General features: G+C 45.8%; 1 protein-coding gene across 1 annotated transcript; it reads right to left on the bottom strand.

Annotated features, from left to right (window-relative positions):
- Nucleotides 1-3,532: 3,532 nt before the first annotated feature.
- On the bottom strand, nt 3,533-94,868 carry ACSS3 (acyl-CoA synthetase short chain family member 3). Its single transcript, XM_066591484.1, has 16 exons — nt 94,399-94,868; nt 76,335-76,479; nt 69,173-69,361; nt 68,847-68,981; nt 65,070-65,210; nt 64,705-64,785; nt 64,002-64,097; nt 43,125-43,276; nt 32,331-32,434; nt 23,498-23,593; nt 10,651-10,714; nt 7,155-7,236; nt 6,960-7,082; nt 6,608-6,707; nt 6,341-6,516; nt 3,533-4,475 (listed from the first exon to the last, which is right to left on the bottom strand). Exons 1-16 carry the CDS (start codon nt 94,752-94,754, stop codon nt 4,407-4,409), a joined length of 2,109 nt encoding a protein of 702 aa, XP_066447581.1. The 5' UTR covers nt 94,755-94,868; the 3' UTR covers nt 3,533-4,406.
- Nucleotides 94,869-125,141: the final 30,273 nt, after the last annotated feature.

The following is a 125,141-nucleotide window of genomic DNA, read 5'->3' as shown; positions in this document are numbered from 1 at the left end:
TCTAATGATGCTAGTGATATGTTACTGGGGCCTGTCCCTAATGCTATCGCTGAAATGTTACTAATTCTGGGCTCTACCTATACCGCTGCTAATGCTATGTCACTGGGGTGTGGAAACGGAGGCTTCCCAAAGACATGATGGTGTTTTCCCACCAACGCGGTTACTGTTAAGGTGCATATAACCACGGACACGTGGAGAGGACACGTAGTGCCTCAAAAACATCCCCCTCCTCCTCCAACAATGAAAACATTCTTGGCAAATACCTTTACATTGGTCTGTCTGGTGGCAGTCCAAGAATTTCACCTTTACTGACACAACAAGAGAGCCCCACCCCCATCCCCCCGCCACGGTCCACTTAATCCTGGCCACATTCCGAAAACCAACTAAATAAAACCGCGCTACTAGGTCCGCAGTCGCCATCACATTCCCACCAACGCGTTTACTGTTAAGGTACATATTACCAGCCTGACTGGGGCATGCACTGTGGGCCGAAGCACACCTGTATTGTATGTGACGTTAGCTCTGCTGAGCAGGGCACTGCAATGGGATACATTTATGTACCGCCGATGGGTTCCAGGGAGCCACTCATGCTGTGGGTCCACAGGGATTTCACATTAGGGATTTGTACCTGCCAGTGTCTATGTATTAAAAACCCCGGTCAGACTGGGGCATGCAGTGTGGGCCGAAGACCACCTGCATTTAATCGGACGTTACCTTAGCTGTGATGAGCAATGCAATGGGATATATTTATGTACCGCCGGTGGGTTCCATGGAGCCACCCATGCTGTCGGTCCACACGGAGTTGTAACTGCATGTGTCCACTTCTAAAGAACCCCAGTCTGACTGGGGCATGCAGTGTGGGCCGAAGCCCACCTGCATTAAACCTGACGTTACCTCAGCTGTGATGGGCAATGCAATGGGATATATTTATGTACCGCCGGTGGGTTCCATGGAGCCACCCATGCTGTGGGTCCACAGGGACTTCACAATAGGGAGTTGTACCTGCCTGTGTCTACTTATAAAAAACCCCAGTGTGACTGGGGCATGCAGTGTGGGCCGAAGCCCACCTGCATTTAATCTGACGTTAGCTCTGCTGTCCAGGGCACTGCAATGGGATACATTAATTTACAGCCGGTGGGTTCCGGGGAGCCACCGATGCTGTGGGTGCACACGGAATTCCCATTGCGGAGTTGTACCTGCCTGTGACTATTTATAAAAAAACCCCGGTCTGACTGGAGCATGCAGACACCTTGACAGAATGAATAGTGTGTGGCACATGGGTTCCCCATTGCTATGCCCACGTGTGCAGCTCCTATTGGAGCACATGATTGGATTTCTCATTGCTTCTGTACAGCATTGTGGGCTATCGCCCCACCCCTTTTAAGGAGGGTCGCTGCCTGGCCCTGCCAACCCTCTGCAGTGTGTGCCTGCGGTTCCTCCTCATGGCAGATGCACTTATAAATAGACATGAGGGTGGTGTGGCTATGAGGCCAGCGTGTGGCATGAGTGCAGCTGAAGGCTGCGCAGGGACACTTTGGTGTGCGCTGTGGACACTGGGTCGTGCGGGGGGGGGGGGGGGGGTTGGCAGCATGTAACCCTGGAGAAGTGGCAGCGGAGTGCCATGCAGGCAGTGATTGTGCTTTGTTGGAGGTAGTGTGGTGCTTAGCTAAGGTATGCCTTGCTAATGAGGGTTTTTCAGAAGTAAAAATTGTTGGGGGGGGGGGCACTCTTGCCGCTATTGTGGCTTAATAGTGGGACCTGGGAACTTGAGATGCAGCGCAACATGTAGCCTCTCGCCTGCCCTATCCGTTTCTGTGTCGTTCCCATCACTTTCTTGAATTTCCCAGATTTTCACAAAAGAAAACCTTAGCGAGCATCGGCGATATACAAAAATGCTCGGGTCGCCCATTGACTTCAATGGGGTTCGTTACTCGAAACGAACTCTCGAGCATCGCGAAAAGTTCGTCTCGAGTAACGAGCACCCGAGCATTTTGGTGCTCGCTCATCTCTAACCTTTACTCTTTAGCTTGGCTCTTAGCATGACATGATATCACAGCCTGTCGTGCTATCAAGGTGGTTTATTTACACTTTGATTTACTATACAATGGGTTTAGTTTGTTAAGATAAGACAACAATAGCTTTTTAGTGGGCTGAGATAAGATCACTTTCTGCGCCATGCCATCACAATCTAGCTAAAATTTGTCACATCTTTATATTATTTACCAATTAAAGGCAGATGGTTAAATATTCTCTTTTTCTAATCTGTTTTTGCTTTAGGGTTGTAGATTTTCATAGACTTCCATAGGAGAGTGTTGTGGTCATGCTCTATGACCTGTGTAAAGGTCACTGTGCAGGGAAGGGGAGGAGGTGAACTATGACCATCATCTATTGTGAATGGTGTCATGTATATATAGATGTTAAGATGCTTTTGCTCAGAACGATTATCGTTCAAAGAAAAAAAGAACTGGATTGTCCGAATTCGAACAATCGTTCAGTGTAGACACAGCCAATGATCGAACAATAACTCGCATGAAAATCATTGTTGGCTCATTCGATTATTGTTAAGCTTAAATATAGATTGTTCAGTCTTTCTCATCCACTGGTATAGTGAACTGAGCGATCCTGTAGAAAAATGAATTAATGATTCATGTGTGTTTAAACTGAATGTCCGAGCGAATGAGCAAACTGTGACACAGCTTGCAGAGCGAACAATTTCTCGCTCCGTATAAATGCACCCTTACATTTTATTGTAATCCCACCTGTGATAATGCAAGGACTATTGAAACAGAAAGAGCAGGTAGAGTCAGCCTAAAGCTTCAGTGGCAAGTGAAATCTGCAGTTAAGATGTTTAACAATATGGATTGGAACATAGAAAATAAAAAACTAATTTAAAAAACAAAAAGCATGTTTAACATAAAACTTGCTTTAAACAATAACTCATTTTCTAATGACACAATCTTTTTAGGTTTTGTACCTGTACTACATTTTATGGTCATTTACATTAAGACCACTTACGTCTAGATTTTGAAAAAAAATCATGTAGCTAAAAATGGAACATATTAACGAGATATCAAGTCAGTCAGAAATACTGTATTCAAGGCAAGGCAAAGGTCTTGGGTTTCACTTATCAAATGAAAATGTTCCTCATTCGTCCAAGCGAAACAAATATACATGCTAAAAAAAAAATAAAAAAATATTCAAACTAAAAACAATGTATTGTAACAAAACTAGATGTGGAGATTTTTTAAATCATGATACAGATTTGTGAAGCTGCAATTAGGATGGACATTGTACAGCTGTGCAACACCAGTGGTAGCCCATCTACAAGTCTACTTTCAGAGCAGTTATATTCCTCTCCACATATGCAGTGAAGCTTCATCTTGGATCAATACTGGCAATTTAACAACTCTATTCAGTGTAGGAAAGGATCTTCTTGTCTGCTGCTGCTTGGAGACAATGTAGCGACTTTAAATTTCTCAATTCAGTATGGAAAAAAACTTAAACTGAAAAGTAATTGGAAACCACAAAGAAATATAAAAAATGCTATTTTTAATATTTCCACAGTTAATCATTTAACAATGGCAGTTAGGATTTCACAGAAAAACTAAGTAGTGAACAGCAAATTCTTGCGGCAATTTTTTATCTAGCTGTACTACATAGTCACATATGTACATGTGTGTATTTATGTACCCATACAGGCATGCATGTATACAAAAGAATAGTTTTAAACACAGCTCTGTCAAATCTCAAAAGTTCTTAAAGGGGTTGTACCAAAAACAATTTTTATCACTGACCCATAAGAAATGTGATGAAAAGGTGATAGATAAAAGTCTAATCCGTAATGGTCTCTCCACTAAAACCCCCACTGATCGTGAAAACGGGGCTCGCTGCATCCCCTGCAGTGAGGAGGATACTGAATGGAATGGTGGTCATGCATGCGCAGCGTTGCTCAAGTTTATTTTCAATAGTCCTACTGGAGACAACCGAGTGCTTGTACTCTTCTGTTTCCGTCAGCCCCATTGAAATCAATGTAACCATGCCACGCATATGGGAATGCCACTCCATTTAAGTTCCACATCACTGCAGGTGGGTGCAGTGACATTGCAGTAACAAGAAAAGGGAGGAGAGCCCTGTTCTCAAGATCGGTGGGGTCTCAGCAGTGAGCCCCTTACCGATCAGAATTGTATCTCCTGTCCCATGGGAATGTGATAAAAGTTGTTTTTGGTACAACCCCTTTAAAATTGTATATCTACCTAGTTCTGAATGGTGGTGAGATACAAATGACAGCTTTGTCAGTTCTTTTTAATAACCTAGAATTGTTAATTTCCTAGCTTCAATGAGATGTTATAGTAGCTTCTTTGCACCAAAAAGGTTTAGCCCATTGAAAAAAAACAGGTCTCCATGATTTACAGTCCTGCTTGTACAGCCTCCTCAATCTGTTTAAACACAGCAGGATCCTCGATAGTTGAGCCAATCTGTAAGAAAACAATAAGAATGTTGAAATGTATTACTCATTGTATTTTAATCCAAATTCTGTGTTAAATAGACAGTCAGCTACTGGACTTTGAACCCATAAGTTTAGCTTCTAGGGCTCAAAGTATCAAGCTTGTATACGCAGGATGTAAGCAGCATTCGGGGTATATTCATAGAGACATATTCAAACCATCTTCTAAAAGTAAAAATATTTGTTTATTCCATTTCTTTAGCAAGATGGTTTGAATAGGTCTCTATGAATATACCCCGAATGCTGCTTACATCCTGTGTATACAAGCTTGATACTTTTGTGTCATCTGGTCCGGATCCGGGTAAGCTGGCAAAACTTTGCATAATCTGTCTCCCACCTCACATTAAGAGGTTAAGCGTGTGCGGCACCCAAATCTTTGAATATGGGTTCAAAGTAGCTGAAACACTGAGTCCAGGAATGTAAGTGTTATACTTACCTTCCCTGCCGCTCCCTCGGTATCAGCTATCAATCTCACCTCTGAACACTTTTGGTGGACTACATAGTCATGCACATAGAATGAAAGGACTACATAAAGTGCACCTATGTAGTCTGCGAAATACCTTGCAGTGGCGGATTTCAGAACTGACAGCAGAAGAATGGTGGGGAAGGAAAGTCTAAAACTTAGGTCCTTCGACTCGGCATGTCAACTACTTTGAACCCATAAGCTTAAAAGATGTTTTCTGTGGAGAAAACTACTAATGACCTGTTCTCAGGATAGGTCACCAATAGTTGATCTGAGGTCCGCGCTCAGCTGATTGTGTGCCTGTTGCATGTGGTTTGTTAGCAAAACAACTCTGCCCTCATGTGTACGCATTATGTAACTTTACGCTATGGCTCACACTCACTCATCATCACTATAGCATCTACAGGGTAGGCCATAGAAAATTAGCCCGACACCACACTGTTATGAAAGCAGTCTAAAAGAAAATCTGTATACTGTAGAAGTAAAAATGGAAGCTGCATTGTGATTGGTTGCTATAGGCCGTAAAGATTTTTTTTTAGCCAGGTTTCATAAGAATGCGGTGCCGGGGTAATTCTCCGTGGCACACCCTGTTCAACAAACGTCATTGGAATGTTGTCTACTGGGAAATATTTTTAGTAGATGCACTAAGAATAAAAGAAAAGCCCGCAAAAGGCTTTTGAAAAATTCCACCAATGTGTCCACAAAAGTAGGCCAGTGGGACAACATGCAAAGGGACCTCCACGTTGGTTTGTCCTCGGTATTTCCTGTCTTCAAAATATCTGACGCCTTTACAGAATAACTATTATTCCTAATTCCACTGAATTATTTTCCTGAGCAGATTTCTATATATTGGTTGCAGTCGCTGTCCTGGGATGGGATGAATTTTCTACTAGTTATGAAAAAAATAAAAAATGTAATTTTGGGCATTTACTGTTTGACCTATTGTTAAAGACTGATTTCTTGCAATAGTCCTGTAAAATTTTTATCTCTTTTTTGCCTCATATGCAGACGTTTTGTTCACTTTAGACATCGGTGATCAAAGCAATTACTCCAGCATCATGTTGCAACATATGACAGGTCCTCCTTACCGTATTTTCACAGACCGAGGTAAAACCCATCTCCCATTGAGATGAATGAGTCATACCTCAATTGAAGATCCCAGATCCTCCAGTGTGATCAGGAACCCCTTCCCTTTACCCAGGTCTGTCCTAATAAGTGTATGCAAGCTCTGTATATAGGCTATAATTCTATCGCTAGCACTCTTTGCCATCCTAAAGCTTCAATATTTCATGCTGCAGGTAATTAGGGCCGCGAAGCCAAAATTACAATATGCTATTCATTCACTTTATAACAATCTGACAGTCTAATATTACCTTGTATGGTTTGCCATTAGCTAATGCAGATAAAGTAGAACGAGGGATCTTGCCAGAACGGGTTTTGGGTAGCTGCTTTACAATGATCACTTTCCTGAATGCTGCAACAGGTCCAATATGTTCTCGGACTAGTGATACTATTTCTTCTGCAAGTTTGTCTTTTGATTTTTCCACACCTGTGAAATAAGTCATACGTATATTAGATAGTACAGCAAACTCTATAGCTATAAAAGGAAAGACAAAACAAGAGAAGTATAGAGTCCTTACCATTTTGTAGCACACACAGTGCCAATGGGATATGTCCCTTCAAAGGATCTTCCAAGCCAACTACAGCACAGTCTACCACCAAATGATGCTGTAATACAGACTGCAATAAGAAGAGGGAAAAATGTTAAAATTGATGTACCAAATGAAGCAATGTAAAACTGGGTATTAATAAGGACACACAGGACCATCTACAGACCAAAGCTAAGACAGCTAAGAGCGCTAGTAGAAGTTCAACCATACTGCAATATCACCTCAAATACACGTTACATTTTACATCAATTCTACTGTTTAGGACGGGTTTATTGTCATACTTTGTAATTATGGACAAGAAAAAGTAGAAGGATTGACTAACCTCTTCAATGGCTCCTGCAGAGATCCTGTGTCCCGCAACATTGATGACGTCATCAACTCTGGACAATACATACACATATCCATCTTCATCCATGTACCCTGCATCCATTGTGTCATAATAGCCCTGGTAAAGTTATAAGAAATTTAAGACTTTAAAATATATTGCAAAGTATTTTAAAAAATGCTCTCCACTTACTGGAAACTTCTCGAAATAGAGGCTTTTGAACATTTCATCATTTTCCCAAAGAGTTGAAAATGCCCCTGGAGGTAAAGGTAACCTAAAGCAAAAGGAAAAAAAAAATCATAAAATGGTAACATATTCAAAGAGGGTTGCCTGATATTACAGGAAAAGCAAAATATTGTTACACTCCAAATAAGAAAAAAATGGGAAAGGAGAAGGTTGGAGTCTTGGAAATCTAGGAAGCAGAGAGAGACCAAAATATAAATATATAAAGGACTATCATAATTGTTGGGTTGCATATGATGTAATAAGCTCTGAAGAGCAGTTTGTGTGAAGACTTGATTCAAAGGGATTGCACCATACATCCAATACCTTATGGATTTTTTCATGACATTTCCTCTATTTATAGGCAATTTACTCGTAGGGAATGATAGTATTAACCACCTTACGCCATCGATTTATAGTTGGTAAAGAGGTCTCCTGTCCATCTACTTCAGTGTTTCGTAATAGAAGGAGTCTATAAATATCAGATTGAGGAATGTCATGCCTGTTGTAACTGTTCAAAAGATTGGCTAATTAAAAATGAGGTTTCTATCAGGATGTTCTTCCTCATAGAGGGGTTTGTTCACTCGGGATTTTCATCAATTGCCGGGAACAAGAAAGGCCAACAACTCTTTCTTTGGAAGAACTTGCCATTACATAGACAGTCCATTGACTTCACTGGGTAACAGGTAGGTAACTGTAGTGCTTTGTTTTAATGTGCTAGTGTTGCAGGTAAATTGAACACTTGCTGCCAAGTCCTTCTACAACAATGATCAGCTCTACTTTCAGAAGGCCATAACTCATAACAAGGTCTTAAGGTCCCTTTACACGGGACGACTGTCGTACGAGTGTTGGGCATCATTTGCGCATGTGTTTCCTCGCTCCCGTGCTCCTGCATGGGAGCTAGCAGAGATGGCTGGTTCTCGGAGCGGCCAGCAGGGGGAGGCAGGGTAATGCAGGAGATTTCTCTCCTCTCCCTCCCCCACCCCTCTCCTTTGCCATAACACAGTACCCTCTCACTACTGAACGGCGGCTGTTTAAACTGCACGATGAGCTATGAGCTTCATCGCTGATCTTTCATGCTCATCGCTCAGTTTAAACAGCCACGGTTCAGTAGAGCAGGGATCCCCAACTCCAGTCCTCAGGGACCACCAACAGGTCATGTTTTCAGGATCTCCTATAGTAAGAACACCTGTGGCAATGTCTGAGGCACCGACAATAATTACATCACCTGTGCAACACTAAGGAAATCCTGAAAACATGACCTGTTGGCGGTCTCTGAGGACTGGAGTTTGGGAACACTGCAGTAGAGAACGGCCGCTGTGTTATGTGAATGGAGGGGAGCAGGGGAGCAAGAGGAGAGAAATCTCCTGCACTGCCCCGCCCCCCTGCTGGACGCTCCGTGAGCCAGCCAGCTCTGCTAGTTCCCGTGCAGGAGCACAGGAGCGCAGAGACACAGGGACGAGTGTCGGGCATCATTTGCCCGACAGTCCTGTGTAAAGGGACCTTTAGCGCATACATTTTAACAAAAAGGCATAGTAATGCCACAAACTAACATGTAATTTAGTGTGGTCCTGATTTCACACTATGATTATATACAAAAATAAAAGGTCAATGAGCAGTTGTTTTTTATTGTATGCACCTCATAGTAGTGGTGGATAACTTTATTGAAGATAAGTAGTACTTTTACATTTTTTTTTTCAATTATCACAAGTAGCGATAAGCAAATTTTTCAAAAGATCAGTTCACCTAGTTCGCTGAATTTCCTCAAGATGTTTGGTTTCGTCCGAATTAGTTTGAACCAAACTGGAAGTTCAAAAAAACCTTCTAAAATAAGTATTGAAATAGTAATAATGGTTGTGGTGATGGTGCATCTTCAATACTTCACTGGATGTAGTTCAGTGTTTAGTACTGTTGCTTTGCAGTGCTGGGGTCCAAGTTCAAATCTGACTAAGCACAACTTCTGCATGAAATTGAAAAACTCCATGCAGATGTTGTCTGTTAGAATTATACCAGGACTCCATCATTGCAAAGCAACAGTGCTGAATACCGAGCCACCCTGCATCTTCCTTCCCTGTAGGAGAAGAAGAAACACAAAGAGAACATACAAACTCCATGCAGAAGTGGTCTTTGGTCAAATTTGAACCTAGGATGCCAGCATTGCAAAGCAACAGTGCTACAATTGATACAGAGCTTCTTCCTCCTCCTAAGTTTTCTCCTCCTCTGGAAGAGGTGGTAGGAAAAAGGAGGAAAAAAAAAAAAGAGAAGCAGGGTGGCAGGATTGTTAGCACAGTTGATCTTGCAGTGTTGGAGTCCTAGGTTCAAATCTGACTGGGGACATTACAGAATTGTGAAGTTGGAAGGGACTTCCAATGTCATTGTGTCGAACCCCCTGCTCAGTGCAGGATTCACTAAATCATCCCAGACAGATGTCACCCTCACTGTCAGAAAGATTATTCCAATATCTAATCTGTGTCTCCTCCCTTTCAGTTTCATCCCATTGCTTCTAGTCTTTCCTTGTGCAAATGAGAATAGGGCTGATCCTCTCTCTTCCCTAGTATTAGCTATCCCTCCTAGCTTTGTGTCGTTGCAAATTTGATCAGTTTCCCCTCAATTCCCTCATCCAGATCAATTATAAAAATTGTTGAACAACACTAGGCCTAAGACAGAGCCTTGTGGTACCCCACTTGATACATTCTTCCAATTGGAAGTTCAGGCATTTATGACCACTCTAAGTATGATCACTCAGCTAGTTGTGAATCCACCTGTTGCCTTGTCAATCCCATATTTAGTTCTTATAAAAAGGATGTTTTTTTTTAAAACTTCCGGTTTGGCAGAAACAAACTGCCTGTAGTTCAGGTTCTTGCTGAGCAATTTTTTTTTTGCAAAGTTCAACCCACTTTCGGGTTCTGCAGTTTCAAATTACTCATCTCTAGACACCAGATAATTCACTATGTTACTGAAGGCCTACTACAAGCAAAGTCACACACTTAGGGTGCATTCACATGGACGACAGTGAGTAACGCCCAACATTCTTGGGAACGACTCGCATCGCACAGCACACGGACACTCCATCTATGTGCGGTGTGATGTGCAGGAGACGCACACCTGCATGTTCTATTCTCATATGAAACTCGCGTGAAAATAGAACACGCTGTGACTTCTCCGTCTCACAGCATCGCTGCGAGAGAAAAATTGCTTATGTAAATAGATTCACTGCAAACAATGGGTTGTGTTTGTGTGAGTTTTGGGTGTTTCAAAAGACAAAAAACTTGCAGGATTCTCGCCTGTGTGAATGCACCCTCAGGCCGAGGACTTTACACAGTTCTATTTAAAAGGAGTGAGTAAAGCTTTGCCTTATTGATAAGCATTAACTGTATAATTTTGTATAGTTGTTGATACTTTAGACACAGACACATCTATAGTAGGAGATGACAAATAAAGATGACAAAGAAACTAGGGCACTTACTTAACTACAATATTCCCCAGAATGTTTGGCTTCACTTCTTGCAGAAAGCTGTCTATAATTTTAACTGCAACATAAATGGTCATATACATTTCAGAAGCTTCTTATAAAAACATACATAAATATACAGTGGAGATACACATGTTGTACAGGAACATACAAGAACATACATAGCTTATAGGAACTTTTTAAAGGACTGAAATAGAATTGAAGAAAAAAAACATAAACATGATACCAGATTCCCCTTATCTTCAACCAAGCATTCGTTTTAATACACTTAAGGAAAATCATTTCCAGCTTAGGCAAATCGGGGAGGAGAAGATGAGATATATATATATATATATATATATATTTTACACAGAAGGCGCTATTTATAGTCTAACAGCTATTGGAATCACATCTACATTGCTCAATACTGCTTTAGGTCTTCCACGCTGCCTCAGACAGGGTCTGTACAATACACTGCAATATAGAAGCATTGCAGTGTATTATAAAAGCAATTTTGTGGTCAAACCCCCTAGAGCAGTGGTAGCGAACCTATGGCACGCATGCCAAAGGCAGCACGCAGAGCCCTCCCTGCTGGCACGCGCCGCCATCGATCGCTTACCACTTGTGAATACCGGCAGGGCCCTGCTATTCTTGTATTATGTCACCACCAGAAGTTAGGGGTGGCGACATAATACAGAGGTTTGACATGTTGCAACACAACCAGCTTCTGATAGGCTGGGGGCGTGTGTGGCCTTACCAGGGGAAGTGTCGGCAGCATCGGTGACAGAGGGAGCAGCGGTGGCCCGTGCAGAGAGATTGGCGGCAGCAGCAGGGACACTGGAGGGAGCAGTGCCGGCAGCAGCTGGACAGCAGGACACAGAGCGGCTGCAGCACAGACTGTGGGTACGCTGTGGGGTGTCACTATTACGCGGGGGGGGGTGGTGGTGCTGTGGGGTGTCATTATGCGGGGGCCGCTGTGAGGTTTCGCCATTACGCAGGGAGCCGCTGTGCAGTGTCGCTATTACGCGAAGGGCCACTGTGGGGTGTCGCTATTATGCGGAGGGGCACTGTGGGGTGTCGCTATTACCACTGGGGGATGTTTACATGTGGCGGAAATGGGCAGGGCTGTTTCAAAATAGACCAGGTGCAGATTTTTACTGCTTTTTGGATGCGGAAAAGCTGCAGAATTTTCCACAGAAATTTCCGCTGAGGACATTCTGCAGTATTTCCGCATCTAAAAAGTAGTCCAAATCTGCTCGCTGTCTATTTTGAAGCGGCCCTGTCCTTTTTTAGAACGACGGGGGTAAAATCATACGTTGTGATAACCCCACCCCCTGATGTGTTGGCACTTTGCAATAAATAAGTGGGTTTTGGGTTGCAGTTTGGGCACTCGGTCTCTAAGGCCTCATGTCCACGGGGAAAATCAGGCCCGCTACGGATTCTCCATGGAGAATCTGCAGCGGGTCCCTCCTGCCCCGCGGACATGAGCGCTGAAAATAGGAATTTAAAAGAATTTACCCATCCGGAGCGGTTCGGGAAAGTCTTCTCTTCCTCACGGCCGGATCTTCTTTTTCGGCCGGCGGATGAACTCGGCACGTCGCCGGCGTGCATGCGCCGGGCACATCCGCCGAGCTGAAGCAAGAAAGATCCGGCCGTGAGGAATAGAAGACCTTCCCGGTCCGCTCCGGATGGGTAAATTCTTTTAAATTCCTATTTTAGGTCTCCCGCGGATCCGGACGGCTTCCATAGGAGACCCGCACGAAAATGGAGCATGGTCCAGATTTTTTCATGCTCTATTTTTTTTTTAAATCCCTTTTATTGACGATCCGCGGGTATTTATCTACCCCGCGGGTGGTCAATGCATCCCTATGGGGTGCGGATCCGCGGGCAGGAGAAGAGTTAAAATCCGCTGCGGATTTTAATTCTTATTTTGCCCGTGGACATGAGCCCTAAAAGGTTCACCATCACTACCCTAGAGGGACTTTGATTTCTTTCATATTTAACACTTCATGAAATGTTTTTGACTTTTTATAAAAAGAAAAAAAAAATGCCACCATTTTCCTCATACACATTATAGAACATGTTAAAAAATGCAAATAAAAAACCCACCGCATAAATGGTATTGCTAGATGTATAAAACTATTACGAACAGCGAATGTGGACGCACTGTGCCAACTAACCGGTTTGACTTTGGGCTAGTCATAAGGGCATTATCCTGACCGTTCCCTGGTTTTCACCCTTTAACTCCTGTAGAGGGATCTAGACTTTGTTGCTGAAAACTGAGCAGGCCACTACCTTCTGGAATAGTCCTGATGTAGTTGGAAGCTGACCTACGGGAGTCAGAGACACCAATGCAATGCAGCACGAAACAGGCTGAACTATAATCAAAGTCCGATCCAATGTTGGAGCAGGCAGCGTACAGATGTATTCCAGAAAATCGGTTCAAGGATCAGAGCAGACACAGGAGTCAGGAGCAGAAGACCTTTGCTGGGTGACTGAGAACAAACTCACACCAATACTCAGGCAAGGAGGAGTATGTCCAGCTCAGCTAAGGAGGAGGGCAATGGCCGGTTACCCCGCAGCTGGGCTGAGAGCACTGGGCAGGATTAACTCCTGCAGTGCTGATGGAAAGTACAGCTACAAGCCCATTCATACAGGAGGAGCAGAGTGACGCCTGCGTCTGCCCGCAACAGCAAGAGGGCGGCAGACACGAGTAGCTGGCCTAACAATAACAACCCATATTGTAGAAATAAAGCATTATTTAGTTGGCATGGTGAATGCAGAAAACACACACAGACACACACACACACACACAAGCTAAATAGCCATTTTTTGGATAGATGACCTCCAAAAAATGAAATTGAAAAGGGATCAAAAAGATGTATGTATTCCAAAAAGATACCATAAAAACTACTGCTTGTCTTGCCAAACAAGCCCTACTCAACTCTGGAGATGAAAAAATGAGGAAGCCATGGCTCTGTAAAAGTAGGGATGCAATAAAAAAAAATAAAAAAAAAAAAAAAGAAAAAATGGGGAAAAAAACCCACAAGTTTTATTTGGTGTGTACTATGCACCAAAAAAGGCCAAAGTGAATACACTAAATAAAATATGCAGCGAATACGCATAAAGATGCTGAAGGGCTGAAATATGTAGAGTATAGGCATTTTTCGGTCGATGAATATGCTGCATTTATGCTTACGCCCATGTAATTGAGCCCTTAGAAGGAGGGGTAGATGGAGGAGTGTCAGAGAAGCCAATTCTGAATTGCCATAGCACAAGTTTACAAAGTTGGCAGATGGGGGAACTATCATAACAGGATTAGCACTGCTGCAGGATAACATGCCCTCTGACCAACAGGGAGATGTCTGCTCCAGTAAGAAAGGGATTAGGAGCGCAGGGCAGGCTAAACAGGCCCTGGTAGTGGGAGACTCAATTATTAGGGGGACAGACAGGGCAATCTACCACAAAGACTAGGATTGTAGAACAGTGTGTTGTCTTCCTGGCGCTCAAATTCGACACATCACGGATCGGGTAGTCAAATTACTGGGTAGGACTGGTAAAGATCCAGCGGTCACAGTACACATTGGTACCAATGACAAAGTTAGGTAGGTGGATGGTCCTTCAAAACAATTTCATGGAAATAGGATCTAAGCATAGGGCAAGGACCTCCAAAGTAGTATTTTCTGAAATACTACCTGTACCATGTGCCACACCAGAAAGGCAGAGGGAGATTAGGGTGGTAAATAAGTGGCTCAAGAGTTGGTGTAAGAAGGAGGGGTTTGGGTTATTGGAGATCTAGGCCAACTTTGCTGTTGGCTACAAGCTCTACTGTAGGGATAAGCTGCATCTCAATGGGGAAGGTGCAGCTCTGTTTGGAGAGAAGTTGGCTAGAACGTAGGAGGGGTGTTTAAACTAGGGACTGGGGGAGGTGGGACACAGAAATAGTCAGTGACCTAGGATTAAGTAATGGAAATGGGGGTGGAGCAGTGTGAGGGGTTAGTACAGTTAGAACTGAAGGAACAGTTTTTAGGGATACACAAAATAAATAAAAACCACTAACTGCATGGTGACTAATGCTAGACATCTGAGCAATAGAGTTGATAAATCGGAAGTAATAATGTCTGTGGATAACCATTATATAGTGGAAATAACAGGGGGGGGGGAATACCTTGGAAATAGTAACCATGGTACAATAAAATTTTCATCTGGTCTTTCAATAAGGTGTTTTACTGGAGGACAAAGGAAGGCGAAGTTCAGTCAGCTTAGAGATACCCTTAACCTTATGAACTGGACAATGTCCTCAAAAATAAGAGTACAGGCAATAAGGCTGCCTGTCCACGGGCGTTGCGGTATTCCGCGGCGAATCTCCACTGCAGGAGCCGCCGCCTGGGAGCAGGAGCCTGTAGAAGAATCTCCGCGGACACCCTATCTGATATATAGGCTGTCTGCTGAGAATCGCAGCAATTCGCAGCATGCTGCGATTTGCCGACCGCAAGTGGAGAATCGCTATGATTCTCCGCTCGTGGACAGGGAGGCTGCACTTTCCATAGCAACGCTTTGGAAAGCGCGCATTGTGATCCCTGTGGCTGGATTATCGCCACGGGGAACGCAATGCAAAAACGCCTGTGGACAGGCAGCCTAAATGGGAAAATTTTAAATATATCTGAAATGCTCACTGTGAGTGGTTGATACCTTACAGCTATAAAAGGGTTAGCAATAGGAGAAAAACAATGTGGCTCAATAAAAATGTAAAGGGGCAATAAACAATAATAAAGCATTTAAAATACTGAAACAAGAAGGCAGCGAAGAAGCACTAAAAAGCTATAAGGAAAAAAATAAATTCTATGAAAAGAAAAAACAGCAAAGATGGAGACACAGACTCCTCGCCAAAGAATAAAACTAACTGTAAACTGTTGATCTATATAAATAGTAAAATTGCAATGGAAAGTATTGGCCTTTAGAAAATAATGCAGGAAAAATTGTAGAGGGTGATTTGGAGAAAGCAAATCTAGCTATTAAATAGTTTTTTCTCCACTGTATTCAGAGAAAAATGAAATGTTAGGTGAAATGCAGAGTGATAAAGTAAACTCTCCAGTCTAACCCAGGAGGAATTGCAGAGTCACCCTAAAAGATAAAAATAGACAAATCACTGTATCCTGATGACATACACCCTTAGTTTCTAAGGGAATTTAGTAATGTGATAGACAATCCATATTTCGTATATTTAAGAACTCTATAGTGACAGGGTCTGTTCCACTGGATCGGTGAATAACCAGCGTGTTTCAGGCTTTTTGCCCCTCATCAATTTGTGCAACCAGAAACCTACTGCACACAGATGAGGGGCAAAAACCTCAAAACAAATGTATGTATGCTTTACTGGCTTTTGATTTTCAATTCCCAATCATTGTTATAAAGACTTGTATGAAAGATCCAACATTAATTTGCAGGAATGCTGCCATCCAACAGGTGGCGCTGCAGAGGTATTGTTTCATCTTCCTTATTTGCATATATTTCCCAGAAGAGCTTGCATGGCCTTATAAGCCTCCTTACTCACCAGATAGGTGTCGCCACACACACCTTCTAAATGCTCTCCTTAAGGACAAATGATACCCTTCCCGATCCTCTGGGTTTGTTTTGTGACAATAGTGCTGGAGGCTTCCTGTGACACTAGCTTCTTCTGCTCTGCCGCTAGCGGTGCACAGCTTTACACTGCTAGCGCGCCAGAAGAGGAGGAGCGGCGAAGCCCTCAACTGGTGCTTCACTGACTGCACTACATCATAAGATTCCCAGTCAGTGAAGAAACCTTAAGGCAGCTCGGATGTTTTAATAAGAATCATTTTTAAAATATTGTATTCGGCTAAAGTAGCCATATCCTTAAATTGATCTCTAGCAAAAAGAAAAAAAAATTGCAGCATATTTCTTAAACATTAACGGAAACAGACCAAAGTGTCAGATGAATGAATCTGGTGATATAAATGTACGGTAACAATTTTGATTAATTTTTATCATTTTTTATATTTGCAGCATATTGTGCTATATAGTCTTAATATAGCACCTTCACCACTAGAGGGTGCTAACACACCATAAACATTCCCAGGAGTTCAGATAAAACTTGGTGCTTTAACTCAGACAAGGTTGTAAGGGCCTGCTTACATCACGTCTTGTGAGGTTCGCTTAGGGTGTATGCCAGAAAAGGCTTCACTTTTTCATAATGACAGATGCCATGGTACGACATCCATCAGGGCCTCTATTAAAAACATACGTTAGGAGCTTTTTTAAAAGCATACGTCAACTGGGGGCAAATAAGGTGATGCGAACATAGCCTATGGGTGTAACAACTGGTCATGTGGATTTTCTTAGCAGTAATGCCTTAGTTTACATTCTAAAAGCAGCATGCTGTATATAAAGACATAGCTATAGTATCTATTCTTCATCAAATGTATAGTTCACACTATTGCCTTGCAGTCTTTGATTCCAAGGTGATGCACACTGATTAGTCGATTGCTATAACGTTAAATGGAACCTGTCACCAGGTTGATGCTACCTGACCGAAGGGCAGTATGAATGCAGGACAGGGATGTACAGTGTGCACATGTATAGTTCATTCTGAAACACTAATATTCCAGAATAAGCATACTTTGAAAGTTCATTCCAAAGGGGAGCGCTGAGTCGGAGGGGGACATTGCCAGTCTCTCTCCACCCAGCTCATCTAGAGCGACAGCTTTTTCCTTGTTTGTGTATAGGGGTAGAGTTGTTACACTAGATGATGTGGGCAGGAGAAGTCAGCACGGCGCTTTGTTTGATGTGTCAACATTGTGCTGCAGTCGCCTGAAGTAGAGTAAAAGTTGTTGATTGAGTCCAGATCCAGTCTTATTTCTGTGCCATTCCCCACTGCCACAGATATATTGAACAATGACACAACTGGATTGAGCAGTCCTTACATCAGGCCTGGAGACCTCAATTTCCACCAGATCTTCCACTAAATTAGGTTGTACCAAAGTGATTGCGGGCTATCAGCCTGCCCTACTTTACTGCTAAGGGTCTCTAAGAGGCTACTATCAGCCACAGCATGCCCTACTTTAACCCTTAGCAATCCAATTTTGGATTCAGGGTTTCCTAGGGGGGTTTTCCCTTTCTGACATTATACAAAGTCGCCATTACTGCTGTATGGGACATGCTGGAGAGACCCCCGACAACAGAGCGGCCAGTAATATACAGTAAGAATACCCTGCTGGATGTCTTCCCACATCGGAGCTGTACAGCCTTCAATCAGAATGTCTGAAAACATCAGACAGTGGACTAGAAAGGGTTAATACAGCACATGAAGTTGCACCAGCCACTTTGCTTAGCAGTCGTCCAGCATCTCACAGGGTGGCAAACACAGTTTTGGTCAAATTTGGTCAATTTTGCGAAAGGGTGTCATCTTTTTAAAGGACCATTCGGTTCAGTTTGGAATCGTAGTAGTTTAACTTGAATTCAGGGTATGAGACTACTTGCAGAACACATACTGCTGGAGGAGGAGTGTTACTCCTTTGTTTGCCCCTTTTGACCCACCAGTTCACTCCCTATACCTAGGAGGAATAGGCCTCTGGGCAACCAGACTTCCTTTGTACCAGTCCAGAGGCAAACTGAACAGTGGACAATCACAGAAAACGAGGTCCCTCAGTTCTGCCACCAGCTTGTCACATAACAGCTTTACTTGGGCCTTTTGCTCTGTACCTCATACAGCAGATTGCACCGGCACTATATGTGCTATATGTGGTCACTGTCTCAGCGCAATACTGCCATCTCAGTGCTGCCAATGTCAGTGTCAAGCCCACAATTGCTTGATGTAACCTTCTGTAGTACCCCAGAGCTGGGTACTTAAGCACTTTCTGTGATGATTACAGTGTTAAATCAGGTTTAATGTGATATATGAAAAGTTATGATGTTATATGTTCATATTTCTCATTGAATTGTGTTCTGGCAATATTTTCCAGCCGCTGGCGAGTACAGATCACCTAACAACAGTCAGGGGAGTGGTTAGCCAGGGAGAAGCAAGGAGAAAGCCAACGCGGTGGGAAGGGGAACATCAGAACAACTTGTCCTTGGTTACTCACACTTTTGAAGAGTTAGCAGTGGAGAGAGATAGAGAGAGATAATGAAAGGAGTTTGGCCAGGAGAGAACTACAGCAAGAAGCTAGTACAAACAAGCAAGCCAGAAACCAGTCAGCTCTTTGTAATCCCAGCCAGAGAAGTAAAACTGGAGTGTAAAGTCATGAGGTCAAGAAGGGGAACTTCAACCCTCACCTCTCAACTCTAACTAAAGTGTTTTTCTAATGTCAAGTTCTCTTCATCTACCTCAAGTAAACGCAATTGAAGTTGTGTAACTACTGCCAAGTAAAGAACTTTCTCTCCCCCGCCAATAAAGTGTTAATGTGTTTTACCAGCTAATCCTGCTTCCTGGAGTAACTTCCCACCATCTACAACATCTGCACTGAGGTACCACACTATACAGTCCAGGCAAGGATTACTATCCCCATTTTTGTTCAGTCCTCCACTTTTTGTATTTATTATTTCTGTTCAGAATGGGTTCCTGCTTGTATACGGACTGACATTACAACAAAACATCTTCTCCTACCCAACTCTATGGGTAGCGCCCCACTGGGGTATCACCATCTTACCCTGCCAAACCCCGCAGGCAGCACGCAGAGAAAACTGCCATATTTTCCACTGTGTAGCACAATGCCAAACCACATTTACCACCTTTCCAGGAGGAGCAGTAGAGCCACCGTGACTACCATCTTAGTTTCCCTTGCTGCTTAACCCCTCCTAGGTCTGGGTTGCTGCACTTCTGCCAGGAACCTACATCTAGTCAACAGCAATACTGACAATACCCAGTATTGCTGCCATGTACAGCAGTCCACTGGCCAGCAGAACTGTATAACATAAGTGCAGTGACAAGTAAAGGCATACATATGGAGGGTGCAGTGGAAACAACAGACCAATAACACACACAGGGAATAATGTAAGAATACCATAAGGGACAAAATGAGAGTTACACCTCCCCTTAACCACCTTGTGCTTTCTATGATGCCTTGTCTTCCCATCTACCCCTACACTTAACCCACACCAACCCAAGCAAACCTCTGCACCTATTAAAATAAAGGGAAAGCTTCTAAGCACTTCTAAACATGTTTTGGCACGCAGAAATAAAAGGATGTAGGCCTGGGCCAATGGGTGTCAGGCAGTAGTTGCACCTCAACCATAATAGCATAACAATATGTCAAGAATGCTACCTTTTCTCCTTAGGAAGAGAACCTACAAGGTCAGTGAGGGAGGAGACTTATAAGGCCATTCATGCTTCTCTGGGTAATATGCAAATAAGGGAGATGGAACAATACCTTTGCAGCACCACTCACCTTCTAGGTGCTCTCCCTAAGAAGAAAAGATAGCGTTCCTGACCCACATCAAAGGCCTCTCGCCTGCCAAGCCAGAAACCTACTGCACACTGATGAGGGGCAAACACCCCGAAACAGCTGTCTGTGTATGGTTTCTGGCTTTTTCTTTCAATTCCCAGTCATTGTTACAAGGCTTGTATAGAAGAGTCTAACATTGACTTCCAGGAATGCTGCCTTCCAATAGGTAGAGCTACAGATGTATTGTTCCATCTCCCTTATTTGCATAGCAATAAAAACAATACATAGAGGGGACCATCAGGGCCAATAACCCTTGGTTACAGAGACCCATGTAGTTTCCAGTAGGTAGTACAACAGCTTACAGTCCACTCCTGGCTAAACATTCATTATCAGTCCATCGCCTTGTTAGAATTCTTTTTTCCCCAAGTGAGTTTCTTTCGACTGCAAGATAGATTTAGGCCTTGTCTTATCTGAAATAATATAGCTTACATTTCAGCAGCCTTGACATTACAGTTCACTTTCACGCTCAACATGTGTGATTCACAGCTTTGAGATTATCTCCGTACAGATAATAGATGTTCTGCATATCAAATAACTTCAAAGCTGTGAACAGCACCTTCTGCATATGCTCAACACCTTCTAAAGCTCTCCCAGGAAGAAATATTGCATGAAAGAGACAGAAGTATTTACAGATAAAAGATTTTGTCACATCTCACCGCTGTTCTAATATAGTTAGTATAAATTGCAAAAGGCAGATTTTACTTTCACACACTTTATTCTTTTAAAGCTGAAGCAATGTTTCCCCAAAAGCCCTTTATTAAATAAAGGAAGACCTTTCTGGAGAGCCAGAAATGATGCTGAAGATAGGGACTGGCATAGAGAAGGCCAATTTCTTATCAAAGCTGATGATTAGTAGAGTCAACCCTTGCTATACATCTGCAGGGACACACAGGGGTGGCTGATGTTCTTTAATAAGCTTTTATTTACAGTGCCATGAGGACAACACTTTTCCATGAAGGTGAATCAAAAAGTAATGTCTCCGTGTCTAACGTTTTATCCATTCAAGTGACTGTGAATGGCTAATAAGGGAGATGGAATAAATCCTCCACAGTGCCACCTATTGAAAGGCAGCATTCCTTCAAGCCAAAGTCAGACTTTTTATACAAGCCTTGTTACAATGACCGGGAATTAAAAGCAAAGCCAGACTCCATGTACAGACAGCTGTTTCAGGGTTGTTGCCCTTCATCAGTGTACAGTAGGAGTCTGGCTTTGCTAGTGAGAGGCCTGGGACGGTGGGTCAGAAACACTATCTTTTCTCCTTAGGGAGAGCAACTATATACTATAAACTAAGTGAGGAGACTCAAATGTGAATGGCTATGAATGATGGTTTATAGGTTTCCCTGCTCTACTAACAATGCATGATTTTCTTTTTAAGACTGAGTGATTAGAACCATGGATCTGAGACTAAAACAAAGAGCGGTCTTTGAATTTCTGGAAAGGGGTGTGCACCTAAAGAAATGTTTATTGGGACACTATTCCACCCTTAAGTTTGTGCCAAGTGGGTTCCCCAAGCAGTTGAGAATCGGAGGTGGTATGTGGAGGTCTGTCAAGAACTCCTGGATGACTCTGAAGCTAAGGAACAGGATTTCTTCAAAAATGTAGTCACTGGGGATGAGATATGGGCACACCTTAATGGCCCAGTGTGTAAGGTTCAATCCAAGGAATAGCACCATATTGGTTTACCATGTGCCAAAAAATTCAAATCTCCACATCAACACAGAAGCAAACTGGATTTCATACTTTATCACCATTACATGCAATACATTTACATAATCGTTGAACCTAGCTTGTATAGTAGTTTCCTGTACAGGAGACTTCAGAGCAAACCTTACACAGACTATAGCCTGATCAGTTTATTGATAAGGTTGTGGTGACAGTGGAGGCATTGCTCTTTGATTCACCCTTGTACATGGTGTATTAGAGTATAGAGGCAATATAGGGAGTGTGTGTGTGCTTGCCAATCTACTGGCCGGAGTGAAGTCTCGACAGAATAAGCCGGTCACCATCTGAAAAATTTGATACGTCCATATGTTATTCAGCATAGTCACCTAATTTTCTGATCGGGCACCATATTGGCCAGCAACAGCTCCTCCCCCATCCTGGCCCTGCTACAAGGAAGATGTAGTACTTACATGGCAGCCATTCAGATGAATGGCCGTTGATGTCATATAAGAGCAGCTTGAGTCCCCCGGAATGGGAGACGTTTCCCCAGGAGCGGCTTTCTGTGGAGGTCACGAGTGGGGAAACCCCCTTGCTTTGCGGTCCATATGCTCTAATAGGGCAATTGAACAGGAATTGTCTTCACGAGACAAATCCTTTACCTTTTTAACACTTTAAGCACCATTGTATGCACTTAAGGTGTTAAAAATCAGGTCTTCATAATCAGGGTTTTTGTGTGCATTTATAATAGCTTTATTTTAGGTCATTGTTAAAGAAATAGTACTTCTTTTATTCTTAAGGCTAAAATGTGACTGGGGCGTGGGTCGTGCTCAGGTTGGTGGCACAATATTTATTTTGCCTATTGTTTTTGGTAACAATGTCTTAACCTTTAATTCCTCCCCATTTTTGCCATCAAAACCTCAGAACAGACCTCATAGGATATATTATATACTTTCCTGCTGTAACTGGGGCTGAATGTTACATTTGATAAAAGTTGCCTAAATGTTTCTCTCCCCGTCATACAGGTCCCAGCCATCTTCCAGCTGTGGATTGTTGCACCTCATCTCAAGGAATTAGACTTCAACTGAATGCTAAATGTTTTGTCTACTAATCTGATAGTTATCCCCGGTCTATGAAGACGTTGGCATTGGGATGCATTTATTCAAACAGTTTAAAAGAAACTAAAAAGCTGAAAGTATTTGTTTAATAAAACTCCAGGCATTTTAGGTGTAAAGTTCTTAGAATGATAACTCAGGATTGCCCCAAAATTTGAGTACCCCATGTGTGTAACTAAGAGTTACATTTTTTTCATTTTAAACAAATACGTGGTTTGGCAAAAAAGAACCACTCGAGTAGAAGGCAGTGACAACAAAGTCACCCATCAATGTAAGTGACATTTTCCCTATTGTGAAGGTGGATCATTGGAAGTTAGAATTGTGTGTGTGTGTATATTATATATATATATATATATATATATATATATATATATATATATATATATATATATATATATATATATATATATATATATATATTATATATATATATATATATATTATAATCTGCATGCCAATTTACAAGAGTTCTGGTGCAGCCTGGCCTCTCTAATGGCAGGATTTTTTTAAGCTGTGCAGTGCTGAGGTTTATTCTCTTGATAAAATAGAAATAATGTTACTTGCCGAAGCAACATGAAATCACAGTGCTTGAAATAAGTGAAGACTTTCATGTGAAGTGCATTGACTTACCGTTGTATCCTGGTACAGGCTTCCCAGCTTGCCCTGGGGGAGGCGTTAATGAATTTCCCAGACCAGTACATGTTGCTGAAATAGGGGATCCCGTTTCTAAAGACAGTTGAACCATAAGGATAAGATAAGAGCACAGATAAATATCATAGTATATTGCAGAAAAAAAATAATAGACTTTGGCCGCCTGCAGACGAGCGGGTCGGATCCGGCAGCGAGAATTCTCGCCGCGGGACCCGACCCGAGAGCCTGCAGGGACAAGCACATACTCACCCGCGCCTGGCGGCCCCGGCTCTTTCATGTGCTGGCTGCGGCGCAGCCGGCGCATGCGCAGACCGGAGCCGGCGGCCGGGTGAGTGCGTGCCCCGCACAAAAATAGGACATGCCGCGGTTTCTTTGCCGCGCGAGATTTCGCGCGGCCAAACCGTGGCCGTCTGCATAGGAGTGCGTATTGTAATGCACTCCTATGCAAACTTTCAGTGGCGGAAATCCCGCGGGAAATCCCGCCGCGGGATTTCCGCCCGTGTACAGGCGGCCTTATGCTGGGTTTACAAACAATGGCCAACACTCGTCCCCACACATACTGGCTCCCATACACCTGCACAGGAGCTAATATCGCTGTCTCACACCGGGGAGGCAGCAGGAGATTTCTCTTCTCTCGCTCCCCCGCCCCTCTCCATTGACATAACACAGCGGCCGTTCAGTACTGAACAGCCGCTATTTAAACTAAACAAGGAGCGATCAGCTGATCATCCATTGTTTATGCAGCATAAACGATGGACAATGAGCTGATCGCTTCTCGTTCAATGTAACTAGCTACCGTTCAGTACTGAACGGCCACTGTGTTATGTCAACGAGAGGGGCGGGGGAGCGAGAGAAGAGAAATCTCCTGCTGCCGCCCCGCCCCCCTGCTGGCGGCTCTATGAGCGAGCCAGCAATAGTAGCTCCTGTGCAGGAGTACGGGAGCGAGGACACAGAGTGACAAGTGTCGGGCATCGTTTGCCCAACATTTGTCCTGTGTAAACCCAGCATTAGGGTCTATTAACAGTACTGTAGTAATATTCCGCACCCATGGAAATCTACAGTATGTGGCTCTACTGTATCTCCATACACCTCAAACTAAAAATATAAATATTTTGTTTTCCTGAGTATTACGACAAGGCTTTAAGAGAGAATATGCATATAATACAGCATGATATGGAGGAACATGGAGTGTCTACTTCACCGTGGTACAGAGCTATAGGGACTCAGGACTGCAGATTCTGTTTGGAAGCATGCAAAGACGGCATTAAAACTTACATATTTATAGTCCATATGAAAATCTTAGATTCTTTGTAAGAAAAAAAAAAGTAGTCAGGAAGACTGGATTCTATGCAGCTTTATTTATGCCTTGCCAAAACAAGGGAATAACCTAAGGGCAGACTAGACTGACCATGTGGATTTTTTCTGCCATACATTTTCTATGCTTCTAATAGTATGCATATCCTGTCACTCCTCGATTTCTATTTAGATTGTAAGCTCTTATGGACAGGACCCTCTCTTCTATTGTCTTAATGTTAACTCATTTAATTTAAGTAGCTGTCATTTTACGTAATAAATAACCACCTTTATTTCTGTAACTCATACATATTACATAGAGATGAGTGAGCATACTTGATAACGCAAACTACTCGAGCGAGTAGTGCCTTATTCGAGTACCTGCCCGCTCGTCTCTAAAGATTCGGCTGCCGGCGCGGGTGAGAGGTGAGTTGCGGCAGTGAGCAGGGTGGAACGGGGGGGGGGGGGGGGGAGAGGGAGAGAGATCTCTCCTCCGTTCCTCCCCGCTCTCCCCCGCCGGCAGCCGAATCTTTAGAGACGAGCGGGCAGGTACTCGAATAAGGCACTGCTCGCTCGAGTAATTTGCCTTAGCGAGTATGTTCACTCATCTCTAATATTACGCACTTTATAACCCCTGATACTGGGTTCTGTCCCCACCGGGGCTCACAATCTATAGCCACCTATCTGCATAGTTTTGGAGTGTGGGAGGAAATTGGAGTACCTGGAAAACCCCACGCAAATATGGGGAGAGCATATGAACTCCATGCAAATGTTTGTTCCTCCCTAATTCTAAAGTGCTGTTAAATATGTTGGCGCTATTTTATCCCATTATTTAAATGGTTTTTGGATTCCCCCTCATTGGATCTAGTATGTAAACTCATATTACAGAACTTTGAAAATACCCATTTTAACTATAAAATAGGATAGTGCGATTTTCATGGTGCCATAGAAAAAAAAAAGGGAATCTAGGATGGCATTGGAATTTCTGTCCCCATCTACATTGAATTACCAGGGGTGAAAAAGCATCTTTCACATTACGTTCATATGCAACAGATTTGTTACAGAAATGTCTGACTGAAGATGTGTTACATACATGTGATGGGGTTTCTGCAAACCCAATTCAGAGGAATAGGACATCCACAGAAAGTTCAGCAACAAATCTGCTACATATGAACATACCCCAAGATGTCAGCTACTGTAGACCCTAAGGGAAATTAAATATAGCTGGAAGGTGGCTGTTTGTTATACCCACTATCAGAGGCGTAACTTGAGGCTTCTGAGCCCCAATGCAAAACCTGTAACAGGGCCCCAACTATAATGCTTTATTCATAGTACTATATGGAAAAGAGAGGCCTTATGGGCCCCCAAAGGGTCCGGGGCCTGGGTGCAACCGCATCCCCTCTAGTTATGCCCCTGGACATAATTGATTCTTGGATGGAAATACCCATTAAGCAGCATGTATAAGGATCTTTAGATCATAAACATATAGTGGCACATTTATATAAGGCCGCTTTCACACGGCAGAGAAAAATCACGCAATCACAAATCTTGCACGAATAAGAACCACATTTTTTTGAACGGAGTCAAATACATAAGTGATGCGGGAAAAATTGTGGTGTGTCCTATGTTTTCACATTCTTCAGAATGCATCGCCGCATGTTTTTAAGGAGACAGCAAAACACATTGCAGTGTGCGATGCGCATGCGAGTGCAATGCAAGGCTTTCTGTTGAAAAATATGGGAAACACTTGCTGATCCTCCATTGTTGGCTGCGGACAAGGGGTGTGGAGGGTGTGGAGCCTAGCTGTGCCCCCTCCCATTGCCAAGAGCCAGGGGAAAGGAGAGCAGAGGTGAGCCTGCGGGGGGAGGGTAAAGCAGAGGGAGGGAGTTTAGCAGCCACGCTGCTAAACTCCCTCCCACCTCCTGCTCTGTCATGGGCTCCCATAGGAGTCCATGCAGCGGCCGACGTATTCCGTCCCAAAAGATAGTTCCAGGACTATCTTCTGGGCCTGACGTAAAAAAACGCCTGGCGCTATATTGGCCTGGCCGTGCGCTTTTACATCTCAGGAATACGGCCATGTGATCTGATGCATTTAAATCCAATGCATCAGATCACAGCGTATATCGGCGGGCCATGAAAATGGCTGGCTGATACACGCTCGTGGGAATAAAGCCTTACTATGTAAATGCCTATTTTATGACTTTTTAAATGGTATAGGGGGGTTAATAGGTGTAAAAAAAAAGTGGTGACAGGTTCCTTTTTATTGATTAAAATATTGACACAGAGCACATCACACCTGCAAATCACTTTTATCATCTTGCCTTCCCCTAATCTGATATGGATTGACCAACAAGACTATAAAACATTTACAACCTGGTGGCAATAGATCTGTAGATAACAAGACCTCTTTGTTATTCTGGATTATCAGTTAATTAAGAAGTTAATTTAATTAAGTTAAAGATTAATAATTGTAACACTTAAAATCCAATTTTCTTCAATCTGACTTTCTACACAATCATAGTATGCATTCACATGTTGTCTCCAGTAAGCAGATTAGACCGCAGATGAAGATTTGCATTTAAGCTGATGATCTGGATTTTGTTTGAGAAATATGTAACTAAGGTAATTCTCAATCAAAATCTGCATAAAATGAGCATCAGAGAAAATGCTGGATTTAGGTTATCTGTTCTTCATCATTTCACCATAAAACTGCTGCAGATGTCATAAAGTTTAAGAATGATAACGCATACAAGCCTGTTTGATGTAGAACAAAAATGTTCTCATATCAGGTGGCAAATTCTGCCTCTGTGAGTTACTGTGAGCAGAAGGAATTGCTGCCCTTAATTAACATTAGAGACGATTAGGTAAGCAGAAGCTCATCATATCATCCCTGTAACAATTAAAAAAAAGACAAAAATGCAGGAAAATTATCTGCAACTGCAGTCATAAAAAAAATTAATGTATCCCTGAGGACAGAGGCGTAACTTGAAGCTTCTGGGCCCCAAAGCAAAACCTGTAACAGGGCCCACAACTCTAATGCTTTATTCATTGCACTGGGTTCCCTTTATAGAGAAGAGAGGCTTATGAGCCCCCTAAGGCTCCTGGGGCCGGGTGCAACCGTATCCCTTATAGTTATGCCAGTGCCCGAGGACACTTAAAGGTCACTAGGGGGTCACAAGTGGTCCCATTAACCATGGCTCATCCTCACAGCCAGCCCTCCTTCCACTTTCCCAAATGACAAAGTTGCATTTTCAGAGTCTTGATGAAGCTAGTGTGAAATGTATGTTGGGGTCCTGGAGCAGTGTGCTCTTTTCTACATTCTCATCATGGCATATGATATTTTCATAGTGTCTTTTATTTAGGCAGGGTTTACCTATTGGATGAATGTGGATCAGCTGACCTACATTTGCAGCTGGTCAGAGGTAAACCTAGACTCTGATGCCTGAGGCAAGCTATAGAAAGGTGCCCCCCTCCATTCAGAGGCATAATTGCCCTTACGAGAGTTGAGCTACTTATCTTAGGCAGTACCACCCTACAAAAACCTGACTCAGCACCGTGGCCGGAGTTTACATGAAACAGGTGCAGGGTCAGTGTGAAGTGTTTGCAAATAACCAACCATCCAGAACAAGCTGCATCTACAGAGCTCTAAGTGCAGCACATGGGTTGGGGGTAGCCTGGTGTCTATTGTTGGCTCCTAGGCTTGCTAAGTATTTCAGCCCATTAAGTTTTGCCTGTAAAAGTACAATATACTGCAATAGACCAGTAATGCAGTATATTGTACAAGCAATTAGATTCTTCTGCGGGAACTAAAATATAAAAGTTTAAGTATTAAAAGGAATAAAACATATTTAAAATGTTAAAACTAAAACACTTTTCCCAGCATACACTTAAAAAAATATTGAAGAAAAAAGAAAATTGGCATGGTTACATATATTGAAGTCCAAACTATTAAAATATCCCAAAATTATCTGTCCTGCAGAGTAAATGTTGTAAAAAGAGAAAAAAAAAATACACAAATGTCAGAATTGCATTTGTTTTTTCTTTAAAAACACTGACCCAGTCACCCCTCAATAAAAAATAAAATAAAAATTGATCACAAAGCAGTACGTATCCAAAAATATTACCAATAAAAAATAAAGCTCGCTCCATGAAAACAGAAGTCCTCACACCGTGCAATCGATGGAAAAATAAAGTTTCACAATAAGGTAACAATCTTTTTTTATTTGTTAGAAGTAATTGAACATAAAAAAATACAACATTTACATAATTGTAATTATACTACCCCATAGAGTAAAGGCAACAGATTATTTTTACTGCACTTTGTATGCCTTAAAAACAAATCTTAAAATAAATAAATAAATAAATAGCATTTTCTTTTTATTTTTACTCGCTTAAACATTTTTTTTTAAGTTATACATTTTATGGTACACTGTATTTTTCAATGGTGCAATTTAATTTGTCCCACAAAAAACAAGAGGCAAGAAGGGCAGGAATTAGAGATGAGCGAGTATACTCGCTAAGGCACATAACTCGAGCGAGTAGTGCCTTAGCCGAGTATCTCCCCGCTTGTCTCTAACGATTCGGGGGCCGGCGCGGGTGACAGGTGAGTTGCGGCGGGGAAGAAAGGGGGGGGGGGGGGAAGAGGGAGGAAGAGATCTTTCCTCTGTTCCTCCCTGCTCTCCCCCACCGCTCCCCGCCCCCCGAATCTTTAGAGACGAGCGGGGAGATACTCGGCCAAGGCACTACTCGCTCGAGTAATGTGCCTTAGCGAGTATACTCGCTCATCTCTAGCAGGAATGAATAAAATAAAAAAAAAATAAAATAAAATTACAGGTCTTTTAAGACCCATTTAGACAACAATTATAGCTCAAAATTCACTTGAAAGTAATCTTTTGAGCGATAATCATGTATAAAATGTGCCCAGCTTTTACTTTTTTGCAGAAATATAGATATCAGTTTGGCATGAAATCCATCCTTAAGCAGAAGAGCTGATAAGACGGACTGTTCAGTGTGTTCTGCCTGGGAGCACTGATTACAGCTGATTACATTATGTTTACTGTTAGCCCCATGGCAGAACAAAGGGAATGTAATCAGGGAACAGCAGGTGGTCTGTTCCCTGAATACAGCTCCTGGCTGCTCACATGCTACTAATTGGTACTAAAAGGCATTAGTACCAAGTAGTAGTTTTATGCAAAATGATTGCTCAAAAGCCATCTTTGTTTCTAAATGTATCCAGAGGTTAAGGGCTGATGCCCACGGACGGAATCCTGACGCGTTTTACGCTTTGGAAATCCACGGTGTTATCCTGCAGCTATTCGTTTCTATTGAACCTAATTAGAGATGAGCGAGCACCAAAATGCTCGGGTGCTCGTTACTCGGGACGAAATTATCGCGATGCTCGAGGGTTCGTTTCGAGTAACGAACCCCATTGAAGTCAATGGGCGACCCGAGCATTTTTGTATATTGCCGATGCTCGCTAAGGTTTTCATTTGTGAAAATCTGGGCAATTCAAGAAAGTGATGGGAACGACACAGCAACGGATAGGGCAGGCGAGGGGCTACATGTTGGGCTGCATCTCAAGTTCCCAGGTCCCACTATTAAGCCACAATAGCGGCAAGAGTGGGCCCCCCCCTCCCAACAATTTTTACTTCTGAAAAGCCCTCATTAGCATGGCATACCTTAGCTAAGCACCACACTACCTCCAACAAAGCACAATCACTGCCTGCATGACACTCCGCTGCCACTTCTCCTGGGTTACATGCTTATAGACGGTTCCACTGAAAGCAATGGGCTGCCGGCGTGCGCGGGATGAATTGTCGGGAAGGGCCTGAGCCAAATCAGAGGCAGGTCTGACTCACACCCCCTTCACACCCACTGCCGGCCGCGCTGAACTCCGTCTGCCGGGACAATGTAAGTATATATATATTTTTTATTTTAACACATTTCTGGATGAATTGCAGGGAAGGGCTTCTATATTTAAGCCCATCCCGACAATTCATCCCGCGCACACCGGCAGCCCATTGCTTTCAGTGGAACCTGCTGTATTGCCGGCTCCATTGAATTCAATGGGCAAACATCGTTCTTCTCTGCCACAGCTGTCAGAGAAGAATGATTTGTCTTCTATATGTTCTCAATGGGGTCGGCGCTGCTGCCGCCGGCCCCATTGAGCGCATATAGAGAAGAGAACAGGAATCGCAGATCGCAGATAGGTGCGATCTGCGATTTCTGACTATGGCCTAAGAAGGACCGTTGGGGTTCTTGAAGCCCAAAATAACTCCTAACGCTCTCCCTATAGCAGCTCCGGCATCAGCAGCACTGTCCCTGATCTCTGTCAGAATGCATCTGTGGTGAGCCGCGGGCGGGGCAGATTTTAATACTCGGGTGACACCTGATCTCGCCAGCCACTCACTGCAGGGGAGTGGTATAGGGCTGGAACATCACAGGAGGAAGTTGTAATGCCTTCCCTGTCTTTCTATTGTCCAGAAAAGCGCGCAAATTTCTCAGGGAAGAAAATGAAAGTGACTCGAACACCGCATAGTACTCGTCTCGAGTAACGAGCATCTCGAACACCCTAATACTGGAACGAGTATCAAGCTCGGACGAGTACGCTCGCTCATCTCTAAACCTAATAGCTTTCTGCCTTCCAATGTTCACACTGCGGAATAACGCAGTGTGGAAGAAATTGCGGCATGTTCTAATTGCCACGGACGAAATGCGCGGCTGGCTTTCATTGTAGTTTATGGAAGCCATCCGTCAAGCAATACTTCTGGTGTGAGTACAGCGGAAGTATCACGTGAGTACGCATCATCACCCACCACCGGTGCGTTTTGCGCTGCACTGTGCATGCGGGACGGCTCACCGGACGGGACTTACACGGCAGATCCAGAGAGGTGAGTTATGGGGTCTTTGGGGGGGGGGGGGGGGGCGCGGTGTCGGACTCTGCTGCGATATGTCGCTGGTGGAGTCAGTCAACACAGCTATTGGCATGAGGCCTTAGTAAGCAAGTTTGTTTGTTTTAAAGTCTCTCTCTCTTTTTAAGAACTGGACATGCTACCCATAGCAAAAATCCAACTACTGTTATTTACATCTGCTTTGAATAAATGAAACCTGAATTGTCGGAGCAACTCTTCTAGTTATTACCTGCCCTAGTATTTATATATGAGTTTCATGACGGTCCCTCTCCAGCATTTACTGCATTTGGGACCCAAAATAAGCCCTTTTTAGGTGGAACAATTTGTTCAAATAATTGTTGATTCGTGTTAAAAATGAATCTTTACTTTATCATTGTTCGCCAGTTGTTCCGCGTATAAGGCGCTAGTTTAGTCATTCGCAAACCATTCCCAGACTCCCCATACCGACCAACAATGGACTAATGAGCCATGACAAAAATACTGAAAAATTTTAACCAATCTACGTGTGTACAAAGAGGTCATTTGAAAGCAAAGAACTAATTCGCTCATTCCAACAATTAATTGCTCAGTGTAAAAAGACAATCTATCAAATTGTAAAACGTACTTACCAGTTTGCCACCAATGATCCAGCACAGGAACCTTGAAAATTCTTTTGGACCATTCTAAGGTTTCTACATCACACCGTTCTCCGGCAACAAAGAGGGTCTTGAATCTAGTCGAAAAGAGTGGTGAAATGGCTTTGTTGAGTGTGGCCATGGTTATCATCAAGTTATCATTTTTGTCATTATTGCATGCTAATTACTAGTTAAGCTTCATCCTTAACAAACATATTGGCTGTATAGTATATGAAAATGTAGCATTTGCTGCCTGGAACCCACCATTAAGCAGGCTAGATTTATTGACTGAACTTATTTGGATTAATTGAGAAGTGAAGAAGGAATGGACTGAATGATTTGACCCCTTCAGGCAATTTGAGTGGATTCACATATTATATACTTGTTAAAGCATTTTGATTGTGGAATCCGCACCCAAATTCTGCAACAAAGTGCAGTACAATGTTAGTGTATGGGATGTTACTAAACGCTATTCTTCCATAGCGTATAAAATCTTCTGCAGATTCCAAATCTGCACATGCTGTATAAGTTGCGGAAATGATAAAGATCTGGAACGGTAATGAATAAAATCTGCAGTGACAACATCAAATCCATGGCTAAATTTAACACCAAAACCAACAATAAAATTTGTATGACTTTCAGTGCAGATTTTAGAGTGGATACATAGCATAATTTTTACAGAAATCCACAGGGTTATCCCGCAGCTATTAGGTTCTATTGAACCCAATAGCTCAATGTTCACGCTGCGGAATTCCACCGCAGAATTCTGCAGCGTGAAAGGAAATGCGGCATGCTATTTGCCGTGATGATACACGTGGCTGGCTTCCATTGTAGTCAATGGAAGCTGGCCATCACGACGTACTTCTAGTCTAGCACAGCGGAAGTATCACATGAATACGTGCCCCGCCCACCGCATCATCCCATACTGCTGGCACGTCACGCGCTGCACTGCGCATGCGCGCCAGCCCTCCATGCAGGACGCGTACAGCGGACCCGGAGTGGGAGTATGGGGGGCACCGTGGCGGACTCCGCTGCGATATTCGGCTGGTGGAGTCCGTCACGGCCGTGGGCATGAGGCCTAAAGGTCATGGGTTGCTACCACCCACTAAACAAGTTCTTTTTTTATTATGTGTTTTTGGTTTGCTCTGTTGCCATTTCTATAGAACTATTGATACAATCCTGGCTATCTGCAGCTGCCACAAGATTAAGTTTACAGCATATGGATTTTTTGCAGCTCCCAATGAACTAAGGATTTCATCATTCTACTCTCCAAGATGAAAAGCAGAGGATTCAAAGCTCACAAAAACACCTTTGGCTCCCCTTCTTCATATGATGTCAGGCTGAAACTAAGCTAATGGCTCATTAATGCCTTACTACCTTTGGCTACTTAATAAATCATATTAACCCTTTCATATTCAGGTTTGGTCTTTCAGGGGTATTAACATATTAATGAGTCAATGAAATCAACATCCATTCCAAAACAGGACGCTCTTGGGCACTCAAAGTACTAAACAAGGACAGCTAATAATTGGATACCTATCAAGACACTTGCTTTCCATTGAAATTAATTAAAAAAGTGAGAAGAGATAAGAAGGTAAAGAAGATACAACACAAGGTACCAGACTTCTACATTTGTTGACTATATAGCCAATTTCAGTTGCAGGTGATGCTTTACTTTAAAGGCAAGTAGTAATCACAGTTTACTTTTCCAAATTAAAATTGGAATAAACTTTATACTACATTTAAGATATGAAGAGTAAAGCAGTTTAATTATGATTTTTCAATCAGTCTGTCCCGCAATGTCTCCTTCTGGGATGACTCTAATGATGTGAAATATAAACGATGCAGGAATGAATCACTGTATAGTTTTCATCAGAGAATTTGCACAATCCTGCTGAGAGCGAGCTTGTAGCAGCCTCGTGTCACAGCTGATTAGTGATGAAGATTCCTCTAACTCTGTAATTAAGCAAACATCAACAAATATGAAGCTTTATATAGCAAGTTTGCCTTTCGGCGCAACTTAACACGTTCCTAGTGGGCAAATGTTCATGCCAAGGATAAAAATATATTAAGCAATTCCCTAAGCAAACAGTACATTAACATACATTTGGGTATGGATCTTTCCATTTCTAATCAGTGCAAGTTCACTACACAGTCAAGACACCATCATGTACTGGAACAGACATGGCAAGGATGGTTTCGGCGGTTTTCTTATAATCGGTTGCATGTAGAATATATATTAGCAACAGCTTTCCTTTGCATGCAAATTTGGCTGTGAAATTTAGATTTTCTTGCGGCCATTCATTTATCTCTCCGGCCTTTCTTGCAGAATTCACAGATAAGAAATACCAATTATAATGTCAGGTTACAATAATTAAAGCATATAATGGCCTTTCGTCTTCTATTGTAACTTAAAACCACATTAAAGATACAAGGTCACAGAAAATGTGGATCCGAGGCATGTGCGAGTGGCTAGAATATACAGCCAATCAGCATGGGTATTTCACAAGTAAAACATCTGTATTGCTGAAGTGCATGCACTGATTAGCTGCTTAGTAGCACCTCTACAGTACACTGCAGTACTACATGTCCAGTACTGCTCTTTACATGTGCCAGGATGAGCTTCGCCTTTGAGCATCAGGTAAAGACAGCTCCATTAGAGTGAAGTCACACGAACGTATATCGGCTCGGTTTTCACGCCGAGCCGATATACGTTGTCCTCGTGTGCAGGGGGGAGGATGGAAGAGCCAGGAGCAGGAACTGAGCTCCCGCCCCCCTCTCCGCCCCTCTGCACTATTTGCAATGGGGAGAGGTGGGGCAGGGCTAATGCGTGGAACTTCGCCTCATCTCCGCCCCTCTGCACTATTTGCAATGGGAAGGGGTGGGGCTGAGAGGGGGGCGGGAGCTCAGTTCCTGCTCCTGGCTCTTCCATCCTCCCCCCCCCCCTGCACACGAGGACAACGTATATCGGCTCGGTGTAAAAGCCGAGCCGATATACGTTCGTGTGACTTCACCATTAGGGTGCGTTCACACGAACGTATATCGGCTCGGTTTTCACGCCGAGCCGATATACGTTGTCCTCATGTGCAGGGGGGGGGGAGGCTGGAAGAGCCCAGGAGCAGGAACTGAGCTCCCACCCCCTCTCTGCCTCCTCTCCGCCCCTCTGCACTATTTGCAATGAGAGGAGGCGGAACGGGGGTGGGGCTAAGTTCCGGGAATTAGCCCCGCCCCCGTTCCGCCTCTCCCCATTGCAAATAGTGCAGAGGGGTGGAGAGGAGGCAGAGAGGGGGCGGGAGCTGAGTTTCTGCTCCTGGGCTCTTCCAACCTCCCCCCCCCTGCACGAGGACAACGTATATCGGCTCGGCGTGAAAACCGAGCAGATATACGTTCATGTGAACGCACCCTTATACTGTGTGTAGGCCTCTTTCACAAGAGTGTTACAATTTCCAACCACCTACATCACAGTCGAGAAAAGAAAAAATATATAATATATATATATATAGCATTTTTTACACGGCTAATAATCACCCATGTGAATGAATGCATTGGAATCCAATGCTTTACGTGGTCACGATTTTTTAATTATTATTTTACCAAATTAGCTGAGTAAAAATACTAGTGTAAAAGGAGGCCTAACTTTTATAGGTAAGGACTTGCTATACCTGTATTAGTTATCTGCTTATTTGTTTTAACCTTCACTTTTTCTTATTTTAGGTTGCCATTTCGGAGGCTTTGGAACCAATTATTAATTTTCCACAGTCTTAGCAAGGTTTTCAACCTACCATTGCTGTTCCAGAGAAAAATCATTATTGGAACATGAGGGACCACTGTATATATTACACATGATTTTCCAGATTGTGGCTTTTATCTATTACAAAAACACACACAAATCCACTGCATTTCTTTCATGCCCATGCTCAGAACCCCTTATTAACTAAAAGAGCTGCAAAAGGTTTCCCATTATGGAGGAATCAGAGGCTACCAGTGCATTATTCCTTTAAATGGATACTAACTTTTCACACACGAATTATGGTCCTCCAGTGAAAATCAAGTTTGAAGTGCCTGCCAGTAAGGGTCTCCCTTCAAGCATCTTTGCAAGCCACTGTGTTAGGCGCTTGGCTTCTGTAGTAACAAGGCCATGGGGACACTGCTAGTTACTACATACAACAGAAGGATATGGATTCAGATGTTGTCTTGCAGTTGATTGGAACAAGGCTATACAAGGTAGGATGGAAAGTGTGGGAGAGGAAGTCCTGTCCAGCACAGTACTGGCAGAATGGCTGATTTAGGACACATCCTCCTTGTGTAAGTGGATTGCAAACAGCAGGGCAGCAGAAAAACAGCAAAATCTCAATGCAAAACAAAATTGGCAGAGCTCAAACTGGGTGCTGAAGAACGGCGCCGCTTTTGAACATTTTTTCTAGTATGCTTTGAATTAATGGTATCAGCCAACCCATCACAAAGCACTCACACATAAGGCTAGGATGCCACAGTGAAAAGTAAAGTAGGCACTGCATTACACAAATCACAGATTACCTTATTTTCCTTATAGGAGGAAAAGTTGCATGGCAATCACTGGTGACGTTATAGAGAAATACTTACAAACAAGTAATAGAATCATAGAATGGTAGAGTTGGAAGGGACCTCCAGGGTCATTGGGTCCAACCACCTGCTCAGTGCAGGATTCACTAAATCATCCCAGACAGATATTCGTCCAGCCTTTGTTTGAACACTTCCATTGAAGGAGAACTCGCCACCTCCTGTGGCAATGAAAATAGGGCTGATCCCTCTGCACTGTGACAGCCCTTCAGATATTTGTGACAGCTATTAAGTCTCCTCTCAGCCTTCTTTTTTGCAATCTAAATATTCCCAAATCCTTTAACCGTTCCTCATAGGACATGTTTTGCAGACCACTAACCATCTTGGTAACTTCTCAGAACTTGCTCCAGTTTGTCTATGTCTTTTTAAAAGTGGGGTGCCCAGAACAGGACACAGTATTCCAGATGAGGTCTGACTAAGGAAGAGTAGAGGGGGATAATTACCTCACCTGATCTAGACTCTATGCTTCTCTAAATACATACCAGAATTGTGTTTGCCTTTTTGGCTGCGGCATCACATTGTTGACTCATGTTAAATCTATGATCTATTAGTATACCCAAGTTTTTTTCACATGTGCTGCTGCTTAGCTCAATTCCTCCCATTCTGTATGTGCTTTTTTTCATTTTTCTTGCCCAGATGTAGGACTTTGCATTTCTCCTTGTTAAATACCATTCTGTTAGTCGCCGCCCACTGTTCAAGCTTTTCTAGATCTTTTTGAATGTCTCTCTCTTCCCCAGTGTTAGCTATCCCTCCTAGCTTTGGGTAATTGGCAAATTTGATCAGTTTCCCATCAATTCCCTCATCCAGATCATTTATAAAAATGTTGAACAACACTGAGCCTAGGACAGAGCCTTGTGGTACCCCACTGGATACATTCTTCCACTTAGATGTGCAGCCATTTATGACCACTCTTTCAATACGATCACTCAGCTAGTTATGAATCCACCTAAACAGTGGCCTTGTCAAACCATATTTGGTCATTTTATCAGTAAGGAGTGTATGAGATACTTTGTCAAATGCTTTACTAACGTCAAGATATACTATATCCACCACATTTCTCTGAGCAATCCAGTCGGTCATTCTGTCATAGAAGAAAATTAGAGTCGTCTGGCGTGACTTGTTTGTTACAAACACATGCTGGCTCTGGTTAATTACTCCATTTTTATCCAAGTACTTGCATACATGCTGTTTAACAATTTGTTCAAAGATCTTGCCCGGTATAGAAGTCAGGCTCACAGGCCTGTAGTTTCCTGGATCCACCTTCTTCCCTTTTTTTTGAAGATAGGGACAACCTTTGCCCTTTACCAATCTTCTGGGACTTTTTCTGTTCTCCAGGAATTTTCAAAAATTATGGTGAGTGGTTCAGAAATGACCTCTGCTGCTTCCTTTAGTATCCTAGGATGTAATTCATCTGGACCTTGAGACTTGAATTCATTTAAGTTAGCTAAGTGTTCCCTCACCATCTCTCTACTTACAGATAGCGGGCATTCTTTTATTCCCCCAATAGCACAGGGAAGATCAGTTGATGTTCCGTCTACTTTCTGAGAGAAAATAGATACAAAATAGGAATTTAAAAGTTTTGCCTTCTTAAAGGGGTTGTCCCGCGAAAGCAAGTGGGGTTATACACTTCTGTATGGCCATATTAATGCACTTTGTAATATACATCGTACATTAAATATGAGCCATACAGAAGTTATTCACTTACCTGTTCCGTTGCTAGCGTCCTCGTCTCCATGGTGCCGTCTAATTTCAGCGTCTAATCGCCCAATTAGACGCGCTTGCGCAGTCTGGTCTTCTCCTTGGTGAATGGGGCCGCTCGTGCCGGAGAGCTGGTCCTCGTAGCTCTGCCCCGTCACGTGTGCCGATTCCAGCCAATCAGGAGGCTGGAATCGGCAATGGACCGCACAGAGCCCACGGTGCACCATAGGAGAAGACCCGCGGTGCATCGTGGGTGAAGATCCCGGCGGCCATCTTAGTAAGGTAAGGAAGAAGTCGCCGCAGCGCGGGGATTCGGGTAAGTACTAAACGTTTTTTTTTTAACACATGCATTGGGTTTGTCTCGCGCCAAACGGGGGGCCTATTGAATAAAAAAAAAAAAACGTTTCGGCGCGGGACAACCCCTTTAACATCATTCTTAACCAATTCACCATTTTCATCTTGTAAGCATCCAATAGAATCTTTGACTTTTCTTTTGCTTTTGCCATACCCCCAAACCTTTTTTTATTGCTTTTGGCCTCTGTTGCAAGCCTCAATTCATTATTAGTTTTTCTGACACTTGTCCTACAGTTTCAGCAGGCGCATTATATTCTTTAGATATTCCCCCCTCTTTTTATTTGATAAACATACTTTTCTTCGTTCTTAACAAATGTGCAACTTCTGTGTTCATGCATCCTGGTTTCTTTAAATGCTTCCCATTCTTCCTTCTTTGGGCTTTTACCCATATCGCTGCGTTTTTTTTTACTGCATATGTCAGTGGGACTTTCTAATGTTAAAAATTGCATTACACCAGAAAAAAAAAAAAAAACCCGCAAGTTTGCGCTTCTGCGATTTTTATGCAATGCGATTTTAACATTAGAAAGTCCCATTGACATATGCAGTAAAACAAAAAAAAATGGAAAAAAAAATGCAGCGATATAGCGTTAAAAAAAAAACGCTAGTGGGTAAAAGCCCTTTCAGGGATTGTTAACAATTGTGCTTTGAGAATCTCATTTTGCAATATTTCTCAACCTTCTTGGACATTTCTGTCCTTAAGAACTTCCAGCCATTGGATTCTTCCAACCCTCTTTCTGAAATCCAACCTTGAGGTTTGAGTTTTCTCAGGTCTTCCTCCCCTTTTTATCCAAAATTCAAGAATAGCATGATCACTGCCTCCTAAGGTCCCAGCCACCCTTACTTCCTCAACCGTTTCCTCCCTGTTGGTAAGGATTAGGTCCAAGATAGCAGATCCCCTTGTTTTCTCTACCACCTTTTGGAAGATAAAGTTGTCAGCTATAGGGGATAAGAATTTGTTCGATCCATTACTTTTACCTGAGAGAGATTCCCAACAAATGTCAGGATAGGTAAAATCTCCCATAATCACTATGTCATGCTTTTTTGAGAGCTTGGCCATCTGATGTAGAAAGAGTTCATCCATATCTTCTGCTTGTCCAGGTGGCCTATAGTAAATGCCTACAATGGTGTCCTTTCTGTTGTTCTCTCCTTATATTCTTACCCAAACAGTTTCTACATAACTACCATGCTCTGAAGCCTGAATCTCTGTGGAGATGAATGTTTTCCTAACATACAACACAATACCTCCTCCCCTTTTTTAGGTCTGTTTCTTATAAATAAGTTGTATCCATCAAGCCTTGTATTTCAATCATGTGTATAATTTTACCAAGCTTCCGTGATGCCTGTGACATCCTATTTCTCATCCTGTGTTAGAAGCTCTTATTGTCCTTGTTTGTTTCCCATGCTCTGTGCATTTGTGTAGAAACATTTTAGTTTTTGATCAGTGTCTCTTGCTTCTCTACTTTGCTATTAGAAGTGGAATGAAAGGGCAAAGACAAAAAAAAAAAAAAATCAGAAGCAAAGTTCTCAAATGTATTAATTAGCTGTATATTTTTACCTGGACTTTTACTTCCCTTCCCATATTGTTCTAGTTTAAACCCATCTCTAGCAAGCAGTCCATCATATAGGTATTTCACTCTATGGTCTAGAAATCCAAATCTTTGCTGACAGCACCATCGACGTAGCCAGTTGTTCACCTCTAGAATCCTGTTCCATCTTATTCCATGGCCATCCACTGGGAGGATGGATGAGAAGACCACCTGTGCTCCTATTTCCTTCACCTTCTTTCCGAGGTCTTCAAAGTCTCTGCAGATAACTGCAAGGTCCTTTTTTTGCAGTGTCATTTGTCCCTACATGTATTAGTAGGAATGGGTGGTGTTCTGTAAGACTGAAGAGTCTTGATAGCCTTTCACTCACATCTTTGATTTGTGCACCTGGAAGACAGCACACTTTTCATGAGGTGTCAGGTCTGCAGACAGTGGCCTCTCTGTTCCTCTCAGCAGGGAATCCCCCACAACCTCCGCTCTCATTTTCTTCTTCACAACAGCACTTTTTCTCCATTCGAGAGGACTCTGTGTACTTACTTCACAGTTCTTTGTGGGTAGAGTCATTTTTGGCTGTACCTCTTTCTCCTGTGCTCTGTTCTTTGTGGGTAGAGTCATTTCTTGCTATACCTCTTTCTCCTTCTGCTCAGGAACCAGTACCAGGCCTCTCTGCTTGAGAGCCTTGTACTGGTTCCGGAGCAGTATGGGTGTTGGCTGACTCCTGATCCTCCGGCTTCTTTGGGTCACATGCTTCCATTCCTTTGCTTCTGCAGGTACACTGGATATTTCTTTTCCTTTAACATTTTAAGACTTTCTTCTACTCTATCAAGGAAATCCTCACCTTAATAAGTTTAAATGTAGCTATTCTCTCCTGAAGACTATGCAGCTTTTCCTCTAGTTTTCTGGCAGGTGAAGTTTGGCTTTTTCTCTGGTAGGTCTGTAAATATGTAGCTTACGTTGTAGCTTTCCAAATGGCTCCTCTCCTTTTCCATGTTGTCAATTGACGTCCACACTTCTAAAAGTCAAAAATTGTACTGAAGATATATAACCTGCATAATACTACTAAGTCTACAACGGCGCGCGGTCTGGCAATGTCCTCCAAGCAGCTAGACTCGGCTAATCCCAGCAATCTTCCAGCTTACAGTCATCATTTTCTCTTCCCAGAAGGCACAGGGAATATGCAAATGATCTTCCCGCAGCTCCAATCTCTGGTCTGCAATTTATCTGGTCGGCAGCTCCAGTTAATACTGCAATTTACTACAAGTCACAGGTGACAAAAGGTTACCGAGGAGCATTGCCCTAACAGAACAGCTATTAATCCCCCACTATATAATACCCTGATCTATGAACAGTAAAACTATTAGGTTTTCTATAAAACAAATAGAAAATAAAGTTTTGGGGCTTTTTCAGTAAACAAATAATTTGATTTGCTTACTAACAAGCCATTAGTCCCATTTAAACGTATTACTAAAGCTGGTCATAGATTGACCAATCTATGTATTTAACCAGTTCATTGTGTCTACACAGGCAATTCATTCCAACCAAATAATTGGTTGTTAAATTTGTAATATTTCTCTTAAATAGAGAAATCCCAATTCATCAGTGATGAATTGCACGAAATGTAAGTGATACTGCATGTATGTGTACTGCATGTATTTGAAGCTTGAGAAAGGCATGTTTTATGCCGAAACGCGTAGCCGTTAAACATTTTTACCTGGACTGAAGGTCTCCAATGGATCTATAAGTCACATCTATTTGGCGTGTTTAAGAGTGTGGGCACTATTCTTTTACTTTTTTCTTTTTGATACTTGTGCAAAAATTACAGCTCCTGGTTATCCAGGTTGCTGTTAGTGACCCAGGACATCTCTCCAGTGCACTGGACTACAGCCAAAAAAAAAACAAAAAAAAAAATAAACAAACCAATTTTATACACCTGCTTGGACAGCGGGTGCCGTGGGAACCCCTGACAGGGTTAACCCACCGAGAACCGGGTGAGTTGATCTTCACTTTCCACATCGCTCACAAGGCGCAATCCTAATTCTGTTTCTCTATGAATAGACAGAAGAATTTGAGCAAGCCGACATCCACAGAAGATCTGTGGTTAGTTCTCCAAGATGTTTAGAACAACCTCCCCGCCGAGTTCCTTCAATGACCGCATGTGAGTGTACCTAGAAGAATTGAAGCGGTTTTAAAGGCAAAAGGGTGTTGATACGAAATATTGATGTGATTTTATTTCCTCTTTTGTTCATTCACTTTGCATTTTTATTAACTGACAAAACTAGACTGAAAGCTTCTTACTTTGCAGCATTTTTTCAACATCCACAAAAATGTGCAATGCACAATATTTATAAGGGTATTTGGGCTGTTGTAAATTTTGCATCCAAATATTGTGCACTGCATATTCTTTTTTGGATATTGCCTGATCTGTGGACTTTGAGATCTATTTTGTGCAATAATTTCTGTCTTCTAACAGTTTCCTTTTTGGATACCTTATATTTGATTGAGTATTTTTCCACGCCTGCCTAAAACTTTTGCACACTACTATATATAAAACAAATCTTGGCATATAACAATTCCACGGGGAAATCATCCTTACTTTGATAAAGAATATTGCTTTCCTAGGGCAGCTTCTGGGTCCTGCTGACGAATGGCTCGAATCGCAGTTGGAGCAGTAAACATGGCAGCTACTCCATGCTCAGAGAGGACGCGGAAATATGCAGCTGCATCGGGTGTTCCCACTGGCTTTCCCTGTGGATAGGTTTATTTTAAATTATTAAAATAGAAGCTTACAAATATTCACAGTCATATTATATTACAATGGAGGCACATTCAAAGCTGCAAGAGCAATCTATTCCAATAGTTACAAAACATGAAAAGATTCTTCTATAGGTGTTTTGTGTATCATAATTCAATTTACCATTTACTCGAGACGAACTTTTCGTGATGCTCGAGGGTTCGTTTCGAGTAACGAACCCCATTGAAGTCAATGGGCGACCCGAGCATTTTTGTATATCGCCGATGCTCGCTAAGGTTTTCATTTGTGAAAATCTGGGCAATTCAAGAAAGTGATGGGAACGACACAGCAACGGATAGGGCAGGCGAGGGGCTACATGTTGGGCTGCATCTCAAGTTCACAGGTCCCACTATTAAGCCACAATAGCGGCAAGAGTGCCCCCCCCCCCCCAACAACTTTTACTTCTGAAAAGCCCTCATTAGCAATGCATACCTTAGCTAAGCACCACACTACCTCCAACAAAGCACAATCACTGCCTGCATGACACTCTGCTGCCACTTCTCCTGGGTTACATGCTGCCCAACCCCCCCCTGCACGACCCAGTGTCCACAGCGCACACCAAATTGTCCCTGCCCAGCCTTCAGCTTCCCTCATGCCACGCCACCCTCATGTCTATTTATAAGTGCGTCTGCCAGAGGAACCGCAGGCACACACTGCAGAGGGTTGGCACGGCTAGGCAGCGACCCTCTTTAAAAGGGGCAGGGCGATAGCCCACAATGCTGTACAGAAGCAATGAGAAATCCAATCCTGTGCCACCTCCATCTGGAGCTGCACACGTGGGCATAGCAATGGGGAACCTATGTGCCACACACTATTCATTCTGTCAAGTTGTCTGCATGCCCCAGTCAGACCGCAGTTTTTTATAAATAGTCACAGGCAGGTACAACTGGGAATCCCCAACTCCGCAATGGGAATTCCGTGTGCACCCACAGCATGGGTGGCTCCCTGGAATCCACCCGCTGTACATAAATATATCCCATTGCAGTGCCCAACACAGCAGAGCTAACGTCAGATGAAATGCAGGTGGGCTTCGGCCCACACTGCATGCCCCAGTCACACTGGGGTTCTTTAGAAGTGGACACAGATGCATTTACAACTCCCTGTGGACCCACAGCATGGGTGGGTGCCAGGAAGCCACCGGCGGTACATAAATACATCCCATTGCAGTGCCCAACACAGCTGATGTAACGTCAGCTGTAATGCAGGTGGGCTAAAAATTAATTTGATTACACTGTAGGCGAGGGCCCCAAAAAATTGGTGTATCAACAGTACTAATGTACATCAGAAAAATTGCCCATGCCCAACCAAGAGGGCAGGTGAAACCCATTAATCGCTTTGGTTAATGTGGCTTAAGTGGTAACTAGGCCAGGAGGCAGCCCAGTTAAAATAAAAATTGGTTGAGGTGAAAGTTTCAACGCTTTAATGAGCATTGAAACGTATAAAAATTGTTTAGAAAAATTATATGACTGAGCCTTGTGGGCCTAAGAAAAATTGCCCGTTCGGCATGATTATGTGAGGTTTCAGGAGGAGGAGCAGGAGGAGGAGGAGGAATATTATACACAGATTGATGAAGCGAAAAGGTCCCCGTTTTTGATGGGGATACAGAACGATGCTTCCATCCGCGGGTGCAGCCTACGTATTGCTTAGGTATCGCTGCTGTCCGCTGGTGGAGAAGAGAAGTCTGGGGAAATCCAGGCTTTGTTCATCTTGATGAGTGTTAGCCTGTCGGCACTGTCGGTTGGCAGGCGGGTACGCTTATCTGTGATGATTCCCCCAGCCGCACTAAACACCCTCTCTGACAAGACGCTAGCCGCAGGACAAGCAAGCACCTCCAGGGCATACAGCGCGAGTTCAGGCCACGTGTCCAGCTTCGACACCCAGTAGTTGTAGGGGGCAGAGGCGTCACGGAGGACGGTCGTGCGATCGGCTACGTACTCCCTCACCATCCTTTTACAGTGCTCCCGCCGACTCAGCCTTGACTGGGGAGCGGTGACACAGTCTTGCTGGGGAGCCATAAAGCAGTCAAGGGCCTTAAAGAGTGTTGCCCTGCCTGTGCTGTACATGCTGCCTGATCTCCGCGCCTCCCCTGCTACCTGGCCCTCGGAACTGCGCTTTCGGCCACTAGCGCTGTCGTATGGGAATTTTACCATCAGTTTGTCCGCCAGGGTCCTGTGGTATAGCAACACTCTCGAACCCCTTTCCTCTTCGGGTATGAGAGTGGAAAGGTTCTCCTTATACCGTGGGTCGAGCAGTGTGTACACCCAGTAATCCGTGGTGGCCAGAATGCGTGTAACGCAAGGGTCATGAGAAAGGCATCCTAACATGAAGTCAGCCATGTGTGCCAGGGTACCTGTACGCAACACATGACTGTCCTCACTAGGAAGATCACTTTCAGGATCCTCCTCCTCCTCCTCCTCCTTAGGCCATACACGCTGAAAGGATGACAGGCCAGCAGCATGTGTACCCTCACCAGTGGGCCAAGCTGTCTCTTCCCCCTCCTCCTCCTCCTCCTCCTCCTCACCACGCTGAGATATAGACAGTAGGGTGCTCTGACTATCCAGCGACATACTGTCTTCCCCCGGCTCCGTTTCCGAGCGCAAAGCGTCTGCCTTTATGCTTTGCAGGGAACTTCTCAAGAGGCATAGCAGAGGAATGGTGACGCTAATGATTGCAGCATCGCCGCTCACCACCTGGGTAGACTCCTCAAACTTTCCAAGGACCTGGCAGATGTCTGCCAACCAGGCCCACTCTTCTGAAAATAATTGAGGAGGCTGACTCCCACTGCGCCGCCCATGTTGGAGTTGGTATTCCACTATAGCTCTACGCTGCTCATAGAGCCTGGCCAACATGTGGAGCGTAGAGTTCCACCGTGTGGGCACGTCGCACAGCAGTCGGTGCACTGGCAGATTAAACCGATGTTGCAGGGTGGCAGCGTCCGTGTGAGACTTGCGGAAATGTGCGCAGAGCCGGCGCACCTTTCCGAGCAGGTCTGACAAGCGTGGGTAGCTTTTCAGAAAGCGCTGAACCACCAAATTAAAGACGTGGGCCAGGCATGGCACGTGCGTGAGGCTGCCGAGCTGCAGAGCCGCCACCAGGTTACGGCCGTTGTCACACACGACCATGCCCGGTTGGAGGCTCAGCGGCGCAAGCCAGCGGTCGGTCTGCTCTGTCAGACCCTGCAGCAGTTCGTGGGCCGTGTGCCTCTTATCTCCTAAGCTGAGTAGTTTCAGCACGGCCTGCTGACGCTTGCCCACCGCTGTGCTGCCACGACGCGCGACACCGACTGCTGGCGACGTGCTGCTGCTGCTGACACATCTTGATTGCGAGACAGAGGTTGCGTTGGAGGAGGAGGGTGCTTTAGTGGAGGAAGCATACACCGCCGCAGATACCACCACCGAGCTGTGCCCCGCAATTCTGGGGGTGGGTAGGACGTGAGCGGTCCCAGGCTCTGACTCTGTTCCAGCCTCCACTAAATTCACCCAATGTGCCGTCAGGGAGATATAGTGGCCCTGCCCGCCTGTGCTTGTCCACGTGTCCGTTGTTAAGTGGACCTTGGCAGTAACCGTGTTGGTGAGGGCGCGTACAATGTTGCGGGAGACGTGGTCGTGCAGGGCTGGGACGGCACATCGGGAAAAGTAGTGGCGACTGGGAACTGAGTAGCGCGGGGCCGCCGCCGCCGCCATCATACTTTTGAAGGACTCCGTTTCCACAACCCTATACGGCAGCATCTCCAGGCTGATAAATTTGGCTATGTGCACGTTTAACGCTTGAGCGTGCGTGTGCGTGGCGTCGTACTTGCGCTCAAACACTTGCGCTAGCGGCGGCTGGACGGTGCGCTGAGAGACATTGGTGGATGGGGCCGAGGACAGCGGAGGTGAGGGTGTGGGTGCAGGCCAGGAGACGGTAGTGCCTGTGTCCTCAGAGCGGGGTTGGATCTCAGTGGCAGGTTGGGGCACAGGGGGAGAGGCAGCGGTGCAAACCGGAGGCGGTGAACGGCCTTCGTCCCACCTTGTGGGGTGCTTGGCCATCATATGTCTGCGCATGCTGGTGGTGGTGAGGCTGGTGGTGGTGGCTCCCCGGCTGATCTTGGCGCGACAAAGGTTGCACACCACTGTTTGTCGGTCGTCTGCACTCTCAGTGAAAAACTGCCAGACCTTTGAGCACCTCGGCCTCTGCAGGGTGGCATGGCGCGAGGGGGCGCTTTGGGAAACAGTTGGTGGATTATTCGGTCTGGCCCTGCCTCTACCCCTGGCCACCGCACTGCCTCTTGCAACCTGCCCTGATGCTGCCCTTGCCTCCCCCTCTGAAGACCTGTCCTCAGTAGGCGTAGCAAACCAGGTGGGGTCAGTCACCTCATTGTCCTGCTGCTCTTCCTCAGAATCCTCGGTGCGCTCCTCCCTCGGACTTAATGCCCTTACTACTACCTCACTGATAGACAACTGTGTCTCATCGTCATCGGCCTCCTCACCCACTGAAAGGTCTTGAGACAGTTGCCGGAAGTCCCCAGCCTCATCCCCCGGACCCCGGGAACTTTGCAATGGTTGGGCATCAGTCACGATAAACTCCTCTGGTGGGAGAGGAACCACTGCTGCCCAATCTGAGCAGGGGCCCAAGAACAGTTCCTGGGAGTCTGCCCGCTCCTCAGAATGTCTCATTTTCATGGAGTGAGGAGGCTGGGAGGAAGGAGGAGCAGCAGACAGAGGATTCTGAGTTGCAGCAGTGGACGGCGCAGAACTGTGGGTGGACGATAGGTTGCTGGATGCACTTTCTGCCATCCACGACAGGACCTGCTCACACTGCTCATTTTCTAATAAAGGTCTACCGCGTGGACCCATTAAATGTACTATAAATGTGGGGACGCCAGAAACGTGCCTCTCTCCTAATCCCGCAGCAGTCGGCTGCGATACACCTGGATCAGGAGCTCGGCCTGTGCCCACACCCGGACTAGGGCCTCCGCGTCCTCGGCCGCGCCCACGTCCTCTAGGCCTACCCCTACCCCTCAGCATGCTGTATTACCAGTAATGCAGAAACAGAACGCTGTAATTAAACGTGCCGCTTATTGGCCTGTGGTTGGAGGCTGACTTCGCTTACGGAACGCCAGGAAATAATTTGGCGCACGCCTGCTGTAACACTTAGCTGGCTGCGTATGATTTTGTTAAAGTACTACACCCAGCACACACGGACCCAGAACACTGAGCACAGTGACAGGCAGGCCAAATACATTTTTTGCCCAATATTTTTTTGAAAAGGCCCACTGTGTATATTCAATCAATAATATAGGCCTTCTGTCCCTGCCTCCACACTTCTGTCCCTGGACTATTACTGCAGGGCGCAATGCTCTGCACGGCCGATATACCAAAAAAAAAAAAAAATGTGCAACACTGCAAAAGGCAGCCTCCACACTACTGCAAACGGTTAGATGTGGCCCTAAGAAGGACCGTTGGGGTTCTTGAAGCCTACAATAACTCCTAACGCTCTCCCTGCCTCCACACTTCTGTCCCTGGAGTATTACTGCAGGGCGCAATGCTCTGCACGGCCGATATACCAAAAAAAAAAAAAAATGTGCAACACTGCTAAAAGCAGCCTCCACACTACTGCACATGGTTAGATGTGGCCCTAAGAAGGACCGTTGGGGTTCTTGAAGCCTACACTAACTCCTAACACTCTCCCTATAGCAGCTCCGGCACCAACAGCACTGTCCCTCAGCTATGTCACAACGCATTTGAGGCGAGCCGCGGGAGGGGCCGATTTTTATACTCGGGTGACACCTGATCTCGCCAGCCACTCACTGCAGTGGGGTGGTATAGGGCTTGAACGTCACAGGGGGAAGTTGTAATGCCTTCCTTGTCTTTCAATTGGCCAGAAAAGCGCACTAACGTCTCAGAGATGAAAGTGAAAGTAACACGAACATCGCGTGGTGCTCGCTACGAGTAACGAGCATCTCGAACACGCTAATACTCGAACGAGTATCAAGCTCGGACGAGTACGTTCGCTCATCTCTAGTCCCTTTGCATTTTACTTTCCATTATCCAGCGAAACCCGCTGATGCACCTTCTCCTAGTTGGCCACAACAAAGCATGTGTCTCACAGGTCTTCCTTAATAATGCCCAATTCCAACACATCAAAACACATAGTAGACATCATTTCTTCTAAGGCTGTTTTCTCACATTAATAACTTGCGGTTTCACATCCATCTCTACATGCTACTCCACAATATCCAGTGCCTTGCTGCGTCATTACATCCTTTATCATATACATTTCACATGACATCTTACAGCACACACGCTGCGGAATAAGTTGGCGCTATACAAATAAAGATTATTATTTATTATTATTATTACACTGTATATTATAACTGCATAACATAAATATTCTGCAAGGACTTGCATTTACCCCACTATGGTGCCATGTTAACTGCACCTGCAGTAACACAGTCCATTAGGTCCGTGACCTCAACCATGGTCAGGGATTTAACAAAACGCTGTCATAGCGCACTCATGCAGATGCTTCTACAAATCCATGATGCGGTCATAAGGTTCAGCCCCTGGTCATCAGGGCTTGCTGGTCTGGTCCAAGGGACCCATTTCTTAGGCTCCCCACTAGTAGCTCCCCTGCATGGGGAAATTTCCTGTGGCACTGGCCTGGAATAGACTTCAGCCACTTTAAGTTGACAAAAAAAAAAAATTGAAAAAAATAGCTCTGCGCTCTTATGGACCAAAGGTGCACTTCTTGTATGATGTGCAATAAACCTGCATTAAGGTTGTCATCCTTTTTATTACAAGTATATTTTGCCACGCGTTTCGGCACAACAAAAGTGCCTTTTTCCAAGCATAAATTAACATATACATTATATATCTATATCCATCTAGCTATATGCGCCAAGTTACAATGAGGAGTCTGTCTCAAGTACCCCGTGCTACATTCTGACATCTTCTATGGAGAAGGAACTTTCCCTCTGGGTCATATGTAAATCACGTGTCCTGACAATGGAACGCATGCTGCGTTCCAATGTTTACCAGAGCTTTATCAATCATGCTTCTTATTAATATGAAAGGAAAATGGAATTTTTATACATATAAAAAATATTTCTACATAAAAAAGATTTTTAGCAGGTTTACATGTATTATATTATTGTGTCTAATTCATTGTTTTATAACCAATATCATTTTTTAATTGTATACTGTAATTGTTTATGATGTATCAGTAGAAGATCCGTAAGAAAATGACCTTTATTAGTTGTACATAGCACTGACAACTGTCACCAATTGGAATAGATATGTCTATTAGAAAGTACATTCTAATGTTAAAGGGGTTGTCCCGCGCCGAAACGGGTTTTTTTTTTTTTCAACCCCCCCCCCCCCCCGTTCGGCGCGAGACAACCCCGATGCAGGGACTTAAAAAAAAAAACCGCTCAGCGCTTACCTGAATCCCCGCGCTCCGGTGACTTCTATACTTACCGGTTGAAGATGGCCGCCGGGATCTTCTTCCTCCGTGGACCGCAGCTCTTCTGTGCGGTCCATTGCCGATTCCAGCCTCCTGATTGGCTGGAATCGGCACGTGACGGGGCGGAGCTACACGGAGCCCCATTGAGAAGATAAGAAGACCCTGACTGCGCAAGCGCGTCTAATTTGGCCATTCGACCATTTTAGACGGCGAAAATTAGACGGCAACCATGGAGACGAGGACGCCAGCAGCGGAGCAGGTAAGTGAAAAACTTTTTATAACTTCTGTATGGCTCATAATTAATACACAATGTACATTACAAAGTGCATTAATATGGCCATACAGAAGTGTATAGACCCACTTGCTGCCGCGGGACAACCCCTTTAAGTGTGTCATGTTAATAAGAAGCATGATTGATAAAGCTTTGTCAAACATTGGAACACACTCTGCATTTCATAGACAGGACATATGACATATGACCCAGAGGAAAGGTTCCTCCCCATAGAAGACGCCAGAATGTATCACGTGGTACTCGAGACGGACTCCTCATAGTAAGATAGACACACACACTATGTGTTATTTTATGCTTGAAAAAGGCACTTGTTGTGCAGAAACGCGTGGCAAAATATACTTCTAAAAAAGGATGAAAACTAGAGATGAGCGAGCGCACTCGTCCGAGCTTCATACTCGTTCGAGTATTAGGGTGTACGAGACGCTCGTTACTCGAGACGAGCACCACGCGGCACTCGACTCCATTACATTTCCTTCCCTGAGAAATTTGCGCCCTTTTCTGCCCAATAGAAACACAGGGAAGGCATTACAACTTCCTCCTGTGACGTTCCAACCCTATCCCACCCCCCTGCAGTGAGTGGCTGGCGAGATCAAGTGACCCCCGAGTATTTAAATCTGCCCCACCCGCGGCTCGCCACAGACACACACTGGGAGAGATCAGGGAAAGTGCTGCTGCTATAGGGACAGTGTTAGCGTCTTCAAGAACCACAACGGCCCTTCTTAGGGCCACAGCTCACCTAGTGCATTACCGTTGTGGCTGCTGTGAGCAGTTTCGCACATTTTTTTTTAATGTATATCGGGCGTGCAGGCTGTAGCGTTCTCAGGCTGCAGGCTGTACTTGAGTATAGGGGCAGTATTGGTCAGGCAGGGACAGTGGTAGTGTAGAATCCTGTCTACAAGAACCCCAATGGTTCTTCTTAGGGCAACCTGTGACCGTGTGCATTTAACTCCGTAATTGCTGGGAGTTGTAGTACCTCAGTATTGCACAGCAGAGCCTGCGTGCAGCCTTCATTTAAATATTTTTCTGTCCGCACTTTGCGTTGCGTCAGCTTAGTCTGCCTCTAAGTGTACGCCAAGAAACCACAAATTTTCTACGCCGCTCTGTGTTATACGCGTGCTGTCTTGTCTGACAATTGCACGGTGTGTCAGACGGCCATACATTGAAAGTGCAATACACACTGCATAGCCTCAGCCTGCATTGCCTAGAAAAAACATGAGGTTTAAAAAAGAAATCCTTTTTATGGCTACCGGTGACCGGCTCGCCACAGACACACACTGGGAGAGATCAGGGAAAGTGCTGCTGCTATAGGGACAGTGTTAGCGTCTTCAAGAACCACAACGGCCCTTCTTAGGGCCACAGCTCACCTAGTGCATTACCGTTGTGGCTGCTGTGAGCAGTTTCGCACATTTTTTTTTAATGTATATCGGGCGTGCAGGCTGTAGCGTTCTCAGGCTGCAGGCTGTACTTGAGTATAGGGGCAGTATTGGTCAGGCAGGGACAGTGGTAGTGTAGAATCCTGTCTACAAGAACCCCAATGGTTCTTCTTAGGGCAACCTGTGACCGTGTGCATTTAACTCCGTAATTGCTGGGAGTTGTAGTACCTCAGTATTGCACAGCAGAGCCTGCGTGCAGCCTTCATTTAAATATTTTTCTGTCCGCACTTTGCGTTGCGTCAGCTTAGTCTGCCTCTAAGTGTACGCCAAGAAACCACAAATTTTCTACGCCGCTCTGTGTTATACGCGTGCTGTCTTGTCTGACAATTGCACGGTGTGTCAGACGGCCATACATTGAAAGTGCAATACACACTGCATAGCCTCAGCCTGCATTGCCTAGAAAAAACATGAGGTTTAAAAAAGAAATCCTTTTTATGGCTACCGGTGACCCAGTGCATTTGCCTGCGTGGCCTGTGGAACTTCGCGCCCATCCAAACTGCATAGTGCACAGCAAGGCCTAAGTGCAGCCTTCATTTAAATATTTTTCTGTCCGCACTTTGCATTGCCTCAGCTCAGTCTGCCTCTAAGTGTACGCCAAGAAACCTTCAAATTATTTTAATTCACAAACATTTTTACACCACTCTGTCTCTGCTCGATTCTTAATCCAGCATGCTAAGGGGTAGGGGTAGGGGTAGAGGACGTGGACGCGGAGTCCCAAGTGAGGGTGTGGGCATAGGACGAGTTCCTGGTCCAGGTGAATCGCAGCCGGCTGCTGCGGGAGTAGGAGAGAGGACAGTTTCTGGGGTCCCCAGCTTCATATCACAATTTGTGGGTCCACGTCATAGACCTTTATTAAAAAATGAGCAGTGTGAGCAGGTCCTGTCGTGGATGGCAGAAAGTGCATCCAGCAATCTATCGACCACCCAGTCTTCTACGCCGTCCACTGCTGCAACTCTGAATCCTCTGGCTGCTGCTCCTCCTTCCTCCCAGCCTCCTCAGTCCATTAAAATGCCACATTCTGAGGAGCAGGCAGACTCCCAGGAACTGTTCTCGGGCCCCTGCCCAGATTGGGCAGCAATGGTTCCTCTCCCACCGGAGGAGTTTGTCGTGACCGATGCCCAACCTTTGGAAAGTTCCTGGGGTCCGGGGGATGAGGCTGGGGACTTCCAGCAACTGTCTCAAGAGCTTTCAGTGGGTGAGGAGGACGATGACGATGAGACACAGTTGTCTATCAATGAGGTAGTAGCAAGGGCAGTAAGTCCGAGGGGGGAGGAGCGCACAGAGGATTCGGAGGAAGAGCCGCTGGACGATGAGGTGACTGACCCCACCTGGTGTGATAAGCGAACTGAGGACAGGTCTTCAGAGGGTGAGGCAATTGCAGCCGCAGGACAGGTTCGAAGAGGCAGTGGGGTGGCCAGGGGTAGAGGCAGGGCCAGAGCGAATAATGCACCAGCTGTTTCCCAAAGCACCCCCTCGCGCCAAGCCACCGTGCAGAGGTCAAGGTGCTCAAAAGGTCTGTCAGTTTTTCACTGAGACGGCGGACGACCGACGAACAGTAGTGTGCAACCTTTGTTGCACCAAGATCAGCGGGGGAGCTACCACCACCAGCATGCGCAGGCATATGATGGTCAAGCACCCCACAAGGTGGGACGAAGGCCGTTCACCGCCTCCAGCTTGCGCCACTGCCTCTCCCCCTGGGCCCCAACCTGCCACTGAGATCCAACCCACCTCTCACGACACAGGCACGACCGTCTCCTGGCCTGGACCCACACCCTCACCTCCGCTGTCCTCGGCCCCATCCAGCAATGTCTCTCAGCGCAGTGTCCAGCTGTCGCTAAGAGAATCGTTGGAGCGAAAGCACAAATACGCTGCCACGCACCCGCACGCTCAAGCTTTAAATGTCCACATAGCCAAATTGATCAGCCTGGAGATGCTCCCCTACAGGATGGTGGAAACTGAGGCGTTCAAAAACATGATGGCGGCAGCAGCCCCGCGCTACCCTGTGCCCAGTCGCCACTATTTTTCACTGTGTGCCGTCCCAGCCCTGCACGACCAAGTCTCACGCAACATTGTACGCGCCCTCACCAACTCTGTTACTGCCAAGGTCCACTTAACAACGGACACGTGGACAAGCACAGGCGGGCAGGGCCACTATATCTCCCTGATGGCACATTGGGTGAATTTAGTGGAGCCTGGGACCAAGTCAGAGCCTGGGACCGCTCAAGTACCACCCACCCCCAGAATGTATGCCACCTCCACTAAACCTTCCTCCTCCTCCTCCAACAACGCAACCTCTACCTCGCAATCAAGACTTGTCAGCAGCAGCACGTCGCCAGCAGTCGGTGTGGCGCGGCGCGGCAGCACCGCGGTGGGCAAGCGTCAGCAGGCCGTGCTGAAACTAATCAGCTTACGAGAGAAGAGGCACACGGCCCACGAACTGTTGCACGGTCTGACAGAGCAGACCGACCGCTGGCTTTCGCCACTGAGCCTCTAACCGGGCATGGTCGTGTGTGACAAGGGCCGTAACCTGGTGGCGGCTCTGCAGCTCGGCAGCCTCATGCATGTGCCATGCCTGGCCCACGTCTTTAATTTGGTGGTTCAGCGGTTTCTGAAAGGCTATCCACACTTGTCAGACCTCCTCGGCAAGGTGCGCCGGGTCAGCGCACATTTCCGCAAGTCCAACACGGAAGCTGCCACCCTGCAACATCGGTTTAATCTGCCAGTGCACCAACTGCTTTGCGATGTGCCCACACGGTGGAACTCTACGCTTCACATATTGTCCCGGCTGTATGAGCAGCGTAGAGCTATAGTGGAATACCAACTCCAACATGGGCGGCGAAGTGGGAGTCAGCCTCCTCAATTCTTTACAGAGGAGTGGGCCTGGATGGCAGATATCTGCCAGGTCCTTGGAAATTTTGAGGAGTCCACCCTGATGGTGAGCGGCGATGCTGCAATCATTAGCGTCACCATTCCCCTGCTATGCCTATTGAGAAGTTCCCTGCAATGCATAAAGCCTGATGCTTTGCGGGCGGAAACGGAGGTGGGGGAAGACAGTATGTCGCTTTTCTAAATAATATTTATCTGTTTCAATTCTCATTAAAGCATTGAAACTTCCACCTGAACTAATTTTTATTTTGACTGGGCTGCCTCCAGGCCTAGTTAAAAATTAAGTCACACTACGCTAAGCGATTAATGGGTTTCACCTGCCCTCTGGGTTTTTCTGGGGTACATTTGTACTGTCGGTACAACAATTTTTCGGGCACTCGCCTACAATGTAATCCAAGTGATTTTCATGGGCTTCGCCTGCACACATGGTACACCACTGTGTCTGGGGTTGGCCTACACATTTGCTACAGAAATGTAACTCTGTTCTGCCTACCTATACTTCTGCCACAGTAATGCTACAGGGGTCTGACTATACTTCAGCAACAGAAATGTTACTTCGGTCTGCCGATACTTCTGCTTCTGAAATGTTACCTTGGTTGGTGTATACTGTTACTACTGTAATTTTACTAATACTGGGCTCTGCCCATAATGCTTCAACGGAAATGTTACTGGGGCATGTCTATACTGCTATAACAGAAATGTAACTAATAGTGGGCTCTGCCCATACTGCTTCTATGTAAATGTTACTGGGGTCTGCCTATACTGCTACTACTGAAATGTTACAAATACTATGCTCTCCCTACACTGCTGCCAGGGAAATGTTTATCTGCTGCTTTGCCCATACTGCTTCTACGTAACTGTTACTGGGGTCTTACTACACTGCTACTAATGAACTGTTACAAATGCTGTGCTCTTCCTACACTGCTGCCAGGGAAATGTGAATCTGCTGCTTTGCCCATACTGCTTCTACGTAACTGTTACTGGGGTCTTACTACGCTGCTACAAATGCTGTGCTCTCCCTACACTGCTGCCAGGGAAATGTGAATCTACTGCTTTGCCCATACTGCTTCTACGTAACTGTTACTGGGGTCTGCCTATACTGCTGCTACTGCTATGTTACAGGGTTGTGGAAACGGAGGCTTCCCAAAGACATGATCATGGTGAGGCCGTGCTACTAGGTACCCAGGCGCGACAACTTTTCAGCGATGTGGTCAATGGGAAGGTGCATATAACCACGGACACGGGGACAGGACAAGTACTGCCTCAAAAACATCCCCGTCCTCCTCCTCCAACAATGAAAACATTCTTGGCAAATGCTTTCGCAGTGGTCCGTCTGGCGGCAGTCCAAGAATTTCACCTTAAACGACACAATAAGAAAGCCCCCCCACCACTTAATCCTGGTCACATTCCGAAAACCAATGAAATAAAACCACGCTAATAGGTCCACAGTCGCGACCACTATCCCATCAACGCGGTTACTGGTAAGGTGCATATAACCATGGACACGGGGACAGGACACGTACTGCCTCAAAAACTTCCCCGTCCTCCTCCTCCAACAATGAAAAAACATTCTTGGCCAAAGCCCACCTGTATGTAATCAGACGTTAGCTTTGCTGTCCAGGGCACTGCAATGGGATATATTTATGTACCGCCGGTGGGTTCCAGGGAGCCACCCATGCTGTGGGTGCACACGGACTTCACATTAGAGAGTTGTAACTGCCTCTGTCTACTTATAAAGAACCCCAGTCTGACTGGGGCATGCAGTGTGGACCGAAGCCCACCTGTATTTAATCTGACATTAGCTCTGCTGTCCAGGGCACTGCAATTGGATGTATTTATGTACCGCCGGTGGGTTCCAGGGAGCCACCCATGCTGTGGGTCCACAGGGACTTCACATAGACACAGGCAGGAACAACTCCCCTATGTATTAAAAACCCCGGTCAGACTGGGGCGTGCAGTGTGGGCCGAAGCCCACCTGCATTTAATCTGATGGGGATTTATTGATGTACCGCCGGTGGCTTCCTGGGACCCACCCATGCTGTGGGTGCACACAGAATTCCCATTGCGGAGTTGTACCTGCCTGTGACTACTTATAGAAAACCCCAGTCTGACTGGGGCATGCAGTGTGGGCCGAAGCCCACCTGTATTTCATCTGACGTTAGCTCTACTATCCGGGGCACTGCATTGGGACAAACTTCAGGAGCAATACAGCGCTAATGAGACGTGCACAGCTACGCTAGCATTGGAGTCCGCTGTAGGACCACGATTACTGAGGGTTTGTGCAGAGGCCTATGTCGTGGGCGCAGTGCAAGTCTGCCATGTTTGGCCGCTCAGATCAATTTTTGGTTCATGTCTTGGGTTTCCTAGGACCCACCTATGCTATTGGTGCAAACTTAGTTCCCATCGCGGTGTTTGACCTGTCTGGCACAAAGATACTGACTGACTTGGGTAGGGGGCAGAGCGCTGATGGCTTTCCCCTTGCGGTGTGGATTGAGCTATGCGACACCTTGACAGAATGAATACTGTGTGGCACATGGATTCCCCATTGCTATGCCCACGTTTGCAGCTCCTGACGGAGGTGGCACAGGATTGGATTTCTCATTGCTTCTGTACAGCATTGTGGGCCATCACCCCCCCCCCCTTTCGAAGAGGGTCGCTGCCTGGCCCTGCCAACCCTCTGCAGTGTGTGCCTCCGATTCCTCCTCATGGCAGACGCACTTATAAATAGACATAAGGGTGGTGTGGCTATGAGTCCAGCATGTGGCATGAGGGCAGCTGAAGGCTGCGCAGGGACACTTTGGTGTGCGCTGTGGACACTGGGTCGTGCGGGGGGGGTTGGGCAGCATGTAACCCAGGAGAAGAGGCAGTGGTGTGTCCCGCAGACAGTGATTGTGCTTAGTTGGAGGTAGTGTGGTGCTTAGCTAAGGTGTGCCTTGCTAATGAGGGTTTGTCCGAAGTAAAAATTGTTGGGGGGGGGGGGGGGGGGCCCACTCTTGCCGCTATTGTGGCTTAATAGTGGGACCTGTGAACTTGAGATGCAGCCCAACATGTAGCCCCTCGCCTGCCCTATCCGTTTCTGTGTCGTTTCCATCACTTTCTTGGGTTTTCCAGATTTTCACCAATGAAAACCTTAGCGGAGCATGGGTGATATACAAAAATGCTCGAGTCGCCCATTGACTTCAATGGGGTTCGTTACCTGAAACGAACCCTCGAGCATCGCGGAAAGTTTGACTCAAGCAACGAGCACCTGAGCATTTTGGTGCTCGCTCATCTCTAATGAAAACCTAAATGCAGTTTTACTGCACTTCATACAAGAAACGCGCTTTGGTCCATTAGAGCGCAAATCTATTTTTCCAATTTTCTTTGGTGACATATATCCAAAGCTCCTGGTGTTCCAGAGAGTTTTTCATCTCCAGACGCCTCTCCAGGTAACTGGATCGTGGACAAAGTCTTTATACAACACCAACTTGGATACATGGTGCAGGTGGGATTTTCCTAACCAGGGTTATCTCTTTGGACACCAGGTGAGTGTGATTTCACCTTTTGTATCTAATGGTTAGATACATACTTTAATACACAAGGCACAATTCTTACATATTGCTTTATAAACCACTTTAAGAGTCTTTGCTGGCGGCTGCTGCTTGAGCTGCCCTCCATACTGCTGCTCTCCAATGTCCCTTTGGTTGAGTGCACAGGAGCGGTGATGCCACTTTCCTTACATAGCAGGAGCCTGAGAATGTTCCTGAGGATTCTAGTAGGTGAGCGAGACTTATCCTCCTCACCCTCAGCTTTAATCCCTAGCAGTGATGTAATCAGAAAATTGGAGTAAAATGTCCCTTTAGTCGAGAGCCACAAAACCACAATGATTGAAATCATGCGACCTCTCTCTGAAGATCCTTGAACATACACAAGTCCACCCATATACAGACAGGCACATTAAATGGATTTTACCCCCTTACACTCACACTGGCAGACCTGAACTACTTTAAATGCAATTAAAAGGAATCTTTTTTTTTTTTTTAATTAAAAAGGATAGAGGCGGGGAGCAGAACATGACCGACACATTCCAAATCAATGGTATTCTTAAAAACCACCTACAATGAGTATTTCTGCCACACTAACTACTTGGAATTTCCAATAAAGAACAATTCTGCAGCACATTTTCTTAAATCTCTGCATTATGCTTTTCTTCCTAGAAATGTATGAATACATTAATAATTGGGTATTTCTTTTACCCTCATTATAGGGGCTTGTCCTTAATACATTAACCATTCAGTATTCATAGTGTCAGAATGTGTATGGATATGACCTATTGACAAAAAAAAATGGCAATATCTGGTTTTAAACTTATTCACACACTTCCAGGAAGAATAAGAAAGTAATGGCACAAAATGAGAATTCAAAGAAAAGGAGCTCCAAAATAATTAAAAGGGGACTTGTCAGCTCTTCTAAACTGTCATTTTAGAAGGATTGGATTAAGGCCTCGTTCAGATGAGCGTGTTTATGTGTGTACATATGTCTGCACGTCTATTAGAACCATTGGTTCCCTATGCTGTGTTCACATATCCATGTTTTACAGGTGTGCAAATGCATGTACTTGTAAAACATAGGACATGCATGCACCACATAGGTCTGTGCTGCGCATCAAAATTCCCCGCGGGGAGTCCCCTTGTCACTGAACACTGTGACAGCACTTTCAGTGTTCAGTGAAAAGGGTACTCCCTGCAGGGAGTAAAATAATCCTCTGCCACAGCTGTGGCAGAGGATCGCAAAGCTCTACAATTGATTTCAATGGGGATGCCGCTGCCGGCGGCCCCATTGAAAGCAATGGGGTGCCGGCACCCACGCAGTGATTTTTGAGGAAGGGCTTTAAATATAATTCAATGAATAGCAGAGCGCTGCCTGTGATTGGCTGAGCACTGTGACCAATCACAGGCAGCGCTCAGTTGTCATTCAATGAATGGCTGAGCGCTGCCTGTGATTGGCTGAGTGCTGTGACCAATCACAGGCAGCGCTCAGCTGCCATTAAGTGAATGTTTTGGAACGTTTGTTGGATGCGCGGATTTGTGCGCACCTATGCAAATGCACGCTCGTGTGAATGAGGCCTAAGAGTACTCTCAGTTCATCAGCAATGTTCCACTACTTGCTTACATGAGCTTTTTGTGAATGAAATTAGTTTGGGATTTGCATAATGTGAAATCTGCAGGAAAAAACGGACATGTTGTGGGTTTAAAACTTGCGCCACAGGTACGTTTACACTGTGGATTTTTCTTTTTGCAGTGTATGAATGAGCTTTAGTAAAACCACACTATGCTGCTATGGCAAAGGCTGTGGATTTTCCACAAGCAATTCTACTACTTTTCCCACAGTGAATTATTATAATATAGGAGTGCCAGGTTCCAGGTGATTTCTATGTGTAATTAATACTTTGAAGCATCCTTCCAGAAATCAGACTGCTATACATTTGGATGTTTAATTTGTAATAAAGATATTTACCTTATTCCCTGAATATAGGGTACAACAGCATGTAGACAGAATATTCTTGTTGTGAATCCCTTTGTCAGGGCGGGTATCCCAAGATTGATAGGGAAGGCCATTTTGAGTAGGGTCAGTATAGGGATAGCGTAACTGTCTCCTTTTTTATAGGATTACACACTTTGAAATTGGGTATTTTAAGGTTCTAATCAAGGATTAAAGTCTCAATGGTAGTCCATCTTGCAAATTGGGTGGCAAGTGGTGAATAGACATTACAGAGGACTATTTGGAAATCGCAGAATGGACATAGTAAGAGTATTGTTGGAAAGTAATGGACAGAGGGCACCAGTGTAATAATGTAATAGACATAGCCTAAGTGCGATTTTACAATAACGCCTTGTCCTTTGCTAGCTTGAAAACTATTACGCAGCTTGCGGCTTACTGCAAATGGGAGAATATAATGAATCTAAAAGAATATAAATGTTTATGTTTGTACGTGTCACGGGATCACTGTTTACATAGTTATTTTGTTAATGTAAACAAAGGCACTGATGAAAAGGCGCAGAGAGCATATTGTTTCCATAGCAACAAGAAGCGGTTTTTATACCTTGCTTTTATCTGCAGGTAGTGATCATGTTTTATGTTTCGGCAGCAGGTGACGAAGCCAAATTAGAAATGATCTTTTTTAAATCTTTCAAGAGCAGAGAAAGAAAAATATTTCAAAGAAGCACATTTTAAGGAATCTAGGTCAATATAGGGCCCCTTTGGGAAAATGCTAGACATAAAGTATAATCTGTACACCGTATGCAAAACTATCATGACTGGTATAGGCTGTATTTGCAGAATGTGCCATTAACGGTGTTCCATAGATTAGGGCTGCATCATTCAAATCATGACACAAGGTGAACACCTCTCTTTACACAAGGTTTTTCTCCAAATCCATTCCCCTTATCAGCAGTGAGAGGGTTAGCTGTAATGTGCAACAAACATCTGGCTGGGATCAGAGATAGCACCAGTCTTCAATGACTAACTCCTCACGAGGGACGGCATCTTCTAAGTAGTCCGACAGAAAAGGATGCTGAGAAATTTCAATATTTAACGTCATACATAAAATTTTAGGCATACTGGGGGCTAGTCACTTCTTTAAAAAAATTATATGTATATATGTATGTATGCAACTCCCCCTGAAAGTAGGTCTTCCCCCAGGAAAAAGGCTTTGTGAATATCGGACTACAAGTACAAAGTTCAAATTGTCCATGGACCATAGCAAGGCAAATTCTTACCCAACTCTGACAAAGCCTTTACAAAAAACATTGTATCCAAAGACATCTTTCAACATGGACCGATTTGTAAAGAATTATATATAACTGATGCAAGCTAAGAAATACTGTTAAGTGAACTTTTGAAAAGTTCGATTTGACCGGTTTGCCGAATTCAGCAAAAAGTTCAGTCCGATTTAATTCAACCAAAACCCAAACTTTCCCAATACTCCTAAAACTGGTGTATAACAGGGTCTAAGAGCCATGAAACATTTGCCACGGAATTTCCCTGCGGCAAATCCGCCTGCAGCTGCTAATCCCGGGGTTAGCAGCTGCACACTGGGTGGACAATCGTCGCGGCAAAGCCAGCATTAACCGGCGCGGTTTCCAATGCCACACCATGTACATTTTTTTTTTCCCGTTGCGGCCTCGCTCCTCTCTATGGGAGAGCCGGCCACAACAGGAAAGCATGCGGCAAAGCCGCTCCAAAACCCGCGGCTACGCGCTGCGGGTTTTGAAGCTGCGCTTATCCCGCGTAATTTTTGCTGCGGCAAAACTGCGAGATTTCCACTGGGAAAGCATCCCGCGGTACCCAACCTTACTACTCCATAAATGTAAGCGCTATATAAGTAAAAGGTTATCATCATCATCATCATCATTATAGCGCTGCAGAATAAGTTGGCGCTATACAAATAAAGATTATTATTAGTATGATGAAGATGCAGCCCACACAAATACAGGAAGAACACACAACCTGATGTGGTTAGGGGTCAGGTTTGAATCTAGGACCACAGCACACAACAGTGCTAATCCGAAAGCCAACAGGTTTTTTCCTTCAACGGAAGAACAAAGTCCAATCCACAGCAGGATTTGACTGTTCAGGTTCACTCGACACTAGTAAAAAACAATAACCTCCATATACAAATTAAAACTATAAAAACTACAAATTGGAAAAAAAAAAAAAAAAAGCTAAATCCCATGGAACATCATTTTAGGAGAGGGCCCACAATTCTTGCACTGGGAGGATCATCATCCTACAGATGCTTAAGCATTTTGTATTTAAGGTTTCATTACAAGTGAAAAAATGACTGACTTTTTTTTCTAAGCCCGTTGTATTATTTCACACAATGGACTACATTGCTAGTAATAATAACACCGGCCAACAGTGACAAGCTCTCCAACTTCAATATAGGCATTTCTTAATCCCTTCATCATGGAAGAAACAAAAATGACATTGAAAACTTAGTTAGCTCTTGGCTCTGAGATGTAGCCCATTTAAGTTACATACATATACCTTTATTAAGATCCACAAGGTTAGAGGAGTGAAATCATTAAATAAACAAAAATATATAGTAAGTAGATCAGATATTATGACATAGTCATACTATATCCCATACAAGACTGATAAGTGCTTGTCTCAGAAGTGGGACATCTATCTGAACTTAGGGCTCTTAGCTACCCTGGATGTTTTGGCTGGGTGGATGGAAATACCAGAGACCTTGTGCTGTGCAGTTTCTGTAATTCAATGGGATGTATGCAAACAGCATAACACAGCAAGCTACACTCTTTCTTTAACTTGAGAGCTGTGGAGGCAGTATATCTCACTGTGCTATGTTGTTTGTGTAACTCCTATTGACTACTATTTGAGTTACAGAAAGAATGTAGCTCAGCTGTTTCCGTCATCCCAGCCACCCTGTAAAGCAGTCAGGTTTCCATCTTGGTCCTGTTTTGAAGGGATGGGAACGCCCCTCTTAGGAAAACGTCAGATTTAGATTAAGAGTGCATTTCATAGGGAATTTTTTTTCATTATCATTAAACAATAGAATTTTTTTTCTACTGGCACTCATGGTTAAACCTGTACAAATACTCTTGCTATATAGCCAGGTCATACCTCATACAACACTGTTGTGTTCCCATGCAGTAATGGTCCATAACAAATATACGAGTGTCCGACAACCCAACCTAAGTCAGATGCTGCCCACCATACCTGTAGAGTTAAAATATTTAGGTTAGCAATTTAAATGACTTTGAGGTTTTAAACATTTGAAATGAAAGGACATCAAGCAACTAAAAATGGGGATGATAAAGTACATTTTTTTCATTGAAGACAGCTGGTTTGTTACGGTTACTAGAAGGTGAGGTTTCATATTAATAGGACGGTGCTATATGAAGATACTTAGTAGAGATGAGCGAGCGTACTCGCTAAGGCAAATTACTCGAGCGAGTATTGCCTTTTGCGAGTACCTGCCCGCTCGTCTCAAAAGAGTCGGGTGCCAGCGGGAGAGAGGGAGAGAGAGACCTCACCCCCTGTTCCTCCCCGCTCTCCCCCGCCGGCAACCAAATCTTTTGAGACGAACGGGCAGGTACTTGCAAAAATGTAATACTCGCTCCAGTAGTTTGCCTTAGCGAGTACGCTCGCTCATCTCTAATACTTAGTCTTCTTAAAAAAAAATTATATACACATATATATATATATATATATTTTTTTTTTTTCTTTTTTATGACACACTTCGGTCCAACTTCTAAAGACCAGTGGTAATTCTATGGAGTAGAAAATGCTCTTAAATTACACATTTCCCGAAAGTTCTCCTTACCTCACCAGGTTTCAAGCCATAGATAGCAGACATTGTCCAGTTCAACATCACTGCATATCCTCCCGTACTTCTCACAATGCCCTAATAGAGAAATAAAGTTTCTATGATATACTTTTCTCATGTCCTTCCCTAACTTTTCTCTTGACTCAACATATCCCGAGATGAGTGGCATGATATGACAGTTTCTAATGTTAAAAATTGCACTAAATACCTGTGACAGATACCTCCAACGGTTGTCAGCAATCTGTCCCTGTAGACTCACATGTTAAGAAGTATACATCTAAGGTATACACTTGATTGGATAGCAAAGAAGGAATTGAAGTTCATGAAAAGGTAAGCATGGATACATCTATACTTTGACTCACCTTCGGAACTCCTGTTGTGCCTGATGTATACAGAACATATAGTGGGTGACTAGATGGAAGAGGAATACAGTCATGGGGATGAGCTTTTGCAATCTCCTCTGTCCAATCAAGATCACGCCCCTGAGTGAGAGGCACTTGTTCCTGTTAAAGTAAACAAAATTAGGAATGTAGAGCTAAGGCCCATTTAGACACAACAATTATCGCTGAAAGTTCGCTCAAAAGCTCTTTTGAGCGATAATTGCTGAGTCTAAACACGCGCCTATCGTTTTCTATTTGTTTATCGCTAACTTCAAGCCAGCTTGAAAATCATCCTGCGATCTTATCAGACTGCACGCTGAGTTCTCTGTGGGATAGCGCTGATAGTATTCTTTCAGCTGCTATCCCGCTCAAGAACAATGGAGCTGAATGCAGATAACAGACCTCCAGCTGTTATCTGCATTCAGCGAAGGGCTTCATTTGCACCCTAATAAGCTACTAAGTAGTTTATGCAAAATGATCGCTCAAAACTGCCGTTCAAGTTATCTTTTGAACGAATTGTGAGCGATCATCTTGCCATGTAAACGGGCCTTTACATTGTCTGTCAAACTGGATAGTGAGATTGGAAAGTGATTGTTTCTTTTGCCTTTCTGTGATAGATTTTTTTAGATAATATTTTAAGTTAATAAGGATGAACTTTGCCAACTTTCAATTTAAACCATCCAACTGAGAATAATTCATAAGTGAAAATCACTGGCAAGCTTTCAAACGTTGCTTTATCAATATGTTGCCATACTGTATCTGGTCTGTTTCTAGGTTTTATAAAATGAAAAACATTTGGAAATGGAGATCAGATTATATATTAGATGGTTTCAAACAGATATTCTTTGTCATGTCCAATATAGTTTACAAAAAGGGGGGGGGGGATTATGCATGTTTTATTTGTAGAACAAATGTTGTCATGTTGGAGTTCAAGGCAAAAAAAGGTACTTTTCCCCATTTATCAATTTTCACATTGAACTCAGTGGAAGACAGATGGAAAAATGGAGGGGACAACATATTACGACTTTTATCCTTGGTTGCATCATGGAAAATCTAATGCACTTATCTTCTTACATTTTTAGCCTGCTATCAGGATAGCAACAGAGCATGTAGAAAACCTCCTAATCAAAAGGAGGTTCCACGGATCAGTCAAAAGTATCTTACATAGCAATATCCCTTCTTCACACAAAAGTTTCATATTGCTATAGGTAACGTTTGTTGATGGCAAAATAAAAGAGGACATGGTAGATTATATTTTTATGCACAGTGTTTCCCCCCAAAACAAGACCCTGTCTTATATTAATTTTTGCACCCCAAATTAGGTCTTATTTTTGAGGGAGGTCCTATTATATTTACCTTAGCAGCCTCGGTCCAGGTCCCTCCCACTGCTCTCCACAGCTCTGGCATGGTTCCCGCAGTCCTCAGACGCTCGTACATTACTTCCTGGAGGTGGGATTTATGAATCCTGTAACCAGGAAGTAGATGACTGAGATTGGTTTTCGACCGCTTCTCAGCCAATCAATGCAGCACTGGATGAACCAATGCGATGGCTTTGATTGGTTCTTCCACCACTGTGCAGCCAATCAAAGCCATCGCATTGGTTCACCCAGTGCTGCATTGATTGGCTTAAAAGCGGTGGAAGAACCAACGAGATATCTTTGATTGGATCTTCCACCATTGCGCAGCCAATCAAAGCTATCTCGTTGGTTCTTCCACCACTGTGCAGCCAATCAATGCAGCGCTGGATGAACCAATGTGATGGCTTTGATTGGTTCTTCCTCCACTGCGCAGCCAATCAATGCAGCGCTGGATAAAATCAATCCCAGCATTGCATTGGTTCATCCAGCACTGCATTGATTGGTTCTTCGACCGCTGCTCAGCCAATCACAGCCATCGCTTCCTGGTGGTGGAATTTACGAATCCTGTAACCAGAAAGCGATTCTGTACGAGCAGTCGAGTACTGTGGGAACCGCGCCAAATCTCTAGAGAGCAATGGGGTGGGACCTGGACTGAGCCTGCGGTAATATATTCTTTTTTTAATGTAGTGCAACTAGGGCTTATATTTAAAGCCTTTCCGAAAATTAGGCTACTTTCGGGGAAACACTAATATATATTTTATTTCCACCCCCCTTCCCTCTCCTCCATCTTTATATGTACAGCTTTAAATTTAAAAAAGCATTATAGTTCAATTGTGGCTTCAATTTAGATTCCTAAGCCTCTCATGGCAAGCATGTCACAACCTCTTAAACCGACACAGATTCAACTCTCCAACTCTGAATGTAATAACATTAACTGAAAACAATGTACTGTACTATCGCACACTCACCATCCAATACATAAAAACTACATCTGACTTTTCACTTACAAAAAGGATTTCACTTCCATCTTGCCTCAAGATGGCATAAGTTGCATGATAACCCCCCAGTCATGGTAAGGTTTACACTGATGTCTATATAGTTTCTAGTGTGCCCTTACTTAACTATATATTTTTCACCGTAAGTGCTCGGTCAGACGGGCGTTTTTTTCGCGCGATATGCGCATGCGTCCGGCGATTTTATAAAACCATTGCTTTGCAATGGTATCGGACACATGAGCGCTTTTTATGCGCTCGTCCGATAAATTATAGAAAAGAAAATTGCAGATCGCACCTATCTGCGATCTGCGATTCCTGTTCTCTTCTCTATATGCGCTCAATGGGGCCGGCGGCAGCAGCGCTGACCCCATTGAGAACATATAGTAGGCAAATCATTCTCCTCTGCCACAGCTGTAACAGCTGTGGCAGAGAAGAACGATGTTTGCCCATTGAATTCAATGGAGCTGGCAATACAGCCGGCTCCATTGAAAGCAATGGGCTCCCGGCGATCGCGGGATGAATTTTCGGGAAGGGCTTAAATATATAAGCCCTTCCCTGCAATTCATCCAAAAATATATATACTCACCTTGTCCCGGCAGACGGAGTTCAGCCGCGGCCGGCGGCAGTTCTCCTGAACTGCTCTCTGTAGTATTCAGCAGCCGAGGATTTAAAATCCCAGCCTGTTGAATGAGCTGCCTCTGATTGGTCACAGCCTGACCAATCAGAGGCAGCTCTCACTCACACCCATTCATGAATTCATGAATGTCAGCTGAGAGCTGCCCGATTGGCTCAGCGCAGGGACCAATCAGAGGCAGCACTCACTCACCCATTCATGAATGCGTGTGAGTGAGAGCTGCCTCTGATTTGGGCAGGCTATGACCAATCAGAGGCAGCTCATTCAGCAGGCGGGGATTTTAAATCCCCAGGTGTTGAATACTACAGAGAGCAGTTCCGGAGAACTGCCGCCGGCCGCGGCAGAACTCAGTCTGCCGGGACAAGGTGAGTATATATATATATTTTTTATTTTTTTATTTTTACACATTTCTGGATGAATTGCAGGGAAGGGCTTATATACTTAAGCCCTTCCCGGCCCTTCCCGAAAATTCATCGTGAGATCGCCCGCAGCGCATTGCTTTCAATGGAGCCGGCTGTATTGTCGGCTCCATTGAATTCAATGCGCTGGACAGCTCCGGCCCGTTTCTATTGAAACGCGGCTAGGGGCAGTTTTTTCAGGCGATTTTTCGGTCCCGGTCACGCGATTTGCGGATGCGCATCCGTCATGCGATCCGCAAATCGCGGGAAAAAATGCCCATGTGACTAAGGCCTTAGACTAATATTAATTTCTCAGTATTTTATTTTAACAGTATAATATTTTAGGGGGATTTTTTCTACAATGAGTTACTTACCATGTATGGTCGGCTGTAGACGAGGACTTTTTCAGGCTTATGCTGCACCATCTCTAGTGCTTTCTCTACAAGTGGAATGTATTCTACTCTCCGGCCAGGCTCAATGCCGAATGATGCAGTTACAACTAGTTTTGGCTGCAGAATGGAAGACAGATTTACATTAACTAAAGTAAATAAGATGTAATTAACTAAAAATTATTCTAACTGTAAATATACAGTACATAGTGCTGTGCAAGAGTTTTAGGCAGGTGTGCAAAAAATGCTGCAAAGCATGACACATGAACACACCTATTGATGATTAATTGAAATCAAAGTAACAAAGCTACCTTTGCATGATCAATGCGCACAGATAACTCCTTGGGTGCAAACCCTCCAAATATCAGACTATGTATTGCACCAATTCTTGAGCATGCCAACATTGTATACATTGCTTGGGGTATCATTGGCATATATATGACAACTCTGTCTCCAGTTTTAACTCCATATTTTGTCATCACACCAGCTAGCTTCGACACCTGAAAACAGAGAAAACTTTGGGTAATACACTAGCAGATAGGACTTTTCTAATAACAGACTCCATATAAAACACTAGTAATTAACTGAACAAAACTTATTAATGGTTGGCAATAGAGAAAACTCTTACTGCTGGCCTTGTACATGGGTATATTCATCTGCACAGAAAGGTAACTCTAATCACATGAGATAAACTTTAACTCAAGCTGTATGCAAATATATCATTCTTAGCACGCATTTTAGAATAGTAGAAAAGAACTGCACTATGCAGTATAAAGTATGTTAGTTTAACTTTATTCTATTTATTGCATGTTAGTTTTGCACTATTAGACCATGTTTCTTGGGATCATAAACTTGGGATCAATATTCAAGCTCACAGCTACTACAGTAAAGAATTGGCCCCCTGACACTTCTTCTTAGGGTGTCAATGGCCAGACAAAGGGAGTCCCACCCTCTATGACACTCCTTAAAGGAGATGTCCCGCGCCGAAACGTTTTTTTTTTTTTTTTAAACCCCCCCCCCGTTCGGCGCGAGACAACCCCGATGCAGGGGTTAAAAAAACCACCCGCACAGCGCTTACCTGAATCCCGGCGGTCCGGCGTCTTCATACTCACCTGCTGAAGATGGCCGCCGGGATCCTCTGTCTTCATGGACCGCAGGGCTTCTCTGCGGTCCATTGCCGATTCCAGCCTCCTGATTGGCTGGAATCGGCACGTGACGGGGCGGAGCTACACGGAGCCCCATAGAGAAGAGGAGAAGACCCGGACTGCGCAAGCGCGGCTAATTTGGCCATCGGAGGGCGAAAATTAGTCGGCACCATGGAGACGAGGACGCCAGCAACGGAGCAGGTAAGTAAAAAACTTTTTATAACTTCTGTATGGCTCATAATTAATGCACAATGTACATTACAAAGTGCATTATTATGGCCATACAGAAGTGTATAACCCCACTTGCTGCCTCGGGACATCTCCTTTAATTGCTATAGATCTAAGACATTAACTGACCTGACTGCTGCACCAAACCACTTGCAGTGGGGAGCAAGTAGGGTTTGAGGACAAGCGCCAGCACCACTACCCTGTGGGAATCTGTGGACGCCTTTTCACATCATAAAGTGACACGTAGAGATGAGCGAGCACCAAAATGCTCAGGTGCTCGTTACTCGAGACGCAATTTTCGCGATGCTCGAGGGTTCGTTTCGAGTAACAAACCCCATTGAAGTCAATGGGCGACCCGAGCATTTTTTGTATTTCGCCGATGCTCGCTAAGGTTTTCATTTGTGAAAATCGGGCAATTCAAGAAAGTGATGGGAACGACACAGCAACGGATAGGGCAGGCGAGGGGCTACATGTTGGGCTGCATCTCAAGTTCCCAGGTCCCACTATTAAGCCACAATAGCGGCAAGAGTGGGCCCCCCCCCAACAATTTTTACTTCTGAAAAGCCCTCGTTAGCAATGCATACCTTAGCTAAGCACCACACTACCTCCAACAAAGCACAATCACTGCCTGCATGACACTCCGCTGCCACTTCTCCTGGGATACATGCTGGATTACACTGTAGGCGAGGGCCCAAAAAAAATTGGTGTACCAACAGTACTAATGTACCTCAGAAAAATAGCCCATGCCCAACCAAGAGGGCAGGTGAAACCCATTAATCGCTTTGGTTAATGTGGCTTAATTGGTAACTAGGCCTGGAGGCAGCCCAGTTAAAATAAAAATTGGTTCAGGTGCAAGTTTCAACGCTTTAATGAGCATTGAAATGTATAAAAATTGTTTACAAAAATTATATGACTGAGCCTTGTGGGCCTAAGAAAAATTGCCCATTCGGCGTGATTACGTGAGGTTTCAGGAGGAGGAGGAGGATGAATATAATACACAGATTGATGAAGCAAAAAGGTCCCCGTTTTTGATGGTGATAAAGAACGATGCTTCCATCCGCGGGTGCAGCCTACGTATTGCTTAGTTATCGCTGCTGTCCGCTGGTAGAGAAGAGAAGTCTGGGGAAATCCACGCTTTGTTCATCTTGATGAGTGTAAGCCTGTCGGCACTGTCGGTTGACAGGCGGGTACGCTTATCCGTGATGATTCCCCCAGCCGCACTAAACACCCTCTCTGACAAGACGCTAGCCGCAGGACAAGCAAGCAAGCAAGCACCTCCAGGGCATAGAGCGCGAGTTCAGGCCACGTGTCCAGCTTCGACACCCAGTAGTTGTAGGGGGCAGAGGCGTCACGGAGGACGGTCGTGCGATCGGCTACGTACTCCCTCACCATCCTTTTACAGTGCTCCCGCCAACTCAGCCTTGACTGGGGAGCGGTGACACAGTCTTCCTGGGGAGCCATAAAGCTGGCAAAGGCTTTGGAGAATGTTCCCCTGCCTGCGCTGTACATACTGCCTGATCTCTGCGCCTCCCCTGCTATCTGGCCCTTGGAACTGCACCTTCTGCCACTAGCGCTGTCGGATGGGAATTTTACGATCAGTTTGTCCTCCAGGGTCCTGTGGTATAGCATCACTCTCGAACCCCTTTCCTCTTCGGGTATGGGAGTGGAAAGGTTCTCCTTATACCGTGGGTCGAGCAGTGTGTACACCCAGTAATCCGTAGTGGCCAGAATGCGTGTAACGCGAGGGTCTCGAGAAAGGCATCCTAACATAAAGTCCCCCATGTGTGCCAGGGTACCTGTACTCAACACATGGCTGTCCTCACTAGGAAGATCACTTTCAGGATCCTCCTCCTCCTCAGGCCATACACGCTGAAAAGATGACAGGCAAGCAGCATGGGTACCCCTCAGCAGTGGGCCAAGCTGTCTCTTCCCCCTCCTCCTCATGCTCCTTCCCCTCCTCCTCAACGCGCTGAGATATAGACATGAGGGTGCTCTGACTATCCAGCGACATACTGTCTTCCCCTGCCTCCGTTTCCGAGTGCAAAGAATCCCTGCTTTGCAGGGAACTTCTCAAGAGGCATAACAGAGGAATGGTGATGCTAATGATTGCAGCATCCCCGCTCACCATCTGGGTAGACTCCTCAAAGTTTCCAAGGACCTGGCAGATGGCTGCCAACCAGGCCCACTCTTCTGTAAAGAATTGAGGAGGCTGACTCCCACTACGCCGCCCATGTTGGAGTTCGTATTCCACTATAGCTCTACGCTGCTCATAGAGCTTGGCCAACATGTGGAGCGTAGAGTTCCACTGTGTGGGCATGTCGCACAGCAGTCGGTGCACTGGCAGATTAAACCGATGTTGCAGGGTCCGCAGGGTGGCAGCGTCCGTCTTGGACTTGCGAAATGTGCGCTGACCCGGCGCACCTTTCCGAGCAGGTATGACAAGTGTGGGTAGCGTTTCAGAAAGCGCTGAACCACCAAATTAAAGACATGGGCCAGGCATGGCACGTGCGTGAGGCTGCCGAGCTGCAGAGCCGCCACCAGGTTACTCAGCTGGCTCAGCAGCGAAAGCCAGCGGTCGGTCTGCTCTGTCAGACCCTGCAGCAGTTCGTGGGCCGTGTGCCTCTTCTCTCCTAAGCTGAGTAGTTTCAGCACGGCCTGCTGACGCTTGCCCACCGCTGTGCTGCCATGCCGCACGACACCGACTGCTGGCGACGTGCTGCTGACACATCTTGATTGCGAGACAGAGGTTGCGTTGGAGGAGGAGGAGGGTGGTTTAGTGGAGGAAGCATACACCGCCGCAGATACCACCACCGAGCTGGGGCCCGCAATTCTGGGGGTGGGTAGGACGTGAGCGGTCCCAGGCTCTGACTCTGTCCCAGCCTCCACTAAATTCACCCAATGTGCCGTCAGGGAGATATAGTGGCCCTGCTCGCCTGTGCTTGTCCACGTGTCCGTTGTTAAGTGGACCTTGGCAGTAACCGCGTTGGTGAGGGCGCGTACAATGTTGCGGGAGACGTGGTCGTGCAGGGCTGGGACGGCACATCGGAAAAAGTAGTGGCGACTGGGAACCGAGTAGCGCGGGGCCGCAGCCGCCATCATGCTTTTGAAAGCCTCCGTTTCCACAAGCCTATACAGCAGCATCTCCAGGCTGATCAATTTGGCTATGTGCACGTTTAACGCTTGAGCGTGTGGGTGCGTGGCGGCGTGCTTGCGCTCAAACAGTTGCGCTAGCGACGTCTGGACGCTGCACTGAGAGACATTGTTGGATGGGGCCGAGGACAGCGGAGGTGAGGGTGTGGGTGCAGGCTGGTAGGCACTCGTGCCTGTGTCCTCAGATGGGGGTTGGATCTCAGTGGCAGGTTGGGGCACAGGGGGAGAGGCAGTGGTGCAAACCGGAGGCGGTGAACGGCCTTCGTCCCACCTTGTGGGGTGCTTGGCCATCATATGCCTGCGCATGCTGGTGGTGGTGGCTCCCCAGCTGATCTTGGCGCAACAAAGGTTGCACACCACTGTTCGTCGGTCGTCAGGCGTCTCTGTGAAAAACTGCCACACCTTAGAGCACCTTGGTCTCTGCAGGGTGGCATGGCGCGAGGGGGCGCTTTGGGAAACAGTTGGTGGATTGTTCGGTCTGGCCCTGCCTCTACCCCTGGCCACCGCACTGGCTCGGCCTGTGCCCACACCCTGACTCGGGCCTCCGCGTCCTCGCCCGCGACCTCTAGGCCTACCCCTACCCCTCAGCATGCTGTATTACCAGTAGTGCAGAAACAGAACGCTGTAGTTAAATGTGCCGCTTATTGGCCTGTGGTTGGAGGCTGACTTCGCTTACGGAACACACAGCAGAGCCAGGAAAGAATTTTGCACAAGCCTGCTGTAACACTTAGCTGGCTGCGTATGAATTAGGACAACTACCCCCAGCAGAGACCCAGTACACTGAGGACGGTCACAGGCAGCCCAAATAGATTTTTTTTCCCAAATGTTTTTGGAAAGGCCCACTGCCTATATACACTAAATATGTCTTCTGTCCCTGCCTCACCACTACTGGCCCTGGACAATGTAAAATTACTGCAGGACGCAATGCTCTGAACGGCCGATATACAAAAAAAAAAAAAAAAAAAAAAAAGTGCAACACTGCAAAAAGCAGCCTCCACACAGTTAGATGTGGCCCTAAGAAGGACCGCTGGGGTTCTTGAAGCCTAAAACAACTCCTAACACTCTCCCTATAGCAACTCCAGCAAGACAGCACTTTCCCTGATCTCTGTCAGAACGCATCTGTGGCGAGCCGCGGGAGGGGACGATTTATATACTCGGGTGACACCTGATCTCGCCAGCCACTCACTGCAGGGGGGTGGTATAGGGCTTGAACGTCACAGGGGGAAGTTGTAATGCCTTCCCTGTCTTTCTATTGGCCAGAAAAGCGCGCTAACATCTCAGAGATGACATTGAAAGTGAAAGTAACTCGAACATCGCGTGGTACTCGTCTCGAGTAACGAGCATCTCGAACGAGTATCAAGCTCGGACGAGTACGTTCGCTCATCTCTAGTGACACGTTTATTAAGTGGTGAAAGGGCAGTGCTGTGACTGCAAGCGGTTAAATATCACATAAAGGAGTCTGTCATTAGACAGAACCCTTAATAAAGATTATCTACAATACTAATAGAATTGTGGATGTAGTTTGTGCAGTTGAAATTCAGAGTGCACTCTCTGGATGGCTGAGAGCCATGTAATCACAGATGCTACTCCTTACATATGCCATGGTCATGACCACAGGATTCCATGGTCACAGCTGTGTGACGTCTCTCTGCCAATCAGCCCAGGAGCTTTCATAATTATCATATGCCACATACAATCAGAATTATACCCTTAGTTCCAGTTTAACCCATTAAAAGGACCAGGCACAGTAAATTTATGGCGCCTGGTCCTGGGCTTGGAGCACCACCGATAGTAAAATTACGGCGGTGCTTTAAGCCTCCTGGCTCTGCAATCAGCCAGAGGCAGGAACGGGTTATCAGCTGTTAGTAACAGCTGATAACCCGGAGAAGAAGGCAGGCGGGTGTGTGTGTGTGTGGGGGGGGGGGGGGGGGGGGGAGGGGGTCATGTGACTGCTGGGGCTCCCTGCTACAGCAGAGCTAAAAGGGTCAGACTAGACCCTGGATAGCTCTGCCAGTGAACAATGTCACTGCAGGGGCTGTTTTCCCCTGTAACTGGGGCTCCTATGGATGCCCCAGCTACAGTGGGAAAGTGTCAAATGACAAAAAAAAAAAAATCAAACGGCCCCCAGAGGTCTTACATGACGTCATGGGGGACATAGATAGTAAAAAAACATGATTACATACACGAAGAAAACAAAATTACAGAATAAAATACATAAGAAAGAAAATAACCACCACATAAAACTTTTATACCTATAACTATCTCCCAGCAAAGAGAAACATATGCTTTACATATGGGATTAACTACAATGAAACTTCAATTTTTTTTAATTTGGGGAGGGGGAATAGGCTTTGTCTGTACTACATTGCTTAAAATTAAAATAATCAAAACATACAAAAAACAAACAAAAACAAAACACAATGAATGCATATAAAATGAGGGAAGGGGGTCATGTAGCAAAAACACAGAATCTGGCCCATTTTTTTATGAACTACAAAGAAGCTGCAAAGGCTACTTCTATGCCAGGTTACTCATTGGGTGCTCGGATTGAAAATAAAATCCTGGAAAATGCTAAGAAAATAATAAAAAAAAAAAAATGTCAGGGAAGCTTTACGATAACGGCTCCAGATTCCCTTCACTTGCTCAGCAGTTTTCTTATGCACAGAACATTGCGCTCCTTGAACAGTTCAATTTAATCCTTTGTCACTATATCTCAATGCAATGACTTCACAATTCCGTAACCGAGCTAGAAACGAGAGTGTGAGGCAGAGTTATTTAATCTAGCCCATTTATTTTTAATCCGGCACAGACACTTTTCTTCAGGTTTCTTTAGTTAGAATTCTCTCTTATAAGTGAACAGAGCTCTTTAAAATGTGAGTGGCATAAAATCACACTATTGAAAATGATACTTTCCATTTAGAATCTTACACCTTAGCCTCAAACACTCTACCTGCTCATAGATCTCTTGGTAAGTGACAACTTCCTTGGTGTTTGTAACAGGACTGTCATGGATAACTGCAATTTGATTCCCTCTCCCACTTTCAATATGACGATCAAGAGCATTGTAACAAATATTAAGTTCTCCACCAATAAACCTAGAATAGAAAAATAGACATTTTAATTAAAATATCCTGTAATGCATAACAGATTTCCTCACAACAGATCAATACGAACATTTTTCACATCAAAATCTATTAGCTGTAAAGACCTTGATGCACTAATTTCTTGAAAATAAGCAATTCTCTTGAAGAATGTAAGCAAAGGTTAAGTGAACACACAAATATATCTTGTACGACAACCGCCCCCCTGAGTACAGATCTTTAGCACTGTGGACTGAGGAGTAGATATTACATTTCTCGGGAAAGGCATCTCAGCTACAAACAGTCATGTGTCCATATATATTAAGTGTATTAATTGATGAAGCACATCTATTTAGGACCAGATCTTCTATTAGACAAGAGAGGTCCCTTTTTATGGGTTCCCTTATGCAAAAGAATGCCTTTGTTATGACCGGTGATTGCAGGTGATGGTTCTTCTCACCTCCTCATTCAATTGGTTGTGGTCATCATTCCATGTATCTTCGGTGCAGCAAACACCACACCATCCTCCCAGCTGTTAGGGCCACCTATAGGATGCATGTGTGTGTCCGGACTGCCCTTTAAAGGGTCAGTATACATCTAGATTCTCCCAACCAATCCAAATATTTTCCTGTTTATTTAAGATACCCTTCCCCACTAAAGTGTGCCCGACCAGCAGGTTGTATGTTCCTGCAAATGTGTCCAATTCTGGTTCCGATCGGTGCCTGATTCACCCAGCTTTTTCATCTTTCATTTCTAACACCTGCTTGTACTTTGACCATTATCTGTTTGTTACCACCTACCCTGACCCTCTGCCTGACTCATCAATATGCAAGAACTCTAGGTGTCTTGAGTATTAACCTCTCCTTGTAACTCTAGTACCACATTATGGTACTTCTGACCAGTCTGTGTCAGCTGTCAGTGAACTGAACCTCTTAGGTTAATGGTCTAGGAGTCCCTGCAGCTAAAAGTACATCCCAGTTTTAGGGGTTAAAAGGGTGAAAACAAGCAGTCCCTAGGTGATACCCTTAGGAGTAACCAAAAAGCCAAATTCTTCAATGGCAGAATGGTTCCATGCAAATTGGTTTTAGTGTACACCTACAAGGTAGTCTGTTGTGAAGTAACAATCCTAAAGATTTTTAGGTTGTATGGTGTTTTATTTAATGGGTTTAGTCTACCTCTAAATATTCAAATTGAGGTATTGCTTTTGCATAATTGTATTGATTAAGTTTTGTTATGTCCGATTGCCTGCGGTTGGATTCGCCAATACCAGGGACTATGTACATTAGATAAAAAAGGCATGTATGCAACATCCAGGAGGAATAAGAGGGTCAGAGAATCTGCAATGAGGACAAATAAATGCCAGTTGGGTTACTGTGTCAGGCACTCTCGCACAACTCCAAGCCACGCCCTGGTATCTGAGCCATGTCTCCAGAAGTACCAGGCTGCTGATCAACAGGGAATTTCCTCCATTTTTGGAAAATAGAGCTAAGCTTAAAGGGGTTGTCCCACAGAAGCAAGTGCAGTTAAGCACTTCTGTATGGCCATATTAATGCACTTTGTAATATACATCGTGCATTAAATATTGGCCATACAGAAGTTATATACTTACCCCCTCCGATGCTGGTGTCCCCGTCTCCATGGCGACGACCAAACTTCTCCTCTGGTCGCCGCAACAGTCACGCTTGCGCAGAGAGGAATCCTCTTCTGGAGAGTCCGGGCTCACGAGCTGCGTCCTGGCTCCTCCCCCTTCTCAGCGTCATCGCGTAGCTCCGCCCCATCACATGGTGCCGATCAGCTAATGAGGTGGCTGGAATCGGCAGTGGAGAGCTGACAGCAGAAGAACATCCACGGTGCACCATGGGAGAAGACCAGCAGCAGCCATCTTGGAAAGAAGATTTTTTAAAGTTGCTGAACCGGGATTCAGGTAAGGGAATTTTTTTTTTTTTAATAACACCTGGCAGCAGTATTCCTTTACAGGTACTGGGCAAAAAAAAAAATTTTTTCTCTTTAGGCGCGGGACAACCCCTTTAAGCTTCTTCAGAGACCCAATGTTTGACTGCCATCATGTGTCCAGCTGTTGCCATCTTACTCTACCTTTGAGTGTCGGAGGTTATCGACTTGTACACCCATTGTTTGCAAGTTGTCTTATGCTTGTCACAACAGTCCTTTTTATTAGCAAACATTTGCTTATTTGTCATGGATGTCCCGCAGGAAGCGAGTCTGGCGATCGAGACTACCATGCTAGATATGGTCTCGAATCTGGAATGTGAGAGGTGGTGCCACCAGCCATAGATAGGCCTTTAGTGAAGGATTCCCCCCGTATTGCCTTTGCTGCCTCTGGAATCATCCATCTATGATGAGTAGTGTAGAGCCTCAGACTTCTGCAGGCTCCCTAGTCTAAAATCTGCCAGTGGCCCCTCCCTACACCTGTGGGATCTTTCCATCCACACCCACTGTTTAATAGCCTTCATCTCAGGATCAAGGATGACTTGTAGTTTATGTAATGGGAGTTGGTGCAATAATTTTCATTTATAACAAACAGTAAGCATATTTTACATACATAAAAATAATGAAAAAGGTTTTTATGTCGAAAGCTGGTCATCTCACTCCACTTCTTGTCCGATAGGTTGAGCCAAGAAGAAAGGGCACAACTGCAGTTCTGTACTGTAAGTGTTGATAGAAAAATACTAAGTTGAATTGCACTCATCCATCGTTAAAGTCTCTGGAATATTGATCAGAATATTTTCCCAAAGCATTTTATGCTCCAGAGAGACAAATCTAGTACCATTCATATAGTGAAATCCTTGCCTGTGGAAAGCAAACATCTCGTTGCCTATAGTGGTGGTCTCCAAACTCTTGTCTGGGGCAAACTACTATACAAACTACAGTATGTTACAAACACTGTGCTGTTATCACCTAATATATTGTATTAGGCAGCTTGGGAAGAATTTAATAGCACTGTGAACAAGAAAACCATAAAAAAGGCGGATTTTAATTAGTACAGAGTATAGGCGGATCCAATCTGCCTTGAGTCCTAGGCCCAAAGAGAGAGGAGTCTGTCAGTGTAGGGTCCATCTAAAGTGGTCACCTTGTTGCTGGCAGATGGGCTCTCAGTTTGGTCAAAATGTGTGCCAAGAACCTCATATTATATACACATGTAGTAAATATAAGGGTGAATTCAGACGACCGTATATCGGCTCGGTTTTCACGCCGAGCCGATATACGGTGTCCTCATCTGCAGGGGGGTGGGGGGGGGGAGGGAGAGAGATGGAAGAGCCAGGAGCAGGAACTGAGCTGTCGCCTGCTCTCTGCCTCCTCTCCGCCCCTCTGCACTATTTGCAATGAGAGGAGGCGGGATAGGGCGGGGCTAAGTGCTGAGAATTAGCCCCACCCCCATCCTGCCTCTCCCCATATATTTATTTCACTTTATTTTTGTAATCTCTCCAAGGTTGATTTTAAGCAGAGTTTAACTAGGGTCCTACTTGCATAGTTCCTTTTGAATGCCAAGGCTCAAAGATCTTTAGTGTAGGGTCCATTCTAAAGAGGTTGCCTTGCCAAGGCAGATGAGCTGTCACATTTTGATTAAAATGCCTGTCAAGATACTGTAGTGGTGCAGTATCAGAATGGCCTGTAGAGGGTGCTAAATAGGCAGTTTGATACCTGGAAAGGAAAAGAGAGGGTTAACACCTGATGGGTGTAGCAGGAATTGGTTGCATTTAAGCCAGTTCCTGCCAGAATACTAGAGAGACGCTGGCTGAGAGAGAGAGACAGAGAGGCAGTGAAGGGAGTCGCATCAGGGACTTGGAGCCTGAGGTCCGGTGTGGACCAGCTGGGTCTGTCACCCTGTCTGACAGAGGAAGATGCCCTCCAGACGCCCCAGGCAGAATTAGTGACAGGACCCTGTGGGTTGTGAACCTTAAAAACTATATGGACTCTGTATGATGCTTTGTTAGACTGGGAATAAAGGTTGGCAGGAGCCAGAGATTTAAAGAAACTTCAGTCTGCTGGAGCCCGTTTTCGTGGGAGCTGCGCCACTTTCTAACAGTGTGTACAGCGATCCAGAGGCGAGTGAACCCCAACTTGTCACAATATTTATGTTTCCATGTAAGAAAATGGAAGTCTTTTCCAATGGGATAAGGGAAATAAGCCACTGACCCCCCCACCAATGGCAACTCTTTCTCCACCTCAATTAAGCATGCCGAAAGCAAACATGCCTGATCCCTCCATTAACGGATATATGCCATGAGATTCAGCCAATGCCATAGCAAATTGTTAGGTTCTGATGACTTATATAATATGCATGGCCAGCTTAAAAAGCCAAAAGTCTTAAGATAAAAATCACCTAGTCAAAGTCTTCAGAAAGAAAATACTAAATCGATAAAACCATCCATCGTCATTTAGTTAAATTTGTATGCTTGACCTAGTTAACTTGCAATAATATAATTCATATAGGATGTAAGATCTGCTGCTGGGAGTACAAATGTGAAGGATCTGAAAACTGGAGGAAAATGAAGTCGGAATAACTAATATATTCCTAACAAATGAGGAATCAATAAACATTGCTAGAGAGCCATCTACGTAGAGATAAAAAGCATAAAAAAAAAAAAAAAAGTCTTGTATCCTCTTGACTGAGCTTGATGTGTAGTGGAAAAACAGCTTTTCCTCCTGATGAAAGGCTTTGCTAATGTAAACACTTCCCCAAGAGGCCAATGTCCCTGTAGACTGAAGTTTTATAAAAAGGACTATGAAGACGGCATAAAAAAATGTCAACCAGAATAATGAACGGGAAAGCACATTCTGCATATCTCTAACTGATTATCTGGGTAACTTTATGGGCACCTGCCCAGATTTTGGCTCAATGTATTCATCTTGAAAAGAAAAATTGTCTACATTGACATATTTCAAACTCAGAATAAGCCTATGGTCAAGTATGCTCTGGCTGGGCCAATTAGATAACACATCTCTAGCAATATTGTCTAATGTTTGCAGTTCTCCAGTAGCAATCGTGAAGAGTATTCATGCGGTCATATTGCTGGCAAATAAAGTAGTAGAACGGTAATGACAATAGTAAGGGGCTTGTGTGCATCATTAGTGTTTTATTCCCCCCCCCCCCCCCCCCCCAGAGATTAAGCGATTAATGGCCTATGTCAGTATAGGTTATGAATAGTTGAACGGTAGAGGTCCACCATTTGGGATCAGCTGATTGAAGAAGTTGCGGCCTCTACTTAGGCACGTGAGGTCACGATTAGAGAGGAGCGAGCACCAAAATACTCGGGTGCTCGTTACTCGAGACGAAATTTTCGCGATGCTCGAGGGTTCGTTTCGAATAACGAGCCCCATTGAAGTCAATGGGCGACTCGAGCATTTTTGTATATCGCCGATGCTCGCTAAGGTTTTCATTTGTGAAAATCTGGGCAATTCAAGAAAGTGATGGGAACGACACAGCAACGGATAGGGCAGGCGAGGGGCTACATGTTGGGCTGCATCTCAAGTTCCCAGGTCCCACTATTAAGCCACAATAGCGGCAAGAGTGGGCCCCCCCCCCCCCCCCCGCCTCCCAACAATTTTTACTTCTGAAAAGCCCTCATTAGCAATGCATACCTTAGCTAAGCACCACACTACCTCCAACAAAGAACAATCACTGCCTGCATGACACTCCGCTGCCACTTCTCCTGGGTTACATGCTGCCCAACCCCCCCGCACGACCCAGTGTCCACAGCGCACACCAAAGTGTCCCTGTGCAGCCTTCAGCTGCCCTCATGCCACACGCTGGCCTCATAGCCACACGACCCTCATGTCTATTTATAAGTGCGTCTGCCATGAGGAGGAACCGCAGGCACACACTGCAGAGGGTTGGCACAGCCAGGCAGCGATCCTCTTTAAAAGGGGTGGGGCGATAGCCCACAATGCTGTACAGAAGCAATGAGAAATCCAATCCTGTGCCACCTCCATCAGGAGCTACAAACGTGGGCATAGCAATGGGGAACCCATGTGCCACACACTATTCATTCTGTCAAGGTGTCTGCATGCCCCAGTCAGACCGCATTTTTTTATAAATAGTCACAGGCAGGTACAACTCCGCAATGGGAATTCCGTGAGCACCCACAGCATGGGTGGCTCCCTGGAACCCACCGGCTGTACATAAATGTATCCCATTGCAGTGCCCTGGACAGCAGAGCTAACGTCAGATTAAATGCAGGTGGGCTTCGGCCCACACTGCATGCCCCAGTCAGAATGGGGTTCTTTAGAAGTGGACACATGGAGTTACAACTCCGTGTGGACCGACAGCATGGGTGGGTCCCAGGAAACCACCGGCGGTACATAAATATATCCCATTGCATTGCCCATCACAGCTGAGGTAACGTCCGATTAAATGCAGGTGGGGTAAAAATTACTAGGATTACACTGTAGGCGAGGGCCCAAAAAAATTGGTGTACCAACAGTACAAATGTACTTCAGAAAAATTGCCCATGCCCAACCAAGAGGGCAGGTGAAACCCATTAATCGCTTTGGTTAATGTGGCTTAATTTGCAACTAGGCCTGCAGGCAGCCCAGTTAAAATAAAAATTGGTTCAGGTGCAAGTTTCAACGCTTTATTGAATTGAGAATTGAAACGTATAAACATTGTTTACAAAAGTTATATGACTGAGCCTTGTGGGCCTCAGAAAAATTGCCCGTTCGGCGTGATTACGTGAGGTTTCAGGAGGAGGACGAATATAATACACAGATTGATGAAGCTAAAAGGTCCCCGTTTTTTTATGGTGATAGAGAACGATGCTTCCATCTGCGGGTGCAGCCTACGTATTGTTTAGGTATCGCTGCTGTCCGCTTGTGGAGAAGAGAAGTCTGGTGAAATCCAGGCTTTGTTCATCTTGATGAGTGTAAGCCTATCGGCACTGTCGGTTGACAGGCGGGTACTCTTATTCGTGATGATTCCCCCAGCCGCATTAAACACCTTCTCTGACAAGACACTAGCCGCAGGACAAGCAAGCACCTCCAGGGCACACAGCGCGAGTTCAAGCCACGTGTCCAGCTTCGACACCCAGTAGTTGTAGGGGGCAGAGGCGCCACGGAGGACGGTCGTGTGATCGGCTACGTACTCCCTCACCATCCTTTTACAGTGCTCCCGCCGACTCAGCCTTGACTGGGGAGCGGTGACACAGTCTTGCTGGGGAGCCATAAAGCTGTCAAAGGCCTTGGACAGTGTTCCCTTCCTGCGCTGTACATGCTGCCTGATCTCCGCGCCTCCCGTTACCTGGCCCTCGGAACTGCGCCTTCTACCACTAGCGCTGTCGGATGGGAATTTTACCATCAGTTTGTCCACCAGGGTCCTGTGGTATAGCATCACTCTCGAACCCCTTTCCTCTTCGGGTATGAGAGTGGAAAGGTTCTCCTTATACCGTGGGTCGAGCAGTGTGTACACCCAGTAATCCGTAGTGGCCAGAATGCGTGTAACGCGTGGGTCACGAGAAAGGCATCCTAACATGAAGTCAGCCATGTGTGCCAGGGTACCTGTACGCAACACATGGCTGTCCTCACTAGGAAGATCACTTTCAGGATCCTCCTCCTCCTCCTCCTCAGGCCATACACGCTGAAAGGATGACAGGCAAGCAGCATGGGTACCCTCAGCAGTGGGCCAAGCTGTCTCTTCCCCCTCCCCCTCCTCCTCCTCCTCCTCAACGCGCTGAGATATAGACATGAGGGTGCTCTGACTATCCAGCGACATACTGTCTTCCCCCACCTCCGTTTCCGAGCGCAAAGCGTCTGCCTTTATGCTTTGCAGGGAACTTCTCAAGAGGCAGAGCAGAGGAATGGTGACGCTAATGATTGCAGCATCGCCGCTCACCATCTGGGTAGACTCCTCAAAGTTTCCAAGGACCTGGCAGATGTCTGCCAACCAGGCCCACTCTTCTGTAAAGAATTGAGGAGGCTGACTCCCACTACGCCGCCCATGTTGGAGTTGGTATTCCACTATAGCTCTACGCTGCTCATAGAGCCTGGCCAACATGTGGAGCGTAGAGTTCCACCGTGTGGGCACATCGCACAGCAGTCGGTGCACTGGCAGATTAAACCGATGTTGCAGGGTGCAAAGGGTGGCAGCGTCCGTCTTGGACTTGCGGAAAAGTGCGCTGAGCCGGCGCACCTTTACGAGCAGGTCTGACAAGCGTGGGTAGCTTTTCAGAAAGCGCTGAACCACCAAATTAAAGGCGTTGGCCAGGCATGGCACATGCGTGAGGCTGCCGAGCTGCAGAGCCGCCACCAGGTTACGGCCGTTGTCACACACGACCATGGTCGGTTGGAGGCTCAGCGGTGAAAGCCAGCGGTCTGTCTGCTCTGTCAGACCCTGCAGCAGTTCGTGGGCCATGTGCCTCTTCTCTCCTAAGCTGAGTAGTTTCAGCACGGCCTGCTGACGCTTGCCCACCGCTGTGCTGCCACGCCGCGCGACACCGACTGCTGGCGATGTGCTGCTGCTGACACATCTTGATTGCGAGACAGAGGTTGCGTAGGAGGAGGAGGGTGGTGGTTTAGTGGAGGAAGCATACACCGCCGCATATACCAGCACCGAGCTGGGGCCCGCAATTCTTGGGGTGGGTAGGACGTGAGCGGTCCCAGGTTCTGACTCGGTCCCAGCCTCCACTAAATTCACCCAATGTGCCATCAGGGAGATATAGTGGCCCTGCCCGCCTGTGCTTGTCCACGTGTCCGTTGTTAAGTGGACCTTGGCAGTAACCGCGTTGGTGAGGGCACGTACAATGTTGCGGGAGACGTGGTCGTGCAGGGCTGGGACGGCACATCGGGAAAAGTAGTGGCGACTGGGAACCGAGTAGCGCGGGGCCGCCGCCGCCGCCATCGTGTTTTTGAAAGCCTCCGTTACCACAAGCCTATACGGCAGCATCTCCAGGCTGATCAATTTGGCTATGTACACGTTTAACGCTTGAGCGTGCGGGTGCATGGCTGCGTACTTTCGCTCAAACACTTGCGCTAGCGACGGCTGGACGGTGCGCTGAGAGACATTGGTGGATGGGGCCGAGGACAGCGGAGGTAAGGGTGTGGGTGCAGGCCGGGAGACGGTAGTGCCTGAGTCCTGAGAGGGGGGGGGGGGTTGGATCTCAGTGGCAGGTTGGGGCACAGGGGGGAGAGGCAGTGGTGCAAACCGGAGGCGGTGAACGGCCTTCGTCCCACCTTGTGGGGTGCTTGGCCATCATATGTCTGCGCATGCTGGTGGTGGTGAGGCTGGTGGTGGTGGCTCCCCGGCTGATCTTGGCGCGACAAACCTTGCACACCACAGTTCGTCGGTCGTCTGCACTCTCAGTGAAAAACTGCCACACCTTTGAGCACCTTGGCCTCTGCAGGGTGGCATGGCGCGAGGGGGGCGATTTGGGAAACAGTTAGTGGATTATTCGGTCTGGCCCTGCCTCTACCCCTGGCCACCGCACTGCCTCTTCCAACCTGCCCTGCTGCTGCACTTGCCTCCCCCTCTGAAAACCTGTCCTCAGTAGGCTTAGCAAACCAGGTGGGGTCAGTCACCTCATCGTCCTGCTGCTCTTCCTCCGAATCCTCCGTGCGCTCCTCCCTCGGACTTACTGCCCTTACTACTACCTCACTGATAGACAACTGTGTCTCATCGTCATCGTCCTCCTCACCCACTGAAATCTCTTGAGACAGTTGCCGGAAGTCCCCAGCCTCATCCCCCGGACCCCGGGAACTTTCCAAAGGTTGGGCATCGGTCACGACAAACTCCTCCGGTGGGAGAGGAACTATTGCTGTCCATTCTGAGCAGGGGCCCAAGAACAGTTCCTGGGAGTCTGCCTGCTCCTCAGAATGTGTCATTGCAATGGAGTGAGGAGGCTGGGAGGAAGGAGGAGCAGCAGCCAGAGGATTCAGAGTTGCAGCAGTGGACGGCATAGAACTCTGGGTGGTCGATAGATTGCTGGATGCACTTTCTGCCATCCACGACAGGACCTGCTCACACTGCTCATTTTCTAATAAAGGTCTACCGCATGGACTCATTAATTGTGAGATGAATGTGGGGACGCCAGAAACGTGCCTCTCTCCTAATTCCGCAGCAGTCGGCTGCGATACACCTGGATCAGGAGCTCAGCCTGTGCCCACACCCTGACTTGGGCCTCCGCGTCCACTAGGCCTACCCCTACCCCTCAGCATGGTGTATTACCAGTAGTGCAGAAACAGAACGCTGTAATTAAATGTGCCGCTTATTGGCCTGTGGTTGGAGGCTGACTTTGCTTATGGAACGCACAGCAGAGCCAGGAAAGAATTTTGCGCAAGCCTGTAGTGAGACGTAGGTGCGTATGACTGAGCTAGTGGAATTCACAGCGCAGAAGCAGTCAAGTGTCCAAAGGCCACTAGTAGGCCTTAAGTATTTTGCTTCTATTTTTTTAAAGGCTGAGCTGAGACAGCAGACAGATACTGTAGGCAGCGTATATTATGTATACTGTTTCCCTCTGGACGGGATGACGGCGGTGATGTAACGGGCAACGCAGAGCCAGGAAAGAATTTTGCGCAAGCCTGCTGTAACACTTAGCTGGCTGCGTATTAATTAGGACTACTACCCCCAGCAGACACGCAGTACACTCAAGACGGTCACAGGCAGCCCAAAGATAGTATTTTTCCCAAATTTGTTTGAAAAAGCCCACTGCCTATATAGACAGTATATCTCTTTCACCTTTCCCACTGTCCCTGCCTCACCAGTACTGGCCCTATACTCTGTACAATGACTGCAGACTGAGGACGCAATGCTCTGCACGTCCGATATACAAAAAAAAAAATGTGCAACACTGCGCACAGCAGCCTCAACAGTATTGCACATGGTCAGATGTGGCCCTAAGAAGGACCGTTGGGGTTCTTCAAGCCTAAAATAACTCCTAATGCTCTCCCTATAGCAGCAGCATCAGCAGCACTGTCCCTGATCTCTGTCAGAATGCATCTGTGGCGAGCCGCGGGCGGGGCAGATTTAAATACCCCGGTGACACCTGATCTCCCCAGCCACTCACTGCAGGGGGGTGGTATAGGGCTGGAACATCACAGGAGGAAGTTGTAATGCCTTCCCTGTCTTTCTATTGGCCAGGAAAGCGCGCTCATGTCTCAGAGATGAAAGTGACTCGAACATCGTGTGGTGCTCGTCTCGAGTAACGAGCATCTCGAACACCCTAATACTCGAACGAGCATCAAGCTCGGACGAGTACGTTCGCTCATCTCTAGTCACGATCAATCAATCAAACAGCCTAACAACAGTTGTTGAAGTGAATGGGAATGATCAACTATACCAGGCACAGCCACTATACAATTTACGGAGGTATATGGACTGAAGTAGCTGCAGCGCTCACCCGAATGCCATCACTTCAGTCAGGTGATCAAAGAAAGCAATTGTCAGCAGCACTGCCAAATAACCATCCGTGAGGAAGCAAGGTTAGCGAACGCTCCAAAATGGGTTTTGACTTAAACCTTCCATAGTGCAACAAGAAGTAGATGTAGAGCAGCATTTAGAAGCTCATTAGATATTCATTGTATAAAAGAGGTTACTTTATTATCTCCGTGTATCAAATATGCTGCAACGTTTCAACAAGAATATGGTCTTTGTCAGTCAGGTGATCGACAGTGATCCCGAGCAGCAAACCCCCACCAATCAACTATGGATGATCTAACTGGAGGATAGGTCATCAATAGTTTAGTCTAGGAAAACAACCTATTTTAAGGGCCTAGTCACACAGCTACATGCCCTGTCTGCGTATTCCATAGTGTATTAATAAGTACTGAATAAACTATGTTGGTTCAGTAAATTATAACATTATATGAGTTTTGCATAATTGGTCGTGTCCAGCATGGTATAGTATACTGCACCATTTGGGTACTAGAGAGCATGTTGCATGGTTAGGAATATTATATGGGCAATGTGTAGTAATAGAATATTGTGTCTAATAATATGCTATATGTCAGTGTTGTAGACATGAAGATTAGTTAGCGTAAAATGTCTATTGATTTGTAATAAACTAGATGTATTACGCAGCTGTAGTGATTGAACTCTGTAGAGGCTAATGGCTGCATAATTTCATTATGGTAATTGTTGGACAATGGCATGGTGAAAGATGTGTGTGGTATAATGTTAGCCTAATATAAAGCTCCACTGCAGCATCTAAGAGTTAAAGTCACATTCCAATACTGTATTACTTGTATCCATTTTGGGTGTCTGCCCAGCCCCCCCCCCCCCCCCCCACTCTCAACTTCTCAAAACAAAGAAACTACTTTTGCCTGGCCACATGCTGGGAGGACAAAGACTGGCTTATACACTGGATATGAGAGGTGGGGAGGGGGGCAGGGAATTCCATATGGTCAACGTATTGGAATCCTACATGTTACTGATGTAATCTGTTATACGCCCATAAAGGGCAGGTATTATGTGTTTCAATAAAACCTGAGGCTCTGAGCAGACCCAGCTTAGACTTGAGACTTAGAGCTTGTGTCTGATCTGGTCGATAACGTGTGCACACACTATACAATTAGGAAGCTACAGAATACCCTGAAACCTGCTGGAGAAAAATATAATCCAGTTCATCAGTATTATTAAAGTTCACACTTGTGCTTTTAACATTGTATTTGCAGAGAAAAATGTTAAACGAATGGGATTGAGATTTGTATAATTCACATTTTCTATTAGGAAACAGTACAGTTTTACTGCCACTCTTGCCAGTAGGATTTTTCTTCCATCTTGACATGTATGGAGAAGAAAATCACAATGGAAGAAAAGGAAAATCTAGTTCTGCACAAGAAGCCATGTAACCTGAGGGGTAATTCATTTGTTTTCAAACAGGCTGTTCCTAGAACTATCCCATGAAAGATTCAGTTGATGTTTTACCTGTAGGAACTAGGATTTCAATCAATCAATAGGGGAAAAAAACTGACCCTGGTGAAAATGTCATAGAATGGTGTTATTATGAAAAATATAGCACTCACGTCAATAATAACTTCATTTGCTACAGTGTTTGCACTAAAATATGCAGCATGCAAAGGAATTAAATAAAACCTAGCCAAAGTGTGAGAATATGGCCACATCTCCATTTAAAGGGCCACTACTGTGATTTTTTTAATGCATTCATCCATTAATTAGCTATCCTCCCAGTATATATGCGCTAGTGTTACATTGCTGAGTTATTTCTTCTGTCCGAATCTCCCAGCCTCTTTTCCCTCAGATGGTCATATGATCTCAGTTCTGACCAGGTCAGATTTACATGTTCATTTTCTAGTCAATTTGTTAATCTGTGTGATGTTATTACAAGGATCTACCACAGCAGATGCCTGCAGGGCACACAGGCATCCCTGTTACAGTTACTGATGATGAACACACAGCTCTTGTCACACAGTTATAATAGAGGAGATCACAGCTTATCCGCCTGACTGTATACCTACAGTCTGTAGCTTAGTTAGGTGACCATAGAAGTTAATGCTATTTAAAATGTCCATCCCTGCAGGCAAAAATGGTACAGCCTCAACTAAGGCTAGGCTGATGCATCATGGGATTGACTGAAAGTAAAAAATCTCACCATCAAGATGGTGCCTGATGATTATCAGCAGGCATGAAAATGACTAGAATACCAAGAAGAGACCTCCAGAGTGTGGCAGACATTCAGGTGAGGGAGGCAGGCATGGAAAAATGTGTTTTTGCCAGAGTTGCCTTTTAATGTCATAATATTTATGGACTTTGTCATGCCTCCCAACCATCACGGATTTTGTGGGACAGTCCTGGATATGGGATGCTGTCCCACAGTCTTGGGCATCAGGAAGCATTTTCCCCCCCATCTTCCAATCTCAGTTAGGGATGAGTTGGGAATTGATTTGCTCTTTCTGCTCCACCAGGAAGATTGCTGGTGAGCAGTGCAGGTACAGCAAACTGTGGAGTCAGGGAGCAGGAAAAGCAATACGGATGAGTATAGCTCTTTTATTTTAGTGCATAAAGAGCCTTCTTAGTTAGTAGAGACCATGAGAGGTATTTTTTAAATTTAACAGTACCGTGATGAGCATTCTCAGTTGATGCGCACCTCCCTACCGTCCCTGACCTAGTGGGACAGTCCTGGTTTCGAAACGCTGTCCTGGGCGGTCTGCTGTTAGTCCTAGTCATCTCCTTCTTGCCACATCTTCCAGCTCAGAGTGTGATCCTTTCATCATGCTGAGTGTTGTTGGCACACAACACCCTTGCCAGAAGTCACGCTGGGGTCCGGACTCCGCTGCCTGGCACCTTCTATGTTACACAGACAGTGTGTTGATCTCACCGCATCACCTGCGTCGTTCTGCATGATGTTGACCAGAAGCTGCTGTGGGACCATATGGTCGGTGAGTGACTGCATTATTCTATGTAGATCACTGCATGGGAAGGATTCACAGAGCACGCTCCGTCTGTGAAGTTGCCGGGCTCTCGCAATATAAATCGCAGAGAGCCCGGCTGGTTGCTATGGCAACAGGACGCCAGATACCGGCGTCCTGTATTGCCAGAGCCTGTGATTGCTGTGGAAGCGATAAGGCATGGCAGGACAGAAGTCCTGTCATGCCTTATCACAGCGATCATCAGTGCTGTGCTTTACGTCCCCCAGAGGGATACAAATAGTGTAGGAAAAAAAAAAAATGTACAAAAAAAAACAAACAAAAAAAACCTTTTAGGTGCTTTTTCTCATATTAGCTTAAAAAAAGTTAAACCCCACATACTTGGTATTGAAGCGTCCGAAAGGACGCGTACAATAAGTTGAATACGCTTTTTATTCTGCATGGCAAAAAGCGTAAAAAAAACTCACTAAAAACAGAGGCAAAATGATGATTTTTAGCATTTTGCCTCCCCAAAAAAATGCAATAAAAGTGATCAAAAAAGCCATATGTTCCCCAAAATGATACCAGTTAAAACTCACAGCTCGTCTCGCAAAAAATAAGCTTTCACAGAGCTCCGTACATAGAAAAATAAAAAAGTTAGAGCTTTAAATGTAGCTAATTAAGAAAAAAAAAATTCCAAAAAAGGGTTTTTAAGTCGCAGAAATGTGGAAAAACCTAAAAAAAAAAAAAAAAAAAAAAGACAGCTTTTGAAAAATGGGGATGAAAATCCGCCCAAAATAGGCCATGTCCTTAATGGGTTAATATGGGGGATGTTGTAGCCATTTATTCCTACAGGGGGACATCATGGCTATATACAGTATTACCACAAGAGGATAGTATAATTATTTATTACTACAGACGGGCTGGTTGGACTATAGGAGCACAAGAGCGAGGAAACACAGGGATGAGTGTCGGGCATTGTTCGCCCGACACTCGTCCCTGTGTCGGGCAAACGATGTACTGCATTTGGCGGCGTACTCACAGAGGCAGTCATGCGCAGTACAGCTTTTTATTTATATTTCTCGCGTCATCGCTTAGTGTATGGGCTGTGGGTATATCCATGACCACAAAGTACAATGGGCTCTATGGTCATGGATTCTGCGGTAAGATAGACCATGCTGCGTTTTATTTTCCTCAAGCACATTACGCAATTCCAACCTGCTAATGTGAGCCGAACTGCGTAATCTAACGCATTTGATTGATCCGTGAATTACCACAGATCAATTGCTTGCAGAATACCCAATTACTGTCCGCTCGTGTGAGAACTTCTATACTCATATAATGTTTAATTTGAATGTAGTGATATTGGCAACGTAAGGGCAGATTGCAGAGTCTCAAAAGGTCTTAATGGAAAATTCCAATAATGAACAACAAGAAACTGCAGTAGGCCCTTCTTCAACCATGGTCTAGACATACTAGAGGAGAGACTATCCATCAACAAGAAGGTCGGCTTCACACAGGTGGGAAAAAAAAAAATTATAAGTCTTGAGACACACAAATATGAACCTCATTCTTTTGAATGAGGTCATACACGAGTGATGTTTTCCCACATGGCACCACAATGCTATGCAGAAAACAAATCACGGCAGGTTATATCTGGCTGCATGATCTCGCATCGCAGATTCTTTGATCTCAATTGGGCTGGCGACAGCAGTGCCTGCCCCATTAAAAGCAATGGAGAAACTCTGTGACTGGCGCATCGGTGGATCCCTGCATCCAAGAAATGATGCACGGCTGTTTTCACATGCTAATTCCTTGCATCCTCAGGGGCTTTCACATAGATGGTAAGCGCGATATAGGGGCAGAATTCACCGCCCCATATCGCGCTCACCCATGTGAAGTTAGCCTAAGGGCTTATTCACACAAGCGTATACCGGCCTCCATTTTCCCGGTGGGCCGATATATGCTACCATCTGATACATTGGATTCCAAATGCATCAGATCACACAGGCATATTCCCGTGGCGTAAAAGCGCCCGGCCAGCAAAGATAGTCCTGAAACTATCTTTGTGCCTGAAATACGTCAGCTGCTGCATAGGCACCAATGGGAGCCAATGACAGCAGCTGGAGAAGGGAGGTGGGAGGGAGTTTAGCAGCGTGACTGCTTAACTCCCTCCCCCTTCTTTCCTCCTCTCTCCTCCCCTACGGCTGTTTGCAATGGGAGGGGTGGGGCTAAGCTCCAGCCCTCCTATTGCTGGCTGCGGACGGGGGGTGGGGAGGGCCCACTCACATTGCAAACAGCCGGTGGGAAGGAGAGAGGAGGTGAGACGACAAGGGGAGGCAACGGCATTGCGTCGTCGTCATATATGCACCGGGCTCGTGCCGTCTGAATGAGCACACGAGTGCCTACACCCGTAGGAGAGAGCCCTAAGAAGGATCTAATAGATGAGCATGCTGGGAGCTGAGGAAACTTCCTGGTACACTTCACTAGACATCTAAGGGCTCCTTCACGTGAAGGTGTTGATATAACATTTTCCGCCTGTGGCATTGCACGTGAAATAAGCTGTACCAATCTCCTGTAGGTGGCCATGTTGCCACTCACGAATTGTGCAAAATACACGTGCAACAAAAATCCCAGCAGGTTCTATCTTGGCACATATTACATGCGCATACACACCAAGGCAGTGCAGTGCGATTGGCAGCGCACAAGTACGCAATGTCATTGCATACTTTCTGCGTGCAACGTGCGCAACTCTGGCGGGCAACATGGAGTGAATTACAGCGTCCGAGTCTGGCCTAATGTGTGAGCCATGTGGCTCAATAGAGGAGTGGTAAGACATGACAGAAGGGGCGCCCATAGGAAGGAGTTTGGATGCAGTGGGGCGAGCCATAATTTCTCAATCTCCATCATTAAATGCTGGTAGTTTGGACCACGCTGTGATCCACCTGTGATAAGCAGCCCAATGTATCATAGATTTTCTTTGACTGGTTATTGGAATGGTCTGTTTATAACCAGTTGAAAAAAAATAAAAAAAAATCTTTGATAAATTGAATGTGTCCATTAAATAGTAGCAGCATTCAACCAACGGCCATCAAAGTCCAGCTTCATTTGGCCAGATTCCTATTGCGGAAATAGGAAAAAAATAATGAAGTCAATGGAGGCCATCCAACCAGCAGCCCATATGCAATTAACATTGTGCATAGCCTGCAGGTACCCACATCATCGATAAGCAAGGGCGCGGGAAATACAAAAACACACATACCTTACTGTGCATGACCCACAGTTAGCCACCGCGGTCATCCACATTACAGAAATCACTGGTACGCAAGGCCGACGGCCGGAAATTCACTGCAAGCCTCCTGCATGCAGAACCTGGCTTGCCCATGTGAAGCCGGCTTCAAGCATGCGTGTATTATATATATATATATATATATATATATAAAAGCAATTGAGCCTATATAAATGAGACAAGCTGTAGTGACAGGCTGCTGTGCTTTGTAAATAATGATCAGCAGGGTCCCAAAAGTCCCCTAAATATAGGCCCTTAAGGTCCTAGAAATCTTTATAAGCACTTCTATAAAAGTATTGCACTGCAATCAGAGAAAATGCATGTAATGCACTTACCATTCTGTGAAGTGAGGGCTGGAGTTGTCCATAAGTTTAGTCCATGGCTTAAACCATACAATATTCTCAGCCGCCCTCCCCCAAACTCTCTTAGGGTCTTCCACTGAAGAGCTGAACACCTGGTCATAGTTCTCCAGACAGGTAGAGGAGTAGGGTCTGCTGCAGGGGTGTTTGCAGTGTATTAGGGAGCGGGCAGCTTGTGTCCTGATCCTTGCAGAAAGCTGGTGGGAATCCCTTTGACAACAGATTTGCCCTGTCCTTTTTGCAGCATGTCGGCATGGGATACTGAAAGCATTAGTTTTCAGTCCGCCCTGTTTGAGAAAATGTTTTGAGGCCCATTTCATACCAAAGTACATTTTCCTAAGTTGTAGCTAACTTATCTGGCAAGGAAAGTGTGTATTCAGTGAGTGGGTAGGGATTGTTGGAAAACCAGTACTGGATGTTCCCTCCTTGCAGATGGACTGTGCAGTGAGGTCTGCAGCTGGGAAGAGGCTTCTGGAGATCCAGAACAGGTTTTTCTAGACAAGTAGGATTCCTGGGAACTAAAGATTACACAATGTTATATTTGTTTGCTGACAAAGAAAGTAATAGCAGAACTAGTTGGCCATTACTGATTGTATAATATACCCAAGTTATACCTTACCTCCCTCCCACTTGTCTTCTCCTTTATGTCAAACACTCCGGCCATAAAGTGGTGTCATATCTGAAGATATTGCTATGTTTACATGTATTTAAACCATGAATTTCATATTGTGTAATAGTACGGTACCCTAAGAAGTATATTGCAGTATTATAGTTTTTATTGTACACAGGTTTTTAATTAACCCCTTCACTCCCGTGCCATTTTTTTTGTTCGTTTTGTACTGAAAAATGTTTTAAAAATTTCTAACTGCTTTGAAATGGAATAAAACATAATTGCACTTTTTGTGTGTGTGTGTGGGGGGGGGGGGGGGGGCTTTTCTTTACAGTGTATATGTTGCAGCAAAAGTGACGTGTTAACTTTATTCGCTAGGTCAGTACAATTACGGAGATATTACATTTGTAACTTTTTTTGTTATACTACTGTTTCAAAAAAAAAGTAACAATAAATTACTTTCTATACTCATGTTCTGACTTCTGTAACTTTTATTTTTCTGTCGATTGAATTGAATATAGGGCTTATTTTTTGTGGGATGACCATTAGTTTCTATTTTTCACCATTTGGGATACATAGAACGTTTTGTTAAATTGTCTTTTATCATTTTTATTTTCTTGGAGAAAAAAAGCTCAATTCTGGCACTATGCTTTTTTTTTGCTGATGAGATTCATCCTGTTGAATAATTAATAAGCTAATTTATTAAATAAGAGTTTTACATATGTGACAACAATACCAAATATCTTTTTTTATGTTATAAATGGGAAAAGGGGATTTTAAACGTTTAATATTTCTTTTGCAATTATTTAAAAAAAGCAAAAAAAAAAACGTATTTTTACTTTTTCCCCATAGTGGACTTGTACTAGTGATTGTTTTATCGCTAATACAATGTAAAGGCTTATTCTAATGTACGTATATCGGCTGGGTTTTCACGCCCGGCCAATATACGCTATCCCTCTCTGCAGGGGGAGGAGGCAGGCCAGGCTGGGAGCAGTGCACTGAGCTCCGTCCCTCGCCACTATTTGCAATGGGAGGGGTGGGAAGGGGGTGGAGCTAAGTTCCATCCCCTCCCATTGCAAATATTGGCAAGGGGTCAGGAGCTCAGTGCATTGCTCACGGCCCGCCTCCTCTTCCTGCAGGGAGAGACAGTGTATATCGTCCGGGCGTGAAAACTTGGCCGATATACGCCCATCAGAATAAGCCCTAATACAGTACATGTCAGTCCTGGGGTATTCACAAGGCTATAGACTGGCATGACACCAATTGATTTTAATGAGAGCTGTGCCTGCAATTACCAGCACTACCCAGTACACAGGGCTCAGAGCTGCAGCTTCTGCTCCATTCCCATGTGTGTTGTGCTGCTGACAATGGGCACCTGAACAGCTGATTAGCCAGGGTCATGAGCAGCGAACCCTAGCCGATCAATAGTATTTCCCTGGAAAACTCCTTTAACACTTTTGAACAAAGTTGGGCTTTTATTTACTTTTTAGCAAGTGTGTTGCCAACAAATTGTAATTTTGGTTTTCTTGGGGATTTTCAGTTGACGATCCATTCAGTTGGGTCAAATTTTCATACATTGTAAGTGGCACATGTCGGATAAAGCCTGATTTACTTGTTTTTTTTCCCATATAAAATCCAGGTAATCTTATTTATATATAGCAGACAGAAATTGCTGCTGGAAGCTGAAAGGGCTCATTCACACTTGCATAACAGCCCTTTGTTGTTCATCTCAGTTTTATGAGTGAACAATGGCAAATGTGGACGTGTTAGGCCCGGAATATGCTGGAATGGATTAGTGCTGACCGGAACTCATTGAGTATAATGGGTTCCATTTGGTGCCATTAAATACTCTGGTATTTTCAGGAATGAAAAACTGCTGAATGAGGTGCTATTAAGTACAAGATTTGCAAGCGGTAAGACTGATGTGAATGAAGCATAAATGACTCTCGGTGTTGAGGACTGGAGTTTCCTCACAATCCTGTACAGTGCACATTGTATAATGGAGTCAGGAGTGTAACCACAGGGGATGTGGTTGCTCCCGGGCCCAGGGGGCTCATAATGCCTATATTCTCCATATAGTAAGCCTACCGTAATAGTATGAATAAAGCATTATAGTTGGGGGCCCTGTTACAGATTTTGCATTGGGGCCCAGAAGCTTCAAGTTACGCCTCTGTTGGAGCTGTTCTCACATGGTGTTCAAAGCAGCAGCTCATCCTGGTACAGGTAGATAGCAGAACAATACATGTAGTACCATAGTGCAGAATCTATCTATCTTTATTCGCTTAGTCAGGGCCGACGCTCTCAGACACTTTATGGATTGACTGTCTACGTGGTTCTGTTTTGTATGGCTTCTTTCAGTTCGATCACTTGTATTTTGGTGTCGGCTTTGACACACCAAGCCAGTGTGTTCTTTGACAGCCAGGTCTTCTTTTGCCGCTGACCACTTCAAGCGTTATAGATGTTTCTAATTAATTAGCTTGAATTATGTGGTTGAAGTAGGAGAGTGGTTGTTTCATAATTTTTCCATCCAATGAAAACTTTTGTTTGAGGTCTAGGACTGTTTTGCTCATGATTTTGGCGGTCCAAGGAATTCTTAGAAACTTCCACCAGCACCAAAGTTCGAAGGTATCAATTGTCCTCTGGTCCATTTTCCAGTTGCATGCTTGTGTTATTGACTAAATACAGCATTAGTAACACAGCTATGTGCCAGTCCCAAGTTTGGAAAAATGGAGAGGGGTTGAGAAAGACATAGTGACCTCTTCACTATATACTCATACCACCAAAATATTTCATGCTGCAGAAAGGTTCTATTAAACACCAAACACTTCAAAAATACAGCACACCCTTGGACTGAAAACTAAGATGGACGTTTCAGATTGAGATCCGTCTTAAACCAGCCTAAAAAGCGACTAAATTCTGCATCCAGCAGCAAGTTTGACTTCCCTAAAAAACACCAACTGCCTGTCTTAAGATGCCAAAGAGAAAGGTGTTTAAACCGCCGCCGCAGAGGGTCTCTGATTTCTTCCCACTGCTTTCAGAGGACCGGGAGCGACCCACGCGTGGTCAGAAGCCGACACCATCTTCATCTGTACTGCGGGAGGAGGAGAAGAAGGGGGGGACCGGCTGAGATACCCGCAGCTGCTAATGAAAAGGTCACAGACATCTGCACTGACCTGCGGGCTACACAAATCCCTGATTCTCCCCCGCTGCGCCCGGAAGATAGGGAGAGGATGCGGAGGACATCGGCATCCTACAATATGCAGCCGCAGAGAGAGAGGAGGAGAGGACCGGCCGTGGTACCCGAAGCTGCTGAGGAACAGACCACAGACACCTGCGCTGACCTGCCGGGTCTGCAGATCTCTAGTTCTCCCCCGCTGCTCCCGGGGGATGGGGAGAGAACGCAGAGGACATCAGCATCCTTCTCTATGCAGCCGCAGAGAGAGAGGAGGAGAGGACCGGCCGTGCTACCCGAGGGTGCTGAGGAACGAACCATGGATGTCTGCGCTGACCTGTCAGCTCCACAAATCTCTGGTTCTCCCCCGCTGCTCCCGGAGGATAGGGGGAGAATGCAAAAACCATCAGCCTCCTATGTTATGCAGCCACAGAGAGGGAAGAGAAGAGGACCGGCCGTGGTACCCGAGGATGCTGAGGGAGGGGAAGCAGATGCAAGCGCCGATCTGACAGCGCCAAGGAGAAGCCTGGTGAGTGGAGAACTGTATGAGGGGATGGAGGGAGACATAAGCCCGCCAATAAGCCCACTTAAAATGGCGTCTGATAGCTCTCAGACCCCTTCACCTCCTAGACAGCACAAAGTTAAACAACTTACAGCCAGGCAGGAAAAGCACACAAATCTTTCCCCGCTCCGGTCAGGTGCAATGCAGAATTATACAAGGGGGAACGGAGCGATCCCAAAAGGAGGAAAAAGCCCTTCTGCAGAATATTCAATTAACAAGCAGAGTCACAAAATGGCCGTAACCCAAAGCTGCAGCCCCCCTTCCCAGCTTACAACTTCTCAGCTCTCATCTCCCTCAGACAGCCCTGAAAAGCAAAGACCCAGGCTTTCCACCCCAAACTACCTGCAGCAGAGTACAGACCTAGAAGATGATTTTTTGATTAAAGTTCCTTCCTCAAATGCTCCTGCATCAGAAGATTTCATTAAAAATATGATAATTGCTCTGAGAGGAACTTTGCAAAATGACATTAAGCACATTTCTTCCGCATTTCATCATTCGCTCCAAGAGTTAGAAGAGCGCACAGAGCATGTAGAAACCAAAATGGAAGAATTTACTTCTTCACACAACAACCTAATTGATGCGCATTATGCACTAGAGGAAGAGGTAACAACGCTCAAACACAAATTGGCAGATTTAGAAGATAGGAACAGGAGGAACAACATTAAACTTAGAGGCGTCCCTGAAAATGTCGGACAAGCTGTACTGAAAAATTATCTCTCCAAATTTATGGCAACTCTACTACCAAACTCCTCTGAACATGACCGTATAATAGACAGAGTACGTAGACTGCCTAAACCGAAATACCTCCCAGAAACTACCCCTCGTGACATAATTGCAAGAGTCCATTTTTTCCACATTAAGGAAGCACTTATGTTTGCAGCAAGAAAAGCAAAAGTTCTACCTACCCCATACTCTGATGTTCACCTGTTTGCTGACCTCTCGGCGTTCACAGTTCAAAACAGGAAAACATTTTCACGAATCACCTCTGCCTTAAGGGCGGTCGGCATCGCATACAGATGGGGATTTCCCACAAAGCTTTTAATCCATAAAGACAATTCCCTACATACAATATCCTCCCCAAAAGAGGGGGAAACCATACTGGCGAAATGGGGAATCAAGCTAGAAGAACAAGTTACGTCTAAGCCTCCGCCACATTGTAAAAAGATATAGAGACAATTGAGAAATGCTTCCTGGAAATAACATTTCAAAGTTTTTGTTTTTTGACGACCAAGCATACTATCACCAGATAAATTGCTGCTGGTACCTTCCTAAGATGACGTCTTATATAGGCTGAACTGATTCAATAAGCAGACGGGTGTCACAACCCGCTCTAACGCTTATTAACTGTTCTTTTCTTGTTGTCTTTGTGTTCTTGTTTTTGTTCTACAGGTACGCACCACAGAAAAGCCAGCTAGTGAAAACCACAGATGACTTACAAACCACTGACTATGCATTTCTAGTTGATCCTGGTAAAGTTATGTTTCTTTATTTTGTCGCCATGATAATATTTCAGGTTGCCAGCATTGTTGTATACAGATATGACTATACTTAAGATTCTATCTCAGAATGCCAGGGGTCTCAATTCTCCTTTCAAAAGAACAATGTTATGGAGGGAAGCAAAAGAAAAAGGTGCTGACATAATATGTATCCAAGAGACACACTTTGCAGATCAAGCGCGCCCAAAATTCTCCAACAAAAAGTTCCCTCAAATTTTTATGGCATGCGCAGCAAAAAAAAGAGCAGGAGTCCTTGTGGCGTTTGGAGAGAACAGCAATTTTGTGTTACACGAAACAGTCAGAGATCTGAAGGGTAGATACATAATTCTAGTGGGCAGTCTGCAAGGACACTTAATCACTCTTGTTAATATATACGCTCCAAATAATTCACAGATATCATTCTTAAATAAAGTAAATAAAAAAATTGAAAAAATTCGGAAAGGGAAATTGCTAATTTGTGGGGACTTAACATCATCCCAGATAAAAATATAGATACTACCACTAATAATAGGACAACACCTACATTAAACCCGTAGCTTCATAAAGAAAACCTCTATGACACATTTCGCTGCCTAAACTCCTCATCTAAAGAATTTTCCTATTTTTCCTACGTCATAAGACCTTTTCAAGAATTGATTTTTTTTTTGTCAGACAGATGGTTGCTTCCCCATATCCGAGCATCAGAAATAGGAACTACCACGTGGTCAGACCACTGTCCTATACTACTAAAACTTGAACTAGGACCCACTCATAGCAACCCTAAGATTTGGCGTAATGATATTAATCTTCTAAAATCTCCAGAATATCAAAAAATAATTCGAGACGCTATAAGTGAATATTTCCTTTTCAACTATGACCCAAAAATAAACAACTCTACGATATGGAATGCACATAAGGCAGTCATACGAGGTGTCATGATAAAAATTAGTTCTCAACATAGAAAAAATAAACGGAAACACATAGACGAACTTCTAGATAAAATAAAAAAAATTGAAATAAAACTACAAGATGCCCCGAGAAATAACTTACTTGCGGAAAAATTAATGGAGCTTAGACGCGAACTCAAAACAATTCTTCTAGATAATTTTAAAAGAGATAATACATTCCATAAAGCAAATTTTTATTCAAATATAGATAAACCTTCAAAATTGATGGCTAATCTTACTAAACCAAAAAGAGTTAAAACTAAAATCCCTTACCTGGTAGATCCTGAGAACTCCACCTGCAAAATCTCCCATCCCCAGCAAATTGCAGAAAAATTCAAAACATATTATTCGAAACTATATAACTTAAAGGAGGATTCCTCCGTTCCCCAGCGTGACTCTCTTACAATCGATAAATTTCTTTCTAAAATATCCCTCCCCACCTTGAAAGGGAAAACTCAAGAATTAGATAAACCAATATCCGTTCTAGAATTGACAAAAGCCATTGGCGAACTTAAAAATTTTAAATCCCCAGGCCCAGACGGCTTCTCCAACGAATATTACAAGCTGTTTGCACCAAATCTGGCCCCATATCTCGTTCAAACATTAAATGATGCTATGACAGCTGGTTCTCTACCAGATGAAATGTTACAGGCAATTATCACTACGATTCCTAAGCCAGGTAAACCGCCTACTGATCCGGCCAACTTTAGACCGATATCCCTTCTTAACACCGACACCAAACTCTACTCTAAGATTCTAGCGACAAGACTCCTAGAGGTTCTGCCAGAGGTAATCCACAACGATCAAGTGGGTTTCACCAAGGGGAGGCAGGCTGCGGACGGTACGAGAAGGGCTTTGGATCTGATTACAAAAGTGGGGTTGAGTCGGGCGCCTTCTCTCCTCCTTGCCCTGGATGCGGAGAAGGCGTTCGATAGACTTCACTGGGAGTTTGCCTTTGCGACTCTCAAAAAATTCGAAGTGGGTGATAGATTCCTACGGGCCGTGCGAGCCTTGTACTCCTCTCCATCTGCAAGAGTTTTGGTAGATGGGACCTTGTCCGCTCCATTTAAAATTACAAATGGAACCCGCCAGGGGTGCCCCCTATCGCCCCTCCTGTTTATCATGATTATGGAGCCTTTGGCAGAGTTAATTAGAACGGCACCTGGGATTCAGGGTATACCTTTGGGACATAGACAACATAAAATAGGGCTTTTTGCGGACGATGTCCTCCTATTTTTGACAGACCCGCTAAGCTCCCTAAGAGAAACCACTGAGTGTATAAGATTGTTTGGTGAAGCCTCCTATTATAAATTAAATGTGAATAAATCGCAAATTTTAGCTATCAATATAGATAAACACTTAAAATTAGACATACAAAGGGAGTTCCCCTTCCAATGGCAATCTGAAATCCCATACCTAGGTATTAAGCTGTGCTTCCCATTATCAAAAAGTATACCTATAAACTTGGACCCTCTTTATCTCTCTTTTCAAGAAGAGCTAGACCGCCTGAAGAAGATGGAACACTCGTGGGTAGGAAAAATAGTTCTCTATAAAATGCTATTATTGCCAAAGATTTTGTACTTTTTTCGCACTTTAGTATACCCTATACCGAAGACGTTTATAGAAAAAATTCCAAAACTACTGAAATACATCTGGAATGATAAAAAACCTAGAGTGGCGGCCCAAATTCTTTTCTTGCACTGCAAACAAGGAGGGATGGGAGTTCCTAACCTCCATTCAGACTATCAAGCAACAATCCTCAGCCAGTCCATGACTTGGATGAGGATCTCGGGAGCGCTGGCGTGGAGTCTAATGGAATATCACTTAAATGGGGGTAGATCCCTGGGTGCCCTCCTGAAAGCATATATGATAGGGGCTCTGTACCCAGATATCCCGCCTCTGCTGGGCATCCAGGATATGTCCCCTCCTATGTTAGCAACTTTACAAGCTTGGAACATATATGTTTACAAATTCAAAAAAGACGCAAAAAGAGACGCGATGATTGAGCTCCCAATAGAGATCCTCACGTTTTTTATCCAAGACCTAAATATTAACAATTGGAGAAGAAGAGGGGTCAAAATAATCTCTGACATGATGGAGGGAGAAGCGATTCTCCCATTCTCTTTTCTCTACACGCTTTGGATTAGAGTCAAATGAACGTTTTTCATTTTACCAGATTCAGTCTTTCCTAAAGAAAAATCAGTTATGGTCTCTACATTTCCCAGAGGGTCTCAGGATATTACTCTCAGCTAGAGGAGCCCCACAACTATTTAAAACTAGGCAATTTTATAACATCCTATCAGGAGATATGGGATACTGAAAGAAAATTCACTTGATCAACTGGGAAACAGATATAAAACGAAGAATGACCCAACATCAGTGGCTGAAAGACTTTGACTGGGCCAACAAGTCCACATTATCAACAAATTTACTCCAAACCCATTACAAAACACTGAACCGATGGTACTATACTCCTGCCAAACTAGCTAGATCCTTCCCTCACCAAAACAAAGAAGCTGGAGGAGATGCGGCAATGAGGGCACATTACTTCACATTCTGTGGGAGTGTCCGAAAATTATTTTTAAAATAACGAGTGTACGAGTGAGGAGTTGTCCCCAACTCGCGTTACTACTATTAGAATGTGAACTTATTCCAAGATTCCATCGGAGATGGATTTGCCACTTCTTGTTGACCGCTAAACTTGTAATCACTAGGGAATGGAGATCTGAATGCCCACCGAGAATTAAAGGGGTTGTCCGGCCATAAACATTAGGTCTCATTACTTCTGTTTGCCCATTTCCATGCACTTTGTAATATACATTGTGCATGGAAAATGAAGCAAACAGAAGTTTTGGACTTACCTGAAGGGATGCCCCCCCCTGTGTTGCTCCTCCGTCGTCCCTGGTTACCACAAGAATCTTCTCTTCTTGTCGGCCCAGCTCTTGTCGGCGCGGGAACGAGCCCCTTCTCATCCGCGCATGCGCAGTTCTTCTCTCTGCAGCCGGGACCGATATACAATCTTCTTGTGTGCAGGGGGGGGAGGATGGAAGAGCCTCAGAGCAGGAACTGAGCTCCCGCCCCCTCTCTGCCTCCTTTCCGCCCCTCTACACTATTTTCAATGAGGAGAGGCGGGACGGGGGCGGGGCTAAGGTCCGAGAATTAGCCACGCCCCCGTCTCGGCTCTCCCCATTGCAAATAGTGCAGAGGGGCGGAGAGGAGGCAGAGAGGGGCGAGAGCTCAGTTCCTGCTCTGAGGCTCTTCCATCCTCCCCCCCCCCCTGCACACAAGAAGATCGTATATCGGTCCCGGCTGCAGAGAGAAGAACTGCACATGCGCGGATGAGAAGGGGCTCGTTCCCGCGCCGACAAGAGCTGGGCCGACAAGAGAAGATTCTTGTGGTAACCAGGGACGACGGAGGAGCAACACAGGGGGGGGGCATCCCTTCAGGTAAGTCCAAAACTTCTGTTTGCTTCATTTTCCATGCACAATGTATATTACAAAGTGCATGGAAATGGGCAAACAGAAGTAATGAGACCTAATGTTTATGGCCGGACAACCCCTTTAAAGATCTATTGGACACCCTGGCAGACCACTAGGAATATGAAAGAATTTATGCTAAATCCAATAACAACCTGAAAAATTTCAATATTATGTGGAAATCGTGGCGACAGTTTATGTTATCAGTTTGATATATTTCAAAAATGTTATAAAAGTTAAAAACAACTTAATAAATAATAGATCACCTCTACTTAAATATATGTGCATATACAGAGCAATAGCAGACATAATCTAGAGAAAATACAAATCTCACCACCTCTACACTGTATCTAGACTAACGGATCCTATTACTGTATGAAATTTATATATGTCTAAATAAATGTATACATACATGCTTCCTAAATAATTGTAACTAATGTGATTAAATGTATGACTTTTATCTGTATGCACTACAAATTATAATAAAAATTATTTGGAAAAAAAATAAAAATACAGCACACCCTGATTGGTTACACTAGCCTTCAGTCTGCTGCACTGATTCACAAGCGGTTAACCAGTCAAGTGTGCCACATTGATAGGCTGGATGTCCCTGGCATTCACTTGCATTGCAAGTTGGCAATGACTGTCTAATTCAAAGGTAAATGTGCTTTCAGGTTGCAGTGACCCAAGTAAGGCTGTTGTAAGTTGAAAAGGTTGTAACCCAAGGCCATTGAACTGGATGGGTCCATGTCATCCAAAAACATCAAAAGCAAATTATTGTAAGCCCTATTCTGACTAACTTCAAACTTTAGGAATGTGTATATACAGGATATAGGGATGATTTATTAAGCTAAATGTACCAGAATCCTGGCTCAGTATACATAAAAAATTACGTATATGCAGCGCACCACATTTAATTTGTGTTTTTGACTCTTTTTTTGTGCCTTGATCGACAAGGAGGACCAACTTTATGAGAAAGTTGTGTCATTTAATTGTGACAAAGAGTGGTAATTTGTGCCAAAGTTTTGCAGCAAAATATTGCTGTAAACAAAGCCAACCAATCAGTGGTATACAGTTAGATAAATTGTCTGACGCTGTGCCAAATTTATCATCCAGCTGTTACGGTATCCTACTCGATGATACGCCAGCCTGGGTTGCCCTAGAACTTACCCGCAACCCCTGTCCCTGCCTACTTGCCTCCACTCCTGGCTAAGCCCAGGCGGGCAACTGGGTGGCGGTCCCTGCTCTCACTAGAGACCGAGAGGGAGGACTGGCGTACAAAGATGGAACAGGGTAGAATACCGACAGGAAGGGCAGATGAAGAAAACCAGCAGGAAATACACACAGACTGAGGCAGATGGGAGAACCTGGCAGATATAGCAAAAGCTGACGAACAGAAGACTGACAGAGGCAGGATGCTAGCACACTGAACAGAAACCAATAACTGGCAGTGAATGGACCTCACTGCCAGCCTTATAAACAGTAGCCTCCTCCCAGGGGCGGAGGGGACAACTACCTCCCAGCAGAATCCCATAAATAGGGGCTCGTGCATGGAGCTGCACTCACAGGCACGCGTGAGCATTTCGCCGCCTGGACCCATGAGCCCGGCAGCCGGACAGCCAGTCGGGGGGATGCGCCCCCGACCGCGGGACCCAGCGCCCTGCTGCCCAGGAGGACCCGCAGCCGCCGCATGGTAACACCAGCATTAGCCAGTGTCATAAATTTGGTACATTTTCAGACTATGAGGTCTAAGTTATACTATTATAACTATTAGATATCAATATATATATATATATATATATATATATATATATATATATATATATATATATAATCAATTTGGAACAGTGGTAAATCCTGTTTTTTTCTCATGCAAAACATTTTGGGGGAGCTCTAAAAGGATTTTAATTAAATGGCTTACATATTTTACTGTGAGGAGACTCCACAGACAGATACATAGAATGGTAGAGTTGGAAGGGACCTCCAGGGTCATCTGCTCCAACCCCCTGCTCAGTGCAGGATTCACTAAATCATCCTAGACAGATCAGTCCAGCCTTTGTATGAACATTTCCATTGAAGGAGAACTCACCACTTCCCGTAGTAACCTGTTCCACTCATTGATCACCCTCGCTGTCTAATATCTAATTTGTGTCTCCCCCCTTTCAGTTTCATCCCATTGCATCTAGGGTTTCCTTGTACAAATGAGAATAGGGCTGATCCCTCTGCACTGTGACAGCCCTTCAGATATGTGTAGGCAGTAGAGATGAGCGAACGTACTCGTCCGAGCTTGATACTCGTTTGAGTATTAGGGTGTTCGAGATGCTCGTTACTCGTGACGAGTACCACGCGATGTTCGAGTTACTTTCACTTTCATCTCTGAGACGTTAGCGCGCTTTTCTGGCCAATAGAAAGACAGGGAAGGCATTACAACTTCCCCCTGCGACGTTCAAGCCCTATACCACCCCCCTGCAGTGAGTGGCTGGCGAGATCAGGTGTCACCCGAGTATAAAAATCGGCCCCTCCCGCGGCTCGCCACAGATGCGTTCTGACATAGAGGAGGGAAAGTGCTGTCTTGCTGCAGCTGCTATAGGGAGAGTGTTAGGAGTATTTTAGGCTTCAAGAACCCCAACGGTCCTTCTTAGGGCCACATCTAACCGTGTGCAGTAGTGTGGAGGCTGCTTTTTGCAGTGTTGCACATTTTTTTTTTTTGTATATCGGCCGTGCAGAGCATTGCGCCCTGCAGTAATACTCCAGGGCCAGAAGTGGTGGTTAGGCAGGGACAGAAGACATATATTGTGAGGCAGGGACAGAAGACATATTTATTGAATATAGGCAGTGGGCCTTTGCAAAAACATTTGGGGAAAAAAATCTATTTGGGCTGCCTGTGACTGTCCTCAGTGTTCTGGGTCTGTGCTGAGTGTAGTAGTCCTCCTAATTCATACGCAGCCAGCTAATTGTTACAGCAGGCTTGCGCAAAATAATTTCCTGGCTCTGTGTTGGCTGTTAAATCACCGCTGTATTCCAGTCCACAGTGCAACACTCTGCAGTTATTTGACATACTCCAGGGCCAGTAGCGGTGACGCAGAGAGAGAACAGATATATAAATTGAATATAGGCAGTGGGCCTTTGCAAAAACATTTGGGGAAAAAAATCTATTTGGGCTGCCTGTGACTGTCCTCAGTGTTCTGGGTCTGTGCTGGGTGTAGTAGTCCTCCTAATTCATACGCAGCCAGCTAAGTGTTACAGCAGGCTTGCGCAAAATAATTTCCTGGCTCTGTGTTGACTGTTAAATCACCGCTGTATTCCAGTCCACAGTGCAACACTCTGCAGTTATTTGACGTACTCCAGGGCCAGTAGCGGTGACGCAGAGAGAGAACAGATATATTAATTGAATATAGGCAGTGGGCCTTTGCAAAAACATTTGGGGAAAAAAATCTATTTGGGCTGCCTGTGACTGTCCTCAGTGTTCTGGGTCTGTGCTGGGTGTAGTAGTCCTCCTAATTCATACGCAGCCAGCTAAGTGTTACAGCAGGCTTGCGCAAAATTATTTACTGGCGTTCCGTAAGCGAAGTCAGCCTCCAACCACAGGCCAATAAGCGGCACATTTAATTACAGCGTTCTGTTTCTGCATTACTGGTAATACACCATGCTGAGGGGTAGGGGTAGGCCTAGAGGACGTGGACGCGGGCGAGCACGCGGAGGCCCAAGTCAGGGTGTGGGCACAGGCCGAGCCAGTGCGGTGGCCAGGGGTAGAGGCAGGGCCAGACCGAATAATCCACCAACTGTTTCCCAAAGCACCCCCTCGCGCCATGCCACCCTGCAGAGGTCAAGGTGCTCTACGGTGTGGCAGTTTTTCACAGAGACGCCTGACGACCGACGAACAGTGGTGTGCAACCTTTGTCGCGCCAAGATCAGCTGGGGAGCCACCACCACCAGCATGCGCAGGCATATGATGGCCAAGCACCCCACAAGGTGGGACGAAGGCCGTTCACCGCCTCCGGTTTGCACCACTGCCTCTCCCCCTGTGCCCCAACCTGCCACGGAGATCCAACCCCCCTCTCAGGACACAGGCACTACCGTCTCCTGGCCTGCACCCACACCCTCACCTCCGCTGTCCTCGGCCCCATTCAGCAATGTCTCTCAGCGCAGCGTCCAGACGTCGCTAGCGCCACTGTTTGAGCGCGAGCGCAAGTACGCCGCCACGCACCCGCACGCTCAAGCGTTAAACGTGCACATTGCCAAATTGATCAGCCTGGAGATGCTGCCGTATAGGCTTGTGGAAACGGAGTCCTTCAAAAGTATGATGGTGGCGGCGGCCCCGCGCTACTTGGTTCCCAGTTGCCACTACTTTTCCCGATGTGCCGTCCCAGCCCTGCACGACCACGTCTCCCGCAACATTGTACGCGCCCTCACCAACGTGGTTACTGCCAAGATCCACTTAACAATGGACACATGGACAAGCACAGGCGGGCAGGGCCACTATATCTCCCTGACGGCACATTGGGTGAATTTAGTGGAGGCTGGGACAGAGTCAGAGCCTGGGACCGCTCACATCCTACCCACCCCCCGAATTGCGTGCCCCAGCTCGGTGGTATCTGCGGCGGTGTATGCTTCCTCCACTAAACCACCCTCCACCTCCTCCTACGCAACCTCTGTCTCGCTATCAAGATGTGTCAGCAGCAGCACGTCGCAGGCAGTCGGTGTCGCGCGGCGTGGCAGCACAGCGGTGGGCAAGCGTCAGCAGGCCGTGCTGAAACTACTCAGCTTAGGAGAGAAGAGGCACACGGCCAACGAACTGTTGCAGGGTCTGACAGAGCAGACCGACCGCTGGTTTGCGCCGCTGAGCCTCCAACCGGGCATGGTCGTGTGTGACAACGGCCGTAATCTGGTGGAGACTCTGCAGCTCGGCAGCCTCACGCACGTGCCATGCCTGGCCCATGTCTTTAATTTGGTGGTTCAGCGCTTTCTGAAAAGCTACCCACACTTGTCATACCTGCTCGGAAAGGTGCGCCGGGTCAGCGCACATTTCTGCAACTCCAGGACGGACGCTGCCACCCTGCGGACCCTGCAACATCGGTTTCATCTGCCAGTGCACCGATTGCTGTGCGAGGTGCCCACACAGTGGAACTCTACGCTCCACATGTTGGCCAGGCTCTATGAGCAGCGTAGAGCTATTGCGGAATACCAACTCCAACAGGGGCGGCGTAGTGGGAGTCAGCCTCCTCAATTATTTACAGAAGAGTGGGCCTGGTTGGCAGACATCTGCCAGGTCCTTGGAAACTTTGAGGAGTCTACCCAGATGCTGAGCGGGGATGCTGCAATCATTAGTGTCACCATTCCTCTGCTATGCCTCTTCAGAAGTTGCCTGCAAAGCATAAAGGCAGACGCTTTGCACTCGGAAACGGAGACGGGGGAAGACAGTATGTCGCTGGATAGTCAGAGCACCCTCATGTCTATATCTCAGCACTTTGAGGAGGAGGGGGAGGAGCATGAGGAGGAGGGGAAAGAGACAGCTTGGCCCACTGCTGAGGGTACACATGCTGCTTGCCTGTCATCCTTTCAGCGTGTATGGCCAGAGGAGGAGGAGGAGGAGGATCCTGAAAGTGATCTCCCTAGTGAGGACAGCCATGTGTTGCGTACAGGTACCCTGGCACACATGGCTGACTTCATGTTAGGATGCCTTTCTCGTGACCCTCGCGTTACACGCATTCTGGCCACTACGGATTACTGGGTGTACACACTGCTCGACCCACGGTATAAGGAGAACCTTTCCACTCTCATTCCCGAAGAGGAAAGGGGTTCGAGAATAATGCTATACCACAGGGCGCTGGTGGACAAACTGATGGTAAACTTCCCATCCGACAGCGCTAGTGGCCGAAGGCGCAGTTCCGAGGGCCAGGTAGCAGGGGAGGCGCAGAGATCAGGCAGCATGTACAGCGCAGGCAGGGGACCATTATCCAAGGCCTTTGCCAGCTTTCTGGCTCCCCAGCAAGACTGTGTCACCGGTCCCCAGTCAAGGCTGCGTTGGCGGGAGCACTGTAAAAGGATGGTGAGGGAGTATGTAGCCGATCGCACGACCGTCCTCGGTGACGCCTCTGCCCCCTACAACTACTGGGTGTCGAAGCTGGACACATGGCCTGAACTCGCAATCTATGCCCTGGAGGTGCTTGCTTGTCCTGCGGCTAGCGTCTTGTCAGAGAGTGTGTTTAGTGTGGCTGGGGGAATCATCACGGATAAGCGTACCCACCTGTCAACCGACAGTGCCGACAGGCTTACACTCATCAAGATGAACAAAGCCTGGATTTCCGCAGACTTCTCTTCTTCACCTGCGGACAGCAGCGATACCTAAGCAATACGTAGGCTGCACCCGCGGATGGAAGCATCGTTCTCTATCACGATCAAAAACGGGGACCTCTTTGCTTCATCAATCTGTGTATAATATTCCTCCTCCTCCTGCTCATCCTCCTGAAACCTCACATAATCACGCCGAACGGGCAATTTTTCTTAGGCCCACAAGGCTCAGTCATATAATTTTTGTAAACAATTTTTATACGTTTCAATGCTCATTAAAGCGTTGAAACTTTCACCTGAACCAATTTTTATTTTAAGTGGGCTGCCTCCAGGCCTAGTTACCAATTAAGCCACATTAACCAAAGCGCTTAATGGGTTTCACCTGCCCTCTTGGTTGGGCATTGGCAATTTTTCTGAGGTACATTAGTACTGTTGGTACACCAATTTTTGGGGGCCCTCGCCTACAGTGTAATCCAATAAATTTTTAGCCCACCTGCATTACAGCTGACGTTACATCAGCTGTGTTGGGCACTGCAAGGGGATATATTTATGTACCGCCGGTGGGTTCCAGGGAGCCACCCATGCCGTGGATCCACAGGGAGTTGTACCTGCATGTGTCCACTTCTAAAGAACCCCAGTCTGACTGGGGCATGCAGTGTGGGCCGAAGCCCACCTGCATTAAGCACAACATTACCTCAGCTGTGATGGGCAATGCAATGGGATACATTTATGTACCGCCGGTGGGTTCCAGGGAGCCACCCATGCCGTGGGTCCACAGGGAGTTGTAACTGCATGTGTCCACTTCTAAAGAACCCCAGTCTGACTGGGGCATGCAGTGTGGGCCGAAGCCCACCTTCATTAAGCACGACATTACCTCAGCTGTGTTGGGCACTGCAATGGGATATATTTATGTACCGCCGGTGGCTTCCTGGCACCCACCCATGCTGTCGGTCCACACGGAGTTGTAACTGCATGTGTCCACTTCTAAAGAACCCCAGTCTGACTGGGGCATGCAGTGTTGGCCGAAGCCCACCTGCATTAAGCACGACATTACCTCAGCTGTGATGGGCAATGCAATGGGATACATTTATGTACCGCCGGTGGGTTCCAGGGAGCCACCCATGCTGTGGGTGCACACGGAATTCCCATTGCGGAGTTGTACCTGCCTGTGACTATTTATTAAAAAACCGCGGTCTGACTGGGGCATGCAGACACCTTCACAGAATGAATAGTGTGTGGCACATAGGTTCCCCATTGCTATGCCCACGTGTGCAGCTCCTGATGGCGGTGGCACAGGATTATTTTTCTCATTGCTTCTGTACAGCATTGTGGGCTATCGCCCCGCCCCTTTTAAAGAGGGTCGCTGCCTGGCCGTGCCAACCCTCTGCAGTGTGTGCCTGCGGTTCCTCCTCATGGCAGAAGCACTTATAAATAGACATGAGTGTGGCGTGGCATGAGGGCAGCTGAAGGCTGCGCAGGGACAATTTGGTGTGCGCTGTGGACACTGGGTCGTGCAGGGGGGGGGGGGGGGTTGGGCAGCATGTAACCCAGGAGAAGTGGCAGTGGAGTGTCATGCAGGCAGTGATTGTGCTTTGTTGGAGGTAGTGTGGTGCTTAGCTAAGGTATGCATTGCTAATGAGGGCTTTTCAGAAGTAAAAATTGTTGGGAGGGGGGGGGGGGCACTCTTGCCGCTATTGTGGCTTAATAGTGGGACCTGGGAACTTGAGATGCAGCCCAACATGTAGCCCCTCGCCTGCCCTATCCGTTGCTGTGTCGTTCCCATCACTTTCTTGAATTGCCCAGATTTTCACAAATGAAAACCTTAGCGAGCATCGGCGATATACAAAAATGCTCGAGTCGCCCATTGACTTCAATGGGGTTCGTTACTCGAAACGAACCCTCGAGCATCGCGATAATTTGTCCCGAGTAACGAGCACCCGAGCATTTTGGTGCTCGCTCATCTCTAGTAGACAGCTATTAAGTCTCCTCTCAGCCTTCTTTTTTGCAAGCTAAACATTCCCAGATCCTTAAACCGTTCTTCATAGGACATGGTCTGCAGACTGCTCACCATCTCTTCTGAATTCAGGTTCACTAGTGACAAGCTGCTTTTCTCTTTGATAATATGGGGATACAGTGTAGGAACAGTCAAATGCAAATTGTTTTATTTTAGATTTTGACTAATTTTACTAATGATAAAATGAGATTTTTTTACCATTCCGTCCATTGTGTTTTTGGAAGCTGCTTTTCAAACCTACCACTGCATTATGCATAGTTAGTAGGAGGGACTATGTGGGAAGTTCCTGTGGTAACACATTCATATGTACTGTATTATAAATAGCCACATCCCTCCAGCACTGTGAGCCAAGGTATAACTCGGGGCTGGATTTTCATTAACAACTTATGTTAAAGGCAGTTTTCTGGCACTAATGGTCTTAATAAGCTGCCCATACCAATGATAACGACTGCTGACCTACATGCTCATTGTCAGTAAGTGACTTCTGTGTGTACAGTAAGTGACATTGTCAGTAAGTGACTTCCTGCTGATGAATGGTTGTTTGTAAGTACGAACTGCTTCATACAGAACAAACATTTTGCAGAGCTAAATATTACAAGCAAGTAACACAGTAAACATTTACCAATCAAACCAAAGGACATAGTACCCTCCCTGTAAGGGCCCTGTGATAATGCAGTAGCAAGAGTGGCCTGTAGGGGGCCTCCAAGCACAGTCACTGTGTTTGGTTTAGATGACCTGCACCTGTAAGGGTGCGACTACACAGGTTAAATTTCCCCTCCAGGCTCAGTCACACGGGTGCCGATCCGTCCGTGTTCCTGCACGATAAGACGGCCGCACTGAAGGTGCAGACGACTCTTCACACCGCCAGAAGAAAAAACACATGACCGGCAATATAGTTGTCCCATGTAAATGCATGCAAAGACTGAACGGCTGGATGAGAATCATCCAGTCTTGCAGTTTTATGCATGTTTGAAAACTGAACGACTAGCCGTTCAGTACAAACAGCAGTTGTTTAGTACTGAGCGGTCGCTGATTACAGTGAATGGAGAGCTTCCCTGCTGGCCGAGCTGTGTGCGATCCAGCGATACTCGCTCCTGTGTAACAGCACGGGAGCGAGGATACATGGGGACGAGTGTCGGTCATCGTTTGCCTGACACTCATCCCGTGTAAAAGGGCCTTTACAGTGATCCCAGCAATTATTGCTCTTGTGCTTTACACAGGAGTGATCGTTCAGTGACTGGAGGCCAAGCAGACCAGAAATTGATTTGGGATGCCTGCCTCAATTTACAGTAAGCAGGCAGTAATTTATAGATGAACAACTGCTTGTTAACGTAGGCAGATCAGTTTCTGCAGGCATAAAAATCAAACAAAACTAATTATCATTCGCTGTTCAATCACTGGCAGTGTTTACACTGAACAACTATTGTTCAGGTTTGTACAATCTAACAGGAATCTGAATGATAATCTTTCCATGTAAAAGGGCCTTTATAGTAACCCTACACGCTGAATATATATCAGCTTAACCTGCCGATTCCAGCCAGTGTCATGTGTATAACCTCTGACTCTTCCTCAATGGCAGATGCTAGGGAAGAAAAGGATCAGGCAGATGGAATTTAGGTGCTTGATCCTTTTGTTCTCAGGGAGCAGTTCACTCCTCTCTCCACATTCAGAACACATGTGTGCTCTGTGTGCATGTGTATGGAGGTGTCATGTAAGATAGTTGTTGACTAGAGATGAGCGAGCAACAAAATGCTCGGGTGCTCGTTACTCGGGACGAAATTTTCGCGATGCTCGAGGGTTCGTTTCGAATAACGAACCCCATTGAAGTCAATGGGCGACCCGAGCATTTTTGTATATCGCCGATGCTCTCTAAGGTTTTCATTTGTGAAAATCTGGGCAATTCAAGAAAGTGATGGGAACGACACAGCAACGGATAGGGCAGGCGAGGGGCTACATGTTGGGCTGCATCTCAAGTTCCCAGGTCCCACTATTAAGCCACAATAGCGGCAAGAGTGGGCCCCCCCCCCCAACAATTTTTACTTCTGAAAAGCCCTCATTAGCAATGCATACCTTAGCTAAGCACCACACTACCTCCAACAAAGCACAATCACTGCCTGCATGACACTCCGCTGCCACTTCTCCTGGGTTACATGCTGCCCAACCCCACCCCCCGCATGACCCAGTGTCCACAGCGCACACCAAAGTGTCCCTGCGCAGCCTTCAGCTGCCCTCATGGCACACCACCCTCATGTCTATTTATAAGTGCGTCTGCCATGAGGAGGAACCGCAGGCACACACTGCAGAGGGTTGGCACGGCCAGGCAGCGACCCTCTTTAAAAGGGGCGGGGCGATAGCCCACAATGCTGTACAGAAGCAATGAGAAATATAATCCTGTGCCACCGCCATCAGGAGCTGCACACGTGGGCATAGCAATGGGGAACCTATGTGCCACACATTATTCATTCTGTGAAGGTGTCTGCATGCCCCAGTCAGACCGCGTTTTTTTATAAATAGTCACAGGCAGATACAACTCCACAATGGGAATTCCGTGTGCACCCACAGCATGGGTGGCTCCCTGGAACCCACCGGCTGTACATAAATTAATCCCATTGCAGTGGCCTGGACAGCAGAGCTAACGTCAGATTAAATGCAGGTGGGCTAATTCATAGACACAGGCAGGTACAACTCCCTATTGTGAAGTCCCTGTGGACCGACAGCATGGGTGGGTGCCAGGAAGCCACCGGCGGTACATAAATATATCCCATTGCATTGCCCATCACAGCTGAGGTAATGTCATGTTTAATGCAGGTGGGCTTTGGCCCACGTTGCATGCCCCAGTCAGACTGGGGTTCTTTAGAAGTGGACACATGCAGTTACAACTCCGTGTGGACTGACAGCATGGGTGGCTCCCTGGAACCCACCGGCTGTACATAAATGTATCCCATTGCAGTGCCCTGGACAGCAGAGCTAACGTCAGATTAAATGCAGGTGGGCTTCGGCCCACCCTGCATGCCCCAACCTGACCGGGGTTTTTAATTCATAGACACAGGCAGGTACAACTCCCTATTGTGAAGTCCCTGTGGACCGACAGCATGGGTGGGTGCCAGGAAGCCACCGGCGGTACATAAATATATCCCATTGTAGTGCCCAGCACAGCTGATGTAACGTCAGCTTTAATGCAGGTGGGCAAAAAATTAATTGGATTACACTGTAGGCGAGGGCCCCAAAAAATTGGTGTACCAACAGTACTAATGTACGTCAGAAAAATTGCCCATGCCCAACCAAGAGGGCAGGTGAAACCCATTAATCGCTTTGGTTAATGTGGCTTAATTTGTAACTAGGCCTGGAGGCAGCCCAGTTAAAATAAAAATTGGTTCAGGTGCAAGTTTCAACGCTTTAATGAGCGTTGAAACGTATAAAAATTGTTTACAAAAATTATATGACTGAGCCTTGTGGGCCTAAGAAAAATTGCCCGTTCGGCGTGATTACGTGAGGTTTCAGGAGGAGGAGCAGAAGGAGGAGGATGAGTATTATACACAGATTGAGGAAGCTAAAAGGTCCACGTTTTTGATGTGATAGAGAACAATGCTTCCATCCGCGGGTGCAGCCTACGTATTGTTTAGGTATCGCTGCTGTCCGCTGGTGGAGAAGAGAAGTCAGGGAAAATCCAGGCTTTGTTCATCTTGATGAGTGTAAGCCTGTCGGCACTGTCGGTTGACAGGCGGGTACGCTTATCTGTGATGATTCCCCCCGCACTAAACACCCTCTCTGACAAGACGCTAGCCGCAGGACAAGCAAGCACCTCCAGGGCATACAGCGCGAGTTCAGGCCACGTGTCCAGCTTCGACACCCAGTAGTTGTAGGGGGCAGAGGCGTCAAGGAGGACGGTCGTGCGATCGGCTACGTACTCCCTCACTATCCTTTTACAGTGCTCCCGCCGACTCAGCCTTGACTGGGGAGCGGTGACACAGTCTTGCTGGGGAGCCAGAAAGCTGTCAAAGGCCTTAGAGAGTGTTCCCCTGCATCCTAACATGAAGTCAGCCGTGTGTGCCAGAGTACCTGTACGCAACACATGGCTGTCCTCACTAGGAAGATCACTTTCAGGATCCTCCTCCTCAGGCCATACACGCTGAAAGGATGACAGGCAAGCAGCATGGGTACCCTCAGCAGTGGGCCAAGCTGTCTCTTCCCCCTCCTCCTCATCCTCCTCATGCTCCTCCTCCTCCTCCTCCTCAACGCGCTGAGATATAGACAGGAGGATGCTCTGACTATCCAGCGACATACTGTCTTCCCCCGCCTCTGTTTCCGAGCGCAAAGCGTCTGCCTTTATGCTTTGCAGGGAACTTCTCAAGAGGCATAGCAGAGGAATGGTGACGCTAATGATTGCAGCATCGCCGCTCACCATCTGGGTAGACTCCTCAAAGTTTCCAAGGACCTGGCAGATGTCTGCCAACCAGGCCCACTCTTCTGTAAAGAATTGAGGAGGCTGACTCCTACTGCGCCGCCCATGTTGGATTTGGTGTTCCACTATAGCTCTACGCTGCTCATAGAGCCTGGCCAACATGTGGAGCGTAGAGTTCCACCGTGTGGGCACGTCGCACAGCAGTCGGTGCACTGGCAGATGAAACCGATGTTGCAGGGTGCGCAGGGTGGCAGCGTCTGTGTGGGACTTGCGGAAATGTGCGCAGAGCCGGCGCACCTTTCCGAGCAGGTCTGACAAGCGTGGGTAGCTTTTCAGAAAGCGCTGAACCACCAAATTAAAGATGTGGGCCAGGCATGGCACGTGCGTGAGGCTGCCGAGCTGCAGAGCCGCCACTAGGTTACGGCCGTTGTCACACACAACCATGCCCGGTTGGAGGCTCAGCGGCGCAAGCCAGCGGTCGGTCTGCTCTGTCAGACCCTGCAGCAGTTCGTGGGCCGTGTGCCTCTTCTCTCCTATGCTGAGTAGTTTCAGCACGGCCTGCTGACGCTTGCCCACTGCTGTGCTGCCGTGCCGCGCAACACTGACTGCTGGCGACGTGCTGCTCCTGACACATCTTGATTGCGAGACAGAGGTTGCGTAGGAGGAGGAGGAGGGTGGTTTAGTGGAGGAAGCATACACCGCCGCAGATACAACCACCGAGCTGGGGCCCGCAATTCTGGGGGTGGGTAGGACGTGAGCGGTCCCAGGCTCTGACTCTGTCCCAGCCTCCACTAAATTCACCCAATGCGCCGTCAGGGAGATATAGTGGCCCTGCCCGCCTGTGCTTGTCCACGTGTCCATTGTTAAGTGGACCTTGGCAGTAACCGCGTTGGTGAGGGCGCGTACAATGTTGCGGGAGACGTGGTCGTGCAGGGCTGGGACGGCACATCGCGAAAAGTAGTGGCGACTGGGAACTGAGTAGCGCGGGGCCACCGCCGCCATCATACCTCTGAAAGCCTCCGTTTCCACAAGCCTATACGGCAGCATCTCCAGGCTGATAAATTTGGTTATGTGCACGTTTAACGCTTGAGCGTGCGGGTGCGTGGCGGCGTACTTGCGCTTGCGCTCCAACACTTGCGCTAGCGACGGCTGGACGGTGCGCTGAGAGACATTGGTGGATGGGGCCGAGGACAGCGGAGTTGAGGGTGTGGGTGCAGGCCAGGAGACGGTAGTGCCTGTGTCCTGAGAGGGGGGTTGGATCTCAGTGGCAGGTTGGGGCACAGGGGGAGAGGCAGCAGTGCAAACCGGAGGCGGTGAACGGCCTTCGTCCCACCTTGTGGGGTGCTTGGCCATCATATGTCTGCGCATGCTGGTGGTGGTGGCTCCCCTGCTGATCTTGGCGCGACAAAGGTTGCACACCACTGTTCGTCGGTCGTCTGCACTCTCAGTGAAAAACTGCCAGACCTTTGAGCACCTCGGCCTCTGCAAGGTGGCATGGCGCGAGGGGGTGCTTTGGGAAACAGTTGGTGGATTATTCGGTCTGGCCCTGCCTCTACCCCTGGCCACCGCACTGCCTCTTCCAACCTGCCCTGCTGCGGCACTTGCCTCCCCCTCTAAAGACCGGACCTCAGTAGGCGTAGCAAACCAGGTGGGGTCAGTCACCTCATCGTCCTGCTGCTCTTCCTCCGAATCCTCTGTGCGCTCCTCCCTCGGACTTACTCCAATTACTACTACCTGAGTGATAGACAACTGTGTCTCATCGTCATCGTCCTCCTCACCCACTGAAAGCTCTTGAGACAGTTGCCGGAAGTCCCCAGCCTCATCCCCCGGACCCCGGGAACTTTCCAATGGTTGGGCATCGGTCACGACAAACTCCTCCAGTGGGAGAGGATTCGGAACCATTGCTGCCCATTCTGGGCAGGGGCCCGAGAACAGTTCCTGGGAGTCTGCCTGCTCCTCAGAATGTGTCATTGTAATGGAGTGAGGAGGCTGGGAGGAAGAAGGAGCAGCAGCCAGAGGATTCAGAGTTGCAGCAGTGGATGGCGCAGAACTCTGGGTGGTCGATAGATTGTTGGATGCACACGTGCCTCTCTCCTAATCCCGCAGCAGTCGGCTGCGATACACCTGGATCAGGAGCTCGGCCTGTGCCCACACCCTGACTTGGGCCTCCGCGTCCTCGCCCGCGTCCACGTCCTCTAGGCCTACCCCTACCCCTCAGCATGCTGTATTACCAGTAGTGCAGAAACAGAACGCTGTAATTAAATGTGCCGCTTATTGGCCTGTGGTTGAAGGCTGACTTCGCTTACGGAACGCACAGCAGAGCCAGGAAAGAATTTTGCGCAAGCCTGATGTAACACTTAGCTGGCTGCGTATGAATTAGGACAACTACCCCCAGCAGAGACGCAGTACACTGAGGACGGTCACAGGCAGCCCAAATAGATTTTTTTCCCCACATTTTTTTGGAAAAGCCCACTGCCTATATAGACTGTATATGTCTTTCACTGTCCCTGCCTCACCACCACTACTGGCCCTGGACTATGTAAATTTACTGCAGACTGTTTCACTCTGGACAGGATGACAGCGGTGATGTAAGAGGCAACGCAGAGCCAGGAAAGAATTTTGCGCAAGCCTGCTGTAACACTTAGCTTGCTGCGTATGAATTAGGACAACTACCCCCAGCAGAGACGCAGTACACTGAGGACGGTCACAGGAAGCCCAAATAGATTTTTTTTCCCCACAATTTTTTGGAAAAGCCCACTGCCTATATAGACTGTATATGTCTTTCACTGTCCCTGCCTCAGCACCACTACTGGCCCTGGACTATGTAAAATTACTGCAGACTGTGTCACTCTGGACAGGATGACAGCGGTGATGTAAGAGGCAACGCAGAGCCAGGAAAGAATTTTGCGCAAGCCTGCTGTAACACTTAGCTGGCTGCGTATGAATTAGGACAACTACCCCCAGCAGAGACGCAGTACAGTCAGGACGGTCACAGGCAGCCCAAATAGATTTTTTTTCCCAAATTTTTTTGGAAAAGCCCACTGCCTATATAGACTGTATATGTCTTTCACTGTCCCTGCCTCACCACCACTACTGGCCCTGGACTATGTAAATTTACTGCAGACTGTTTCACTCTGGACAGGATGACAGCGGTGATGTAAGAGGCAACGCAGAGCCAGGAAAGAATTTTGCGCAAGCCTGCTGTAACACTTAGCTTGCTGCGTATGAATTAGGACAACTACCCCCAGCAGAGACGCAGTACACTGAGGACGGTCACAGGAAGCCCAAATAGATTTTTTTTCCCCACAATTTTTTGGAAAAGCCCACTGCCTATATAGACTGTATATGTCTTTCACTGTCCCTGCCTCACCACCACTACTGGCCCTGGACTATGTAAAATTACTGCAGACTGTTTCACTCTGGACAGGATGACAGCGGTGATGTAAGAGGCAACGCAGAGCTAGGAAAGAATTTTGCGCAAGCCTGCTGTAACACTTAGCTGGCTGCGTATGAATTAGGACAACTACCCCCAGCAGAGACGCAGTACAGTCAGGACGGTCACAGGCAGCCCAAATAGATTTTTTTTCCCAAATTTTTTTGGAAAAGCCCACTGCCTATATAGACTGTATATGTCTTTCACTGTCCCTGCCTCACCACCACTACTGGCCCTGGACTATGTAAAATTACTGCAGGACGCACTGCTCTGGACGCAATGCTCTGCACGGCCGATATACAAAAAAAAAAAGTGCAACACTGCAAAAAGCAGCCTCAACAGTACTGCACACGGTCAGATGTGGTGCTAAGAAGGACCGTTGGGGTTCTTGAAGCCTAAAATCAATCCTAACACTCTCCCTATAGCAGCTCCGGCATCAGCAGCACTTTCCCTGATCTCTGTCAGAATGCATCTGTGGCGAGCCGCGGGAAGGGCCGATTTATATACTCGGGTGACACCTGATCTCGCCAGCCACTCACTGCAGGGGGGTGGTATAGGGCTTGAACGTCGCAGGGGGAAGTTGTAATGCCTTCCCTGTCTTTCTATTGGCCAGAAAAGCGCGCCAACGTCTCAGAGATGAAAGTGAAAGTAACTCGAACATCGCGTGGTACTCGCCTCTAGTAACGAGCATCTCGAACACGCTAATACTCGAACGAGTATCAAGCTCGGACGAGTACGTTCGCTCATCTCTATTGTTGACCAACAGCTACCAGCCTAAGAGCTTGTAAACTTCATGGAATTATTGCAATGACCCAAAAGATGCAAAGTGCATGACTGGTGAACAAGTGCTGCTCAGGAAACATTCAGTTACCTGAAGACCCCAATTCAGAGTCGAAACATGTTGCTTATGTTACCTAAGTTGGGGAATAAAGATTGCTCTTTGTGAAATGAGCTTGACATTACATTTGTTAACATCTTCTGAGCAACTGAAATCTGGGGCTTCAATAATATCATAGCCAGACCAATAGGACATTTTTCACCTTCAGCAGCAAGAAGTCTCAAAAATTGGATAAAGTCTTGTGGTATGATTGTGCAATGCCTCTTGTTCATCGACCAGTTATTGTCACTTGTTGCAAACTGAGAGGGACATAATCCTTGAGCTGAAAGACCTTGGTTTATCACTTCAGCAGATCACTCCGAGTGTAAACCAAGATGTCAGCACTGTTCCGTGTTGCCTGTCCCAGTGGTTGGGACAGCAACAATTAATTCAAATGACAACAACAGTTGCACAGAGATGAACATCTGTGTGAATGGATCATCAAATTAGAATAATGGAGCATTGTGATCCATTCTGTACTGTGAGTGAAATTGGATGTAACATCCCAAGTCTAGCGCATCAAACAATATCTTCATCAGGAGACACTTCCACAACATTGGGCTTCAAACCAGACATCCAGGGACAAGTGTTCTCTTGACCTCCAGCTACCTGTCTCAAATGCTATTGTGGTGCAGCGTAAGACAGCAATGGACGCTGGAATAGAGGTCTGTCCTCTTCACTCATAAGTCCTGCTTTTGTCTCAGACACAATTATAGCTGGAGATTGGTCTGGAGAACACATGGGCAACGTCATGAAGAGGTCCTCCATGATGGAGTGTCACACCAGTCCTATTCCCGGGAGTATGGTGGGGGGTGGCATAATGTACGGTAGCTGGACCGCTGTAGTCTTCATTCAAGGTACACTAACAGCTCAGCCTTATATTGATTTGGTTGTGTAAGCAGTAGTAAGGCTATTTCTCCAAAGTGTCTTAGGGGCCATATTTCAATACAATAACGACAGGCTAATTGTTTGTGTAGTGGCCCAGTGCATGCTAGCCTGGCCCCCTCTATAATGTCGTACATGTCATGTCTTATGTGGATGCCCTGTGCAAATCTGTTATGTGTATTGCACAGCTGCAGCATGTGAGGGGTTAAGTGTTTGCAAGAGCCTGCAGATTGCCTGTGAATGTATCAATTTATGTCCTGTCACGTGATATGAGGGAGAGTATAAATAGGACTGCTTGAGAGCGGGAAGAAGTCCATGTCTTCTGGGTTCCTGATAAAGAGTGCCAGCTACATGAGTGCACCTTTAACCATCATGTAGTGAAGAATGGAAGAGGAGGAGAGGTTCCCTGCATTGCCTGACCTAGCATGAAAGAGGAGTGAGCCCTAATTGGAGAGAGAGCATGAGAGAGAAGTGGAGTTTTCAGCAAGGCCCAGTGCAGAGATACTCTTATCAGTTGTTCATACTCGAGCGGAGCTACAAGGAGCCGCTCTCCGGCACGAGCGGCCCCATTCAGAAAAGAAGAAGACCGGACTGCGCAAGCGTGTCTAATCAGGCGATTAGACGCTGAAAATTAGACGGCACCATGGAGACGAGGACGCTAGCAACGGAACAGGTAAGTGAATAACTTCTGTTTGGCTCATATTTAATGCACAATGTACATTACAAAGTGCATTAATATGGCCATACAGAAGTGTATAACCCCACTTGCTTTCGCGGGACAACCCCTTTAAGTAAAGTTGTTCCAGGCCCTGACCGTTCCCAGGGACTTGAGGTACATTATATCTGTCTGTGGCTCATTTATCGTCCGACGAAGGTAATTCCGGTGTCTATCGGAATAGTTGAGTCACCCGTGATAACTATTACCCCTTTTCTACCGTTTATTGGGCGTCCCTCTCCTAGGGGTGTCCGGAAGAGACCCAGCGCCGCACTGGCCATGACTACGTGCGTCCCTCCGAGAAAGAGCGTGGTAAATGCCGCTGTGACAAGCCAGCATCTTACCTTTCCCACTCCTCAATTTATACCCTGTGTCCAGTGTCACCCTACGGGACGCTGCACTTGTGCAACTGTTAGCAACCTGCATGGTCTAAACTTGTTACCATGGCCCGCAGCATGTCCGGACTTGTCTCCCATTGAGCACATCTGGGGTGTTATTGATTGGTAATTGCAAGGGAGCTGCTATCAGTGCATCTTATGATTTGTGTGCCCAAGTGCATTCAGCGGGGCAGAAAATTCCTCAGACAACCATTAATAATCTCATTGATAGCACGCCAAGATGTGGCTCATGTTTGCTGAATAAATTGAGATGTTTTAACTACGTAGTTTCCATTTATTCAGCATTTGCATATCATTAAGATGTCTGTCAATCCTGTGATTTCCATAAGGGCTCACTCACATGGGCGTGCTTTGCCTGCGTATCACATGCCACTCACACCTATGTCTTTTTTCGCAGCATGTCCTGTTTTGGTGCATATTACACACCAATATAGGCTATGAGGATTTAACATACACAAAAAATACACGTGTACATGCTGTGGTATGTGTGATTTGCGCACATGAGAGATATGCGTGAATTACGCATGACGAAATGTGATTGTTCTCTTACTGAGAACAATCAAATTTTGCTCTCCTGGCCAACATGGTACAAAACCTTTTTTTCCGTTATACGCAAGACACCTACGCCTGTGTGAGCCCTAATTTAACGACTTTTCCTTCTTGGTGTTGCAATGTCAATTATAAGGAGTGTATTTACAGTATTTACCCGCATATGCAAGTTAGAAAATGTGTAGGATATGTTTAGGTTAATGAGACAGTCAGAGTAATGTAATGGAGGAGAGCAGTCACCTTTTGTCTTCTGAAAAGAATTCTTGCTTTTACTACCCTTTTATGGTTACATTAGATCATACTCCATCTGACTATTATAAACTCTTCAGGAGGTTGAATCTCAGGCCGGCTATATAATAAAGGTAGCAAAAAAGCTGAATATACAAAAGTTTTATACCCGTGCTCAATATCAATGGCTGCTTAAGTATGTGTTGTGTGAGCTTTTATTTGCATTTGACATATGATAAATCTAATCCTCTTTAGAACATTAGAGGATGCCTCTACCAGTTCTTCCACGAGGGAAATCATCGAAGGAAATGAACAATGCATATTTCATTCAGAAAATAAGAAATGCAATCTCAAGACTTCCCAAAGATTGGAAAAAACAACAAAAATAAACCATAATGACACCAATAGGGAACAGTCTAACTACTCCAGTTCACTAGCAGTCCAAAACCAAAGTATAGATATAGCGGCTCAAAAAGAAAAACAGAAAGTCAAAGAAATGCAAGCAGTTAAATCTATGATTTCTCACCCCAGCTGCACTTCTTCTTTCCTAATGACTGGACACCATTTAATGATTTGTCCCTTTAGATGTTGAACCCTTTCCAATCCACTGTCTGACCCCTGAAGACATTATGATTTTAGACTGTACAGCTCTGATGTTGGAAGACGTCCGTCAGGGTTCTCTTA

This window comes from Eleutherodactylus coqui, chromosome 2, assembly GCF_035609145.1.
Source record: "Eleutherodactylus coqui strain aEleCoq1 chromosome 2, aEleCoq1.hap1, whole genome shotgun sequence".
In the NCBI taxonomy this organism is placed as follows: domain Eukaryota; kingdom Metazoa; phylum Chordata; class Amphibia; order Anura; family Eleutherodactylidae; genus Eleutherodactylus; species Eleutherodactylus coqui.
Note: the sequence above shows the minus strand (reverse complement) of the source record. Positions and strands in the feature narration are given on the sequence as shown.

Bases quoted from the DNA above. Each gene is read 5' to 3' on its own strand.
- ACSS3 (XM_066591484.1), bottom strand. From the start codon at position 94,754: ATGTACTTTGGTATGAAATGGGCCTCAAAACATTTTCTCAAACAGGGC. The intron at 76,480-94,398 runs GTAAGTGCATTA...TTTCTATTCTAG, and splicing joins AGCCCTCACTTCACAGAATG to GTTTATTGGTGGAGAACTTA. The intron at 68,982-69,172 runs GTAGCTTTGTTA...TCCATTCTGCAG, and splicing joins TGCGCATTGATCATGCAAAG to CCAAAACTAGTTGTAACTGC.